Raw genomic sequence first — 144179 nt, 5'->3', positions numbered from 1 at the left:
CAGGGGGGTTGGAACTGTATGATCCTTGAGGTCCCTGTGATTCTGTGACCTGTTGAGAAGTGAGATCTCCTGAAGTCTAGCAGCTTCACTGAAGGTAAACTTGCCTGAGCAGTTGTCATCCAGTGATCCAGGAGCAGACATGATGCAACATGACACTTTAAATGTTTGCTTAAAGGAAATCCTAGTAAGAAATTTGTCACAATGAAATTAATGTGAAAAGACAGAAGTAAGCATGAAGCATTCACAGAAAAGTGTTGTCTGACTAAAGACTAGGATCTGTTGGAAACCAAACTGTGGAGGGCCATGCATTCAAAATGCAAAGATGCTGCTTGAGTAGGATGAAAAGATGTGGAATGACTGGAGAGGCAAAACAGCAGCATGGGGTTTACTACTGCAGCCATCAGAATCAATCAGAAGAAGGGCAAGGGAGAGAAAGGAGGTGATCCTGCATGACTGAGGAAACCCCCCCTCTCCCCGCCAGGAACAAGTAGGAGAAAGAATAAGATGTACAGCTTAAGAGAGTGGAAAACTGTGAGGATTGGGCATTTTATGAGAGTAATAGAGAGGACAAGGGTAAAACCCAAGATGCTTAGAGGTCTGAGTAGAGACAGGACACCCTGGGAAGGGAAAAGGACGAGTAGTGGGATATGAAGTTGGTGTTGGTGCATGAAAAAAATGAGAAAAGCCATGGAGGTCATGAAGGAGACAGAGATCTTCAGCTACAGTACTGCACACAGGCCATGATAAGCAGAGTGGAACAGGCACAGCAGCCCAGGTTAAAAGAACATGCAGAAACTGCAATAGGATTTGCCATCCCCAGTCAGAGGCCTGCAGTTTAAAGTCACTAATGTCTTTGTAAGGAGGATGCCATGGCATCTGCTTAGAGCAACTCAGGCAGAGTGCAGGAAGAGATGTCATCTGGTGAAGATCTACGGATTTTCAAGGAATATCTGTCCAAGGAGGGTATACAACAACAGGTAAAATATCACAGCGACCTCCCTGCATAAAGGAACATCTCCATGTCTCTTCTTCCTCCCCCTCTATTCAATTCCCATTCCCTTCCTGGAAGAAAGAGAGAAAACAGATATTCCCCTAAGGGCCAACCACAAAACATCCATTGAAGGGACAACTAAGCAAGAATAAATGAGAAAGCAGCAGGATTGGATGACTGGAGACGTGGTGGGAGAAGAGTTCAAGGTTGCCAGGAATGGTGCCTGAGAGATAGAAAATGCTATGAATTTGGCTGTGGAAATAAACAAAAATAATCAGGCAAAGCATGTTCTGCTGCACGCTGTAACGAATCTGCTCTTACAGCTTGCACTGATGGGGAAATTGAACATATGCCAAAACATTGCAGTCTTGAAGAACAAAAACCCTGAAGATTGTGTTTGAGAGTCTCCTGGAAGATCAGAGACCTGTAAGTTCACAATTAAAATGGCTGTTCGGGGATTACCACATGCAAATTGTCCTTTCCCCACTGAGAGGCAGGCAGCAGGCCTGTTTGACTGAAGGGGGTTGGCAGTGATCAGCTCTCCCTGCTGATGGAGCCCCATCTGCAGGAGCATGGAGCAGCTTTATTGTCACAGGGGCAGCCTGGCTGGTGGGGCTGGACCACAGCAGTAGGCTAATAAATCCTCCAGCACACTGAAATAGGTGTCTATGCATCATCCACTGGCTCAGCTCTGCCCAGAGGTAATGCTGACTTGGTGAGGTGTCTCACCATGCAGTTAGGTGATTCACTGGTGATTCTTTTTGTTTATTTCCACAGGCAAATGCCTAGCATTTTCTGTCTCTACAGACGTTGACACCTACTGAAACCTAGCAGAGATGCCATGCTTGAGGGATGGGACCACTGCTTGTGGTGCTGCGACCTCTTGGCAGTGAACCTGTGGCAGTTTTAGGCTGTGCCTAGAAAATTTTCCACAGCCCTTGAACAGGAAGTGATAGAATGTAAATAAATCACTATTAGATGTAAGAGGGAAAATAATGATAAGGTCCAAATAATCCCATTGGTCTGATTACCCACATAAAGCTAGATGTGTACAATAACTTTCTCTTTTTTTGGCTTCCTTTGTTCTAGCTACTGCTTCTGCTGGCTTTGCTGCCCTTGGCTGCTTTGCTTTGCTGTGGCCAAGTACTAACAAGCAACTCTTTGCTCCTCCCTCTCTTGCCCTGTGTACAGGGGGAGGGAAAGGAGCAGGGAGGGGGGGAAGCTGTTGGTAACCCCCTGGTTTTGTCTAAGGGGTTTCTTGTGTTGTGTATAAATTTTAAATGCATGTAAATATTGTATTTTGTACATATTCATTGCATTCCATATTTCTGGATTGTAGTTGTGCTTGTAAATGCAGCTTCATTTGCTTTCAACTGAGCTGGTCTGGCAATTTTATGTTGGAGGGGAATTTCAACCCACCACAGAAGCACAGAGCTGTCTGCAGGTCTTGAAGTAACAATATTTGTGGAAGTGAAGGCAAAGGGAGCTCAGATGTGTATTTAGCTACAGGGGAAAATCCCTTGGCTCTTTCTCTTTAAGACTAAAGCTTGATGATGCACTTCTGGAAGCATGGCCAGAGCTAGACACAGCATGACCAATTGGCATCATGGGCAGGCACAATGGAGCTGCATAAAGGCTTCCTACCCTGGTACAGTCCATAGATTATTGCCCATTATTAGCCTTCCAGATAGGTAATGACAACCTTGAAAAAAGGAAGCTGAGGGCTATCAAAAGAGACTTCTGGGCCTTGGGTCAGCTGCTCAAGGGAGTGGGAGCAGAGGCAGTGTTCTCTTCTATCCTCCCAGTTGCAGGGACCAACCCAGAAAGACTGAGGAGGATTCACCAGATCAATTCTTGGCTTCAAGCCTGATGCCTCCACCAGGACTTTGGGGTTTTTGACCACGGGTCACCTCACAGGATGCCAGGTCTGCTGGCAGCAGATGGGGTGCATCTCTCTCAAAGGGGGAGAAGGTTTATATTGCAGGGGTTGGCTGGGCTCATCAGTTGAGCTTTAAACTAGATTTGAAGGGGGAAGGGGAAAAACCAGGCTCACTGGGAACAAGCCTGAGATGCTTGAGGGGTGGTGTGCCAGCTCCACTGCTACATCAGGGGAGGCTGGGGAGAATGAGCCATGTGTTGGGGAAGATGCAAGAGCCAACAAGGAAACATCAGGGCTCACTGGTAAGTTGGTGGTCATGGAGGTAGCAGACAAGGGTAATGGATGTAAGCTAGAACACATCTTGACAGGAGGAGGACCTTCTTCCCTGTGAGGAGCACAGGACACTGGAACAGGCTGCCCAGAGAGGCTGTGGAGTCTCCTTCTCTGCAGGCTTTCAAGACCCATCTGGATGTGTTCCTGTGAGTCCTGTGCCAGATTCTATGGTCCTGCTCTGGCAGGGGGGTTGGACTCAATCTCTGGAGTTCCCTTCCAACCCCTAACATCCTGTGATCTTGTGAAAGTGAAGGGTTGCACTGAGGGACTGAGGCACCCTGTGTTGTGGATGTCTTTATGACTGAACATCCAGTTACTGACAGGTCACACAGTAGTAGAAGATTTTTGGTGCATCTCTCCAACCAACCCAAAGCAAACCACTTTATGTGGTGTGTCAGGATATGATGGAAGATTAATTCAGGATGTAGAGGAAGTGTAAATATCTTCTTAGCTCCATGAAGATTACAGGCTGCATACTTCTAGGCTTTTTTTTTCATCAAGATGCCTTTGGGTTACTGGCTGTGGCCAATATTAATTAAGGAAAGAGAGTGCTTGACCTATTGAACAGTGCTCTAAAGTTATATATAGGGCAATAAAACATAAATCAATAACATTGATCATTTAGTGCTTAATGCAAGATTTACTTAGGATTGGCTGAATAGTTTAAAGTGCATCTGAGTGCAAGGGGTAGAGTCAAATACCTTATGCAGCATAAAATTAACCTGCTATGACATGTTTACAGTCAGTGAACTTTCAAGAGCAGAGTGGATGATGACAATTACTTGATGCCAATTACTTGTATCCCTCAGTGCCTCATGATTAGTACATTTTCTATTCCTGTTTCTGGTCCCTAATCTGCCTGTTTAACACATAGTATATGAAATATGGGGCACCTCAGGGGAAACACAGCAAAGAGCATGAATGCTCTGTTAAAGAATAAAACCTGATCTGCCTCTCAGTCTTTACTGTTTGCTTTTTGACATCTGCTCAGCTGAGCAGGGTGCTTACATGATGGGTTTTTTGCAAAGCAGGGGCAGCATCCTGCAGTGTGGCTTCGGTCTGCAAAGATCTGAGATGCCAGGCCAGCTCTGGCGCTGTGCAGTTCTCAGAGCCACCCTCACTGCTCTGCCTGAGGAAACATCTGAGCAGAATCTTTCAGTCTGTGGCCCTTGTGCATCCTGCCTTTCCCCATGTTTTCCATGCTCATGCCTGTGTGGGCTTTCAGACTGTTCCTCAGGCCTGTGAAGTTCAAGGCAGACTGTTTCTGATTCAGATCCCACCCCCTGAAGAGCAGACATGTCTTGTGTATGTTGTAAGGACACATCCACCATATACAGGCTTGTATCAGTGTGAGCTGAAATCCCCCCACTGACAGTAACTAGGCTAGCTCAGACTGGAAGCAAATGCAAGCTGTATTTACAAGCAGATCTACAATCTATGATGAAACTCAATGACTATGTACAAATATACAAAATTCACAACATTTACAAATACATACAATCAACAGAAAAGCACAACCAAGCTCCCTTTGCTTCCCCCCAAAGTGGCCTTTCCCAAGGGGCCTCCCTCCCAGGGGCTTCCTCCCCCCAGACCTCCCTGGCAGAAAGCAGAGAGTTAAGAAGCAGAGAGGCTGTTAACTCAGCTCACCAAGGTCAGTGTGTTATCTCCAGCCAGAAGAGGAGAAAGCAGCAGCCAGACAGCCCAGCAAGGAAGCTGAGAGCTCAGACCCCGACTGCCCCTACTTTGGTTTGAGTAGTGGTTCCTAAACATTTCTCTCTCTCCAATGGAAGTGTTTTGAACAATCATTATTTTGCCTTCTTACACCCAGTAGTGACTTATTTACATTCTTTAGCTTTCTCTGCTTGAACTTTGTAAAGAAAAAATTGAAAAGACAGTTTCAAACTATCACAAACTGGCTGATACCAGGCAGACTTAGAATACACTTTCTCTGGGCATGTGTGGTAGGATACAAAGCCTGGAGGGATCACTGTGATCACTGTGCCTGTCATGCTGCTCAGCACAGTCTGGAGGACAACCCTGGATGAATCATGGTTTGAAATATTCGGCAGCACTGAGCAGTTCATTGCTTCTTGAAAAATTCCAGTCCAGGAGCAGCTGCCATTGCTACCAGGAATGTGTTACAGTGCTTAGCTCCTCTTAGCAGTAAATTTGGACATCTTTATTTTCTGTCTGGCTGTACTTTGGCTAAAAATATCAGTTTATTTTGAGTGTCCCTTCTCTGGGTAGGTAAGATAAGCCTGTGCTTAACCCCTGTTTAATAACCTGAGAACTCCCAGAGTGTCTTAACATTTTCCAAACTGCTAATGCTTCTGCGTGCCCACTTTTTCATCCTTCTCTTCCATTTCATAGAATCATAGGGTTGGAAGGGACCAAGGATCAACCAGTTCCAACCCCCATGCCATGGGCAGGGATACCTCACACTTAATCAGGTTGCTCAGAGCCACATCCAGCCTGGCCTTAAAAACCTCCAGGGATGAGGCTTCTACCACCTCCCTGGGCAACCTGTTCCAGTGCCTCAGCACCCTCATAGTGAAGAATTTCTTCCTAACATCCAATCTGAATCTACCCATTTCTATTTTTGTTCCATTCCCCCTAGTCCTATCACTACCTGGCATCCTAAATAGTCCCTCCCCAGCTTTCTTGTAGCCCCCTTCAGATACTGGAAGGCCACAAGAAGGTCACCTCAGAGCCTTCTCTTCTCCAGACTGAACAGCCCCAGGTCTCAGTCTGTCTCCATAGGAGAGGTGCTCCAGCCCTCTGATCATCTTTGTGGCCATTCTCTGGATGTTTGTAGATCTCAAGGTCACGCTTTTGGTTTTGCCTGGTCTTGAGAGCTCACGTGTAGCTGGTTAATCACCATCATGCACACATCTTTTGCAGTCATACTCACAGGAAGTTTTCTGCAGAGGTATACCTTCTGCTCTCCCCAACAGAGGTACCCCTGGAGGCTATGGGTTTGTTTGGAGAAGGAGCTGAAGCCCCACAAAAAGCCAGGTGTCTGCAGTGGACCCACCACTGTGTGCCCTTTTTCACTGAAAGACTATTACCAAAGCAGATTGATTTCCATCCTCACTCATTCTTCTTGTTTGCATGTCTTAATTTTGAGGGAGCTGTGAAAATGCCAATGTGGAAAGCTGACTGTGAGAATGCTTCTCATCCTAGCCTGAGAAGAATGAAGGTTTTGGGGGATTCTTGGGGTTATTACATCAGCTGGCTGCTGTCCAGTGCAATTTTCATCTACAACAGACATACAGTGGAAGAGCTTTTCTCTTTCTCTCTCTCCTTTTTTTTTCTCCTGGTGCAAATGCCAGAAGATCAGCTGTTCACACTCTATCCTTAATTATGTATTAAAGGAACATCCTGTTCCTACAATATTTTACATAATGGCCAGCCAACAGGATAAATTAATGCAGGAACAGATAGGGAACAAAGCTAGGGGGAGGGGGGAGAGGGAAATGAGAATTGCTGCTGAAACAAAGGGAAGTTGTGTCATGTAAGGCAGAGAAAATGGAAGATGAGAAAGGTGCCAGAAAAATAATAATACTGAGTAGAAACACATCAAACCACTGGGAGAAACAGAATGATGCAGTGGAAAGGACAAAGGACTCCAGCATATGCAGGGGAAAACACAGGGAAGCATCCAGCTGTCTCCATTATCACACCTGTTCCTGTATCCTCTCCCTACAGGGGTCAGTTCCTGATCTTCCCAATAGTTGCTCATTCTCTGTGTGTCCATGTCCTGCTGCACCCAGTGGTCCCATTGTCTCCCACCTTTTCAGCTAGCTTTTGGTCCTATCACCCTGGCCCATATGCCTGACATCCCATGTACAAATCTGTTTGAGTGCTGAGAAATGCAAAATGAAAGGCATGATTTTTTTGGTGAAGTCCTCATAGTAAATACATAGAGAAGCTGTGCTTAGACATGTGGTCACCAGCCCTTCAGCCTTTTTTATTTCATCTTTTAGATGATGGATTCCAAAGTCATGGTACACCAGTGAGGGCAAGCAATAATCCTCAGGACCATTTTTACTGTAATTTTCTCTTACATATTAGATGATAGGGCTGCAGAGAACTCTGTGGGAAACTGTCTAGCTTGGCAGCTGTGTGTGGGCCACAGTATCTGGAAACTGCTTCCACTGTCCTCTCCATCCCTCTATTTGGAGGGGTCCCATCCCATAGGAAATAAGGAAAGATTATTTATTATTATTAGATTATTATTATTATTTCCATAGGAAATAATATTTACCCTTGTCTTCCTTTTTCCTCTGGGAAACAAGTGAGCAGAGATGACAGAATAAAGGCCCAGCTCCAGCAACAAAACATGTTGAGAAAATTACAGAGATGCTTCTGAATTCTCATTGACAGGAGCCTTAATCTGAAAGCCTGGAAACAGACCAAACGGTTTATTTGCCTCTGCCAAGCTGATTGCTGCTGCACAAGAATGTTTGTCTCTGAAACTTCTCCACTCTGGATGATAAATGCAGCTTTCCAAGTAAGGTAACAGCTGTGATTGCTGCAGTCAGTTCAGCATGGTGTCAGCTTCGGGGCGATGATAGAGGGAAAGATGTGACAGCAGCAAAGGTAGGATGCAGTGAGGATGGAGATACTCTGTGCTCCTTACTGTGTCTATGCCTGTTAGACCCACAGAAGGAGCACATCCAAACCATTCCCCATGGGGGAGAGAAGGGGCAGGGCAGGACTGCATGTTCTGGATACACTTTGGCTCTCTGGGTTTTCATCTGCATATACCAGAGTCTTTCATAATCTCCCCTATGTTGTGCTATTTCTTCCCCTAGTTTGGATGATGAGTTTTTGTCCTGCTGTCTCTGAACCACATTTTAATGCATTTTCACAGTTACCTGGAGCAATGAGCTTCCAGTCACCACTGTGAATATTTTCAAGCCCCATTACCAGTGCTTCTTCACTCAAAGAATCTTTCAATAGTTGGAGAGGACTTGCATGTGTGCCCACACCTCAGCATAGGAAAGGAGCTGAGAGCACATTTGCTGGGCAAACGGTGCCTTTGGGTGCAGGGAAGGCAGGGAGGAGCAATGGCCAAAATGGTTTGCCATTTTGTGTTTAACAGAAACAGAGCTCCTGGGATAAGTGCTGGTTATTTGGCTAGGCTGCACTGCTTCATGGATGTGATGAAGGGAAGGCTGTGGATTTTGTTTACTTGGACTTGAGTAAAGTCTTTGACACTGTCAGCATCCTTCTGGAGAAACTGGCTGCTCATTGCTTGGACGGGTGCAGGCTTTCCTGGGTTTAAAACTGTCTGGCTGGGCTTGAGGGTAGGAAGGCTGTGCAAAGGGATCTGGACAGGCTGAATTGATGAGCCAAAGTCAACTGCATAAGGCCAAGTATCAGGTCCTGCACTTCAGTCAGAACAACCCCATGCAACGCTACAGACTTGGGGAAGAGTGGCTGGAAAGCTACCTGGTGGAAAAGGACCTGGGACTGCTGGTCAATAGCCATCTGAACATGAGGCAGCAGTGTGAACAGGTGGCCAAGATGGCCAATGGCATCCTGGCCTGTATCAGGAATGGTGTGACCAGCAAGAACAGGGAAGTCATTATCCTCCTGTACTCAGCACTGTTGAGGCCACACCTTCAGTACTGTGTTCACTTTGGGACTCCTCACTGCAAGACACTGAGGTGCTGAAGCATATCCAGATTGGAATGAGATTAGATAAAGCTTAATTGTTACTTTTTCTGGATTTGACTAATTCCTATTAAGAGGATAACCTGTCCCAGGCTCACCAGAGCAGAAACTGAGGGACAAGGTTTGAATGTTTTTTTTACTCACATGAAATAGGAACTCTTTTGAAGCAAAGCCTTTCAAATGGGTTTGTATCTGCTTTGTATTCATCACCTTTTTGGCTTGGGAGAACTAAATAACCAACTGACACAGAAGATGTTAAACTTGCACAAATCATTTAATCTCTAACTTTATTTGCCTGGCTTGCCCAGTGCATTCAATTATTCCATTGGCTAATTCTCCTATTTCACTGATCCAATTTCTGTTTTGGTAACAACATCTATGTCACAAATGCAGTAGCTGAAGAAAAAGAATTGCTCTGACTCTGGCTTATGCAATTCGTTAGGTCCTAATTGAATTGGTACAAGAAGAATGTATGACATTTGTTTTAATAGCAGATTTCCTGTCCTGCATGTCCCTGAGTGACCAGAGACAGCAGAAGAAAGTCCCAAATCCTTTAGCAACCACACAAGGCTAAGACACTTTATTGTGGCCTTTCAGTACTCAAAGGGGACCTGTAAGAAAGATGGAGACAGTCTTTTTAGCAGTCTCCCTTGCAACAGGTTAAAGAGTAATGGCTTTAAACTAAAAGAGGGTAGAGTTAGACTAGATATAAGGAAGACAATGTTTAGAATGAGGGTGGTGAAACACTGGTTGCTTGGAGAGCTGGTGGGTGCCCTGTCCCTGGAAACTTGATCTAGTTGAAGATGTCCCTGTGCACTGCAGAGGTATTGGACTAGATGACCTTTAAAGCTTCCTTCCAACTCAAAGCATTCTGTGGTTCTATAAAATGAGAACAATGCTTCTGCTTCCTTCCAAAAAGGTGCCTTTGCTTGCCTGTTCCAGCCTGATCATGCCTGCTTGGGAGTGTTTGTCTCTGAACTCTCTTGGCTCCTGATGACAAACACAATTTTCAGAATTAGGCAAAAATTCTGATGACTGTAGAGAATTTTAATAGCATGCTATTAAAAATGAGCTCTAATGATTTATGGTTCATATAGCTTGTTTCTTCTCAGAGAAAATCCAGCAAAATATGAGATTCTGCTTTTTTTTTTTTCCTGCTCTGTTTTACACTGATAAAATGACATTTCAGACAAAAAAAAAAAAAAAAAGGAAAAAACATGGAAATAGTTCAATACCTAGCTGGTTTTCTAACTACTTTGTATTCCTTTACAGTGCTTTTCTCGTTCAAAAATGAGAAAAGTGTTAATTAATTTATCTTGCTTCCACTATTACAGTGTTAATTAATCTACCCTACTTCCACTGTTGCATGCCAATGCTGTTGTAATACACACACAGTAAAAACAAGGGAGAGAAATGAAAAGAACTCAGATTAGAGCTTTCGTTAGTTTTCTGAATTTCCAGTTGCCAGTGTTTATGCTTGTTCTTTACACAAGGCTAAAAAGAGAAGAATAGAGGTAGCTGCCTGAAAAAAGCCAAGAGCCAGCTACCCAGTGTCATCAGGTGCTCTGTCTCACACAGCTGATTGCTACTGTGAGGTGAATCACCAAATCAGTCAGGGTTGGAAGGGACCACAAGGATCATCCAGTTCCAACCCCCCTGCCATGGGCAGGGACACCTCACACTAGATCAGGCTGGCCAGAGCCTCATCCAGTCTGGCCTGCAAACACCTCCAGGGATGGGGCCTCAACCACCTCCCTGCACAACCCATTCCAGGCTCTCACCACTCTCATGGGGAAGAACTTCTTCCTCACATCCAGCCTGAATCTCCCCACTTCCAGCTTTGTTCCATTCCCCCTAGTCCTATCACTACCTGAAATGGCTGAACTTGATGATCTCAGAGGTCCTTTCTGGCCTGGATGATCCTATGACTGGCCACTCCTAATTAGAAATAGCACAAGAATCAGGTGAAGATCTCAGGTTAAAAGAAACTACCTCAGTTCACCACTGTGCTTTATTTGATCCTGAAAAATTAAAATATTTCACTTGGTATCCTGGCTTGCCTCTGGTTTCTAATCCGTATCACTGCCCATAAAAGGCTGCAAATGAAGTTGTTGCCATGAATGACACAACATAGAGCTTATCTATTTAGAATAAGTACCCCTTGCCCAGTGAGAGTGTCTTGGAAGTTGTGGTGAGCTGTACAGCACGATCCCTGCGTGCAGAAGTCTTCATTCTGTTGTCAAGGAGACTAGCTTCTGCTTGTCAGATGCAACTTTGAAAGTGAAGAAATATATGAAGGCAAAGTGTGTCTTGGTGATACTTAAAAAGACCTATTTCTCATACTCTATGAAAATTTGCTTTCTCCTCCTCACTTTCACAGACACAGCAGTTATGGGGTTTTAGACATTTCTTAATACTCCTGTATTACACTCTCAGATTCAGGAAAATCAAGTTGCAAATGCTGCTTGTCAGCTCTCAGGTGGATGACAGACTTTTCTGCATCAGGACTGTGGATGGTACAGCCAGCTAGGATTCTGCTCTGGTCTTTGGAAAGTGCTGTTCTCCCATGTCCTTGTCCCTTGCATCACTTGGGGCAGTGTGGCTGGAAAGCTGTCTGGCAAAAAGGGACCTGGGTGTTCTAATGGACAAGCAACTGAATAGGAGCAAGCAGTGTGCACAGGTGGCCAAGAAAGCCAAAGGCATCCTGGCTGGGTTTAGAAATGCTGTGTCCAGCAGGAGCAGGGAGGGGATTGTCCCCTTGGACTCAGCTCTGGTGAGGCCACACCTCCAGTATTGTGTCCAGTTTTGAGCACCTCAATCCAAGAGAGATGTGGAGGTGCTGGAGACAGTGCAGAGGAGGGCAAGGAAGCTGTGAAGGGCCTGGAGAATAAATCTGATGAAGAATGACTGAAGGAGCTGGGGATGGTCAGTTTGGAAAAGAGGAGGCTGAGGGGAGACCTCATTGCTCTCTACAACTACCTGAAAGGACATTGTGGAGAGGCTGGTGGTGGTCTCTTCTCACAGGTCATTAGTGATAGAACAAGAGGGAATGGCCTCAAGCTGTGACTGGGTAGGTTTAGACTGGATATTAGGAAGCATTTTTTCCCAGCAAGAGTGGTCAGGCCTTGGAATGTGCTGCCCAGGGAGGTGGTTGAGTCCCCAAGCCTGGATGTGTTTAAAGGTGGTTTAGGTGTGATGCTTGGGGCTATGGTCTAGGGGTGACCCTTGCAGAGTAGGGTTATCAGCTGGACTTGGTAATCCTGAGGGTCTTTTCCAACCTGAATGTTTCTGTGATTCTGTGGGCAGGGACAGACAGATCAGAGGATTGGTCTTTCTAGGGTTTAGTCTGGCCACTTGGCCATCAGATTTGTGGACAAGCAGAAGCTTTGCCCTTTGTTGTGCTCTTCTTTTGTACTGTCTTAGAAGGAGAAGGTTGAGGGGGACCTTTAGGGCTTCTCAATCCCTTCTCTTGTCTTCATTCTGCTTCCCCTGCCCCTGTGCCAGACCCTGGAGATGCTTGTTTAGCCTCTTCTTAGGGATCTCTTTGGAATTTGAATGATGTTTGGTACCACATTTTCCCCTCTTTATTCAGTTCCATGTTCCAAATCTTTACAAGCATGGTTTCTAGCCCTCCTGCCATGTTCACTGTATCTTCTGGGCTTTTTCCAAGTGGCCCATGCCTTTCCTGAAGCACAGTGTCTCAGAAAAGGTCTGGTACTTCAGATGGGGCCTTAGCAGTGCCAAGCAGAGCTGAAGGAGTATCTCAGATGCTGAACTCTGGTCTGTGCCTTCAGTAACGTGGTTGCATTTTTGAAACAGCAAGTCACAGTGGGCTCATGACTGTCTGTATCTTGCACCCTGTCTGCATCTTGCACCCTGTCTGCATCTTGCACCCTGTCTGCATCTTGCACCCTGTCTGCATCTTGCATCCTGTCTGCCTTCCACCACCTCACTAGATTCACCACTGGTAGACCCAGAACAGTCAATTCCCACTCCTTCATTTAAATTTTGGATAGATTGCTCTCTGGCTCAGGACATGCACCAAGTGTTGCAGCCATTCCTTAAAAGTCTTCATATTTTTTTTTTCCTTAGCTTCTTTATGAGAAAGTAGTTGAAGTGGCACAAGAAACTTGAATAAACCCAAGTTGTGATACCTCCTTTTGCAGCTCTATTCAGAAGGACTGTTACTGAGTTGCAGAAGGTAATTCAATTGATTTGACACAGTTTGGTTTAACATATAAGGCTTGTCCAGGTGTCTTAAAAGCAGAGGAAGCTGTTTGATGTACTGAGGGTTTAGTTACTCCAAAGGTCCCCAAAATGCCTTCAAAAATACAAGTTTCAAAAGCGTGTTTCACTTTATGATGCTCTACATTCAGATTTTGTTTAGTAATGCTTTCCTTTCATCACATTCTGGATTCATAGCAATGAAAATATGCTTTATTAGAGTGCTGAATATATCTTTATCCTGCATGAATTTACAACCTGAGCTGCCACTGACAAATGTGCTGGGATTTCAGAAAGTATTTCCCTGCTGTGCTGAGGGTCAGAAATCTTAGATTTTATCTATTGACACTCTTCAGTCGTTTCAAGCTCATTAGGCTATCACAGCTATGACATCTCCTAGTGAGGCTGCAGCTTCAGAAGTACTCTGTGCTTTACTGTATCATTATTTCATTTTATGAGGCATGGAAAGGACAGGAACTGGAGTGACAATTCACCGAGCCCTGCACTGCTTTGTCCTTTTCCCTGTGCCTCTTTTACAGCTGGCTACAAAATCACAAAGCTGATCTACAGGAAAGCAGCACCAGTTTGCATGAGTGCACCTCCCTTTTATCTGTCCTGTGTTTTCAGCTTTGCCAAAGAAATGATAACCTACAGGCATCAAGCACAGGTACTTTTTTTTTCATGTCATTCAAAGACATCAGCTACAATGGAGAACATTTAACCTCCCACCTCACAAGTGCTGGGGGATGCAGTGGGGATACAGCTTGTGGAGCTGATGCTTCTCCAGCCACAAGGCAGGGACGACCCCTGGGGAAGGCAAGCTGCTGGCAGAGCAAGCAGCAGAAGTGTGGGAGGGAAAAGAAGGGTGGCATTGATGGGAAACCATGCCTGTGGAGTGCAGAGCATATGCAGTGCTCAGATTTTCCCTTTGAGGCCACCAGTCAGCAAGTGCAAGTTTAATGGTGTCTCTATTCCCAGCTGTCTTGCTGCCTCTATTAAAAACTGGCAGTTTCCTGGCAGCTTCAAAGGAGTGATGGGCTCTGGGAGAGGAACTGATTGGTTGCAGACCAGTCTGGAGAAGCACCCCTGTCCCTGTGAATATGTGAGACAAGGAGCCTTACAGCTTCTTGCACTGGTGACCAGACACAGGAGATCAAGGCTGGTAGCAGAGCAGGAACAGGGAAGGCAGGCCAGGAAGATGCAGGAGGAGGTCAGAAGTGAGATTGCACAACCAAGTCAGTGACAATAGATGCCCCTGGGGAGGAGGCAAGGAATCCTGTGCCATGCTGCTGGTCAGAAAGAGGAACATCCATGCTGTGTTGTCCTTAGGACATTTCAGTAGAGAACTCTTGAAACAGCCAAACACCTGCAGTCTTCTTAGCCTGTCCTACCACTCACCATCTCCTGTCTTCTTAACTGGTTCTATCTGTTGCCAGCTTGGGTGTGGCATGGGCAGGTACAAAACCATCCACATCTCTCCTGGCCAGGCCAGGGTGCTGGGTTGGAGCATCTCTTCTATGAGGAAAGACTGTGAGAGTTGGGGCTGTTCAGTCTGGAGAAGAGAAGGCTCTGAGGAGACCTTCTTGTGGCCTTCCAGTATCTGAAGGGAGCCTACAAGAAAGCTGGGGAGGGACTTTCGAGAGTGTCAAGTAGTGATAGGACTAGGGGGAATGGAACAAATCTGGAAGTGGGGAGATTCAGATTGGATGTTTGGAAGAAATTCTTGCCCATGAGGGTGGTGAGACACTGGAACAGGTTGCCCAGGGAGGTGGTTGAAGCCTCATCCCTGGAGATGTTTAAGGCCAGGCTGGATGTGGCTCTAAGCAACCTGATCTAGTGTGAGGTGTCCCTGCCCATGGCAGGAGGGTTGGAACTAGATGATCCTTGAGGTCCCTTCCAGCCCTAATGATTCTATGTGATGACCAGTCATACTATGTCCAGTCATGCTGCAGGAATCCACAAAGGGACCGAACTGTGTGAGCATTCCCTCCTTTCCTGGTATAGGAAGAGATATTTTTGATGGGCTTTAATGGATTTCAGGCATACATCATGTGGCTGTTCCTGCCACCTAATCACCAAGGAGTGTTGATCTACTTCTGTTTTGACAGTGGGGACAGACCCTACCTCCACATCACTGCTCGGTGCACTTCCAGGCAGAGCAGTGGGACTGGATGTCTGATAGCAAACCATGTCAGAGCTCCACACCTGACACCATGCTGTCTGCCCTGCTGGTGAGGCACCAACAGCCTCTACCCCCAGCCACAGCACTTGCAGCATAGAATCACAGAATCGAAGAATGTTAGACGTTGGAAGGGACCTCCAGAGATCATCAGGTCCAACCCCCCTGCCAGAGCAGCATCACTTAGGGGAGTCTGCACAGGAATGCATCCAGGTTGGTTTTGAATGTCTCCAGAGAAGGAGACTCCACAACCCCCCTGGGCAGCCTGTTCCAGTGCTCTGTCACCCTCACTTGAAAGAAGATTCTCCTCATGTTGAGCTGAAATCTTCTATGTTCTAGTTTGAACCCATTGTTCCTTGTCTTATCACTGTGTACCACCCAAAAGAGCCTGGCCCCCTCCTCCTGACACCCACCCCTCAGGTATTTATACATGTTTAGGAGATCCCCTCTCAGTCTTCTCTTCTCCAGCCTAAACAGCCCCAGGGCTCTCAATCTCTCTTCACAGGGGAGATGCTCAAGTCCCCTAAGCATCCTCCTGGCTCTCTGTTGGATGCTCTCCAGCAGGTCTCTGTCTCTCTTGAACTGGGGAGCCCAAAACTGGACACAGTATTCCAGGTGTGGTCTCAGCAGGGCAGAGTAGATGAGGAGAAGAACCTCCCTAGACCTGCTGGGCACATTTATCTTGATTCACCCCATCATGTGACCCTCCATGTCACAGCTGTGGTTTACAGAGACAGATTTGCAGCTCTGGGCTGGAGAGCAGCAAGTGCCATTGCCCTGACAGAAGTCTCTTGCTGTAGATTTGATGAAGATATTTTTGCCACAAGCTGAAAACTGATGTATCTTGTGGTTATATGAGAGAAATGCAAAGATAAAAAGGTGAAGGATGATCTTTGCTGACCTGCAAGATTAATATATAGACTTAGACCTCTGTGATACAGCTGTCTTCAAAGACAGGGCTGACTTCTTTTAGCAACACCATTCCCATACAGACTGCCATAGCTCAATGAGTTCTTCCTTATTTATGCAAGGAAAACTGAGTCTTTAATTATTGTACTTCTCTCAGAAGTAGGACATTGTTTCATACTCAAAAGGACTCTTTTTTTTTAAAGCATGGATCAGTAACATTTTAATTTTAAATTTCTATGAAACATTTCCTTTAAACACTTAGAACAGATCTTCCTTTACAGATAGAAGAATTCGTTCTTTATTTTCAAACATTTCCTGCTTTTTAGACTCAAAATCTTACAAGTTTCAACATTGTGCTTTGCATTTAAATCTATGACAGAGATGAACAGTGAGGGTACTTGTTGCTGGGCAGCTTCCTTGGGACAAGAGAACACTTGGTGAGCAGAAGTGACAGCTTTCTGCATCTGAAGGGATTTTGGAGCTGATGTTCTTCCTAAAGCTTTCAGGAATGTGTCACTTCAAATCTTGCTTTTTCTTCATTAATGTTGTGGCTCAGAGAAATACCTTACCTTCTTTGCACACAGGAGTAGGGAATCATAGAATCATAGAATTAGTCAGGGTTGGAAGGGACCACAAGGATCAGCCAGTTCCAACCCCCGTGCCATGGGCAGGGACACCTCACACTAGATCAGGCTGGCCAGAGCCTCATCCAGCCTGGCTGCAAACACCTCCAGGGATGGGGCCTCAACCACCTCCCTGGACAACCCATTCCAGGCTCTCACCACCCTCATGGGGAAGAACTTCTTCCTCACGTCCAGCCTGAACCTCCCCACTTCCAGCTTTATTCCATTCCCCCTAGTCCTGTCACTACCTGATAGCTTAAAAAGTCCCTCCCCAGCTTTCTTGTAGCCCCCTTCAGATACTGGAAGGCCACAATAAGGTCACCTCAGAGCCTTCTTTTCTCCAGACTGAACAGCCCCAACTCTTTCAGTCTGTCAAGACAAGGGAGGAAAGGTGCAATGGTGTCGTGTCTCAGCACCGTGGTGGTCACAGCACAGCCTGCAGCCTCATGCTGTACTGAGGCTTGCAGGAGTAAGTGAAGACCATGGCTCCACTCCTTCCAACCCAACAGGCTCTGGAGTGAGAGGGAGGAGGCACATCTCTGCAGCTCTCGGTGGGATGTTATTCTGCATTCACAACAGATTTGCCTCTCTAATGAAGTCTGGCAAGATAAATGGACTGAAGCAGGAGGCTCAGCGTCATTCATGGACCAACATCACTCACTGTTCAGGAGTCTTCAGGAAAGGAAGAAGCCAGTGGGGGTACAAAAACAAGTAAGTAGATTGGAGGTCCTGCTGTTAGATGGAGGGAAGCATCCTCCTTCAGCAGCTGCCTCTGACCCCAGGGGTATTTGAGTGAATTGAGATTTGAGAGACCTAGACTTAACCCACAAAACACTGTGGTGGAGAGAAGCACTCATACCTACTGATGCCTCACCAGGAAACTGGGAAAATGCCATAAAAACTACTCAAATGGGGAGAAAAGAAAGGGAAAAAAAAAGGTAGCCTTTGGAATTACTTTTCTTTTCTTTCTTTTTTTTTTTTTTTTTAAACCCAGGCCATTTGCACACTGCTTTCTGTGGGCTTTGCTGTCCAAGTCTCATTTCAACAAAGAGGAAGATACAGAATGTAAAAGAGCAAAGCTCCCACCTTGGGAAGTACCAGTGGCTATTGGCCAGCAGGGATTTCTGACTGACCCAACAGAACTCATCCTGCCTCTGTGGCCAGGTCCCCGCCTGACAGCTGAGTGGTGCTGGGGCAATAAATCCCTCCACTGCTGTTGGGATAATCATAAAGAGAAAAGGCTGGGCATGGCACGAGACTCAACATATCCAAGGGCTGGGTTCTTCGCGTTGGTCATTGCAACCCCAAGCAGTGCTACAGGCTGGGGACAGAGTGGCTGGAGAGCAGCCAGGCAGAAAGGGACCTGGGGGTACTGGGTGACAGCAGCTGAACACGAGCCAGCAGTGTGCCCAATGGCCAAGAAGGCTAATGGCATCCTGGCCTGCATCAGGAATAGTGTGGCCAGCAGGAGCAGGGAGGTCATTGTACCTCTGTACACAGCACTGGTTAGGCCACACCTTGAGTACTGTGTCCAGCTCTGGGCTCCTCAATTCAAGAAAGATGTTGAGATGCTGGAACGTGTCCAGAGAAGGGCAACAAAGCTGGGGAGGGGTCTGGAGCATAGCCCTGTGAGGAGAGGCTGAGGGAGCTGGGGGTGTTTAGCCTGGAGAAGAGAAGGCTCAGGGGAGACCTCATTGCTGTCTACAGCTATCTGAAGGGAGGTTGTAGCCAGGAGGGGGTTGGTCTCTTCTCCCAGGCAACCAGCAGCAGAACAAGAGGACACAGTCTCAAGCTGTGCCAGGGGAAGTTTAGGCTGGATGTTAGGAATAAATTTTTCACAGAAAGAGAGATTGGCCATTGGAATGGGCTGCCCATGGAGGTGGTGGAGTCACTGTCCCTGGAAGTGTTTAAAATAAGACTGGATGAGGCACTTAGTGCCATGGTTTAGTTGATTAGATGGTGTTGGGTGATTGGTTGAACTGGATGATTTTGAAGGTCTTTTCCAACCTGGTTAATTTTGGAATTCTGTGATTCTATGTCTGAACTGAACTTCAGATGGTTCACTGAGCACTTGCTTTCCTCTGACTCTCCATACTGTACTTTAGCAGCTGCACACACTAGGATTAGCAAAAAGTATATAACACTTCCAGCTGCGACATGGCCCTGATACTTCCAGCTATGTAAAATGCCTCCATCTTCTCAGATTTCTCTAATTTTTTTCTCCTGCACATCTTTCCAACCCTCAGCACAGGGGTTTACCCCTAGAGGGTAAATGGAAGATGCTTGTGACAAGGAGGGGACAGGAATTGCAGTCCTTTAAGGTGAGATAGTTTTTTGGGGAAACTGCAAAGAAAATGCCATGTAGAAAAAGTCATTTCACATTGGTTTTTCAGGAAAAGAAGAGAAAAAAAAAACACTACCAGATACAAGACAAAGCCATAAGGGAGGGGAGCAGGCTGTTTGGAGATGAGGCTCAGGGGAGACCTTATTGCTCACTGCAGCTACCTGAAGGCTGGTTGTGGCCAGGTGGGGGTTGGTCTCTTCTCCCAGGCAACCAGTGACTGAACAAGAGGACAGAGTCTCAAGCTGTGCCAGGGGAAGTTTAGGCTGGATGTGAGGAAGAAATTCTTCCCAGAAAGAGAGATTGGCCATTGGAATGGGCTGCCCAGGGAGGTGGTGGAGTCACTGTTCTTGGAAGTGTTTAAAAAAAAGACTGGATGAGGCACTTAGTGCCATGGTTTAGTTGATTAGATGGTGCTGGGTGATTGGTTGGACTTGATGATCTCAAAAGTCTTTTGCAACCTGGTTAATTCTGTGATTTTCCAAATACTGTCTCACTCATGTAATCATATCACATCATACCATATAATCAGCATCCTCCCTAGGCTGTACTGGCTATGGTGTTTCTCTGGATCACACGTGCCTGGAATTGTCCTCATTCAATGCCCCTCGTGTTGATGGGCACAAACTGATTAAAAGATGTTGATGTCTAAAGATATAAACAGACATATGGAAGGAATTTTTGCAGGCACCCAGTTTACAGAATAGCCCCCTTTGAAGGTGCTTAGCTGGGCAATTTTGAACCACCTGCAACACAGAGGTATGTTGTTACCTCCCTAACTACCTACCTACCTGCCTTTAAATGTCTTGCTCTACTCACATGGGCCAGTGCTTGAGAGATGTTATAGCTGATGAAGACATTTTGGCTGCTCCCATAAATAGTATGGATACAGCCTTCTGCTTCCAGCAGAGGAAGGGGAGATGGCTCTGTGTGTCTCAGTACAGCTGCCACCACTACCATTTCTCTCCATGTACCAGTGAGAAGACATATAGGACAATCTCCAAATGAGAAACCACAATTCAGGGGAAACCTTATTGCTGTCTACAGCTACCTGAAGGGAGGTTGCAGCCAGGTGGGGGTTGGTCTCTTCTCCCAGGCAACCAGCACCAGAACAAGAGGACACAGTCTCAAGCTGTGCAGGGGGAAGTTTAGGCTTGATCTTAGAAAGAAATTCTTCACAGAGAGAGAGATTGGCCATTGGAATGGGCTGCCCAGGGAGGTGGTGGAGTCAACATCCCTGGAGGTGTTTAAGAAAAGCCTGGATGAGGCACTTAGTGCCATGGTCTGGTTGATTAGATAGGGTTGGGTGATTGGTTGGACTTGATGATCTTGGAGGTCTCTTCCAACCTGGCTGATTCTGTGATTCTGTAATTCAATACATCAATGGGATCTGTCACAAGTGCACACTGAATTGCCCAATGTGCACTGCAAAGCCCAACCCTACCAGTGGCAGAAAGGTCAGATTTTTTTCATGAGCCATGACTGTGAAGCTACAGAGCTGATTCCCAACAGGAGGAAGAATTTCATGGCATTCATAGCAACTTCCACCCTGCTTTCTCCAGGGGTTTTAGAAGACCATGCACAGTGGGGTGTGAACATGATTTGGACTTCCCAAAATTTACAGGGGTACAAATGATTACTGTGTATAACAGAAGAGGAAAAAAATCCCTATGGTTAGAAGGTAAAATTGCCTGAGGAACAAAAACTGCTTAAATGTCATTGTTGGTGGAAGGAGGCTCCAGGTGCAACTCTTAACTGGGTGTTCCTACTGCTGCTTTCTAAATTGCAGCTGCCTGCCAGATGCACTCCTTGGAGAGGCCTGTTTGCCAGAGAGCAAATGTTTGACAAGATTAGACAGCTCTTATTGTGTGCAAAGCATTACTAAAACTCTGAATTTAAGTAAAGTTTTCTTCAAGGCAGGTGAAATGCAGACTGCTTTCAAGACATCAGTTTTACCTTTTGTACTAATACCTCTGAATTAGCTGCTGTTGTGATGGGCAGCCTGACCTGGATCCCTTTCTAAGTCTTCTGTGTTTGTCATCCATCTACTTGTCATTTCATCTTCCCTCTCTCCCCTCTCATTCCTTAATCTTCCAAAATGACTCACTGAAGCAAAGAGCATTAGGAAAGGAAAAATCAGGTCAAAGAGTTTAATGAGATGTAATTAGTGCTTCTCCAGCTGCCACTGGAGAAAGAAGAGGCTGTGGACGCTGCTTTCAGGCAAAATAGCCCTAATGCTGCTTGCTGAACAGTTGGCTGAAAACAGTCCTCTGGGAAGTTCACCTGTGATGAGGAGTATCTCTAACATGGAGTTTCGTAGAGCACAAGATCACAGGATGTTAGGGGTTGAAAGGGACCAACCCCCCTGCCAGAACAGGACCATAGAATCTAGAGCAGATCACACAGGAATGCATCCAGAGGGATCTTGAAAATCTCCAGAGAAGGAGACTCCACAACCCCTCTGGGGAGCCTGTTCCAGTGCTCTGTCACCCTCACAGTGAAGAAGTTCCTCCTGTGAAACCTCCTGTGCTGTAGTTTATATCCATTGCCCCTTGTCCTATCCCAGGGTGCAACTGAGCAGAGCCTGTCCCCTCCCTCTTGACACCCAGCCCTCAGATATTTATAGACATTTATTACTTCCCTTCTCAGTTTTCTCTTCTCCAGACTAACCACCCCCAGGGCTCTCAACCTCTCCTCATCAGGCAGTGCTCCAGTCCCTCCATCATCCTATTAGCTCTCCCTTGGACTCTCTCCAGCAGATCCCTGTCCCTCTTGAACTGGGGAGCCCAAAACTGGATGTGATATTCCAGGTGAGGTCTCACCAGGGCAGAGTAGAGGGGGAAGGAGAATCTCCCTTGATCTGCTGGACACACTCCTCTTAATGCACCCCAGGATCCCCTTGGCCTTCTTGGCCACAAGAGCACATTGCTGACCCATGGATGACTTGTTATCCACCAGGACTCCCAGGTCCTTCTCCACAGGGCTGCTCTCTAGCATATTGCCTCCTAACCTGTATTGGTGCAGATGGCTGATTTCTGGTAGGTGCTCCTCCCTCACAGAAAAAGCACAACCTGCCTCATCAGTCAAAGGAATAAATGCCATTAATAAAACCATGTTCTCAGGGAAGTATTGTGTTTCCTTGGAATCAAGGAGAAATGAGTGAGGAAAAAAACTTTGGTACTAGTACAGCTCTACTAACAAGTAGTGTAGAGTCTTTCTAGTAAAAATATCCAGTTTTGCATATCATTATAGTTAAAAATGAAGGCAATGCATATTTCAGACAGAAATGTATAATGCTAAGAGTACTCTAGAGTAATGAGTTGTAACTTGAGGTAATTTTCAGAGAACTTCAGCAGAAGTGGCATTTTTAATTTTCCCTTAAAATCTCTTGCCTTTTACAAATGACTCTGCAATTATTTAATAAAGCATAATTTTTAGAACCCAGAGCTGCCTTTTTACAAATGATGTTGTGAAGTTTATCCTGGAGGGACCCAGAAAGGACAGAGCCTACTTTTCTCATTGTTGTCAAATGTGAGTATCTTCTCTTTGCTCTGTTGCTGAAGGTATCTGCACCATGGGATGGTGGCTAGGCATCCAGTGACCATGGCAGCCCTCTTGCCCAAGCTGCCCTTTGTCTTTGCTTTCACCGCTCTGCTGTCTCCTGTTGTGGCAAAGAATCATGCAACAAAGCTGCAGTAATAATGAGGAAGGCTGGAGGTACTGTATGGAATGAACAGAGGAAGGTAATGATGGAAATTGATGGAGGCCTTGTTTCATTCTCAGCTCTTCTTTACAAGGAGAGACTGAGGGAGCTGGGGCACTTTAGCTTGGAGAGGAAGAGGCTGAGAGGTGACCTCGTTCATGTTTATAAAGATGTAAAGGGTGAGTGCCAAGAGGATGGAGCCAGGCTCTGCTGGGTGATGCCCAATGACAGGACAAGGGGCAAAGGGTGGAAGTTGAAGCATAGGAAGTTCCACGGAAACGTGAGGAAAAAATGTTTTTCCCTGTGAGGGTGACAGAACACTGCAAGAGGCTGCCCAGGGGAGTTGTGGAGTCTTCCTCTCTGGAGATATTCAAAATCCCCCTGGATGCATTCCTGTGTGATCTGGTCTAGATGATCCTGCTCTGGCAGGGGGGTTGGACTGGATGAGCTTTCAAGGTCCCTTCCAGCCCTTAACATTCTGTGATTCTGTGATTGTCATAGGTGATTTTTTCTTTTGCATGTGTGTGTTTGTCTCTTCTCAAACCTAGCAATATTATCAAGATATGACCACCATGATGAGCGTGCCCTCCTTTTGCCTACTGTCAGTGGTACCAAACAACATTTCTCATAAAAAACGATGGATCAATCCCTCTTTATTGACTGTCCTGGGGTGCATGAATCCCAGTATAGCTGACTGGTTGAAAGAGGTGATGTTCTACTATACTCTTCACTGGTGCAGCCTCACCTCAAGTATTGTGTGCAGTTTTTGAGCTCCGCAATGCCAGAAGGATATAAAATATTAGAATGTGCCCAAAAGCAGGTAAAAAAGGTGGTGAAAGGAGTAGAAGGCATAGCTTATGAGAGCTGACCTCACTGCTGTTTACAGCTTCCTCAAGAGAGGCATTGGTGAGTGAGGTGCTGCTCTCTTCTTTCTGGTGTCCAGTGACAGGACATAAGAGAATGGCTTAAAGCTGCAGCAGAGGAAGCTCACATTAGATATTAGGAACAAGTTCTTCACTGAGAGGGTGGTTGAGCACTAGAACAAGCTTCCCAGAGAAGAGGTCATGGCCCCAAGTTTGTTGTTTTTCAAAAAGGTGTTTGCACAATGCTCCTAAATATATGGTTAAACTTTAAGGTTGTGTTGTGGGAAGTTGGGAGTTGGACTTGATGATCCTTGTGGGTCCCTTCCAACTCAGAATATTCTGTGATTCTAGATCATCATATCAGGGGCAATACCTGTGAGATGGTTAGAAATTTATGCCCTGTCTTGTGCTCTGAATGAGCTATGGAAAGTAAACAACATATGCATTTTCTTATTTCCACAGGGGTGGTGCCCAGTCCTGCAAGATTCAATGGAGAAAAGAAACAGCTATGCAGGTCCCTCAACCCTTTCTTGGTCCATCCCTGCCTCATAGGTGGCACTTTGTCTGGGATTTAAAGAAGTGTGACCCTTGACTGCAAGAGCTGTGTTGGGGAAAGCTCATGCTGTACACAGACCTGCACTATGCACGAACTGATTTAACTGTTTTGCAGTGGTGACAGTACTAATGGGGATTTTTTTTATGTGGCATCCACATGAGGAGCTCTTGTCCTCTGCCATATGTTGATATTACTCTACCCGTGGAGAATGTTGAAGCCCTGGTGCTGCAGAGCTGAAACTCCATCTCCAGGCACCTGTGTCTGTTCTACCAGTCAAGGAAGCAGTGGGGTTATCTGAAGGATCCTCAGCTAGAAAGGGAAAACAATTCCCCATCAAGGTTTAAAACCTCTTTTTTCTAAAATTAGTTTAAAATCTATTGCAGTTGAAGTTACATCCTGAGAAGAAAGCTCCTGGCTTCTGGGCTTGAGGCACTGAAAACTTCAGAGGTAGCTGTGATTAATAATTGCATGTAATGACATCTTCATAAGTGAATCTAGATATCATCTGATGCTTTCTTGCTCTAATGCCAGCCTGCATTAGATTTTATGGGTTGATTGCTGCTCCTTGAGTTTATCTCGACCTACATTCCCCTCAATAAGACAGCAATCTGAACTTAAATGTGTTTGAGGAGAATTGTAATCAGCCACTGAATTATTTTACAGTACAGAATATTAACTCACTGCATAGAATGCCTGAGGTCTTGTTAATTTTTGTTTTTTTAATTGAGTTTTGAACAAGTGCTCAGCCATGCAAACTACCTAAGTAATTATGTTGTGGTACTGGGCATATAGGTCCCCAAAAGGGGGTTCAATTGAAGATTAATTTGCAAAGTCAAACGGGGTTCTCAACTAGGTAACTTCTAGCAAGCCTGCTTCATGAGACAGTGTTCAGTTCTGTTTGCCTTTGCACGCTGCCAGCACTCTTTGACTCTGCTTAGATAATGGACGTGATCTAGACAGGGCTATAAAGTTTAAACTAATTACTGGTAATGTGCTATTCAAAAAGGGATAATGGAGCTACATAACAGCAGTTAAATAAGCACTGATTGGGGAAAAAAAAATCTGTCATGATAACAGAAATCTCATTCTTTCCCTACATGTATTACTGTTTATAACAGAGGTTAAGAAATTGGCACTCAGTCTAGATAAAAAAAAACAACACGTGTGCTGGATACGTATACTGAAGGCAAAGATTTCAGTTCCTCTTGAAGCAATGCTGTAAAGGAATAACACTGAAAAAAAATCATGCTGGACATGTATATTGAAGGCAAAACCTTCAGTTCCTTTTGTGTTGCAGGTGAAGGGAAATCAAGAATTAATTAACTGGTGTAAACCACAAAGAAAAGTCCTCCAGAGGCTGCCCAGGGGAGTGGGCTGCTTGTCCCAGGATATTGTAATATGTTATTCTATTCAGTTTTCCTGTGTTTCTCTATTTCAGGGAGTGTACAGACAAATCTTTCTCTTCTATCTGTCTCAGGACGTGTGTGGCTGCTCTTGTGCCTGCTGAGGCTGAGTGGGGAGGAGGTTTCTGGAAGGCTCTGGAAGGTTCTGGCAGGCTGGTAGGCTCAGGTGTGTTCATTTTGCCAGAAAGCCTTTTGTATATATTTGTAAATAGAATTTCCATTTAAACTGCCAACCCAGTGTGGAGCATTTTTTAAATTTAGTCCTTGAGAAGGGATAAAGCTTTTCTGACCTTTTTGCCCTGGGCAGCTTGTTGGCTCAAAACTAGGACACTGTGAAACAATGCTATGAAGGAACAATACCTTGAAACACAGCAATGGCTCAAGACTATATTCACTCCCAAGTGTACAGAAGCTCTTGGTAGCCTAGTGTTCATTATTAATTACAGTATCACAGTATAGCAGAGGCTGGAAGGGACCTCCAGAGATCATCAAGTCCAACTCCCCTGCCAAAGCAGCATCACTTAGGGTAGTCTGCACAGGAATGCATCCAGGTGGGTTTGGAAAGTCTCCAGAGAAGGAGACTCCACACCCCCCCTGGGCAGCCTGTTCTACTGTTCTGTCATCCTCACTTTAAAGAAGTTTCTCCTCATGTTGAGCTGAAATCTTCTATGTTCTAGTTTGAACCCATTGTTCCTTGTCTTATCACTGTGAACCACCCAAAAGAGCCTGGCCCCCTCCACTTGACACCCACCCCTCAGATATTGATAGACATTGATCAGATCCCCTCTCAGCCTTCTCTGCTCCAGGCTGAACAGCCCCAGGGCTCTCAGTCTCTCTTCACTGGGGAGATGCTCAAGTCCCCTAAGCATCCTTGTGGCTCTCTGTTGGATTCTCTCCAGCAGGTCTCTGTCTTTCTTGAACTGGGGATAATTATTTGTATATTATTTGCAGTCTGCTCAGGACTTGCCAGGCACAGCCCAGACTGTTAAAAAGGGAGTTCTAGCTCTGAGATGGGCTACAGTAGAAAGACAGAGATTATGTTTTCTCTACACCATAGTTGATAGCCTTCAAAGAAAGACTCACAAAGTTATGTGATAACACAGTCTAAACTAAATGTTCCAAGCAACACATAAGCTTGGAACAATTTCTTGTTTTATCTTCTCTATAAAATCCTGGTGATGTTTGCTTATGCAGGGACTGTGTAAATATTGGCGCATACAAGAAAGAAAGTACACAGAGTTCAGAATTCATTTCAGCAATTCTTCATTAAAGCCCCAGAGGAAGGGTCATACAGAGGGGATTTAAGCTATTACAGCAAATCTAACCACTTGCAATCTGCTAAACCCAGTTGTTTTGCACCAAGGAAGAACTGGCACCTCCTCAGTGCAAATATTCATAGAATCAGAGAGTTGGTTTTGGTTGGAAAAGACCTCCAAGATCATCATTGACTGTTCACATGAAAATGCCTGGAGCAGGAAACTTAGCCCAAGGCATGTTGGGTTGAGGTCAGGTTCAGCTTAGAAACACTGAACACCCAAGGCTGTCAATATGCAAGAGAAAGCCTAGCATTTTGCACAGGATCCTGTGCTACATGTTGTTTTCATAACACTATGGAATATAATTTAAACTGATTTCCTGAAGAGAATATCAGAAGGTCATAATAACGGTAGAAAATGTCATATAATTTGCCTATTTTCTGGGTCAGTCTGGGTCATCCTGCTGAAGACTTGGTTTCACAGCATCCTGGGAAAGAGCTAAATTATCCAGGGTGACAGAGAGAAGAGAGCATGACCAAGAGTGAGAGACACCAGCTCTAGGAAAGTTTGAGCTGCCAAGGGAGATTGTGGCATGGAAGAGCCCAGCATCTGAGCTGAGGCTAAAACCTCCTTCTGTAAGCAGGTGGCTTGACCTCAAGGGATGCACTGCAGCTGCCTGGTTGCTGTGCTTGGTTGGGCCAGGGAGAATGTCCACAGGCACCTCTGGCTCATTGCAAATGCAAAGTGTTCCATTTGCCACAGGGAAGGAGCACAGGCATGGGCTGTCACCAGAGCTCAGGTGACATGCAATAACTCCTTATGCCATGGTAATTTGATTATATGTCTAGCCTGAAGATGTATCTGTTACCACTCAGTGCCTTGCATTTTTGATGAGCTGAATGGCCTGTCCCTGCCAGGCATACATTTGCCTGAATGAGTGATGAATAATCATCTGGAAGGCAGTTTTGTCCCCCTCTGGGTGTGAGCAGTCCTGTGGCTTCTTGTATTTGCAGAGGAAAAGAAGCTCTCAGCATGAACTTGGATGTCAGAAGCATCCTGTATGACCACTGGTTCTGACCATCCAAGCTCGTCTCTGATTGAGGACTGACATTTCATGCTTCTTCTGTGCTTCAATGCTGAGACTTTCCAATGAGCCAGGGTTTTCTACTTCAGCTGTTATTATTCTAGTGACAAAAGGCAGAGTGATCTCCAGTCCTTTCAGAGCCTTGTGCCATGCCATGAGGGCAATGGGATCAAAATTTAGAACACAATCCCTGCCTGCCTTACAGGGCTAAATCATCCCTGCTCAGGAAACAGGGCAAGTGAGTAGGAGCCATTAGAAAACCTCACACTCTCACTCTTCCAGCAATATATTTGCTTTGCTGTTGGTTTTTTGACCATTTGGTGAGCATCAAGATGTACAATGTAAAGAAAGGAGATAATACCCTACCCTCAGCAAGCAGGTGGAAATGAGGTGCCTTGAGGTGTCTGGCAGGTTTCAAACTAACACTGATGTCTTAATAATCTCTTTCAAGAGTACTGAAACAGAAACAAAGCTTCAAGAGACTGAAAGAGAAAGACTAAGCAAATGGAAACAGGAAAAAAGTCCCAGAGTGGCTAGAAGAGCAAAGTCTGGAGGGACAATGGTAGCAGAGCAGTGAGGCTCCAGCTGGAGCTACTCTTTCACCAACACTCTCTGCACAAAGTGTGATCAGCCCCAAAGCTTTATCCCCACAGGCTGACCCTAGCTGAGATTTCTGGGGGGGGACCCAGGCTAGGTGCACTCTATCAAGGCAGTGGATTCCTGTGCTGGTACCACCCATGGTAAGCACCATGACAAAATGGGATGCTGCCACATCTCTTCATCTGGGAAAAAGTGGTGCAAGCCCATGCACAGGGGCTGCCAGTGTGACCAAACGTCCTCTCTCCTACAAAAGTTCTTATTTTGTTTCGTTCATTTCACCTAGCAGAGACTGTTCAGATCAAAACAGTTTCTTTGGGTATGCAGGAAGAGCTATTGGCTCAGCAAACAATACACCAATAAAACTGAGATAATGAGCCATTATTTATGCAGTGGAGCCATTATGCTTTTATTTATTGCACTCACTGTAATTACAGTTTCACCAGACCTGACAGTAACTGATCCTTTAATGATGTACCCAAAGAAAGGATTTATTTGAAAAACAAACAAACAAAAAAAACAACCCACAAATGTTAGTCATAACTTAAGTTTCTACTTGAAGTTTTTGGCAAGGGAGAGAGAAAATATAAATAATGGATTTGGTAAGAAAATATTGTTTAACTCTTTGCCATGTTTCCAACCTCCTCATCACTCTGAAAGGTCACAGAGTGAAAGCTTCTGTTCTAGTGCTAAAACCTGACAACCATAGTGGCTGCTTTATATCATGGGATCTAATAAACTAGCACATGCAGAGATGCTTGCTTGTGGAAAAGTGGTTGATGGTAAACAGAGAACCCCTTTCAGACAATAAAACTTGCCCAACGGCAGCTTCACCAGGTCTCTCATGTTTCTGGCATCACCAGAGATCTGACATCTCCCAGGTTTTCAGATTAGTTGTTTTTCCTGACTTCTGCTCTGTCACCAAAATGTCAGTCTCCTATTCAGTTGTTGACTAACCCACTTGTCCTTCAAAAAAGAAGTGAGGCTTCACTTGTAAATTGGATGTAACCCTTTGTTTCTTTGGAATGTTTCACCTGGCAGATGTCTGTGTGCAGACTAGCCTCTTCATAAATATTAGCATAAAGATAATGCCTTACCTGGCAGAAAACTGTATAAATCATAGAATCATAGACTCATAGAATCAACCAGGTTGGAAGAGACCTCCAAGATCATCCAGTCCAACCTATCACCCAGCCCTATCCAATCAACTAGACCATGGCACTAAGTGCCTCATCCAGTCTTCTCCTGAACGTCTCCAGTGATGGCGACTCCACCACCTCCCTGGGCAGCACATCCCAATGGCTAATGATAAACTCTGTTTCCAGCTGACTTCCAGGCCCCCTCTCAACATCCTCTCTGAACCAAAGGCCACCCTCAGCTGGCACAAGAGCTAATGATCACTGAGAGCTCATCTTGCTCAGAGTGCTGAGAGCCTTCTGTACGTACTAACCATAAACAAACACAGGAGCCTCAGTCCCTCTCTGTAGAGACTTATGGCTTTGCAGCATTACCATCTGACTGTTTCTCTTGCTTACAATAACCTTCAGAGGTGCCATCCAAAACCAAGACCCTGCTGTGTCAGCCATGCAATGAACACACAGACAATGCACCCACCTGTGAGATCCACGACAGCCATACTTGACTTAAGCTCAATATTTTTTTTTCCAGTGTACAGATTCAAAACTAAACCACCACGGGCTGTGTAAATCATGATAGATTAATCCTGCCTTAGCAGGACCTTAGATCTGTGCTGAGCTCCTCCTGAGATCAGCATCCCAGGTAGGAGCATGTCTTAGGAGATGCCACTTCTAGGTCTGACTGTGTTTGCACTCAGGGGACATGCAGTAAATCCTGAACGTGGTGGAAGTGCAATCATTCGGATTGGGTTGAATTTTCTTCCAGCACTTTTTCTCTGACCTATCTGTTATTTGGTGAACTGCTGTTTGGATCAGGCACTGGAGACACCAATATTGTGTGGCTGTGGGTGAGGCTGTGACTGACACCAAGCTGGAGCAACTCCAGGAAGAACACCAAGGGCAAATTATGAGGGGGGGAGGGGGGTGGTGCTAAAAGCAAATCTTCAGTGTGATGAGAAGTGAAAAGCTCACCAAGAATGAGGAAAAATATGCAGAAGTTCCTGATGCTTTATTATTTCATTTATTTAAAAGTTTACTGCCTTTTTGTGCTTCTCCTGTCCCACGTGGAGCTGTGCTCATTCATAACTTATTTGCTGTTTGTTCTGCCAACAGAACAACAGTTTCTTCACATCTGTTTCTGCTTCTTTTAAATCAGAGTCTGTTCCCATGCTAATCTCTGAAGTCACCCCGTGTTTCTTCATGATTGTCTTCACAATTCGTATTGACTGGCTTGATGAAGAAAAGTACCAGTTGCTCATAGCCAGGGGAACAGGCCTGCATTTATTTACATCTGAAAGCAAGCAAGAAAAACATAGAACTATTTGCAGCTTTGCAAACTTTTTCTGAAGCCATACAGCATTTCTCACAGCCAGCCCTCACATCCTTCCTCCCATGTTTTTGCTGCAGTGACTTCTCAAGTCTTATCTTGAATTAGGTTGTTAGCTTTTCAGGACTGAGTTGCTAGCCTGTGGACATTCACTGGGCCACACAGACCAGAACTATTTATGAAAAACTGCAGGAGTCTCCTTGCTTGTGATGAAAGTAATTAGGGAATCAGAATTGCCTTTCTTTTCTCATTCCCAGCTGTGCTGAGCATTCGAGCCAGAAGGCATCAAGTACATTAGCCTACTTGTAGAAAAGGTTGGGAACAACAGGGAGGTAGGGAAAATCAAATAAGCAACCATGAAGAAGTTGCTTATAATATTCACCTAGGTCCATGAAGGCTTCATTGAAGAATTCTTTGGGCAGTGTCAAAAGAACAAAAGAAATATCTGGGCCTATCTTGCACAGAATTAGAATCACAGAATCAACCAGGTTGGAAGAGACCCTCAAGTCCAACCAGCCACCCAACACCATCAAATCAACTAGACCGTGGCACTAAGTGCCTCATCCAGGCTTTTATGAAACACCTCCAGGGATGTTGAATCCACCACCTCCCTGGACAGCCCATTCCAATGGGCAATCTCCCTTTCTGGGAAGAACTTCTTTCTAAGATCAAGACTAAACTTCCCCTTGCACAGCTTGAGACTGTGTCCTCTTGTTCTGTCACTGGCTGCCTGGGAGAAGAGATCAACCCCCACCTGGCTACAAACACCCTTCAGGTAGTTGCTCCATCTGCAAAGGCAGTGGACAGCAGATTGATCCAAAGTCCCAGCGTGAGAAAATTTCTCCTGGAAGAACACATCAGGATGACAGAGTCAACCCCTTGATGGTGTTGCCACATCTTTTTGAGTCTGTAGTCTTCACTGGGTTTGCAGGACAGGTTTTGTGGCTATCTTTGGCAGTACACCAAAGCCAAAGTTACTGTTGTGGTGTGGCTGACAGAGCAGACCTCAGCACCAATGAAACAGGAAGTACAAAGGTGTGTCCACCAGAGTTTATACAGAAAGGAAACACAATGTTAGTTGCTGGCAACAGAATCAGAACAGGTTGCATGCAAGCAGTGATGCTGTCCATCTATATTATATGGATGTCAGTACAGCATCTGTGGTGGGAGCCAGGAGTCTTATTTACACTGAAGGAATAAATGAGGGGCAGAGCTCCAAGTTTATTCCATAGCAAAAGCTGACACCTGTAAAAATGGTATGTTTTTCTGACCAGGACTAGGTTTGTGCTCCTGAATGGCTATGAAGCCATCCAATGAGACTTGGACAGACTGAGAGCTGGGCAAAGAGAACCTAATGAGGTTCAACAAGGATAAGTGCAGAGTCCTGCATCTGGGAAGGAAGAATAAACTGCACCAGTACAGGCTGGGAGGTGATCTGCTGGAGAGCAGCCCTGTGGAGAAGGACCTGGGAGTCCTGGTGGACAACAAGTTATCCATGGGTCAGCAATGTGCCCTTGTGGCCAAGAAGGCAAATGGGATCCTGGGGTGTATTAAGAGGAGTGTGTCCAGCAGATCAAGGGAGGTTCTCCTCCCTCTCTACTCTGCCCTGGTGAGACCTCACCTGGAATATTGCATCCAGTTCTGGGCTCCCCAGAAGAGGGACAGGGATCTACTTGATATTAATTGCATTTCATCATAGATTGTAGATTTGCCTGTAAATACAGCATTCATTTGCTTCCAGCCTGAGCTAGCCTGGTTATTGTGGGTGTGGGAGGGGGATCTCAGCTCTCACACTGTGACATAAGTGCAACAGGTCTTGTACTATTACCGAAGAAAATGACTGTGCCAAAATCAGTCATGCCATCAAAACTCTGTGAGTTCAATGAAATTTCACAACTGATTAATTTAATTTAGTCACCTGGGCAGACGTTTTGATGAGAATCATTTATTTTGAAACTCTATGTAAATGTGTTCCCTATCTTGGTAAGCATATTTGCTTTCGAATAAATTCATTGTAAAGTAAAATGAGAACAGAGAATTCTTCAAAGATGCTCTGAGAGTTATCTTCTCTGCCTGGTCAGTAGAACTTTAGGAAAATTCATAATAACAACAGAATTAGTTCACAATCACTCACAAAGCATGTACTGTATATTTCTGTTTGTTCTTTATCACAGAATCACAGAATGTTAGGGGTGGAAGGGACTTCAAGAGATCATCCAGTCCAACCCCCCTGTTAGAGCAGGATCACCTAGAGCAGATCACACAGGAACACATCCAGGTGGGTTTTGAATATCTCCAGAGAGGGAGACTCCACAACCCCCCTGGGCAGCTTCTTCCAGTGTTCTGTCACCCTCACAGTGAAAAATTTCTTCCTCATGTTTCCATGGAACTTCCTGCGCATCAACTCTCAACTTCCACCCATTGCCCCCTGTCCTTGGGCATCACTGAGAAAAGCATGACTCCATCCCCTTTACATATTTATAAACATGAATGAGGTCACCTCTCAGTCTCCTCTTCTCCAAGCTAAAGAGCCCCAGCTCCTTCAGTCTCTCCTCATAAGGAAGATGTTCCACTCCCTTAATCATCTTTATGTCTCTATGCTGGACTCTTTCAAGCAGTTCCCTGAGGTCCTTCTGGAACTGAGGTGTGCAGAACTGGACACAATATTCCAGATGCAGCCTCACCAGGGCAGAGTAGAGGGGGAGGAGAACCTTTCTCCATCTGCTAACCACAGCCTTTCTAATCCACTCCAGAACAGGCATTGGCCTTCTTGGCCACAAGAGCACATTGCTGGCTCATGGTCAACCTCCCATCCACTAGGACCCTCAGGTCCTTTTTCCCCTTGGACTGAATACAACACCAAGAAAAACAAATAAATCAGGGACTGGTTTATTTCCTAACTTCTGAAGTTTTATTGTGCAGTGAGACAAAATTTCAAAACCCCCAGTCATTCTCCCTTTGTCCTCAAGTATGATCCCCCAAGAGAAGCAAAACCAAACAGACCTAATACAAATATATTCCTCTTTCTTTTTCTTTATGTCAGGGCAGGTCAATGTGATTTGTTGGGCTTCCCACATAACTTTTTGATAACATAAATCTTTTCAAGAGGGAGTCACGAATGCAAATAAATCCTAGTCCTACAGGTCACTCTCTGACGTGAACCAATGCAAATTTTATGCAGTGTCAGGCTTGTGGACCAGAAGTTGAAATATCCTTGTTGACATAAACTCCTTTCATCTCCACAGATTCTCTAAGAAAAGTGAAATGAAGATGAAATAGCTTGCTGTGCCCAGAGAGTCATTCACCTTTAACATATACCCAGAGGTACTGAGAGAGCTGGTGAAGTACCCACAAAGACACTTTCCATCATAATTTAGCAGCAGTCTTGGCTAGGAAGGTCCTGGTAGACTGAAGATTGGCAACTGTGAAACCCATCTACAGGAAGGGCTGGAAGGACAGTCTGGGGAACAGCAAACCTGTCAGCTTGACCTCAGTACTGAGAAAGGGCATGGGACACATCATCTGGAGTGGCAGGACAACCAGGTGATCACACCCAGTGACCATGGATTCATGAATGGCAGGTCCTGCTTGACTAACCTGATGTCCTTCTATGCCAAGGTGATCCACTTGGTGGATAAGGAAAAGGTTTGTGGATGTTGTTTACTTGGACTTGAGTAAGGCATTTGACACTGTCCCACAGTATGCTTCCGGGGAAAGTGGCTCCCTGTGGCTTGGATGGATGGACACTTCACTGGGTACAAACCTGGCTGGATGGCTGGGCCCAGAGAGTGGTGGTGAATGGAGCTTTAACTCCATCCAGTTGGCAGGCAGCCACAAGTGATGTTCTGCAGGGCTCTGCCTTGGAGTCAGTTCTCTCTAATGTCCTTATCAATGATCTGGATGAGGGGATTGTGTGCATCCCCAGTAAGTTTGCAGATGACACTGTGGTGGGAGTGTTGATCTGCTTGAGGGTACTTACGAGATTCAACAAGCCCAAGTACTGGGTCCTGCAATTCAGTCATAACAAAACCAGTGTAGCACCACAGGCTTGGGAAAGAGTGGCTGGAAAGCTGCCCAGCAGACAAAGACCTGAAGGTGTCGATCAACAGCTGGCTGAACATGAGCCAGAATGTGCCCAGGTGGCCAAGGAAGCCAACAGCATCCTGACCTCTGTCAGGAATTGTGTGTTGAGTGGGGCCAGGGAAGGGATTGTCCCTCTCTACTCAGCACTGGTGAGACCATACCTGGAGTACTGTGTTCAGTTTAGGGCCTTCACTGTGAAAAACAGATTGAGGTGCTGGAGCAGGTCCAGAGAAGGACAATGAGACTAGTGAAGGGTCTGTGGAATACATCTTATGAGGAATGTATGAGGGAACTGGAATTGTTTAGCCTGGGGAAAAGGAGGCTGATTTTCTGCTGTTAGAGTGTCTCTCAAGCAGCCCCTCTTTGTCTCTTCCCTCACTTTGTTTCCTCCTCCTAAGCTTCCATTTATAGAATCATAGAATTGTCAGGGTTGGAAGGGACCTCAAGGATCATCTAGTTCCAACTCCCCTGCCACAAGCAGGGACACCTCACACTAGATCAGATTCTTTAAGTCTTGAAGGCATTTCTGAGTAGCCTCTCTACAGCTACCTGAAAGAAGGTCATAGTGAGATGGGTGTTCCCAGAATCACAGAATGTTAGAGCCTGGAAGGAACCTTGAAAGATCATCCAGTCCAACCCCCCTGCCAGAGCAGGATCACCTACACCAGATCACACAGGAACACATCCAGGCAGGTTTTGAATATCTCCAGAGAGGGAGACTCCACACCACACCTGGGTAGCCTGGGTGTAGGGTCTCTTCTCCCTAGTCTCAAATGATAGGATGAGAGAACATGGCTTCAAGTTGCACCAAGAGAGATTTAGTTTGTATCTTAGGCAAAATGTCTGTGATGAAAGGGCTGTCAAGACTGGAATAGGTTGCCCTGGAGGTGTTGAAAAGATGCAGAGAAGTGGTGCTGAGGGAGATTTAGTACCAGAGCTGATAGTGTTAGTTGATGGTTGGGCTTGATGATCTTAAAGGTCTTTTCTGATCAAAAGGATTTTATGATTCTATGATTTTCTGCCCCTTGTGTATAAAATGGTTGCCAGTTTTCACTGAAACACATAACTTTTGAAAATTGCATGAGGGTGAGTGAATTCCATTCTTTGACTGAAATCATGTCTAGGATGGCTACATACCTCTGAAGACATTTCAGATAAACTTTGTTCTCCCTTTCCTTTGGGGAGAAACATCCCCAAAAGCAGATTTTTCATAGCTCAAACCACCCAAAGCTAAATGGTAGGCAGGTTTGCCTATGTCCCTTGACTTTTGCAGGCTGAAATCATAAACTGACTTCTGCACAGACAAATGCTGTGGGATTCAGGTGGCAGAACGGAGTCCACAGCAGCGCTGAGCTGTTTTTGCACCCCCAAGGAAGGCAAACAGTGCAGCAGAACTGTGGCAGAGGTAGCCTCAGGCGGGCAACGTGATGCTGTCAGTGACACTCACTCCCCATCTGTCTGGAGAAAAAAAAGCTGTGCTGCTGAGTGAATGAAGAGTGAAGGGAAGTGCTGAATTTCTCAAAAGGAAGGCAGAAAACTGCGCTGATTTCCTGTTTTGGACAACGATGCCAGCGTTGGCACATTTGGGTTTTTTTTTTTTTTTTGTTTTGTTTTTTTGAGCTGGATAAAAATCTGAAAGATAATTTTGCCACTGTAAATGCCAGTGCTGAAGGCAGAGACTTTCTAGTGTTCATAGGCATTAAAACTGAGATGGAAATGGGAACAAAGGAACGTATCCAAAAACTAGTTGGATTCAAAATAGCTGATGAACCACCCCATAATACTTTTTACTACATGGTATGTGCTTTTCATACTGAAGGCATCTATTGTTCATGCAAAAGCTCTGCATAGCCCAAGAAACAGAAAGAAGAGAAATTGCAATTACATAACAGAAATGTATTTCAAAAGTTTCAGCTGGCCAGATTGGAGGAAATTTCCTTTCCCATCAGTGGATTGGTTTGGTCTGAAGTATCTAATCTGAAAAGCTGTTAAAGTAAAGATGGTTGTCTTGGCTGTCTTCCCACAAATTAAGAAGCTAATTGCAGAATCTGTGTTAACAATATCAGACATTTGCCTCTCATTCATGAATACCACTTAATCACTTTTCCCTAAAATGTAGATATGAATTGAAGATATGAATTGATGAACTTTCTCACTCAGTATTTACTTCTGGTGAAATCATCCAGGGTTTTCCCAGGAGATGTGGCTGGGAAGCTCTAGCCCTGCAATTAGGATGAGAATAATTAGGCAATAATTAGGCAACAGAAATCAGAGAGATACTTTGTTAGCAGAGGAACATATGAAAGTTGTTCATCTGTCTTTGCTGCCCTTGCTACTGCTGAGACATGGAAACAGCTACCTCAGAATCACAGAATCATAAAATCATTAGGGTTAGAAGAGACCTCAAGGATCATCCAGCTCCAAGCCCCCTGCCATGGGCAGGGACACCTCACACTACATCAGGTTACTCAGAGCCACATCCAGCCTGGCCTTAAAAACCTCCAGGGATGGGGCCTCAACCACCTCCCTGGGCAACCTGTTCCAGTGTCTCACCACCCTCATGGTGAAGAATTTCTTCCTAACATCCAATCTGCATCTACCCATTTCTAGTTTTGTTCCATTCCTCCTAGTCCTATCACTACCTGACACCCTCAAAAGTCCCTCCCCAGCTTTCTTGTAGGCTCCCTTCAGATACTGGAAGGCCACAAGAAGGTCTCCTTGGAGCCTACTCCTCTCCTGTCTCCATAGGAGAGGAGCTCACCAGGGAGACCACAAATTCTACTGCATTGTTGGAGTTGCCTGAGTAGCCTGACTGTTAGTGAGCAAATGTGGGGTGCTCTCGTTAAAGTTAACCAAGCACTGCTTGGGGGATTTGCCAGACACTTGCCCTGAGTAAGACTGAAGGCAGAAATAGCAGAATCTCATCTTTTGGTGTTTGGCTGGCATACAGGAGGAAGGGAAATGTAACTCCTATCTATTGCAAAGCTTTGGTATCCTCCTGTGAGGAGAGGCATGTGCATAGCTCCACTCATCTTTTTTGTATTGCATGATGATTTCATTTATTGCCTCTCTGTGTTTGCTTTTATTAAAGTAGTTCACAGAGGTGTTGTTCCTCAGTTTAGTTTGGTAGCAAAACTGAGCAACTCATCACTTACTGTGGAAGAGAAGAGCAAGTGCCTCAGGCTGCTTCCTTTTGCTGTTTGTATTTTCCTCATATGTCAGGACAAGAAGTACTCTTGAATTGCAAGCAAGGGAAGGCAGTCATTCCTTGGGCTCATTCAAAGCTCTTGAGGTGCTGGAAGAGTTTCACAAAGAATATACCTTGTGTAATGGCTTCATGAAACTGTGCTTCACTCCCATCCATCAGGATTAAAACAGATTTATGTTGAAACCAGCCTGCAGAACACATTTTGTGTCTGGAAAAGACACACACGTGCAGATTTAGAGCAGCCAGCACTGGGAACTGAGTAACAAAAAGTCACTCTCCTCTCTGTTTGGTTGGGATTTAATCATCAGAGAGCATAGATCCATAGATTAGATTCATAGATTCAGTCAGGGTTGGAAGGGACCACAAGGATCATTCAGGTCCAACCCCCCTGCCATAGGCAGGAATACCTCACACTACATCAGGCTGGCCAGAGCCTCATCCAGCCTGGCTGCATCCAGGGATGGAGCCTCAACCACCTCCCTGGACAACCCATTCCAGGCTCTCACCACTCTCATGGGGAAGAACTTCTTCCTAACATCCAATCTGAATCTACCCACTTCTAGTTTTGCTCCATTCCCCCTAGTCCTGTCACTACCTGATAGCCTAAAAAGTCCCTCCCCAGCTTTCTTGTAGCCCCCTTCAGATACTGGGAGGCAACAATAAGGTCACCTCGGAGCCTTCTCTTCTCCAGACTGAACAGCCCCAACTCTCTCAGTCTGTCCTCATAGGAGAGGAGCTCCAGCCCTCTGATCATCCTCATGGCCCTTCTCTGGACACCTTCCAGCATGTCCATATCCCTCTTGTAATAGGATCTCCAGAACTGGACACAGTACTCCAGGTGGGGTCTCACCAGAGCTGAGCAGAGGGGGAGAATCCCCTCCCTTGCCCTGCTGGCCACACTTCTCTTGATGCAGCCCAGGATCTGGTTGGCTTTCCTGCTCCCCCGGAGTTCAAAAGCAGGAGAGTATGCCTCAGGTTTTCAGAAATAGCCTGCCTTAAAAATAACATCAAAGTGTGGATGGTATGAGACACATGAGAAAGAGAAGCAGTATTGTGGGGTACTTGCTGCATGTTAGCTAGGGAATGTTATGCACTCTTGGAAAAGCAATCCTGCATAAAAGTCCTAAAAGTTTGAACTAAGTAGCATCTGCCTACCTTTCTTCTAGAGACTGATACTTCTGACAGGTTTCTTAAGATCCACCACCTGCAGAAAAAAAAGAAATGAATTGCTTTGAAGGGCTGATTTAAATGATGGAAATTGTTGTCTAGGGGCAGCCTTTACCAATGATTTGATAAAGCAGTTTGAATTTTAGTTCACCAAATTTGACCGAATTACGATTCTTTTTAGGTCATAATTTGAAGTGAAGGATGCCATTCTTGGATATTTTCACTAATTTGATCACTCTCATTTTAAAGGCAAGCTATGTAAGAGTAATTAGCCATTTAATATCCACTGGCATTTTCCTGTGGCTATAAACTACGAATCAAGCCTGTCTCTTCTTCACAACCTTCCCCTCTTCAAAACAGCAGCCCAATTTATCACCTCATTATACAAATTTAATGCTAGCCTATCTGTGGAGCTGCAGAACGAAAGCGAAGACATGCAAGAGCATATAAATGTCTCAAAGCCTTTGGAATTCACTGTTTTCCTAGCCTCTCACAGCACTGCGAGTCCCATTAATTCTGGGTGAATGGTGTTCTCTACTTTGGTCCCCATTTTCCTCCACTCATTAGTTCTTATAGCAGACATAAATCAGAATATTCTACCTCACCAGCTCAGAAATCTTCAGGCTTTTTGCTCCTCTGACTTCACACGTGCTGCATCTTTCCAAATACTTTTCTGTAACAACTAGAGAAGACCTATTCTGATTTTCTGCTGTTAGAGTGTCTCTCAAGCAGCCCCTCTTTGTCTCTTCCCTCACTTTGTTTCCTCCTCCTAAGCTTCCATTTATAGAATCATAGAATTGTCAGGGTTGGAAGGGACCTCAAGGATCATCTAGTTCCAACTCCCCTGCCACAAGCAGGGACACCTCACACTAGATCAGATTCTTTAAGTCTTGAAGGCATTTCTGAGTAGAAATGAAAACTTGGCTTTTTTTACATCTTACATAAAATGTTTACCTTGGGTTTTTTGCAAACTTTCACCTTTCCTATGTGGATTCTCACAACCCATTAGTAATAATGCATAAATTGCAGTATTAATCTGCATTCAAATTCTCATATTTGCCTGTCCTCCTTTGTCTCTGTGGTAGGTTGAAAATTCCTCCCCCCCCCAACATTAACTTTGCCAGACCAGCTCAGTTGGAAGCAAATGAAAGCTGTATTTACAAACAAAACTACAATCTACAATGAAATGCAATGAATATGTACAAATATACAATATTTACAGGTATTTACAATTAATAAATAGCACAAGAAACCCCCTGGCCAAAGACCAGGGGAAGCTAATAGCTTCTCCCTCCCTGTCTCCCTTACCTTCCTGTATGAAAAGGGAGATGCTCAAATCCTCATGGCTCTCTGTTGGACACCTCTAGTGTGAGGGACACCTCAGGTTGCTCACAGCCACTTCCAGCCTGGCCTTAAAAACCTCCAGGGATGAGGCTTCTACCACCTCCCTGGGCAACCTGTTCCAGTGTCTCACCACCCTCATGCTGAAGAAATTCTTCCTAATATCCAATCTGAATCTACCTACTTCTAGTTTTGCTCCATTCCCCCTAGTCCTGTCACTACCTGACATCCTAAAAAAGTCCCTCCCCAGCTTTCTTGCAGGCTCCCTTCAGACACTGGAAGGCCACAAGAAGGTCTCCTTGGAGCCTTCTCCTCTCCAGACTGAACAGCCCCAACTCTCTCAGTCTGTCTTCATAGGAGAGGAGCTCCAGCCTCTGATCATCCTGGTGGCCCTTCTCTGAGCACATTCCAGCATGTCCATATCCCTCTTGTAACAGGGGCTCCAGAACTGGACACAGAGCTCCAGAACTGGACACAGTACTCCAGGTGGAGTCTCACCAGAGTGACACAGAGGGGAAGAATCACTTCTCCCAACCTGCTGGCTACACTCCTCTTGATGCAGCCCAGGATAGTATTGGCTTTCTGGGCTGCAAGTGCACACTCTGTGCAATTAATCAATTCAAATTTCTTGCAAGGTATGTTTCTGTTGGAAGCAGTTGTTTGTTGAAATGAGTGGTTCTCCACAAGGACAAACCAATTTTATTGCACGTTTCAGAAAAGATGTATGAAATGCAAAACTTTTGGCGATGAGTTGAGTCTTGATTTTGCCTCACCTGACAATTTGGAGTTACATTTAAAAATCAGATTTGCTTTTCTATAAGATCTTAGCTGAAAAGTTTTAAAGTTGAAACAACCACTGAATATATTCTGTGTTTGGAGATTTATTATGGTAATTTTATGTCCTAAGACATTTAGAACATCCTTCTGTTTTATATTGTTCAGAATATCTTTCCCCCAAAACTGTGAATTGCTCATGAAGGAAACGTTCCAACTCCCCTCCAATTTTTGAGTAGATGCTGGCAGTTTTTGTAAATCATGAGGCAGGATGAAGAACAGAATGAAAGAGGAACATAACTTTCAACTAAAACATAGAAAAAGAAAAAAAAAAACCCAAGAAACTCCAACCCTCAAAATGCAAGGCTTTTTTTACCATTATACATCCGAAGACATATTTTCTTTTTAGGGTTTTTCTTTTTTAGGGGTAGGAAAAGAAAAAAAAAAAGGGCAAAAATTAAAATACAAAGTTTATGCAAGTACTAAAAATGGTTTAAAATAAATAGTTTTATACATTAGGCTAATATGAACTACAAACCAGGACTGCCACATCTCTCTGTCAAGACTCACTGACATGGTGTGAGAAACAATCTTCCTTTCTGTTGGTTGAAAAAAAAACAAAATCAGAAATCAAATAGAAAGAGATAGCAGGGCTGATGTATCATCAAGCTGTAGGTTCTACCTGGGCACCAAGGGTGTTAGTGCAAGTTACAGCCCAATCTTCTGGGCTCCTCATTTCAAGAAGGACCTCAGGGAATTGCTTGAAAGAGTCCAGAGCCACAGCAATGATGAAGGGAGTGAAACATCTTCCTTAAGAAGAGGGACTGAGGGAGCTGGGGCTCTTTAGCTTGGAGAAGGGGAGACTAAGGGGTGACCTCATTCATATTTATAAACATGTAAAGGATGAGAGCCAAGAGGATGGAGCTAGGCTCTGCTTGGTGATGCCCAATGACAGAACAAGGAGCAATGGGTAGAAATTGAGGTGTAGGAAGTTCCATCGAAATAGGAGGAAAAGTTGTTTCCCTGTGAGGGTGACAGAACACTGGAACAGGCTGCCCAGGGGGGTTGTGGAGTTTCCCTCTCTGGAGATATTCAAAACTCACCTGGATGCATTCCTGTGTCATCTGGTCCAGGTGATCCTGCTCTGGCAGGGGACTTGGACTGGATGAGCTTTCATGGTCCCGTCCAACCCCTCACATTCTGTAGTCCTGTGATTCTGATGGGTAGCCCTCACCCTGAGGGAAATTGTGAGAGATGTTTGTTCCTCCATTCTCACTGAGCTTCAGAATTCACCTCATACAAGGGTATATGCAAGCCTAAAGTAGGTATTACTACATCGTCTTATCCTCAGATTTGGAACAGTTTTAGCAGGGACAATTGTATATTTTATATCTGTCTATCTGTCTATCTATCTATCTATCCATCTATTTATGTATCTATCTCTAATCTCTATTTCTATATGTAAATCTAGCAATCTATGGATCTAGATCTGCATCTACATCTATCTGTATTGTACCTCTACCTCTATTTCAGAAGTCTATCTTTTAGACTGATCAGTTGGAGAGACCAAAAATAAAACATCATTATTTGTGCTATACTTAAACATCCCAGTCTCAGAAGAAATAAAATTACACGAGCTTTGGGGGTTTTGTTTGTTTCTTTTGTGTTGTGTTTTTGTTTGGTTGGTTTGGCTTTGGTTTCTTTGTATGTTTTGTAATACTTAAACTGACAGACAAAAACAAGGCTCCTATGTTTTTCTCTTTTTTTTCCCTTCATGTGAGAGAAAAATGTTTTGCATTGTGATTTTGTTACTTGAAAGCAAACTGTTCAGCTCACACGTGACAGAAATGCAGGATTCTTCTATTCAATATGCTTGTAGTATAAACTAGGCAAGTTACCTGGAAAAGGAGGAAAGGAGACTGCACAAAGGTCAGGGTGAAACCTTAATTTTCAATGCCTATGAATGTATTATCAACTGTGGAGCTGCCATTTTTACCTCTTCATAAGGGTGAAGCTGGACAGTTTCTCCACAGAGTTTCTCCTGGTAACCAAATTTTCAGGTTACGATGCACTCACAGGCAATTTCTCTTCTGATATACTCCAATGCAATAAGACCTTGGGTGAGGAACAGAACCTGGCTTGAGTATTGCAAACTGCCATATCACAGCATCACAGTGTATCAGAGGCTGGAAGGGACCTCAAGAGGTCATCAGGTCCAACCCCCCTGCCAAAGCAGGATCACTTAGGGTAGTCTGCACAGGAATGCATCCAGGTGGGTTTGGAAAGTCTCCAGAGAAGAAGACTCCCCAACCCCCCTGGGCAGCCTGTTCCAGTGTTCTGTCACCCTCACTGGAAAGAAGTTTCTCCTCATGTTGAGCTGAAATCTTCTATGTTCTAGTTTGAACCCATTGTTCCTTGTCTTATCACTGTGAACCATCCAAAAGAGCCTGGCCCTCTCCACTTGACACCCACCCCTCAGATATTGATAGACATTGATCAGATCCCCTCTCAGTCTTCTCTTCTCCAGACTAAACAGCCCCAGGGCTCTCAGTCTCTCTTCATAGGGGAGATGCTCAAGTCCGCTAAGCATCCTGGTGGCTCTCTGTTGGATTCTCTCCAGCAGTTCTGATTTGGCTTTTCATATCCTGCTTGCACTTAGAGCAGCTGAGGGTTCAGTGTCTGTTGTGCCAAGTTCTTTTTGCAGAAGTTCATGTTTTCTGTCTATCTGTCTAGCAAAGGTCAACTCGAATCCATTTAGCATCCCTCACATTGCTCACAAAGAGGTGAGGAAATAGTGGGAACTGTTTGGTGCTTAAAGGTGTGCCCAAGAAAGGACCAATGCATCATATTGGAAGATTAATTCCCCAAAGATGGGGGAAAATTATTTCATTTGTTTCAGTGACATGACTGATCTGCAGGTCTCAATGTCGAACTTGCTTCTGTAGTAGATTAACCTGTCACAGGAGCTTCTCAATCAGTTCATGTTTTGGCATGAGCATTGCTGCCAGGGTCATCCTGTCTGCTTTTGGGGTTAAATCTTAACAGTCTGCTTTAGAAGTCACAGAGTCACAGAATCAGCTGTGTTGGAAGAGACCCCCAAGATCATCAAGCCCAACCAATCACCCAACACCATCTAATCAACTAAACCATGGCACTAAGTGCCTCATCCTGTCTTATTCTTAAACACCTCCAGGGACGCTGACCCCACCACCTCCCTGGGCAGCACATTCCAATGGCCAATCTCTCTTTCTGGGAAGAACTTCTTTCTATGCTGAAGCCTAAACTTCCCCCTGCACAGCTTGAGACTGTGTCCTCTTGTTCTGGTGCTGGTTGCCTGGGAGAAGAGACCAACCCCCACCTGGCTACAACCTCCCTTCAGATAGTTGTAGACAGCAATGAGGTCTCCCCTGAGCCTCCTCTTCTCCAGGCTGAACATCCCCAGATCCCTCAGCCTCTCCTCATAGGGCTGTGCTCCAGACCCCTCACCAGCCTTGTTGCCCTTCCCTGGACACATTTGGGCATCTCAACATCTTTCTTGAATTGAGGAGCCCAGAACTGGACACAGTACTCAAGGTGTGACTTAACCAGTGCTGGGTACAGGGGAGTTTATGTTGCAGAGTGATGAAATATATTTTGAGGTCATTTCCCTGGGAGCACGTGGTGATCTGTTGTTGGATTTGATCTGTGGTGAGCTAATTAAAGTGAAGGTGTTAGTGTCTTACCCTGGTGTCTTCTTGCAGATTTGTAAATCAGCTTTAGAACTGTGTCTGGCAGCCACAGGGCTGCATGTGGTAACTCCTCCAGGGGTAATGTGTTTCTCACATAACCTTAGGCAGTTGGTGCTGCTGATGTTCTCTGTATTATATGCCTTGGCATCTCTCTGTCATAACTGTCACAGCTTCCCTGTTGAGGATTAGAAGCCCTAAATCTTCTAAAATCATTATTTATTTAAGTAACTCAGATGAAGCTTGAATCTAATGCTTCACAATACATGATATGGAAACTAAGGCTTCTTTATTCTTCAAATGAATAGTTCTGAAAGACAGAAATGGGAGATATCAACAAAATAGACATTTTCTCATTTTCCTTGTACATATAACTACCTGGTTCCCAGGTTTCTCAGAGAAGTTCAGATTTATTTTTCTTTTCCATAAACATAAACCCCAGAATTTTATGGGTTCAAATAACTAAGGTGCTTTTACCATCACGTGAAACTGGAATAGTAGTGAAAAATGAAGCAAAAAAAAAGGCAATAAGAAAGATAAGTAAGTTCTGCTACTCTAAATGCAGAGAGAGTACTTAAGCCAACAGCAAACAGATGGCTTTGTACTTCTGCTGAGCAACAGGTGTGCAGTTCTGGGGACCACAACTTAAGAAGGATGTGAAGAGCCCCCTGTCCAGAGGAGGGCAATACAACTGGTGAAAGGGCTGGAAGGAATGTCCTATGAGGAGTGGTTAAGGACTTTGGGTTTGTCTAGTTTGGAGAAAAGGTGTCTGAGGAGCAACCTCATTGCTCTCTACAGCTTCCTGAAAAGGGGATATGGAGAGGGAGGTGCTGACTCCATCTGAATCCTCCCTTCTATTCTAAAGATAAAATAGAACTAGCTAATACCATGGTGGTATTAAGACTGAATATGATGATAATTGGAATTTTTTTTTTTTATCAGCTGTGGTTGTGTGTGGTGTGGTTTTTGTCTTTTTTAAGCAGTTACACATTAGAATGGTTTATCGAAATCATGAGATTAAAGAGAAAACTCACTTCTAAAGGACATCATTGAATCTATCTACTGATGAAAGGTATGAGTACCACTTGAAGGGATCATGCTCTGGCCATATTGCTTTCAACAGAGACAGGTCAAGTGTATGCAACAGGTAGACAGGCAGGCAGTTACTATCTGGTTGACATAATTAATGTGTCTACCTTGTTGTGAACAGATCATGCTCAAACAAGCAAAACCCTCTTCAATTTTATTAATATTTTGCAATCTCCTCCTTTGGGAAAAAAAATGAATCTGTGATTCTACCAAAACTATCTGTATATTACCTATTTCTCACACTTATGGCAACTTTAAATGCATGTGGCATTCTACACAAAATAAATCTCAACTTTGAGCAAACCCAAAACAAACTCACACTCAGTTTGCAACTATTGCAGCATTTCAGCTTTTAATTGGGTTTAGCATCATAAATTTTGTGATATTTTATCTCCTACATCCTATATTTCCCAAAGTGGTATAACTGTGAAGAGAACTACCCTGGCAGACAACCTTTTCATGGGTTTGTGCTTCAGCTGAAGTGGAAACCACACAATGGAGTCAAAGGACCTTCTCATAAGCAAGTCCAGAAGAGCAGAGCTGCTGGAGCAAATCTGCAGTGACTTTGTCCCCAGTTGAAGCCCCAGGTAATGAACTCTGGTACCTGGAATGGGAGCACTGACCATCTCATTAGCATCAAGCACAGCTCTAAAGGGGAAGAACTTATTCTCTAGTCATTTTGGTTAGTGGAGTCACTTTATTCACTTTAAGTTCATCATTATTTTTTGTTTCAGTCCTGTGGTGGGTTGAAATTACCCCCCAAAATAAAATTGCCAGACTAGCTCAGTGGAAGCACATGAAGCTATACTTACAAGCAAAACTACAATCTAGAAGTATGGAATGCATTGAATATGGAGAAAATATACAATATTCACATGTGTTTACAATTTATAAACAACACAAGAAACCCTCTGGACAAAACCAAGGGGGTTAACAACAGCTTCCCTCTCTCCCCCTCCCAGACAAAGGAAAAAGAAAGAGGAGAAAAGCAGAGAGTAGCTGCTAGTACTTAGCCACAACAAGAATGCAGCCAAAGTCAGCAACACCCAAGCAAAAGCACCAACTAGTATTTGCTAGAGCAAGAGTTAGCTTATACAACTAACTTTATGTTAGTTATCAGGCCAAAGGGATTATTTAGACCTTATCATTATTTTTCTATTCCATCCAATGGTAATTTATTTACATTCTGCCACTTTTCTACTCAACCTGTGGAAGATTTTCCTAGGCATCAGCCTAAAACTACCCCAAGTCCTTAGTGCAGAAGTGCACCTGAAAGCCAAGAAGATCTGAGGGAAAAGGAAAAGTAATTATTCATGGCACTCCGTAATGTATTGCAAAAGTATAATATCCATAGAGACAGAAATCAAATTAATGAAAGATTAATGTTGTTACAGGCAGCTCTATTATGCAGTGTATCTGCTTGCTTTTACTAATGGGTTACAAATACCTGAAAGGAAAGGCTAATGAATCATTCATTAGTTCTGTAAAGTGAGGAGCCTGTGACCTACGTTGGTGAGTCTGCTTTTTTTTTTGTTTTCAGACACTGTTTTTTTACAGATTTCAATGGTCAATGTGACTTCGAAGCACAGGGAGTGTCACAACATTTTCCTCCTGCTTATTTTTGCCAGTGGGACATTGAGAAGCCCTAACAAACTTCTTGAAAGTGATGGTAAGTGCTTCTGCCTTTGAGTTCAGCACAACGTCTTGCTGCTAGGAGATCTTCACTGTCTGGCTTCTTCTCAGTTCATGTTTACAGCATCTCAGTGCAGGAGAACACATCCAAAGGTCAGCCAGTCCAGCTCCCCTGTAGTCAGCAGGGACATCCTCCACTAGATCAGGTTGCTCAGAGCCTTGTCAAGCCTAACCTTGAACAGCTCTAGGGACGGGGCCTCAACTATCTCCCTGGGCAACCTGTTCCAGTGTTCCTCCACCCTCATGGTCAAGAACTTGTTCCTACCATCCAATCTAAATCTGCTCCTCTCTCATTTCAAACTATTGCCTCTTGTCCTGTTGCTGCAAGCCTTTGGAAGCAGTCCCTCTGCAACCTTCTTGTAGCCCCCTTCAGGTACTGGAAGGCTGCTATTAGGTATCCCTGGAGCCCAACCCCAGCTCCCTCAGCCTGTCCTTGTAGCAGAGCTGCTCCAGCTCCCTGATCATTTCTGTGTTGGCAAATATCATGACAACTCTCTAGGAGGCCCTTCATGATCTGCATTTGAGCAAAAGTTCAGCCCTTGTTACCGGTGTTGCAGCAGCAACAGGGGCCCCCAGCCAAGGGACATTACCCTTACACCTTGCAAAATTCCAAAAAAACCCAAACCAAACCAAAACAAAAAACCACAACAGTTATAACTCAGTGTAAAGAACAGATGAGATGTCAGTGATGCAACCAGACTGAGAGGTCTGGAGAGGAGACATAAATGGACAGACATCAGGATGGGGATGATCTCAGCACAGTCACCACCACACCTAACCTCCCTCGCCTCCTGGTAGGTGCATGCTCTAGAACCATCCTTGCCATATAGCAAAGGAGAAATGCAAGATGGCAATTCCTCTCTTCCTGCACTAGATGACTATTTTAGACTGCAATAACCCTCTGGTCTTTTCATCTAACCGAGGTTTGCAGTTCTGGTGTTCTTAGGCTGCTTGATGTAGGACAGAGGTACAATGGAAAGCACTCAGCCTTGGGGCCAGATGGAGCTTGCAGGAGTGGGATATGGGAAAAGAGGAGGCAGGATGGACAAAGTGGAAATAGAGGGTAATCACGGTACATGTCCAAGAGTCATCTGAAGAATATCTTTCACCATAAAATACACGGTATTTCCATGTACTTTTATCCACATTCCAGTTGGCAGTTGTATTTCTCACTTCATTTACACAACAGGGAGCAAACCCCCACATTTTCTCATTGCCTGGAATGTGCCCACTAAAAAACTATGCTTTGTCTGTAGAAAAAGAAAGCAAGGCATAGCATTTATATTCAGATCCAGATTTCCTCTAAAGGCTTACAATGCCAGCTCCTCATGTGCTTCCCTGTCCACACCTGGCAATAAGCAGAGATCATTATCAATATGCAGAAAGCTCCAGGTATAAGGAATGGGATTCATAAAAAGTTCATGCAACACATCTTCTGAAACCTCCAAGCAAAACACTGTATAATGTAAACAGGCAAAGCTAGTGAAGTGCACCCCCTCCTGTGGCAGGGACCTTCATGTGGTCCTCAGAGCTAGCCCTGTACAGCCTCAGGGGATGTGCTTTGCTCCTCAGCCAAGGACACAGAAATAACCTCTGCTTTGCTAGAAACCACATTCTGTCTCCAACATCTTTGCAGGCTAGATTAAAAGATTCAGTTTACAAAGTCACAGTGCAGTAAACAGCCTGAGACACCTTTAATTTCAGAGAAGGAGTTCCTGAGTCATCATGCCTTGAACTGAACTGGTCATTTCCAGGAGGGCAGATCTTCCAGCAAGGCTGCAAGGAAGGAAGGGGCTGGAGAGCACATTGTCATCATTTGTTCCAGTCTTGCTGACTGAAGCTATAATCTAGCTCACTGAACTATAATCAATGTCATAGAACACCAGGTTGGAAAGGACCTCCAGGATCATCTAGTCCAACTTTTCAGAGTAAGAATGTTGTTTAAATGAGATGGCCCAGCACCCTTGTCAAGCTGGGCCTTGAAACTATCTCATGTAGGGGAATCCACCACCTCCCTTGGGTGCTGTTGAATCTCTTGTAGGTTTGGAAGTGGGATTTATTTGCTTTCTTGGCTGTTGTTCTGTTTTGTTTTGCTTTTCAAGCGCTTCCTGTCAAAATAAGGCATGTAGCAATAGTTCAAGGGGCAATGGTTTTAAGACAAGGGTAGGCTTAGATTAAACATTAGGAAAAAGTTCTTTAATATGGGGGGTGGTGGAACACTGAAACAGATGGCCCAGGGAGGTGGTTGAGGTGCCACCCTGGAGTCATTCAGGGCCAGGTTTGATGGAGCTCTGAGCAACCTGATCTAGTTGGGCATGTCCTCGCTCACTGCATGAGGGTTGGACTAGATGAACTTTAAGGGTGCTTTCCAACCCAGTACATTCTATGATTCTATAGTAAGAGAGTTCTGGAAAAACACTGTGTTTAAGAAAGCTAAATTTTGTCATTAAATTCCAAGATTTAGGATCTGTGACAGTGGGGAAGATCATAAGAATGGCATCCTCCAGCAGGTTGTTGCCTGAGCATATCAGAGGAGCAGTATTGCTTTATCTGGGCATGAGAAAAAAAGAAACAGTGCAAGAGGGAAGAAAAGCAAACCCAACAGAAGCTCTGCAGACCTATATTCTTAACCAAAGTAGGTCAAGTTTATCCCAACTTCACCTAGCTCTTAGTCCTGGGATTTCCTTAGTGGCATAGGTACTGGGTTTCTGTGTTATGCTTGTTACCTTGCTAAAGCAGCCCCTCAACAAGTGAGTGTTTGATCCTCACTCTTCCTCTTGTTTGCCCTGTGAGGATGAATAAGCAGAAGCTCAGCCTGAGGCTATCCCCCTTCTTTTGCAAATATTTGTATCAAACTCCTGCTCTTCTACTCTCACAAATCCATAGGAAGCTTGTCAAGAACCAGGTGGACCATAACATATTGGGAAAAGTTACAGGCAGCTCCTAGATTATGTATGAAAGGTCAGGCCCAGGCATCTTATTATTCTGTTATATCCTCCAAGATGTCATGTGAATTCATCAGTCTTTTTATTGAAATTCATTAATTCAATTGCAGAAAATGATGAACTGCATTTATTTAGAACACTTTGGGAATAGACAGAGATGTTTTTCACCTGCTCTATTAACTTCCTAATGTTTATTGAAATATGCCTGAACTCAGGTCAAGAATATAAGTGGAATTTTTTTTTTTTCAGAATAAAACTTTTTTTCCCTCCCTATAAACTGATAAAGTTATTCACTTAGGGTAAGGTTTGTCTTCTGTTACTATACAATGACAATATTTCTTTTCTCCTTCTACTTCTGTGAAAATGAAGGCATTAGCTAATTTATAGCTGCCTTAAATCAACTGGGAAAAAAAAATTGTATGGGATGCTCCAGAAGAGGTTAAGTTACAGAACAGTTCATGAATGTCTTGCAGTTTCATATGCAGAGAGAAATATAAACAGGGTGCTCTTTAATCAGGAAAGAAGAACTGGATTGTATCATAACTAACGTCTGCTTAATAGTCCTTTCACATCACTTGAGTGTGAAGTGGGATCTGCATGTATCTCTTTATCTGTCTGTCAACCTATCTTCAGATGGAAAAATCTACCAGAGGGCACCCATATGGACACTGCACACAAAGTGAAATTCTGTCTGGGATCCCACTGGAATGTAGAAAGACTTCAGCAGGATGGGTCATGTCATCTCTGCACAGTTAGAACCAGACAAGGGGCTGCTGTAGCCTCACCCCTTCCAGAGAGCAGGCAGTGCATTCAGCTGCACCTTCTTGAAGCTTTTGCTATTGGTCTTCCAGCAGAAAAGGCTGGAGGGAGCTGGGACAAGAGCTTGCAAACTATGGGTCAGGCAGGTTCTCTTTAAGGATCCCTGGAGATTTGCATCTTGCCTGAGGAGCAGAGGTGTTGAGATCTCATCTGCTGAGTAATGGTTTTCTCTAGGCTTCATAAAACTGAGGACCTCCAAGTGTCCTTCAGGTGACCAAAATCCATCTTTGCAGTTTTGGGGGAGCTGCAACAGCTGCTGAACCTGCATCCATGCCCCTTCTAATCCCCTGCCATAGGGGGCTCTAGTCTCTGGGTGTTGGCAGAGACCTCATGGAGAGGAAAACCCACTGTGATTTCAGGAGTGACACCTGAGTGGTAAACAACAACCAGGTGCCATGTTCTGGGCACAAGGTCTCATATCTCTCTTCTGTGAAACATACATTCTAGGAAGGGCACCCCCTGAAACTTCCTAGCACTTCAGCTGCAGTGAGACAAATCCAGCTTTGTTACCTGCTGTGGGCAATGTTAGAGAGGAAATTTGCCTTAGAGGAGTTTATCAGAATCATGAGGTAGAAAATTGTCATGCTTATTAATCATTTACAATTGTAAACATTTCCTTCCCCAGACAGAGTATTTTCCTGATCCATATAAAACTCCTCCCCGTCAGGCATAGTTACTCTGGATATATCTTTCCCTTACTGAAACCTGGATGAAAGAGAAGGCTCCAAGGAGACCTTATTGTGGCCTTCCAATATCTGAAGGGGGCTACAAGAAAGCTGGGGAAGGACTTTTTAGGGTGTCAGGTAGTGATAGGACTAGGGGGAATGGATCCAAGCTAGAGGAGGGGAAATTTAGATTAGACATCAGGAAGAAGTTCTTCACCATGAGGGTAGTGAGACACTGGAACAGGTTGCCCAGGGAGGTGGTAGAAGCTTCATCCCTGGAAGTTTTTAAGGCCATGCTGGATGTGGGTCTGAGCAACCTGATCTAGTGGGAGGTGTTCTATGATTCTATTTAGTGCCTAACTACTTTATAGTAGATAGTCTTCCAGCTGGTTTCTCAAGTGACCATGCCATGGCTTTCAGCCATGTGAAGCAGCTGGAATTGGCAGGCACCAGAGAAAAAAAGTATCCTATAAGCTAACCCAAGCAAAAAGAAGTGAGGATCTGTTCCAAACACCCCATGAAGAAATCAAGCAAGGGTTCTTCTTGTTTGAAGAAGGCAAAGCAAGCTAGATGTGAATATCTGTTCCCAATAGGCTGGCAGCTTTGACAACCTCTATAGCTTCAGAGATCCTGGGGGGGAAGCACCTTTTACTCACACAGCAGAAGCTGGTGAATATTAAGTCAATTTGAATTTGCTCCTGATTTAGCTGTTACTGGCCATGTCCTAGCTGCATGCAATACTGACACATTCTGCAACAGCTTTACTATCTCCTTCCTAGCAGCAGTGCAACATCAGGCAGCTGCAGCCCCAAAGTCCAAGCACCAACCCTCACCTCTGGTGAAAAGGAGGGAGGATAGCTCATGATTGGAGCAGCAAGCTCCCCTGTTACAGAAATTTCTCTATGACCTCTTGCAACCAGAAGAGCTCTGTGACCTGATCTAGCGAGCACAAAACACTAGCCCTAAAAATGGGCATTTCTATCCTCTCAGGTGACCCAAAGCTGGAAAAATTGAGCATTTCTGCTGCTTAAAGTTTGTAAAACTTTCTCTAGGCTTTTTCTAGCCAGCAAACATCAGTGTGGTGCAAGGTAGTGTTTTTCTCTCTATGGCTCTTTGTCAGACAGCATGTAACTGCCAAGGAGGAGCCCACACAGACTCATTAGCTTGTTGTTTCCTTTTTCATACTATTCTTGGCTCCCCTCTAACAAGACAGTCTTAACTTTACAATTCCCTAATAACCACTGTGTACACAAATCCAAGTAAATGTTCTTGCAGATCTTTAATCCTCCCTGGTTTTGATATGTTGCAGGAATGAGGTCCTGTCTGACAGCACATGAAAGGCCAAATTTATTACTGTCTCCTTATGAAACATGTTTACTGAAAACAAATATAGACATTTAATAATAATTTGATAAAATAAATACAGAAATTGGTTGAAGCAATATACTCAAGATTGTATTTTGTTATTCTCTAAAAAAGAAAGAAAGGAGCTGGATATCCCTGGAGCTTCAGCTGACAAAATAATTCCAATGGAAGGTGTTAAAGAGTGGCTCCACTTTTAACAGGAAGCTGGAGAAAAGATGACAACCTCTTTTTTGCAGCTTCATCTCTCCATTCTCTGTCCAAAGTGGGAATGAGCTCCACACCTTTGCCATTACCCAGTGGAAGGGGAGTAAAGGCACTTCACAGAGTTTAGAGGCTAAAAAGTGCAATGTCTTATGCAGACCAATTTGGAGCATAATCTGATATCAAACAATAACAGAGAAGGTATTACCTGGCAAGAAGAACTGGAAATGTAGATAAGAAAACATCCTTAGCTGAGACTTTCTTGAACTACCCTCAGAAAAGTAAAGTCACATCTAAAGAGCTAAAAGTTTTTCCTTCATCAAGGAAAACAATCCATGGGGTTTTTGATTCATCATAAGGGACAAAGACCATACCCTGACAATAGAACTGTATTTGGAATATTTGTATTTCCAAAATAATAGGATTCTCTTCTTTATTTCATAAAAATTACAATCTTCAGGTATATTTTCTTATTTCCTCCTCAGAAGTGTTAACATTTCTTCAGCTCAGTGATGCATGGGCCCCAAGGTACAGATAGTAACCTGGTAATAGCAAAATACTTCTCACACAGCTTCATAACCATCTGTATATTGGAAAAAAAAAAGCTCTGCTTCTACAAACAGTGGATGAAGGAATTATCTTAAAGTCAGTACTTAGCAGATAATCAGTCATAGTTCTAATGTAACTTACATTTTAGGTTCACTTTTTCTCTGTACCTCTAAACCACTGAGCAATGTCAGAATGTCACAAATTCCTACTTTCTATTAAAAAGAGGAGTCCTGCATGCACAAGGTGTTCTTGCCTCACAAGGTCACTCAAAGCAACTTTTGTGTCTGATTAAATGTATGATTCAAATTACCAAGTGTGAAGATTCTAAGTTTCCCACCTAGTCAGTAGAGAGAGGTAAATACTTCCAAAGAACAAATTACAGCAATTAAGTAAACAGTCTGAGTGGTTATCCAATGCCACTAGCTCAGTTAATGAAGAAAAATTGCTTTTGGAAAGTTCCTGGAGTGATTAATAAACTAAACAACAAATGCTGCCGCCTCCCAGTAGCGTGATGCTAAGTAGTTGCATCTTGGCATATGCTTTCCTCTGGACTCAAGCAGGTAAGAAAAAGAAAGCAAATTGATATTCAGAAAAACACACAGGGAAAAAAAAAAAAAAAGTCTTGGCTGACACTATTTCAAAGCACAGGATGGGCACTGTGACCTTATTCTGTTCCTGATGAGATCCAAGATTGCTTTATTGGTTAGAGCTGAAAATGAATCGCTATGAGTATTTCAGAGAGCAAAAATTTGCAGTACTGTCTTAATTGGATAGTGTTGAATAACTTCATTTGGGAATGCTTGGTAGTTTTCTCCTGGTTCATTAATTAGGGGAAAGAACCTCTTGCCAATTGGGTGCAATCAGAAATGAAATCTCCTACATTTAGGAGGTGCAGGGGTAAAAGCTCAGTGAAACAGAAGCAGAGTGTCTCAAGTGCTAAGGACAGAGGGAGCACAGCTTGGTTAAAAACATCTGGGCAGACTGCAGCCTTTTGGATAAAAGTCTGAACAGTTTGAATTTCTGGGTTCCTGTCAAAGTTTGAAAGCAGTCGGGAATGAAAGCTTGCAAAGAGAGACAGAGGTCATACAGGGATAGCAGAGGAAGGAAAAAACCTGGAATGAGCTTCTGATACACCAGAGTGACCTCAACAGATTGGAGAAATGGGCTGGCAGGAATTTCATAAATCTCAACAAAGGGAAAGGCAAAAAGTCCTGTGCCAGGTGGGGAATAATCCCATGAACCAGAACAGGCTGAGGAATATCTGACCAGAAACCAGACCTACAGAAAGGGACCTGGGGGTCCTATGGGCAAGTTGACATGGGCCTGCGATGCACCTTTGTGGCAAAAATGGCCAAGCATCTGAGGTGGAGCGTTACCAGCTGACTGAGCAAGGTGATCCTTCCTCTCTGCTCAGCACTGGTGACATGCCTGAAATGCTGGCTCCAGGTTAGGGCTCCCCAGCACAGAGGAAATAAGAACATACCAGCAATCCCAGCAAAAAGTCAACAATGGGATGAAGAGACTGAAGGATCTTTCACGATCGAGAGATGCAACCATTCAGCCTGGAGAAAAGAAGGCATGAAAAAGGAGCCAGGCTCTTCTTGGTGGTGTCCACTGACAGGAAAAGAGACAGTAGGCATAAATTAAAACCCATGAGATTTCATCTTAAGAAATAAATGTGTTACTGTGAGAGTGGCCAAAGACTGACACAGGCTGCCCAGGAAATTTGAGTCTCCATCTCTGGAGATATTCAGACCATGACTGGACACAGCCCTCTAACTGACCCTGCTTTAGCAGTGGGTTTGGATAATATGATATCCAGAGAGGCCCCCTTCAACCTCAGCAGTTCTGTGGACCTTTTTGTCCCACTATATGATAAGGTAAGCTTAGGAAAAATGACAGGAACTCATCTGAATGCAAAGCAATTTGTCTTGTTTAAAGTGACATCCGTTCTCGGACACTGTGTGCCAATCTGTGTGAGATGCCAACTTCCATGAACTAGGCTTGAAAACAGCACTGCAGACTGTGAATGATGATCTAATAAAATACATTAATGCTACCCACAGACGTGATCTAACTCATCTCTGCATGATCACTATTCAAAATTAAACAAGAGTTCTGCAGCAGGAGTTTGGCTGGTTGGTCAGTTTTGGTGGTTTTGTTGTTGTTTTGTTTTGTTTTGGGTTCTTTTGTTTTGGTTTTTTTTGGGGAGGAAGGGGAAATGAAGCTTTTTAATTGCTCCCTACCTATTCTTGTTTGTGTATGGCTGCTAATGTCTTTATGTGATGGTAAGCAGATAAGACATATTGTTCTTCATTAGTTACACAACATATTACAGGGGAGGCACATTGGCAAAGATCTGTGCTGGGAACTGGGTGTCTCTCTTCAACTGGAAAAAGAGAATTCCTCAAACTACAGCCATTGGGGAATTACAGAAATTGCATCCATTATTATCTACATGAATTATAAAATAAATCAGGAAAACTGAAATAAAAAGAGTAACTCATATGAAGTAGAGAGGCTGCCAAGTTCTGGTTATGATAGTGACTTTTTGGTTCTCAAATCAGTGTGGTATCTGGGCTAGGATTTTCTGAAACTATTTGCAAATCATTAGGAAGCTCTATCTAGCCAAGGAAGCAAACCATTACATTTAACATTGTAAGATAAGCAGCACTACTACAGCAGATATGCTTTGTACTTCCAACCTCGTGCACCACTCCTATGAGGTACAGAGCTTGAGCAAGTTCATCAGTGGAGGGAGCTGGGTGTGTTGAAAAAAAGAGAAGGCTTAGGAAACATCTGACTGCTTGTCATTTGCCAGCAACACTGAGGTTTTGAAGACAACAGGGCCAGGCTTTTCTCAGGATGCACTGCAAAAAGGCAAGAGGTGAGGATGTCAGGTTTTGGCCATGGAAATTACAACCAGACACAAGAAAAAGTATGTTCCCTGTGAGGGCGGTGAAGCACAAGTCTGGGATGCCCAGAGGGCTGGGGGATCTCCATCCTTGGAAACTGAAAACTCAGGCAGACAAGGAACTGAGCAGCCTGGTCTAACTTTCAAGAGAGTTCTGCTTTGAGCAGGTGATGCCAAAATATTTGAGTATTTCTTATAGAATCACAGAATGTATCTGGTTGGAAGAGCCCTCAAAGATCATCCAGGCTAACCTCTCTGCCAGAGCAGAATCACCTAGACCAGATTACACAGGAATGCATCCAGGCAGGTTTTGAATAACTCCAGAGAGGGAGACTCCACAACCCCCCTGGACAGCCTGTTCCAGTGTTCCATCACCCTCACAAGAAAAAAAATTTTCCTCCTGTGTCCATGGAACTTCCTATGCCTCAGCTTCCACCTATTGTCCCTTGTCCTGTCGTTGGGCATCACGGAGAGGAGCCTGACTCCATCCTCTTCTCCTTAATCTCCAGGTCCACAGACTTCTTGAATGATGGTGACTCCACCACTGCCCTGAGCAGACAATTCCAGTGTTTGATTTCCAGTGTTTGTTTCCAGTGAAGAAATATTTCCTAACATCCAATAACTCTCTTAAAATAAATCTGCAAGAGACATTAGAGGAATATAATTTATTTCCTTGCTCAATCCAGTCATGCAAGACACTGCTAATATGAAATTATTGACAAGTGAGGGGAAAAAAAAAGAGATGATAGCTGTAGTTGCAATTCTGTTCTTTGGGAGATATGTTTTAGTGTTCTTCCTTTGTCCTTTCTCCAAATGCAAGCTCCTGGAATTTACATAGTGCAATTTAGAATGACACTTTAGTGTTTGTTTTTATTATTATTATTAAGTTGCCTATTATCACAATGAGACTTATCAAGTCAAGAACTATTATTTACACAAAACACATGACATGAGAAAGTGGTGAACTCTGTGTTCCTCACTTGGGTATTTTTATCCCAAATACCTCTTTCTGCAAGATGCTATTGAAGGAAGAACATGTTGGATAATAATAAAAGACGTTAATGGTAACAAGTCATTGGATATGAAATTTTAGGGAGGGGGGGAAAGATCCTTTATGACAGAGAAGCTCCTGGATGGACTAAGACTTGAGAAATCACCTCAGAAGTAATGTTTTAAAAAGCTGCTCCAAGTTACTCACCCTCTAGCTTGAAGGCAGTATGAAAAAAAAGGCTTTTACAGGCAAAAAATGGTCTGTAAAAATGCCCTTTTTTCTGAGAAGATGGAAGATTGAAAGCACTTCTCTTATGGCTGAGGAACAAAGGAATTGAAAAAAAATTATATAGAAGATACAGAATTCACTAGAAGATCAAATCAATAATACTAACAGTAGTCCAGAATCAGACTGGTAAATGGAATACATTGAGAGGAAAAACAAACTCCCCAAAGTGATGAATCAAGTGAAGTCTTTGGTAAATATTTCTATCAATCCTTTAAGGTTTGTGGTAACTCTTGCAGAACCAAAGGGAAAATTAAGTAGTGACTATTTGTTCCTTGCATAATTCAAAAACTAATAGCAATCTCTTCTGGTCTTTTATTATTGCACAGGAATGCATCCAGGTGGGTTTGGAAAGTCTCCAGAGAAGGAGACTCCACAACCTCTCTGGGGAGCCTGTTCCAGGGCTCTGTCACCCTCACTGGAAAGAAGTTTCTCTTCATGTTGAGCTGAAATCTTCTATGTTCAAGTTTGAACCCATTATTTCTTGTCTTATTAGTGCACAGCACTGAAAAGAGCCTGGCCTCCTCCTCCTGACACCCACCCCTCAGATATTGATAGACATTGATCAGATCCCCTCTCAGTCTTCTCTTCTCCAGACTAAACAGCCCCAGGGCTCTCAGTCTCTCTTCACAGGGGAGATGCTCAAGTCCGCTAAGCATCCTCATGGCTCTCTGTTGGATTCTCTCCAGCAGGTCTCTGTCTCTCTTGAACTGGGGAGTCCAAAACTAGATAGTATTCCAGGTGTGGTCTCAGCAGGACAGAGTAGAGGGGGAGAAGAACCTCCCTAGATGTGTTGGACACACCTTTCTTGATGCACACCAGGGTACCATTGGCTCTCTTGACCACAAGAGCACATTGGTGTTCCATGGAGAACTTGCTGTCCACTAGGACTCCAAGGTCTTTCTCCATGGAGCTGCTTTCCAGCAGGGCAGCCCCTAACCTGTACTGGTGCCTGTCTAGCTTGTATTGGTGCCTGTACCTGTCCTGGTGCCTGTTCCCGTCCTGGTGCCTGTACATCTACTGTTGCCCAGCTTTTAAAATGGGAATTCAAACCCTGGATTTCACACCTTGAAGTCTTCCATACAAATGGTTGTTACTGCCTACAAGTCCACCATGGGCAAACTGGAACAGCATGAAGGAGGACTCATCTGGGGCAACTAATTTCTCTGGCAGTGATTTAAGACCTATGTGCAATAGGTGTCATTCTTTCCAGTTGTCCAAGGTATCCTGGTTTTCAAGGAAGTGTGTGTCCAACATTTTCCTTAAAAGATGCACAAAGTTGTCCCAGCACAGCAATGCACTGAAATGCCAGTGGAGGAAGAGGATCAAACTCTCCTGGACACATTCCTATGCAGCCTGCTCTAGATGAACCTTCTCTCTCTTGGGGATTGGAGTAAATGATCTCCAGAGATCCCTGCCAACCCTTATCATTCTGTGATTCTGTGGATGACTGGGAGAAAAGGAGGCTGAACCTAGTCCCATCCTCCAAAACTGTGGTGTCCTCATGACAGCCACAGACCAGTTAGTCTTTTTTCCTCAAAATGGGGAACACTGGGGATGGGAGGAATGTACAAGGTGACACCAACAGTAAAGAGAGACTGACTGACTACTGCTACACAGGGAGAGCTAGGACCTTCCACCTTCAGCTGCTGCAGGTGAAATCCAAGGGCTGCACTCCAAAACTCTGTGAGCACAACTCCTCCAGTAATGACCCTGTTTGCCACAGTCACTTTGAGTGTGACTCATCTCATGTAATTCACAAGGCTGGACAACTTTTGTGAACTACTCACTGGGCTCCCTCCATTGTAAATAAAGACAGAGAGACAAATCCACATGAGTCATCCCATGTTTCTTACTCAACATCCACTTCAGGATGGAACAAAACCTCTTCTGAAGAGTTCTTTCTCTCTGTTGACTACAGAGGAGTTATAGCAATTAACCTTGTCTGAACATCTCACTTTTCAGTAGCATGGTTGGGTGTGGTAAGTGGAGAGGTGGAACTTACCTACATGATGCAGGGCTTCTTGGGAGGCTAATCAAAATCCCCATCTCTCTGTGCCTAATGGCCTCTCTGGAGCTCATTTTCTCTCAGGGGTCTGTGTGTTACTCACTTCATGCACAGTAATAGCATGGTCAGCAAGGGATCTCAGCAAGGAAACTTGAGTGCTTTCTCCTCCTTTCAAGATGTCACACAGGCGGCCAGCAGCAGGCAAAACTGTTCAGTGGGCTCAAAACCATGAGGATGTGCTGAATTCTACACAAGTACCACTATTATTGTTGGCATTATTATTCAAATAATTAATCTACTAGTAATGGTTTTTCATGCTAGAAAATGCACACATTTAAGAGTCTTTAAAGGCTCCTGGTGGAAGAGTAAGACAAATGAAACTGGGAGAAGAATATTCTGTAACGTGGTGGACTTGAATCCCAGCAAACAGCACATTACTCCTGGAAGCCTCTCACGCTGTGGTGTGTCAGGTCTGAAATGCCAGCTCCAAGGCTGCTCTTCAGCAGGTGGAACACCACTAAGCTCTTCCATAGGTTGAGCACAAGACAAAGTACCCTGAACGGTGTTCTGTTTAGGAAGCTGCTCCCCACACACATGTCCATAAAGTGGAATATAGTTCATCATTCTTGGAGAAAGCTCCTCAAGTGATTGGTTCTGTCCTGTGTTGGGTGGATGCTGGATGGGTACCAGGTGCCCACCAAAGTGACTCTATCACTCTGTTCCTCAGCTGGACAGAGGAGAGAAAACATACAGAGAGGGTTATGGGTTTAGTTAAGGACATGGAGAAATCACTCATCTGTTACTGTCACAGACTCACCTTGGGAAAATGAGTATAACTTATTAGCAATCAAATCAGAGTAGGGTGATAACAAATAAACCCAAATCTAACATCATCTTCTCTCCACCCCTCCCTTCTTCCTTGGTTTAATATTTTTCTCTAACTCTTGTCCTCCAGAGACACAGAGGGATGGGGAATGGGGCTGTGGTCAGTTCATTACGTGTTGTTTCTGCTGCTCCTTCCTCCTCAAAGGGAGGACATCTCACACTCTTCCCCAGCTGCAGCATGGGGGCTCTCCCATGGGAGTGTGATGAGTTTAAAAACTATCTTTTTGATTTTTCTTTACAAAGTTCAAGCAGAGAAGGTGAAGGAATGTAAACAAGTCACTATTGGGTGTAAGAAAGCAAAATAATGATTATTCTAAACACTTCCATTGAAGAGAGAGAAATGTTTAAGAACCACTACTCGAAACAAGGTTGGGGAGTTGAGCAGTCTCAGCTTGCTGGGCTTCTGTCTGCCTGCTGCTTCTTTTCTGGCTGAAGATAACACACTGACCTTGACAAGCTAAGTCTAACAGCCTCTCTGCTTCTTAACTCTCTGCCTTCTGCCAGGGGGGTCTGGGGAGATTCCTTCTGGCTGGGGGGAAGGGAGAGGCCCCTTGGGATGGCTCTTTGGAGGAAGCAAAGGGAGCTTGGTTGTGCTTTTCTGTTGATTGTACATATTTGTAAATGTTGTGAATTGTGTCTATTTGTACATATTCATTGCCTTTCATCATAGATTGTAGATTCTGCTTGTAAATACAGCTTGCATTTGCTTCCAGACTGAGCTAGCCTGGTTACTGTTGGGGGTGGGGGGGAATTTCAGCTCTCACACTGTGACAGAGAGATAGCCTTTCATGAACTTCTGTGACACAAATCCTTCCTACAGGCTACAGTTCTTCATTAACTGCTCAAGAGTGTGTCCCTTTCATGGGGTGCAGTCCTTCATGATCAGACTGTGGGTGCACCCCAGGCTCACAAGTTCTGTCAGCAAACCAGCCTGGGCTCCTCTCTCCACATGGCCACGTCCTGCCAGAATTCTGCTCCTAGAAAGCTCACAGTTCTCATCAGAGAACATGTTCCTTTCCCACAGATCATATGAACATGATCTTCTCTGAACTCTAAGCCATCAGAGGAAAAATATTGGCTTCTCTGGCAACTGTGGTTTCCAGCTGGCCAGGGGAGGGCAGAAACTCTTGTATGCTCTGTGCAGCTCCCTTGGAGATGTCCAGGCTGGAATGAAGAAAAGGGTGACTGATTTCTGTATGGAAGGAACAAAAAATAGACTAGGAAGAAAGAAATACACCTTAAAAAGGAGTCACACTAAATTAGCGCTGGTGAAAAGAAAAGAAAAAAGAAAAGAAAAGAAAAGAAAAGAAAAGAAAAGAAAAGAAAAGAAAAGAAAAGAAAAGAAAAGGAAAGGAAAGGAAAGGAAAGGAAAGGAAAGGAAAGGAAAGGAAAGGAAAGGAAAGGAAAGGAAAGGAAAGGAAAGGAAAGGAAAGGAAAGGAAAGGAAAGGAAAGGAAAGGAAAGGAAAGGAAAGGAAAGGAAAGGAAAGGAAAGGAAAGGAAAGGAAAAAGGAAAAGAAAAGAAAAGGAAAAGAAAAGAAAGAAAAGAAAAGAAAAGAAAAGAAAAGAAAAGAAAAGAAAAGAAAAGAAAAGAAAAGAAAAGAAAAGAAAAGAAAAGAAAAGAAAAAAAGAGAAAAGAAAGGAAAAGAGAAGAAAAGAAAAGGAAGAAAAGAAAAGAGAAGAAAAGAAAAGAAAAGATAAAAGAAAGGACAAGAGAAGAAAAGAAAAAAAAGAAAAGGAAAAGAAAAGAAAAGGAAAAAGAAAAGAAAAGAAAAGAAAAGAAAAGAAAAGAAAAGAAAAGAAAAGAAAAGAAAAGAAAAGAAAAGAAAAGAAAAGAAAAGAAAAGAAAAGAAAAGAAAAGAAAAGAAAAGAAAAGAAAAGAAAAGAAAAGACCACACACAAGACCAAACCAAACCAACCAAACAAAAAAACCCAAACCAAACCAAACCAAAACCAAAAAACCGAAATCAGTAAAAGGTTACCAAATTTGAAGGATTTATACCAAAATGTGACAGGTCAGTTCTATACCACTTGCCATTCATAGAGGTGAGTTAAAGAGAAATCTGTGCCAGACAGAGCTCAAAAAAAAAAGTTGGATTAGTGATGCAGAAGTCATGAGAGACAGAACCCAGTGACTTTCAGGAAACATCATCACTAAGATCAGAAGACCAATGGAGAAACTTCAATATGAGATGTACAAAGATGTACAAAATGAAGAGGATCAAGTCAGAAACTGATAAAAAAGTCCATTTCTATTATAAGTCTAAAAAGTTTTCTGACCAGGTTGCATGAATTCGGTGTAAACTTTTTTCTTGCTTGAGCAAAGAACATTTTTTTCCTTTCTTTTGAGATGTAATGGTTTATTTGTTTAATTATTTATTGTTTGCTTGTTTGCTCTTGTGCTGTAGGCATCCAGTACTTGAAACACAAACAGATTCCCCTGTTTGTAATTCACAGTTTCCTTCTGCTAAACTGGTGTGGAAAAATTAAAGGCATAGCCTTAAAACCACCACAACTGGATAAAACCTAAATTTTGTGGGTTTAGAAGGAAGGTTTTGAGCAGATCCTGTAAAGCTTTAAGAGCTTTGTTGTTTTCTCACTGCTTAAACTTTCCCTTTTGTGGATGTTATTTTTTAGAATCACACTCCTACTTTTAGGTATTGTTCCAAGGGAAATAGAGCTTCATTTACAGAAGTGGAAGCAAGTGGGGGTTTTGGAGATCACTGTCACGTCAGTTTTTGCATGTGCACTTCCCATGGCTAAAGCTGCTTGTTAACACCCTTGCTGGGGCTCTCAGAGACCTGTTGGCATCTGCTTTCAAAAGCCACTAATTCTCTATTCACTGTGCTGAGCATTGTCCTATACTGTTCAAAATCCACCAGGGAAAACTGGGGATATTCAGCTCCAACTTCCATCAGTGCTGTAGACACCAACACAATGCATTTATGCTTGCAGACACCCTCCTTGCAGAAGGTGCACACAGCTTGTCTCAGCTCATTCCCATTCTACAGGAGCCTTGGATAAGGACTTGGGGAATTCATACCTTCTGCTGTCAAGAACTATTCCATCTCACATCCCTGGGGCTGTTTAGTCTTGAGAAGAGAAGACTGAGAGGGGATCTGATCAATGTCTATCAATAGCTGAGGGGTGGGTTTCAGGAGGAGGGGGCCAGGCTCTTGTTGGTGGTTCACAGTGATAAGACAAGGAACAATGGGTTCAAACTAGAACATAGAAGATTTCACCACACCATGAGGAGAAACTTCTTTCCAGTGAGGGTGACAGAGCAGTAGAACAGGCTGCCCAGGGAGGTTGTGGAGTCTCCTTCTCTGGAGACTTTCCAAACCCACCTGGATGCATTCCTGTGCAGCTACCCTAAGTGATGCTGCTCTGGCAGGGGGGTTGGACCTGATGATCTCTTGAGGTCCCTTCCAGCCTCTGATATACTGTGAGACTGTGATACATCAAACACACCATTCTGAAAGGGACAGCTCATGTGTCTGAGCTTAAAACTAACTTTACAAACGTTTCAGCAAGTAAAATTTGACAGCACAATTGTCCATGTACAATGAGCAGAAGTTCAGAGAAAGGGAATTCATCACATTCAGGACTCCTTTTCCTTTGAAGAAAGTACCTGTGTTTCTTATGTATTCTGCCAAAAACTAGGGTTTTGTGTCACAGATTTCATGGGGGCAGGACTTTATCTTTCTTCATCAAACAGCAGAAAGTCACAAGAGTGCTCTGAGTTCTGCTTCCCAAATGAATGCCTAAGCAACCTCTGCTTCCTCTAGGAGCTAACTCTGGCACATATCATTTAAGAAGAGTCTTAGGGAGCTGTCATGACAGAGTCTCCAATGCACCAGTCCTTTTGTTACAGCAAATTCAGGCACAATATACAGCTGAAGAGAATCACAGAACCATAGAATCACAGAAACATTCAGGTTGGAAAAGACCTTCAGGATCACCAAGTCCAATCTCTACTACTCTAGAAGGGCCACCCCTGAACCATATCCCCAAGCACCACATCCAAACCACCTTTAAACACATCCAGGCTTGGGGACTCAACCACCTCCCTGGGCAGCACATTCCAATGCCTGACCACTCTTGCTGGGAAAAATGTTTCCTAATGTCCAGTCTAAACCAGTGGCAGCTTGAGGCCATTCCCTCTTGTTCTATCACTAATGACCTGTGAGAAGAGACCAGCCCCAGCCTCTCCACAAGGTCCTGTCAGGTAGTTGTAGAGAGCAATGAGGTCTCCTCTCAGCCTCCTCTTTTCCAAACTGACCATCCCCAGCTCCTTCAGTCGCTCTTCATCAGATTTATTCTCCAGGCCCTTCACAGCTTCCTTGCCCTCCTCTGCCCTGGCTCCAGCACCTCCACATCTCTCTTGTATTGAGGTGCCCAAAACTGGACACAATACTGGAGGTGTGTCCTCACCAGAGCTGAGTCCAAGGGGACAATCCCCACCCTACTCCTGCTAGACACAGCATTTCTAATCCCAGCCAGGATGCCATTGGCTTTCTTGGCCACCTGCTCCTATTCAGCTGCTTGTCCATTAGAACCCTCAGGTCCCTTTCTGCCAGACAGCTTTCCAGCCACACTTTCCCAAGCCTGTAGCACTGCTTGGGGTTGTTGAGTCCCAATTGCAGGACCTGGCATTTGGCCTTGTTGAAGCTCATCCTGTTAACATTGTGTCATTGATCCAATCTATCCAAGTCCCTCTGGAGAGCCTCCCCACCCTCATGGAGGTCAACACTCCCACCTAACAATACATTACTGATGTATTGTTCTAAGAGGTGGCAGAAGGCTTTTGGTACATGGCAAGCATGCTAAAGCCTGATTCGTTGCTTGAGATGACATCAACACACCTGTCTGCAGGTAATACCAATAGTGCAAAGCCAATATGAGATGAGCTTCTCATATCACTGAAAAATAAAGCACGCTGGCTTAGCCATAGCACTGAAATCCTGCAGTGCCTCATAGAGTATGCAGGTCCTGCAAACGTTTATTTTGGGTCTATGCTACTTAATCTCCATCATTTCAGAAGCAATTATTTTTTTCCATAAATCCTTTCTGAGCTAGTCAGTGCCCAGTGGTGAGCCTTGTCCTTTCAGAATACTGAGCTCAGCAGCACTCAAAATACTGGAAAATCAAGAAATATAGCACTGCAATGTACTGTCACACTGCCTTTGCTCTCCTTCCTTCCTACCCCTTTCAGGCAGGATATAACCAGTCAGAATGATTTGAAAGCATCTGTGGGTTTGCTGATGGGAAATAGTGTAGTGTAATACCTATAAGATAGATTTGGGTCAAGAGTTCATGAGCACAGGTGGACTTTTTTGAAAGGCTAAATGTTAAACATAAGGCAAACAGAGGTAGATCCTATTCTGTCCTGTGCAATCACAGCCTGGGCTGTGTCAAAAGAAGCATGACCAGCAAATCCAGAGAGGTGATTCTGCCCTCAGCTCTGCTCTGGTGAGACCTCGCCTGGAGTACTGCATCCAGCTCTGGAGCCCTCAATATAGGAAGGACATGGACCTGATGGAGAGGGTCCAGAGGAGAGCTAAGAAAAGGATCAGGGGGTTGGAGCACCTCTGCTACGAGGGCAGGCTGAGGGAGCTGGGGGTGTTCAGACTGGAGAAGAGGGGAGACCTAATAGCAGCCTTCCAGTACCTGAAAGTGGCCAACAAGAAGGCTGGTGAGAGACTATTTACAAAGGGCTGTAGTGATAGAATGAGGGGCAATGATTTGAAATTAGAGAAGAGTAGTTAGGAAGTTAGGAAAGAGTTCTTTACAATAAGGGTGGTTGAGCACTGGAACAGGTTGCCCAGGGAAGTGGTTGAGGCCCCATCCATGGAGATATTTAAGGCTTGATGGGGCTCTGGGTAACCTGATCTAGTTGAGGATGTCCCTGCTGACTGCAGGGGGGTTGGACTAGAAGACCTTTAGATGTCCTTTGTAACGTGGGTGATTGTATGATTCCATGAGTGTAAAGCACAGATGTCTTTTCTATGGGTATGCTGGGCCAGTGTACTGTCTGAGCTGGGGTGGTAAAAATACACCCTCTAAATTTGTGTTTCTGGTCCTCAGACTCCAAACATTTGAGTTATTCTTCAAAAACCCCACTGTAAAAGGGCGTATGCTATCACAGCATGCCCTTATCACTGCATGAAAGCTTTTCGTTGTGGAATTTCTTAGAACCATATTTAAACACCAGAGAAGTGTTTTCCTGCAGGGATGAATGTGCACAGACATGGCTATTCTAGTCCACAGGTCTGAGCTTCTACTGCAGCAAGGTAAATGTGAAAGATACCTATGAGCTCTCTCTTCCCCTCTATGTTTTGTGAGATGAATAGCAGAAGGAAATAGGGAAATGATACTACTCAACACAGGAGTCCAGGGAAGGGCAACCAAGCTGGGGAGGGGTCTGGGGCACAAGTCCTATGAGGAGAGGCTGAGGGAGCTGGGGGTGTTTAGCCTGGAGAAGAGGAGGCTCAGGGGAGACCTTATTGCTGTCTACAACTACCTGAAGGGAGGTTGTGACCAGGTGGGTGTTGGACTCTTCTCCCCAACAACCAGTGACAGAACAAGAGGACACAGTCTCAAGCTGTGCCAGGGGAGATTTAGGCTGGATGTTAGGAAGAAATTCTTCCCAGAAAGAGAGATTGGCCATTGGAATGTGCTGCCCAGGGAGGTGGTGGAGTCACTGTCCCTGGACGTGTTTAAAATAAGACTGGATGAGGCACTTGGTGCCATGGTTTAGTTGATTAGATGGTGTTGGGTGATAGGGTGGACTGGATGATCTCTCAGGTCTTTTCCAAACTGGTTAATTCTGCGACTCTGTGATTCTGTGATTAAACTGTGTTGTCAGCCAGTCTTTAGAGCATCCAAAGATGTGCCTTTTTTTGCAGTTATTTATATAATTCAAAAGAAGAAAACCACTGACTGCAGAAAAGATGACTTCAAATTACCTTGTATTTCAAACTCTTGTAGTGAGGCCATAATTTCAGCCCTGACAGGTAAGTTTCAGGTTTCTCCACCATTTTGAACACCAGTCCTTTTGACTCTGCCAGAGAGCATCCTGCCTGCAGGTGCTGGAGGCTCTGAGTTCCTGCAGCTCCCAAGACTGGTGAGTGGCAGGGGCAGGCACCCCTGCTCTCCATTGGTGCCTGTTGCTCCCAGTTTCCTCTGCCACCTGGGACGCTAATATCTTTCCAACATCCTTGAAGAAACAAAGGTGGTGGAGATATTGAATGTGCATAAATATTCATGCCTTTGCATCAGATCTACTCAGCTCTGGTGAAACTCCACCTGGAGTACTGTGTCCAGTTCTGGAGCCCCTATTACAAGAGGGATATGGATATGCTGGAAGGTGTCCAGAGAAGGGCCACCAGGATGATCAGAGGGCTGGAGCACCTCTGCTATGAGGAGAGACTGAGAGAGTTGGGGCTGTTCAGTCTGGAGAAGAGAAGGCTTCGAGGTGACCTTCTTGTGGCCTTCCAGTATCTGAAGGGGACTACAAGAAAGCTGGGGAGGGACTTTTTAGGCTATCAGGTAGTGAGAGGACTAGGGGGAATGGAATAAAGCTGGAAGTGGGGAGATTCAGGCTGGAGGTGAGGAAGAAGTTCTTCCCCATGAGGGTGGTGAGAGCCTGGAATGGGTTGTCCAGGGAGGTGGTTGGGGCCCCATCCCTGGAGGTGTTTGCAGCCAGGCTGGATGAGGCTCTGGGCAGCCTGATGTAGTGTGAGGTGTCCCTGCCCATGGCAGGGGGGTTGGAACTAGATGATCCTTGTGGTCCCTTCCAACTCTGACTGATTCTATGATTGTATGATTCTAATTCAGATGCTGTGCTGGATCTCTTGCAGGCCTGTGCTGTAGAGGGCAGAACTGGACACTTTTGAAGATGTTCCAGACCCAGGACGCTAGTGTGGACCTCCTCCCATAGCCTTGCTCATCAACAGGCACCATTTTTTTGCACGGTTTCCTGGAGCAATAGGTTGTAGTGAAGCTGGGAAGCCTGATGAATACACTAGGCTCAGAGACACATTGCAGATAGCCTGGGTGAAGCACTAGAAAAGGAGGGTAGTTGTAGAAAAGTCAGTCAGCAGAAGATTCCTACACCTACTGCAGTCTGCTTAGAGTTGGGATTGACTTTAGCTTTGCTAAGCATGTTTTAGCTAACATGTTCTTAAAACCTGCAGAGCAGGACTTTCTGTAACTTCTCTAGTTAGCATGTGCTCAGTGCCTCACCATCCTGCTAGAAGGTTTTTTCTGATGTCCATCCCAAACTTTCTTCCAGAACGATGGAGAGATTTCTGTTTTGCTGTGGAGGAGAACACCTGAGCAGGTTGTAAAATCTCTGGATACTGTTTTCTCATTTATCTGCCTGCTCAGATTTCTATTTTCCAGCCAAAATATTCTAATTTCATCCTTCTTCCCCACATAAGCTGCTTCTGTAAGCCTCTTCACATTCTTGGAGATAATTTCTACATTCTTTCTCCTTTCCTTATCCTTCTACTAGGTCCTTGAAGGATGTATATAACATCCTTCAGATATTATATACTAGGCAGCACTCCAAGAAAACAGTGACCTACACTTTAGTCTTCTACAGCAGTAAGTATGATCCAATCTTAATAATAATGTCTATAACATATATGATATTTATATTTCATGTATTTTTTCCTATCACTGGATCCTATAGCTATGTGTGGTTCCTGCCTGCAGTACTGACATTCAGTTAGATATATCCCATAATAAAAAAAAGCCTTCTACCTAAATTTAGCACATTGTACTTGACTTTAGAGGGTTTCACCTCACTGAAAGAGAGTTTGCATTCCTGTCCTTCCATGCTCTTTCCTCAGGTTGGTGTCACTCTCACATCTGATGATCACACACTATTTTCCATCATCTCAGCTATTAAGCACAATCCTGAAGCTGCTAACAACTCTGACCCCTGGATGACCACATCTCAATGCTTTTTGGAGAGTGACAGTGAATCCTTGATTAACCTTCATGAAGAGGGCTTCACCAGCCAGGCACCCACTTTTAGTGATTGCATCTGCAGGATATTTGTCTACTGTAGTTATAAGAACCTCAAATGAAATATTGTCAAGAGGCTCACTAAAATCAGAATGAATCACACCAAGGCCCTTCAGCCACAAGGCTGGCTAACCTGCCAAGGAAAAGAAGTAGGCTGGTTTGATGGGGTTCATTGTTCTTTGCTGGCTGGTTTTATTCCTTATTGTACTCTTGGAACCCTTTTTTCAGAAGTTGTGTTGATGGGTTTATGATTTCCTGGCTTCATCCTTTTTTCCCCTGCTTTTTAAAGGTAAATCTGTTGCTTTCACTCTTGCACTCCACTTCATCAGACAGCTTGAATATATAGCTTGTCAAAACTTGTTCTCTCTTTTCTTTCCTGTTCCTGTATTGGCTTTTTAGATGGAAGACAGTAATTCAATTATTGGAGTTAATTCTTTCACAAAGCTGAGGCCAAGAAAGTGTGCAATATTTCTGCATATTTTTGCATTAATTAGTTTTCTTTTTTTCCTTTTTTTTTTTTTTTGGTTGTAGATCCAGACTTCCTTTTATTCCAGTTAGCACACATCCTTCTTGGTTCCCTGTTCATCCCTGCAGTCTGCACATCACTTTCAACCTTATGCTTTTTGATTTTGACTCTATGTCTTTTTCCCACACCCTTTATTATCCTTCTGCTCTTTTACCCCCCCATATTTCTCAGGATATCTGTTTGATTTTTCAGTCCTTAAAGAAATCCTGAGACAACTGTATTGGTCTTTTTTGCCTAGTTCTATTTTTCCCTTTGCAATGGCACAGCTTGGCACTTTGCTTTTTACATCATCTCTTTTAATAGCTGTCAGTCTTCAGCACTTCTTTGTACTTCAAGCTGTTGGCTTTGTTTAGAAGTTCTTCTTACCAATTTCCTAGTTTTTTAGTCTGCAGTAATTTTTTTCCATTCTACAACTTGTTCTGCTGCTATTTCTCAGCCAATTCCTTGGACTAATGAAGTTTATCACGTGCAATCACTTTCACAGAAATTATTGCAGGTTGGTAGAGCCTGCATCCTGTTAGCATCATTTTCTGTATGTGACAACCAGTCCAGCTGGAACAGTTGCCTCCAATTAAAGTGAGATAGGAAAGTATCATCCCACAATTGGCAAATGGTTTGTGTAAACCAGTCTCAGACAGGAGGTTATTACCATGATGAAAATAGATGTGTTTATGTTTAGTCATTTGAAAACTGTCCTGCACCTTCTCAATCTACAATAGGCAAATCAGTACAGCTTTTATGTGGAATGAATAAATAAATCTGGGGGCTTACTGCATATAACACAACACAGCACTGATGTAGGTACCCATTTTGGTTTTAAGTGTGTGCAACCTGATTTGTCACAGTAAATCTGTGGGCTTGATTGGAAAAGACAATAGATACTTGTGATAAGGTGGTAAAAAATGGACCAAAGTTACCTTAGCAAATAATTAACCACAGATTCTGTTAGGAAAACATTTAGGTGGATAACTGGATTACAAAGCCTCAGCAATAAAAGTTAAAGCACGTATGCTGGAGTGTAATTGAGACCCCTGCATGTTGCATTAATGGAGGTTTGGTTTTATTTTGCTTCCAGAGAAGTGATTTGTAGTAACCATTGTATTATCGTGCTGTGAGATCACAAAATCACACTCTAAGCTTAATTAGACCTAGTGCAGAATGTCAGCAGAAGTGACATGATGATAACATGATTCTTGTCCTTAGAATGCAACACTCTGTGACTCTGACAAACAAGCTGCCAAACAAAGCCAAGAGTTACACTGACTTAGTATTTTTATTTTGCTCTGTTGGGAGAAGCTTGTATTTCCATAAGCATTAAAGAAGGAAGAGATGTTGGATGTATTTGAATCTCTCAAGACTGTTAAATGCAAATGCAGCTTCCATCCACGAAATGTACATGCATTGGGTTTGGCTGAGCTGGAGTTAATTCTCCTCAGAGCATCCTTCTAGTGCTGAGTTTTGCAGTACTGTCACTTTATCAGTGTTCCAGCTGCTGCTGAACAAGCATCCAGGCTGTGCTTTTCCAACATTTCCCTGCCTCGAGAGTACGCCGAAGGGTGGGCAAGATCTTGGGAGGGGACACAGCTGGGCCAGCTGAGCCAAACTGACCAAAGGGGTATCCCATGCCATGTGACATCAGCTCAGATAGAAGAACTAAGTGAAAGAAGGAAGTGGGGTGGAGATTTGTCCATGGTGTCTGTCCTCCAGAGGAACCACTATGCCTAGAGCCCTGCTTCCCAAGACTGCACCACCGTGTGCTGATGGGAAGCAGAGAATACCATCTCTTTGCTTTTGCTTTCATGTCAGGTCTATTGCTTGTGCCTATCATTATTATTAAATTGCTTCTATTTTATAACTGGCTTTTGTTATATTTTCCCCTCTCTCCTGTCCACCTAAGAAGGGGAATGATAGAGTGGCTCTGGTGGGCACTTGGCCCCCAGCCAGGGCCAAACCACCACAATATGCCAGTGGAATGGGCTGTCCAGGGAGGTGTTGGAGTCACCATCCCTGGAAGTGTTTAAAATAAGACTGAGTGAGGAACTTTGTGCCATGGTTTAGTTGATTAGATGGTGTTGGGTGACAGGTTGGGCTTGGTGATCTCAAAGGTCTTTTCTAACCTGGTTAATTCTGTGGTTCTGTAATACATTACAAAATTGTCAGGGTAGTTCTTGGACATGCAGCTAGGGAGAAAGGAGGCAGAGCCATTGCATACATTCCTCTAAGAAGAAATTGTGTCAAAAGCCCTTTGCAAAAGCCTTGAGTTTTCTTTCAATAAATATGGTTTTTCAGCACCAGCTGTGATCTTGTGCACAAGTTTTAGCTAGTTGGTTTACATGAATCCTAATAGTAATGGCTAGGGACAACTAGATCTTCTTAAAAACTGCTTGTCTTCTCCCTCCTCTGCCTTCAGAGTGACACACTGGGGAGGGGGTGAAATACTGATGACTTGATACATTCCATTTCCTCATTCTTGAACAGTCAGAGAGAGGGAATATATTCTGAACTACTTAAAAGTGTCCCATGGGCTAGGGCTCTAGAGAGTAAGGGGGTCCAAGAGAGCTGGTTAATATTCAAACACCACCTCCTCCAAGCTCAAGTAAAATGTATATTCTTGATATAAATAATATAGTAGAGGAGGCAGGAGACCTGCATGGATAAGTAAGGAGCTGCTAGAAATTTCAGGTGGAAGAGGAAAGTCCACAATGACTGGAAAAAGTGTCAGAGCCATTGGGAGGGTTATAGAAACACTATCAAAGCATGTCAAGATGCAGCAAGGAAGGCTAAAGCTCTCTTGGAATTAACCCTGGCTAGGTAAGTGAAAAATAACCAGAAGGGCTTCCTTAAATACATCAATAGTAAAAGGAAGAATAGGGCAAAAGTGGGCCCATGGTTAAATAATGTGGGAGACATGGTGAGAGACAATGCAGGGAAGGTTATAATCTCTTTTTGGTGGTGCTCAGTGATAGGACAAGGAACAAAGGGTACAAGCTGGAATACAGGAAGCTCCACCTCAGTGTGAAGAGACACTTCAGTACTGTAAGGGTCATGGAGCACTGGAATAGGCTCCTCAGAAAGGTTGTGGAGTCACCTTCTCTGGATACTTTCAAAAGCCACTTGGATATATTCCTGTGCAGACCAACCTAGGTGATTCTGCCTTGGCAGGGGAGTTGGACCCAATGGTCTGTTCCAGTCTCTGATATACTGTGATTTTGTGATCACAAGGTTCTGCACCTCCTGTCCCTCTGGAGCATGCCTGTGTGGCCTGCCCTAGGTGACCCTGCTCTGGCAGGGGGCTTGGACTAGGTAATATCTGGTGGTCCCTTCCAACCCCTAACATTCTCTGATTCTGTGAAACTTTTCTTAATACCTGTTGCATACAAAGAAGGAGATAGTGGGTGTTGAGGAAAAGTGAGGAGAATACAAGGAGTTACATAAAACCTAAAATAAGGATAGTCTGTCTTGTCCTTTCAGGTTTTGCCTCTAGCATTATCAACCTGCTCTCTATGCTAACATTAATCTCATCTTTTACATGCACTGGAACAAATTCTTCTCCTATTCTCATGTAAGACTCTGCTAAGCATAATGAACAGGAGTTGCATTAAAGCATTATAATCTGAGAAGGGTGATTAAAAATCCTCACTGGACCTCAGAGGGTGTTGTATATAATATGAAACAGTTGAATATAGGCTGAGTGTCTTATTGCTGAGTAACTGCCCAAAACTCAGCAGCAGCACTCATCAGAAGGCAAAGCACTGAAGGAAGGTTTACCAGAGCCTGTAGAGCTTGGGGCAGAGATCTGCCTGGCCTGACTCAGGGGTATCTTACCAATGTGTACAGATGCTTGATGGGAGGGAAGGAGAAGAGGGAGCCAGTCTCTTTGCAGTGGTGCCCAGTGGCAGGACAGGAGGCAATGGGCACAAACCGAAACATGAAATTTCATCTGAGCATTAAAAAAAACATGTTATTGTGAAGCTGACTGAGCATCAGCACAAGCTGTCTTGGAAAGGCTGTGGAATTTCACCCTTGGAGACAGGCAGGGGGGTTGGAACTAGATGATCCTTGTGGTCCCTTCCAACCCTGACTGATTCTACGATTCTATGAAAATCCACTTGGACACAGTTCTGGACAGATGGCTCTAGCTGATCCTGCTTGAGCAGAGGGATGGACCAGAGGTGCCTGCCAGCTTCATTTGCTCTGTGGCTGAATGACTGTCAGTCACACTCACAGAGATAGGCTGCATCCACACCTCCAGCATCTGCCTGTGGCTCTTCTGGGCTGTGTGCCACCCCTGTGGCCCCAAGACATGGTTTTCATGTGGGACTGAGGAAAGATTTATAGGAGAATATAAATCCCACAACATGATGAGGGCTGCCTTGCAGCCCCACAGAGAGAAATGTCAAAAGCAAGAAGCCAAGGTATGTGCTATATACATGCCTCAAAGCAGGAGTGCTTGAGGGGGAAAATCCTGCTGGCATAGTGCTGGAGGAAGCACAAGGGAGGAGTCAAACCTGGTACTGTGCTGCCTTCAGAGGCTGCTCTCTGTACTGAACTCTCCCAGGGCCATGTCTGAGCTTCTTCCAACTCAAATCACTGCATGGTCCAAGTCAAAGCAAGGGAGCAAGCTAATGAGGATGTGGCTTGTCAAGGGTTTAGTCCTTGAGTTCAGATCCTGGCATAGGTATACAAAGTGTCTTTCCTCAAGGCTGAATGGGAATTTCAAGCTTCCAAGGACCAGTCTCCAGGGAGAGCTTTTATTCCTTACATATTCCACATAGATTAGATAGTTTGGGTTGCAAGTGACCTTGAAGATCATCTAGTTCCAACCCCCTGCCATGGTCAGGGACACAGAATCATAGAATCACAAAAACATTCAGGTTGGAAAAAACCCTCAGGATCACCAAGTCCAACTGAGAACCCTACTCTATAAGGTTCATTCCTAAACCATAGTCCCAAGTACCACATCCAAACCACCTTTAAACCCATCCAGGGTTGGTGACTCAACCACCTCCCTGGGCAGCACATTCCAATGCCTGACCACTCTTGCTGGGAAAAAAAATTTCTACTGCCCAGCCTTAAACTACCCAGTCTCAGTTTGAGGCCTTTCCCTCTTGTTCTGTTGCTAATTACCTGTGAGAAGAGAACAGATGTCCTTTGAGGTAGTTGTAGAGAGCAATGAGGTCCCACTAGACCAGGTTGCTCAAGGCCTCCTCTTTGCCTTTCCCAGAGAATGTATGAGACATGCATTTGTTCAATTCCCATTTCTTGTCAGCACACAGCTAGCAGTAAAGATTGCTTTGGGGTCTTCTATTCTCCATTGGGAGCTCTGCTCCTCCTTTCCCCTCCCTACATCTCTCACTAGAAACGAATTGTGGGGTCTATCACCTGTTGTGAATAGAAAGATTACTGCTTAAGCCATGCAGTACTACTGATTGCAACACTCAGGCAACTGGGACATAGAAACTCCATTACTGCTCAGCTCACATACAGAAACCACTGTTTAGATCTGAAGAGTAATCACTCATTTGGCCTCTAGAAGACTCTGCCTCCAAACTCTTTCAGTTATACCATACAAGTTCATTGCAAAAGCAGCTGTGATGTGCTCTAGCTGGGCAAGAGTAGCCTGTTCCAGCAGGCAGGCAAGTCCCTTGTATTTTCATCCCTGCTGCTGGATTAGACTGTGATTTACAATGGCTGATCAGAGCTCCACACACTGCAAGGCTTCATCACTTTTGACCCCACAGCAAGTTCTAGGCAAGCATTTCAAAGAGGGGTGGTGTCATTTTCTGTGCTCTCCAAGGGAAAGTGATCCCAGATATGCTGACAGGGCTAGCCAAAGGGGAAGGCTGTACACATCATCAAGCACTTTCCCACAGAGTACTTCAACAAAAGCCTCCCAGGAAACAGCACCAAGGCAAGGACATATGACTTCAGAAGCTCATTGTAGATTTGCTTAATAGAAGTTGCTCAGGTCTTATGTAAGACAGCTGTCTTACAGCACTGCTATGGGATGAAATTGTTATCCAAAATTGGCTTCAGATCAGTTCATTCCAGCATTTCAGGTTTTAATTTCTACCTCTGATCATCTTTTTCATATACACTACTGGCATTTTAAAAGCTGATTTGGACTAGAAGAATTAGAAACTATTAAAGCAAAGCATGTGGAAATTTCTCTTCCAAAAGGTTCTAACATGGCTTTACTTATGAAAGACCTTTTCCTGTTTCCACTTGCACACTCAGTAACCTGGCATTTTCAGTGGAGAGCATTTAATCACAAAACTCTTGACAGAGAAAGAGCCTTTTCAAATGGAGTGAACACCTGACAGTGACAGGAGCTGGTGAGTTAACAGGAGACCATATGGGGGTCACTACTGCAACTCAGCAATTGATGTGTGTTTGATTCTGTTAGCTTAGAAAACCCAAGCAGATGCTGATGTTTGCAGATGCACAAAGTTTTGCCAGCTTCCTTTGGAAAAAAAAAAATCCTTGTGGGCTTTTGGAGAGGCACTGACAGTGCTGCAGAAACTAGGATGGAGATGTGATATTCCTTTTAACATCCTCACTGTATGCTTTCAAGGTCATAGGTGAGAAACTCTCTCAACAAGCTGAACTGCTAGCAAGCAGATTTGGTCTCTTGGCTACCATTTAGCAGCATTAGAATTCCAATGCTTTGGGTGATTCCCTGAGGAGACCCTGCAGAACCCCAGAATGCTGCTGCAGCCTCAGGTAGTTGTGTCCACTAGAAAGTGGCTTAAGATCAGCAATTAAAATACTGCCATATAGTGCATGTCACTGAACAGATGTCAGAAGATAATTATGCACCTGAACCAGATGGCCACCTAGAAGAGAGGCTCCTATTTATTATTTTCCTGATTTTTTCTTTTCTTTAATGTTTAATGAACACAGTAGAAGAAGAAATGGTAAAATGAAAAGCCCTGGGAGAATCAAGGCTTTCTGGAGATGGGAAGCTTTCTGGCTTGATTCCATAACGAGGCTGTTCTCTCCCAGAGGTACACATTAGGATCACTTCTGTAGACTAGGCTGATGAATAAGCAGATGTTTTTGTTTTGCACTTGGCTTTGAATGAATCCTTTGTATAGCGCAGAGGACATTCAGAGTTTCCACAGTTAAAAGTTACCTGCAGCATGCTTCAGGCAAAATAATTCTTACTTTGCTGGAGCAAAAGCAATGCTCAGTGCTCAATGCTCACACCCTGCAATGTCAATAGCCACTTTGCCTTGCACAATGCAAATCCCAGATGCCTCAGGGTGTCCACACTTGTGACCAGCAACATCCTTAACTGGCTGGACAGGGCTCTGGGCAATCTGATCTAGCAGAGTATGCCACTGCTTACTGCAGAGGGAGGTGGATTAGAAGACCTTTAGATGTCCCTTCCAAGCAAGACCATTCTATGATTCTCTGATAAGCCCCTGAAAAAGGGAACCTAAAATCAAGGTGTACTTCATCTACTCACTTCCACTTGTAGTGCTGCTTTCTCCTACCTTGTGACCACTGGCAGTGATGGCAGTGGTAATGAAATGCAGACAATCAAGGTATCTCTTTAACTTTCCTTTCCCTAGAAATGAGGGGGGGCTTACACCCTGCTACATGGCATGGCCTGAAAGACATGGGATAGATAATCAAACATGAGTGCTTGACCGGTCAGGGGCTCAAGGCTGTTGTGAATCCTGCTGCCTCCTACACCTCCTGGTCTTCTGACAGCTCTGCACATGCACCTGTTTTGCACTCTTACCCTGCTAAGCACTCCTGGATTTTTATCAAAGCAAAATCCTTTCCCTGCATGCACTCCCATATGTGGATATTGTCTACATTCTTGTCACAATGAACCCAAAGCATGGCACTGTTCTAGCTAATAAGAAGGGAAATCAGCTCTGTCCCAGCCAAAACCAGGACAATATGCCAAGCAGTTTGGACTGATCCAGCACCTCCTGAGCACCTGCAGCTCGCTCTGATGATGGGAGGGTGAATGTTAGGGCCGAATTCTGTCAAGCCTCTCAAACCACAGCAGGTTTCAGCAAGGACTACTCTTTCAGGAGAGATTAGTGGGCTCAAGTGATGAAAAGATAAGTGTATACTTTCCTCAGATGGAATTAAATCTGGAGGAAATAAGGTTCTACAAAGAGTGGAGAAATCACAGGTGGTGTTGATGGTAGGAACAAAAGAAGAAGAAAACATAATAAAATCTGAGATCATTTATCAGTTGACACTGAAGGGATTGCAACCTGCAGCAGAGACAAATTCTTTTTCTCCTCTATGAAGAAAGAGATAAGCAGAGAAAAACCCTCCAGTAAGGGGTTCCTTGGAGACAGTCAGCCCAGTCTGAAAAATTTGTTCCTGAAGTGCTCAGTTCCCACCACTGCAATGCCTAATGACAGGGACATTTGACAACACAGTCTTTTCTGATATTGAGCCTGTGTGAAAAAGGAAACTCTCTGTTCCTCTGTCTTCACTGCTGGAGTTTATGACAGAATAAAATGTATGTGCTTGCTGAATACTTTTTGCTCCCCATGCTTAAAACTTTATGCCCCAGCATCATTTATGACCCAGCATCATTTATGACCCAATATCATTATTATCATAAACTATTTATGCAATCTGCTGAGTAGGAAAAGTGTGAGAAATGCCTAGCTGGGCTCCCAGTGCATACCTAGACATTATGTGAATGCAGTGTTTAAATGAATTAACATGTCAGACTGGGCTCCTTGTCTGTGGCATCCCAGGAGCTTATTCCCAGCCATGCCTACATCAACTGCTGATGTCAGTCTGGCCCTGGCCTTCCAATTTATTTACTTCATTTAGCTAATTTAATCTATCTGAATATAGAGGGGGAGTTGGGATAGTTACCAACCCAGCAGCCTTACACCAGTTGCCAATGGACAGAGGGACAGAACTTTTCAACATCTTGACAATTTCTAGACAAGCAGTTGAAATTCACCCAATTATTGTAGATGTGTTGTTGTATCTCACAACCAAAGATAGATTCACCCAATTCTTGTAGATGTGTTGCTGTATCACACAACCAAAGACAGATTCACCCAATTCTTGTAGATGTGTTGTTGTATCTCACAACCAAAGATAGATTCACCCAATTATTGTAGATGTGTTGTATTTCACAACCAAAGACAGATTCACCCAATTATTGTAGATGTGTTGTTGTATCACACAACCAAAGATAGATTCACCCAATTATTGTAGATGTGTTGTTGTATCACACAACCAAAGATAGATTCACCCAATTATTGTAGATGTGTTGTTGTATCACACAACCAAAGATAGATTCACCCAATTATTGTAGATGTGTTGTTGTATCACACAACCAAAGATAGATTCACCCAATTATTGTAGATGTGTTGCTGTATCACACAACCAAAGATAGATTCACCCAATTATTGTAGATGTGTTGTTGTATCACACAACCAAAGATAGATTCACCCAATTATTGTAGATGTGTTGTTATATCACACAACTAAAGATAGATTCACCCAATTATTGTAGATGTGTTGTTGTATCTCACAACCAAAGACAGATTCACCTGTCCTGGTGCCTGTTGTTATTCATCCCCAGATGCAGGACCCTGCACTTGTCCTTATTGAACTCCATGAGGTTTGCCTGCACCCAGCTCTCAGCCTGTCTGGGTCACTGCAGGATGCCAGCACAGCCTGACAGGGGTCAGCCACCCCCCCCCCCCCACCCCCAGTTTTGTATCATCAGGACTTGCTGAGGGCACTTTCAATCCCCTCAGTCAGGCTGTTGATAAAGATATTGAACAAAACTGGACCCAGTACTGATCCCTGGGGGTCACCACTTGCCACAGGCCTCCAAGTTGACTCTGTGCCACTGATGACAACCCTCTGAACTCTGTTGTGTTGTGTTTCTGTTCTCTGGTAAGAAAAGTTACTCACCCACAGCTGTGCCAGCTCTTGGGGATGAAATACTAAAATCACAAGGCATTCAGTACAGGCTTTGCAACAACAACAAAATGGCAAGCATTCCATGGATGTAAATTACATTGCTCGGATTTGCACAACAGCACTTTAGTCATTAGAGGGAGAAATAGACTTGCAATGTGTTTTTGAGAAGAAACATGCAACAATAACTTTATTTACCTTACACTTTAATCTCCTAATGTGCACATGTGCATGGAGGACTTGTTTCTGCAAACTTCAGTTATCAAAGAAGTGCCAGACTGCAGTTAATTGAATATTGCTGCCCCTTGAGCTTGAGCAGAAAGTCAGGAATGAGCAGTGCTGCCTGCATTCAGGAAAGAAATCCATGATGTGCACAAGGTAGATTCTTGCCACAATGCTGCCTGCCCCAGGGAGCCTTGGCTGATTAGCCTGAAAGATGTTCAGCCATTCAGTGAGACCTGGACAGACTGAGATCTGGGCACAGAGAACCTAATGAGGTTCAACAAGGATAAGAGCAGAGACTTGCACCTGGGAAGGAATAACTGCCAGTACAGGTTAGAAGATGATCTGCTGGAGAGCAGCCCTGTGGAGAAGGAGCTGGGAGTCCTGGTGGACAAGAAGTTATCCATGGATCAGCAATGTGCCCTTGTGGCCAAGAAGGCCAAGGGGATCCTGGGATGCATTAACAGGAGGATGTCCAGCAGATCAAGGGAGGTTCTCCTCCCCCTCTATTCTGCCCTGCTGAGGCCTCACCTGAAATATTGCATCCAGTTCTGGGCTCTCCAGTTCAAGAGGGACAGAGATCTACTTGAGAGAGTCCAACGGAGGGCTGCAACGATGATTAAGGCACTGCCGTATGAGAATAGGCTGAGAGCCTTGGGGCTGCTTACTCTAGAGAAGAGAAGACTGAAAGGGGATTTAATTAGTGTTTATAAATATCTGAGGTCTGGGTGTCAAGAGGAAGAGGACAGGCTCTTCTCAGTTACACCCTGTGATAGGACAAGGGGGTAATGGAGATAAACTACAGCACAGGAGGTTCCACCTCAACATGAGGAGGAACTTCTTCACTGTTAGGGTCAAGGAGTACTGGAACACTCCAGTTGTGTGGAGTGTTGTGGAGTCTCCTTCTCTGCAGACTTCCAAGACCCATCTGGATGTGTTCTTGTGTGACCTGCACTAGATTCTATGGTCCTGCTCTAGCAGGGGGGTTGGACTCCATGTTCTTCAGAGGTCCCTTCCAACCCTAACATCCTGTAATCCTCTGATCCTAGGTGATCCTGCTTTGGAAGGGGTGTTGGACTCAATGACCTCCAGAGTTCCCTTCCTACCCCTAATATCTATGATTCTGCTTTGATCACATACACACAGACAAGCAGACACACAGACACACATATGTAAGGAAATCAGAGAACACATGAAAAGTAGGTTGTTCAAGAACATTTTTTTTATTTACAAAGTTCTTTTCTTTCTAGAAGAAAACATTGTTTGATGAAGAAATTATGCCATTTGCCATCACTTTGAGCTAGCATTTTATTTTTAGGGATGAAACACTGCTGTTTAAATTGAGGACCATGCAGAAATTCCTCCAGACTGGATGGTCTCCAGGGGGTGGACACAGGAAATTGTAGTCTTTGTTCACAGAATCATAGAATGACAGAAACACTCAGGTTGGAAAAGACTCTCAGGGTCACCAAGTCCATAACCCTGCTCCACAGGGGTCACCCCTAAACCATAGCCCTAAGCACCACACCCAAACCACCTTTAAACACATCCAGGCTTGGGGACTCAACCACCTCCCTGGGCAGCACATTCCAATGCCTGACCACTCTCACTGTAAATTTTTTTTCCTAATGTCCAGTCTAAACCTACCCAGTCACAGCTTGAAGCCATTCCCTCTTGTTCTATCACTAATGACCTGTGAGAAGAGACCAGCAGCAGCCTCTCCACAAGGTCCTTTCAGGTAGTTGTAGACAGCAATGAGGTCTCCTCTCAGCCTCCTCTTTTCCAAACTAACCATCCCCAGCTCCTTCAGTCACTCTTCACCAGATTTATTCTCCAGACCCTTCCCCAGCTTCCTTGCCCTCCTCTGCATTGGCTCCAACACCTCCACATCTCTCTTGTATTGAGGTGCCCAAAACTGGACATCCCATCCTGCATCTCCCTATATAAGTGGAGTTTACAGCCCATTTTCCCTGTTTCTCTCTTCTCTCTGCCCCCAGCACGGCAGCTGTTATCTCTTTTCGTTTGTGGGGGAGTTTGTGTCCTTCTGCAGCCTTCTGTGGCCCAGGGGGGTTGTGGAATCTCTCTCTCTGGCGATATTCAAGACCTGCCTGGATGTGTTCCTGTGTCATCTGGTGTAGGTGATCCTGCTCTGGCAGGGGGGTTGGACTGTATGATTTTTTGAGGTCCCTTCCAGCCCCTAACATTCTGTGATTCTGTGATATATTCCCTTTGTGCCTTTATATCTTTTCTATTTTTGTTTTTTTGTGTGTTTGGTTGGTTGGTTTTTGTAAATAGTATTTTTCATTTAACCTCCAGTTCTGTGTGTGTTTTAATTTACTCCTTTAGGGTAAAACACTTTCTGTCCTTTTACCCTTTGTGGCAGTTTAGGCTGGGTGCCCCCTGCCACTGCTGCATGAGATACACCTCTGGTGTCCTGGGTGCCCACCCACAGGGGTGGACACAGGAAACGGTGTATTGCTACCCATAAATCCTGCACCCTATAAGGCCATCTGCAGAGTCATTCTCTTCCTCTTTCTTCCCTCTCTGCTCCCATGGGAGATGTCCTCTCTTATCGGGTAATGCCGGGGGAGTATCCTCAAGGCCTCTTAGGCCTGTCTAGGCCTAATGCCAGGAGGAGAATGGAGGGTGGGGGCAATCTCAGACCTGGCCAGCCTGAGACTTGCCTAGCAGTGGGAGGGGGAAGAAAGAGCCCTGGGGGGTTTGGGTTTACCCTCAGGTGGGAAGAAGGGAAGGATTGGGAAGCTTTGGGAATTATGTGAGGGGTTCTGTACGCTATGGGATACTCTTTGTCACTATGCTTTGTAGTTTGTAGTTCTCTGTAGCTTCACCAATTGCTTTTCCATTTAAACTTTCCATCACTCTCCAATCCGTTTGTGTGAGTCTCATTCTTTTGTCCCTTTCGGGGCAAGAGACGATCTGTCTGGCCCCAAACCAGCACACCCTTTTAGCTTGTGGCTCAAAAAAGGGACAACTACACATTGCATTTTCCATTGTGGTGCACTGTCTCAGGGAGCTGCACTTTCAGAGCTCTGCTCAAAACAGCTGCAAGTCCCATGACACATGCAGCTGTTCCCTGATGGAGCAGCTTGGTACCTCCAGAAGACTTTTAGGCTTGACCTTAGAAAGAAGTTCTTCCCAGAAAAAGATATTGCTCATTGGAATGGGCTGCCCAGGGAGGTGGTGGGGTCGATGTCCCCACCAGGGGAGGTGTTTAAGAAAAGCCTGGATGAGGCACTCAGTGCCATGGTCTAGTTGATTAGATAGGGTCGGGTCATTGGTTGGACATGATGATCTTGAAGGTCTTTCCCAACCTGGTTGACTCTGTGACATTCACTGGAGCTGCAAAGTGGTTATCTCACCAGCACCCTGGAGAGGACCATTTCCCACACACTACTCTTGAAGGCAAACACAGTCTGTAGTGGGATGACCTGAAGCACTGTTTCCAGTCAGGACAGCATCAGACACTTCAGCGTGGTAATATCGAGTCTTAATCAAAAAGCCCAAAATGAAATGGTTTCACCATGGCTCTTTAAAATATCTTTCAGGTAAGAGTTTCTCCTGAAATATATCAGTGTACAGTACTTTTGCCCCAGTGGCTGATTCAAGTAAATAAATGTAGAAATAAATAAAGTAAATAAACCCAAATCATAGAATCATAGAATTATAGAATCATAGAATTATAGAATCATAGAATCATAGAATCATGGAATCATAGAATCATGGAATCATGGAATCATAGAATCATAGAATCATGGAATCATAGAATCATGGAATCATAGAATCATAGGTTGGAAGGGGCCTCTGAAGGTCATCTAGTCCAAGCCCCTTCTGCAGTCAACAGGGACATCCTCAACAAGATCAGGTTGCCCAGAACCCTGTTGAGCCTGACTTCGAATATCTCCAGGGATGGGGCCCCAACCACCTCCTTGGGCAAATAGAGGAATTCCCCTGGGAAAATATACCTAGAAGGAAAAGTGTACACAATTTTTTTTGTTATCCCTGCACCCTAAACGGCAACTTCTTTTTTCTGTTGTTACAAAAGGGACTGCTCTAGGGAGTGCTGCACCTAGGAGGCACTGCAGAAAGTGATGAGACTGCTCAAACTTGATGGGGTCCTGAGAAACTTGATCTAGTTGGAGATGTCTCTGCTCACTTCAGGGAGGTTGGATGAGATGACCTTGGAGGGACCCTTCCAACCCAATGCATTCTATGACTCTATTCTACGCTCCCTTGCGTAATCCTGGGGCCAAGTCCTTGAGACTGGGTTGCCTTTGTTAAAGGCAATAGCTGTCGTTTCCTTTTAAGTCCTGGCCGGGTTAGGAGCCCTCCTTCCTGTCTCAGACACTGCCAGAGGTTAGAGCTGTCACTCAGCAAGCCCAGGGTCAGCTTATCCCTCTGCTCCCAGGCACTGTGAAAGGATCAGCTGCTGCAGTTTTGAAGGCAGGAGATGTTTGGAAGCTGGGCGGCGTTTGGATCCTTTTGTAGGCACACATCAGAGTTTCCTCTCACGTACAGAAGCTGCAAATCACCCTGTCCTCCCTGAAATCACCCTGTCCTCCCTGCAATTTGTTCTCCTGATGGCTGCACTGTCATTTAGGATGAAGCAAGAATGTATCAGGTTTTTTTCCATCTCGTGAAGGCCAGTCACAACATTGTGCTGAGAGCAGCAGAAAATGCCCTTCAGAATAACAACATAAAGTCTTATTAACAGCTTCTAAAATGTCCTGGTACAGAACATTTCCCTTTTTTTTCTTTTTTCTATTTTTTTTCCCTGTGTGTGACTGCCATAAACACCTGTCCAGGTCTGTAACACAGCAATGACAGAAAACAAACCACTGCCTCAAAGAGTTCTAGAATCTCAGTCTTGCTTGGATTCAGAATTAAGCTTTAAAATGTCTTTTAATGATACAGTCTGTGGCTTTTCCTTACAACTTGTGGGTCACGTGCAAGCACCATGTGTACTCCCTATCAGTGAGGTGTCCAACAACTGCAGACAGAATGGAGGTGCAGGGGATGGGTTGACACACGAGGGCCACAAGGATGGCTGGAGCACCTCTCCTATGAGGATAGAATGAAAGAGTTGGGGCTATTCAGTCTGAAGAAGAGAAGGGGCTCTGAGGGGACCTTATTGTGGCCTTCCACAAAAAAGCTGGGGATGGACTTTTTAGGGTGTCAGGCAATGATAGGAATAGGGGAAATGGAATAAAACTAGAAATGGGTAGATTCAGATTGGATGTTAGGAAGAAATTCTTCACTATGAAGCTGGTGAGACACTGGAACAGGCTGCCCAAGGAAGTGGTAGAAGCCTCATCCCTGGAGGCTTTTAAGGCCAGGCTGGATGTGGCTCTGAGCAACCTGATCTAGTGTGAGGTGTCCCTGCCCATGGCAAGGGGGTTGGAACTAGAAGATCCTTGAGGTCCTTTCCAACACTAACAATTCTGTGATTCTATGATTCTAAATGTGTTCCAGTCAGCTCTTCTGACCCAGTAGTCTGCCCCTGCCAGCAGAAGGTGGCAAAGAACAGTGGAGCAGAAATTACAGTGCTAGGAGCCCACAGCTTTGTCAGCAGCTGCCATCAAGTACTGCAGTTAGACAAATGTCCTTAGCAGAAATGTGTTGTCTTGGTTTGAGCAGACAGGAAGATATTTTAGCCCCCTCAAAAGAGTAAAATAAAAACACTCACAAAGAATGGGAAATTTAACTGGAAATGTTATTCACAAATGTGTGTGAAAATGCAAAAGACACAAATTCACGTTCAGCCTTAGCCCAGTTCTCCACCTGGGCTTTCCCAAAACCTCACTGGGACAAAACCTTCCAAAATCTTCCCCTCAACCAGGCCAAAACCCAGGCTTCAATGCCCACCCTCCCAACCCCCTCCACCCCCCCATGAATGACTCTCTGCCTCCCCAACCTGGGTGAGGATTGCACAGCAAAAATTATCTGAAGGCCAAAAACCTCCCCCAGAATACCACAGAGCTAACAGCTGATGAGTGCTGGGAGCAGAGAGAGAGAAAAGGGGAAGGACAGATTGCAATGTCTGTTCACATAGGGGGGTGCAGGATGATGTGAAGGAAATCCCAAAGATTACAATTCCCTGTGTCCACCTCCTTGTACTTCTCCTTGTGCTTCCAGAGGACCTTTTCCAGAGGATGGTTAAGTCATCCACTCTTAAACCACAACATGTGTTCTTACTCAGTTGTGCTGGGTTTGGCTGGGATAGTGTTTTCTACCTACTAGCTAGAACGGGGCTGTGTTTTGAATTCGAATTGAAACAATGTTGATAATTTCAGGACGGTTTTGTTACTGATGATCAGCACCTACAGAATTACAGAATCATGGAACTAACCAGGTTGGAAAAGGCCTTTGAGATCATCCAGTCCAACCAATCACCCAACACCATCTAATCAACTAAACCATGGCACTAATTGTCTCATGCAGGCTTTTTTAAAACACTTCCAGGGATGGTGACTCCACCTCCACCTCCCTGGGCAGCCCATTCCAATGGCCAATCTCTCTGTGAAGAATTTCTTCCTAACATCCAGCCTAAACCTTCCCTGGTGCAGCTTGAGACTGTGTCCTCCTGTCACTGATTGCCTGGCAGAAGACAATCCCCAACTGGCTACAACCTCCCTTCAGGCAGTTGTAGAGAGCAAAAGGTCTCCCCTGAGCCTCCTCTTCTCCAGGCTAAACACCCCCAGCTCCAGCTCCCTCAGCCTCTCCTCACAGGGCTGTGCTCCAGATCCCTCCCCAGCCTCATTGCCCTTCTCTGGACACGTTCCAGCATCTCAACATCTTTCTTGAACTGAGGAGCCCAGAACTGGACACAGTACTCAAGGTGTGGTCTAACCAGTGCTAAGCACAGGGGCAGGATGACTGACTTACCACACAGTCAGGGCCTTTTCTGCTTCTCACACCATCACATCAGTGAGTAGGCTGGGGGTGCACAAAAAGTTATGAGGGGACACAGATGGGACAGATGACCACAAATGACCATGGGATATTCTATGTCATATGACATCATGTTCAGAGTATGAACTAGGGGGAAAGTTGACTGGGAAAGCACTGCTTGAGGACCACCTGGACAGCAGTTTGTTGGTGGTGTTTGCAACTGCACCACTGTTTTTTTTTTTTGGTTTATGTTATTTTCTTTTTAATTATCATCTGTTATTTTCCTTTAAATTATCATCATCATCATTATATTTCATATAAATTAATTTATTATGATGAATTATTATTCCTGTAAATTAATATAAGGTAATAGAAATTAATATACTAGTATATAAATTATTAACCTGTTCCTATCTCAACTCTTGGGTCTTCTCACTTTTTTACCCTTCCAATTCTCTCCCAAGTCTTGTGGGAGTGGAGAGCAAGCAAGAAGCTGTGTGGTATCTAATTGCCAGCTGGGTTTAAGCCCCAACACTCAGTGCATGTGACATATGTACAGGTCATTTATCTCATTGCAAATCTCATTAATTACTTTGCTGGAACACCTCCAGAGCTACACCATGAATGCAGGTGCTGGCCTGTTGCTGTGTGTTTGTGCAATTCCCACCGCCAGGGTGATCCCAGTGGTGATCTGGTAATCTCCAGCCAACTGGTCTGAAAGGACAAGACTAGCCCAAATCTGTAGGTTAAGAAACTCATGTCTTCCAGGAAACACATGAGAAGAACAGAATGTTCGTTTCAGTCTCTTCCTTAAAGCTGTGCTCCAGAATGTGGAGGCTGGAAAATTGCTTACAGCGAAAGAAATCTGCGTCATCTAACAGCTGATGAACTCCTTGTTTGGGGACACAGGGCCAAAATCTGCAGGGACATAATGTTGTGGAGCAAGCCATATGGAGCCAAATCCATAGATGGCAGAGTGAAGTTGGGTGTCTGGGCGGAGATCAGCTGGAGAGAGTGGCAGAGGCTGTTTCTCTTCACTTTTGTCTATAAGTGCCATGTTAGGGAAGATAGCATTAGCAAGTGGCCACATGTGCTTCCTCCAGGCTCCTCAGTACTGAAGTCCTGCATGGGATGCTAATGATGCTAATGGCTCATGGCCAATTCCCTCTGCCCACCTTTCATGAGCAGGTTCCAAGACAGTCCCGCAGCTCTGCACTGCAGCTGCATTCTGGCAGAGGCAAAAACTCACCTTGAGATCTGCTTAGGGCCAGCTTGGGTGCTACAGGGTGAGGTCCCAAAATCCTCCCAGCTAGATCTGCTAATTTCTCTGCAGTTCCTTCAGCTGCTGTTGTTGCTGTTGTGTTTTGCACAGGCTCTACCTGGGCATCGGTACGGAACAGGGTCCTCAGCCCCTGGTTATAGACAAAGGGCCACAATCTCAGCTGACACTCACCACTGATGGTTTGAAAACTGTGTTCCATGCTATGAAGACTTAATGGACTATGGTGTGGTTCACTTTAAGTATACTGCTCTGGGGGGGTCACTTCATACATCCCTATGTATCACCTATAGCAACATAATCAAACTTCTGGCCTCATGTCTTCCTTCCTCCATTTCAGTTTCAGTCACTTCTTATTCTACCATTCAGAACTAAGTTCCAAATAATAATATTTAAGCATAATTTTGTCTCCTTCTCACAGTGTTGTGCAAGCACATGACATAGTTGGTGCAGCATGAAGTCAGTGAAATACCAATTTAGCAAACCACTGGAAGGCAATTCTTCCTATATATTAACTATATGGAGATAATAATGGAGATTAATGGAAGAATTGACAGCATAACTCCCAAAAATTGTAGGAACTGAGCTTTGTCTCACTTCTCCTATAATTCAAAGCACTTGCTCAGCTTTCTGCAGAAGTATGAAACTACGCTTGTGATTTGGAGTAAAATCATGCTGCACATTAAAACTAGAAACTGAATCTCTGGCATCAAAAATAGCTATTTATGTCACACTATCAATAAAGACAGGCTGGATTTGAAGGTTCTTGGGGATTTTTTTGTATGTTTGACAGAATCACAGAATTAACCAGGTTGGAAAAGACCTTTGAGATCATCCAGTCCAACCTATCACCCAACACCTTCTAATCAACTAAACCATGGCACTAAGTGCCTTATCCAATCTTATTTTAAACACTTCCAGGGACAGTGACTCCACCACCTCCCTGGGCAGCACATTCCAATGGCCAAGCTCTCTTTCTGGGAAGAATTTCTTCCTAACATCCAGCCTAAACCTCTCCTGATGCAGCTTGAGACTGTGTCCTCTCGTTCTGCTGCTGGTTGCCTGGGAGAAGAGACCAACCCCCACCTGGCTACAACCTCCCTTCAGGCAGCTTGTAGATAGCAATAAGGTCTCCCCTGAGGCTCCTCTTCTCCAGGAGAAGGAGTTTGTTTGTTTTGTCTGACCTTAAAACTAAATTATTCACAATTCTTTAGGAAGAATTAAAAAAAAAAAAAATCAGAACCAGTTGAATACATTTAGCCCTACATCAGATTGGAGAACTGCTTCCTTTAGCTGCTGTAGGAGGAAGAAACAGGCTTCTGCCCACACCTCTCACACAGCTAATAACTTGGGCTTTTTGCATAGGCAAAGGGATCTGAAGTCAATGGAAAAACAATGTTATGTGGTTAATATAGTTAATGAAGTAGAGATCTGCCTCCTCCACGGACCACTGAACACCATGAGCCAATCACTCCTTGTGACAGGTAACCACTGAGCTCTCTGACAGAAGCAGAAGAAAGAAGGATGAAGAAATGTCCCATTTTCCTCCAGACACATCCACAACTGGACTGCTGGTGTCTGAGAGAACAATGCTTTCCTGGCTCTGCCTACCCTGCCTAAAGAGGAGCCTCCTACCTCTCTTTCAGCAGCTGGAAACCTAGAGCCTCATGGACAGAAAGCAGTTTATAACCTTTCCTCTGAGTGGATGTAGATCCACTGCCTTTCGAGAGGAATCAAAAGTTTCATGGTCTCAGATTTAAATCCTTGGCCAGGAGTGGAAGAAAATAGGTTTTCATTGCCTGGGGCAGGACAACAGAGAAAGTCAAGATCCTTTATAAAAGAATTTTTTCTGTTCATTTTTTTCAAGAATTGGTTTAAGTAAAGATTTCTGTTAAAAACCTCCCCGTGCTTAATAAAAACTTAACTAAACAACAGATTACTGGAAGTAAACAACTGCTGAAAATAAAATATTTTATTAAATGCTCTAAATGCTTCCACTTTGTGAGATTTAAAAATGGACCATTCAGTTTTGCATTTTCTTAAAATTCATAATGCTTTCTAGCTTGTTGCCAACACTTTTCTTTCTTTCTTTTTTTTTTCCCTATAATCTTCTGTTTATAGAAATATCTCTTCTCTGGGAAATGCAGGTCAATGCTAGGATTTCATTAATTTTTTTTTGGTTAAAATATTGTCAAGGACAAAGACAGGAAAAAATGAAATAGGGGGGAAAAAAAGGTTGCAAAGTAATTCTGTGAATAAAACACCAAAATGACTGCTTTTAGACCTTGTCTAATTAGAAGCAAATTTAAAAAGCATCTGAAAACAGAGTTAACCAAACTGCATTAGGTTGAAAATCAGCAATGAGGGCTACGTAAAATTAACTAAAATTAATTTTCCCTATAAGATTCAATTGGAATAATTGTATTATTTACTGTTTAAACAGTCCAAGAGGTCAGGAAAGATTTTCACAGTATTTTCTCTATTTTTTTTCTCTTTTGCACAAAGAAACACAAGAAATAGCAGGGCTGTCACAAAATTAGTCAAGATGAGGAGAGATCCTGTTCTGTTTTGCAAATGCAGTGTGCCTCTCTTAAATTCCCCACCCTGCAGACCTAGTGTGAAGGCTGTGCCAAGGATATTTAAGCAGAAGGGTGCTGAGCATCCTTGTGTCTATGCACACAACCTTACCACAAAATTGAACTGTTTTGGGAAGGAGGAGCAAAGCTTCTAATATTATCTGATGGTCCCCATGCTGGCATTTCTGCATTGATAAATGGTTGCCTATATGACCACACCAGTCATGTAGTAGGAGACCACAAAAATCTTTATCACCTGGCTTTATTAAATTTCTGTCTCAGAATGAATAAACTCCTCAGCATCACAATCTGCAGCTACAGCACCTCTCCCCTGAGGCTTTGGCATAGTAAGAGTGGGGAGGGATGTTGCTTACTCCATGAATCACAAAATCGCAGAATCAACCAGGTTGGAAAAGACCTCAGAGATCATCAAGTCCAACCTATTACCTAATACCTAACACCTCCTGACAACTAAACCATGGCTCCAAGTGCCACGTCCAAGCTTTGTTTGAACACCTCCAGGGATGGTGACTCCACCATCTCCCTGGGCAGCACAATCCAATGGGCAATTGCTCTTTCTGTGAAGAACTTTCTCCTCACCTTGAGCCTAAACTTCCCCTGGTGCAGCTTGAGGCTGTGTCCTCTTGTTCTGCCACTGGTTGCCTGGGTGAAGAGTCCAACCCCCACCTGGCTACAATCTCCTTTCAGGTAGTTGTAGAGTGCAATAAGGTCTCCCCTGAGCCTCCTCTTCTCCAGGCTAAACACCCCCAGCTCCTTCAGCCTCTCCTCACAGGGCTGTGCTTCATACTTCTCCCCAGCCTTGTTGCCCTTCTCTGGACATGTTCAAGTATCTCATCGTCCTTCTTAAATTGAGAAGCCCAGAAAGCACAAGCCACCTGAGCTAAAGCCTTATGCTCTCTGGCATGCTGCTGTCAGCAGAGCAATGGGTGTTCTCACAGCATCCAGCAGCAGTGCTACCTGTCTGAAATCTGCTGCTGGAACTGATCCTATAAGCAAAGCAGAGCTATTTCCTGGGAACATGGCAGTGCTTTCTGGACTGAGAGCAGAAAAAAAATGTGTGTCTTTTGCACAGAAATGCAGACCCACTGTCACTACCTCCTGCATTTAATTTGGGGCTGGGCTGGGCTGGGCAGATTGCCAGCCTGCACACCTGGAGTGGTGGATGGGGTGCATCATGCAACCCTGCCCAACCTGTACCTGCTTCACATCAGAGTTTGTTCTGCTTCATGGTAACTGAAGTCATGTCCCAGTTACCCTTCACAAGCAGTTTTAGCTCTGTATGTACTTGTCTTTTAAAGACAGCTGATATTCTTTTATGAATATTTATTTACTCATTTGAAAGATTTCTTTTGAAATTACCCAAAGTGGAGACATGTTTGTGAATATGACCCTTAGATTACATTGCTTGACATGACTGCATTTCATTGGTTGGTATAATTGCAAATCAACTTCTTTTTTCCTGAGTAATGAGGCTAATGTCCTGATTTTGATCCAGTAAAGGCTTTGCTGTTGATTTTACCAGGCACAGTATCAAGGAGCAGGTATGCTGTTATGTTTCAATCATTCACTGAATGGAAAGTCAAAGTCTTGTAAGTTTGGGTTTGCATTTTCTAGGTAAAAGGAAAAAAAAACAAACAAACAAACAAAAAAAAACAAAACAACCCAGACATGCTCATGGAACTTCTTGTAGCCTGAAGGACATCTGGGTTAAAGCCTGTGACAGGTGAACCAGGAGCATGACTAAGTAGCTGCAGACAGAGAAATTAAGGCTTTGAATAACAATTTGAAAACTCACCCAGAGCTTGGAAGAAATTGCAAGCCATGGCATTTGTTTTGATTTAAAGCTATCTGCAGTGCATTTTAGATCATATGGTGAAGGGTCTTGTATCCTAAATGGCAACTCCACCTCTACGTTCCCATACAAAGAGTAATGTGAGTATTGGTCCATAATGCCAGCATGTCAGTCATGGTAACATTGAGGCAGGTGAGCACTCAGCAGGAGGAGAAGGAGCTGGATAAGGTCATTCAAAACCCTGCTCCCTTTTGCTGTTAATAGGAGGGGCTGGTTGCTACATAGCCTGAAAAAGACTGGGACATCCGTATGCTGTGCTGGCCCCATCACCCTGAACATAGCTGGGGGATTTCACATTTGACACCCAGCAGGGCTCTGTTCCAGTCTGTACACATCCCTGCTGCTCATTGTGCTGCTTTAAGATGCAAGAGAACAGAAGTTAAAACCTGACCTTAAAGTGAAACAAGTGGAGCCTGTCAGTGAAAGACAGAGTCATAGAACCATAGAATTGTTTTGTTTTGAAAAGACTTCTAAGATCAGTGAGTCTAATCACTGACCTAACACCACTGTGGCTGTTGAACCATCTCCTGAAGTGCAGTATAATATCCACAAGAAAGAGCCTATGGTCTCTAGGTAAAAGGGTGACTGTTTTTGTGAGCAGTTACATTTATTCCCTGAAGCATTCTGTGTTTCACTTGAGCTCACTTGGGAGTGAGTGTCTTGAGGCTGAGTGAGTGTCTTGAGGCTGTATTTAGTTTAAAAGATTTATCTCATGGTTAAATAAATCTCACGTGCTGTCGCCCCTGATACAAACGACTTTATTTTTCCTGATACAGGCAAATTATAAGTCAGGCAGAATGTCCTTTCCATTCATCTTATGACCTATGGTAACCAAAGATTACTTTCTGGGAGCCTTTTTTGATTAAAGCCCTGTTCTGTTTCTCCTCCCTCTCTATTCTGCCCTGGAGAGGTGGCATCTGGAGCACTGTGTCCAGTTCTGGGCCACGTAGTTTAAGAGGGACCTCAGGGAACTGCTTGAAAGAGTCCACTGCAGAGCCACACAAGTAATTAAGGGAGTGGAACATCTTCCTTATGAGGAGAGACTGAGGGAGCTGGGGCTCTGCAGCTTGGAGAAGAGGAGACTGAGAGGTAACCTCATTCCTGTTTATGTAAAGGCTGAGTGCCAAGAGGATGGAGCCAGGCTCTTCTCAGTGATGCCCAGTGACAGCACAAGGAGCAATGGGTGGAAGTTGAGGCATAGGAATTTCCATGTGAACATGAGGAAAAAGTTTTTTACCGTGAAGGTGGAGGAACACTGGAGCAGGCTGCCCAGGGGGGCTGTGGAGTCTCCTTCTCTGGAGGTATTCAAAACCCACTTGGATGCTTTCCTGCATGATCTGATCTAGATGATCCTGCTCTGGCAGGGGGTTAGACTAGATGATCTTTCAAGGTCCCTTCCAACCCCCGTGGGTCTCTGTGAATCTGTGAGCCCCAGCCAGCAACTAAGCACCACGCAGCTGCTCACTCACCTCCCCCTGCAGAGAGGTGCAGGAGACAATGGGGAAAAAGTAAAACTCATGGGTTGAGAAAAGGACAGTTTGCTAGGACAGAAAAGGAAGAAAATAATAATAATAATGGTAAAAAAAAAAAATCAAACCAATACATATACAAAACAAGTGATGCACAGAGTAATTGCTCACCATTTGCTGACTGATGCCCAGCCAGTTCTCAGACAGCTTTACACTGGACATGGCATCATATGGTATGGAATAGCCCTTTGGTCAGTTTGGGTCAGCTGTGTCCTCTCCAACATCTTGTGCCCCACCAGTCTTCTCACTACAGCATGAGGGCCTGAAAAGTGTCTGATTAGTATAAACCTTAGTTAGCAACTGCTAAACCATCAGTGTGCTATCCACATTGTTCTCAGCCTAAACCCAAAGCATAGCACTGTACTGCCTCCCAGGAAAAAAATGAACCCTGTCTCAGCTGAAACCAGGACGACTCATGGAAAGCAAATCAAAGTATCTCTTTATGGTCATTCAGGCCTTACGTTACAAAAGTTATTGCTAATTTTTATTGAACTTGCATGCACGACAGCAGCTGTGGCTGGGTTATAATTGTAAAACCGTAAAGAGGAAAGTGGATCTTGGATATACAGCAGCACAGGGCTCGTGCCCCACCTGTGCCTTCCTGCTCAAGAAATGTTTCATGTGTTTGCCAATAAAGGCACTCAGCTCCCGGGAAGGATTATTTCTTCTTTGTAACTATCAACAAAATTTAATGCAATGTTGATGCCTCTTTATGTCTTTAGGGTCATAGGAAAAGAGAAATCGCAAGCACTAAATCAGTGCCGTTAAAACGCGACTGATTCTGAAAATTGTTTCCCTTTTTTTCTGCTGACTTCTTCCTCTCTTCACGCTTTACCATCTCTCTGTTGTAGTACCACAGATTCACAGATCATCCATGGATCTGCCACTGAGATGTTTGTAATCCAAGACACAGAGCCTGTTGTCTAATTCTCTCTGCCATGCCTCACCAGATGATGCCCAGACTGTGCTCTTTAACTGCAAATAGGTTGAAGAGAAATATTGACCAGTGGAAATACATCAGAAGGAAATGCTGACAATAGTAGTAAAAACACAGGGGGAAAAAAAGTCACAGGCATCAAACACTTTGCCTATAAATGCTCATTTTTAGTAAATAGTCTTTCAGTTCAACTCATTTAAGAGATCCCAGCTGAGCCACAGATTGCAGCAGGAGCTTTAACTGGCAGCAAGCCTCTGGATACCAATGTAGACAAAGGTGAGATGGATCCAGCCCTTGCAAATTAATTTTCTTTTCCTTTTGTGACCTCATTTAGTAGTAATATCAAGTTCATTGGCTTTTGTTACATCTTCTGTCTTAACGGTATTTCTTAAAACATACAAAGTGGGTTTGTTCATGTTTCTCTGTATCCAGGGTACTATGGAAAGTGAGATTATGTCTTAAATCTCAGAAGAAGGAAGTGGTTTCCTTATATGTTTGAAACAAGTGGATTGTGCATTTATTCCAAGTCCTTATTCTGACTCTAACTCCAAAAAAAAAAGTAGGAGTTGTACCTCAGACTCCAACCTATATATTGCTGTATATGCATACATGGACATTATACCAATGAAGTTTGTAGGAGATTATTAAGTATCAGGTCAGAGCTGTGTCTTCAACCTTCTGCCTTTAAAGGTTAAGTATATTGTTTGCATCACTCCTGAAATTTATCTCTGTTGAAAACTGCTGTCTAAGACAAATAGACAGATTCTTGCCACCAGAAACCTCCTCTCTCATCTTTGACTGTAGTGGAGTCTAGATACTAGACTGGAATAGATATCTCACTTCTAGGTAAGTGAGGTGAACCTCGCAGTAGGTATCTTCAGTTGTGACCACTAAGAAGAGCCAGCATGGGACTCAAGCTGTGCAGAAGTCAGGCTGTCACAGAATCACAGAATCAACCAGGTTGGAGGAGACCTCCAAGATCATCAAAACCAACCGATCACCTAACCCTAACTAACCAACTAGACCATGGCACTAAATGCCTCATCCTGTCCTGTCATTGCAAGCCATTATCCTTAGAACACATTTGACTTGAGAGGGACAGTAATTTCACAGGGTGTTAGGGGTTGGAAGCGACCTCAGAGATCTTCCAGTCCAACTCCCCTGCAGGACCATGGAATCCAGTACAGGTCACACAGGAACACATCCAGACAGGGCTAGAAAGGCTTCAGAGAAGGAGAATCCACAAACTCCACAACCTCTCTGGGCAGCCTTTTCCAGTGCTCTGTGACCCTCACAGTGAAGAAGTTCTTCCTCGTGCTGACTTGGAACCTCCTGTGCTGTAGTTCATATCCACTACCCCTTGTCCTATCACAAGGTGCAACTGAGCAGAGCCTGTCCCCTCCCTCCTGACCCCTAGCCCTCAGATATTTATAGTCATTTATTAAAAACAATTTATCATTTTTTTTAGCTCAATAGACATCATAGTCATTAGAATTAAATTCTACCCAGTTCTGCTATCAATAGTAGATGGCAAAGCAAAGTGAAACCCTTAGCATCCATTTGAATGTCTTGAAGATTCTTCACACTCAATATGTCAGCAAGAATTTGTTGCAACAGCACTTTAACATTTCTCTCATTTCAGGGCAGCTGAAGTGAACAGGTTGGATTTTATTGTAAATATATAAGCTAAAGTCTTCTAGAGAAATCCTGAACTTTGCACTTGAGAATAACTATGTTTTGAGCATTGAGGTTCTACATTTGAGGTTGCCTGCAAGACAAATTTTCAGTTCTAATTAAGGCTGATGAAAATGAGAGTAATGCTAAATAGCACAAAGAAAGTTAGCTCCAGATGGTTTTAAAAAGAAATTAGGCAATTAGAAGAGAAGACAGAGATTGCTCCTGATGCAGAGAAACAAATCATGCAATACATCTGTAACTTTAAATCAGCTAAAAATTAGAGTCAAGGGAAGACATATCAAGAGATAAAAACAATTGTTTGGAAAAAAAGCAAGACCCATTACTGGGCCAAAGCCTACCACTGTCTGATAGTCTAATTAAAAAACATTCCTTAACTTGCACACTTTCTTAAATGGACAACTGTGGGCTTTTACTTTTTCTTTCAGTAGAATGCAGTTAGGAAAAGGGGATTAGAATGTTTTAATCAATGCTTGAGTGAGTTCAGCAGAGGGCTATGAGGGTGATGAAGGGACTGGAGCACTGCCCTATGAGGAGAGGCTGAGAGCCCTGGGGCTTTTTAGTGTGGAGAAAAGAGGGAATCTAATAAATGTTTCTAAATATCTGAGGGCTGAGTATCAAGAGGGAGGGGACAGGCTCTGCTCAGTTGCACCCTGGGATAGGACAAGGGGTAATGGATATAAACTACAGCACAGGAGGTTCCACCTCAACATGAGGAGGAACTTCTTCACTGTGAGGGTCATGGAGTGTTGGAACAGGCTGCCCAGAGAGATTGTGGATTCTCCTTCTGTGGAGACTTTCAAGACCCATCTGGATGCATTCATGTGAGACCTGCACTAGGTTCAATGCTCCTGCTCTGACAGGGGGGTTGGACTCGATGATCTTCGGAGGTCCCTTCCAACCCCTAACATCCTGTGATCCTGTGAATGCTGTGCAATAAGTGTCCTTAACATTTCTGTCCATCATTAGGTTGTAAATATAAACTGTGATGTCTTTCAAATCACACCATGCTTCACCAATACCACAATTCTGCATCACTATGTGTCAAAGGATAACAACAAAATAGGAGAAACCTGTAAAACTTTAAATGACATTTTGAAAGTCTGAAATTAAAATGTCCTAAGAAATTGTCCAGAAATTCATCTTGAAAATTTCAAAACATCATTTGAAAATAGCATTTGAAAATGTCAGGCTTCCTTGTGAGAAGGGAATGGCTCTGACCAACCTGAGATGACCAATGACCACTTGGAAGTTTCTATTTCTTTTTGTTTGTTTGTTTTGTTTTGTTTACCAAGCCACAATTTGTAACTATTCAAATATATTATAGAAACTTTTTTTTTTTTTTTACCTGTAGTGAGGGTTTTTTCTTTTGACTTTTTGGAATTCATTATAAGCAAGAGTAAAAGTTGCTTCAATTGCATAGTCCTGTTTCTGGGCAATAGCAGTCAGGCTTGGTAGAGGAGGACTCATTTTGAGAGGAAGAGAGCTGATGTGGAATAAAAGAGACAAGTACAGCTCTCCAGGGCTGTTTGCCCTTGGTTTTATCCTTTCCTCCTTCTTATGGTCAATGTGACTCATCCCAGAAGTTTCCCAGCCTTAGTGGGAACGTGAGGGGTCTGGAGCACAAGCCCTATGAGGAGAGTCTGAGGGAGCTGGGGATGTTTAGCCTAGAGATGGGGAGACTCAGGGCAGATCTTATTGCTGTCTGCAACTACCTGAAGGGAGGTTGTAGCCAGGGTGGGGTTGGTCTCTTCTCCCAGGGAACCAGTGGCAGAACAAGAGGACACAGTCTCACAGCCAGGGGAAGCTTAGGCTGGGTGTTAGGAAGAAATTCTTCACAGAAAGAGAGGTTGTCCGTTAGAATGTACTGCTCAGGGAGGTGGTGAAGTCACCATCCCTGGAGGTGTTTAAAAAAAGACTGGATGGGGTGCTTAGTGCCAGGGTTTAGTTGCTTGGATGGTAATGTTTGGTAATAGGTTGGACTTGATGGTCTCGGAGGTCTTTTCCAACCTGGTTAATTCTGTGGTTCTGTGTGATTCTGTGAAGTAGCCACCACAGCTTCAGGTAGGTCAGTTGGGGCTTTCAATTAACATAAATGTCAACCAGAGAGAGGCAGAGCTGCCAGCTCTGACCCTGCATTCCCAGTGTAACTCATGATGAGTCTGTCCTGGAAAATGTTTGGCTAGTCCATTGCTGACGGGGAAGAGTTAAAAAGTCCTTATTTTGCATCAAGTCAGTCTGGTAGGCCAGAAGTCTTCCCTTCTACCCTGTATGTCCCAAATCATCCAGGTGAAGGGGTCCCTCACCTGAACAGATGCAATGAGCTTCTGCCTCAGATAAAAGCAAGCAGCATCCTATCTGTGATGCAAGACTGAGTCATTACCCAGCTTTAGATCCTAGTTAAAAACTGGGGCTTTTGAAGTCAGATCACAGCAAGATCCTGTAGCACTGAAGCTTTCCTTATAATAGCTGGATATGATTACCTGCAGTTTCCCTTTTTTCCCCCAAAGCCTTTCAGATATACAGCTGTATTTTAGATCAGTCAGTGGTTTGCTCCTTTAGCCTGTAGGATTTATATAAAGCCAAATTCGTCTTTCATTATAAATGCCAAACTACAGTTTTTTAGGAAGCTTGGTTCAAAGCTGGTTTTCTTGATGAAATTATAAGATAAAAAACCCCTAAGCCTCAGCTAGGAAATGTTGGAACAACTTTTAACTGCAAATGGGGGACCTGCATTCTTCCCCACTCAGCATTTTTGCACACAAGCATGCTGTAAAATTGTTTTTGAATGTTCTTGTTCAAAACATCATGTTTTTTGGTGGTCAGGAGCACTATGAGATAGCTTGGCCACCACAAACTTTGAACAGATGTGTAAGAATTGGTAATAAACAGAATCAGAGGAAAAAAAGAAAGAGTCTGGAAGGGACCTCTGAAGCTTGTTCAGTCCAAAATCCCTGCTCATGCAGGTTTGACTATCACAGTTGTCCAGGACTGTTTCAAGTCAGGTTTGAAACATCTCTAAGGATGAACACTTCACAGGCTCTCTGAAGCAATCACCAGGATGTCCCTCCTTGGTTATCAAACCCCACAGACATCACAAATAAAGCTGAAATTCAAATGCTCCAACAACTCATGCAAACAGGTAACAGGAAAAGAGTCCTAAATGTCTGGAAGCGTTTAATCACTCACTCTTAAGATTATTTATTTGGATTTTGGCAGATGCAGACTACCTATTTTTAGCTTGTTGCAAAAAAAATATTTCAGAGTGCTTGCATTCTTTACTGTGCTATTCTGTCCAACATTCCAGGGCTATGTCTGGGTTGAAAAAAAGAAACAACAGGAAGAAGCAGCAGCATCATTGTTATTATTTTTGGAACCAAGCAGAAATCAGAAAGTAGGATCAGTGAGTGGTACCAAACCTCAGAAATACACCTTCAATCCCTTTTCCATCTGACAATTACAAACTTATTAGTCAACAACATGTTGGATTTGACTGTATACCATATGAAACCTACAGAACTCAGTAAATTTAAGCTTATAAATACGTGCACAATCTTATGAGAACATGCAAACTTGCCATGAGTTTAGGTTAGCCTCCTTTGTTTGACTTGTTAGAAACAAGCCTCAGCATTAGAATCATAGAATCATAGAATCAACAAGGTTGGAAAAGACCTCAGAGATCATCAAGTCCAACCTGTCACCCAGCACCTCATGACAAATAAACCATGGCTTCAAGTGCCATGTCCAATCCTCCAGGGACGCTGAATCCACCATCTCCCTGGGCAGCACATTCCAATGGCCAATTACGCTTTCTGGGAAGAACTTTCTCCTCACTTCAAGCCTAAACCTCCCCCTGCACAGCTTGAGACTGTGTCCTCTTGTTCTGCCACTGGTTGCCTGGCAGAAGAGACCAACCCCTACCTGGCTACAGCCTCCTTTCAGGTAGTTGTAGAGTGCAATAAGGTCTCCCCTGAATCTCCTCTTCTCCAGGCTAAATAATCCCAGCTCCCTCCTGTGACAGGGGCGTCAGAACTGGACACAGTACTCCAGGTGGGGTCTCACCAGAGCTGAGCAGAGGGGGAGAATCACCTCCCTTGACCTGCTGGCCACACTTCTCTTGATGCAGCCCAGGCTCTGGTTGGCTTTCTGGGCTGCAAGTGCACACTGACTGCTCCTGTTGAGCTTCTTGTCCACCAGCACCCCCAAGTCCCTCTCCTCAGGGCTGCTCTCCAGCCAGTCCCTGCCCAGCCTGGATTTGCGCTTGGGATTGCCTCAACGCAGATGCAGGACCTTGCACTTGGTCTTGTTGAACCTCATGATGTTGGCTTGTGCTCACCTCTCCAGCCTGTCACGGTCCCTCTGGATGGATCCCTTCCCTCCAGCATGTCTGCTGCACCACACAGCTTGGTGTCATCAGCAAACCTGCTGAGGGTGCACTCAATGCCAAGGGCTTTAGCACAAGGGCCAAAATTAATGAAGCAGTACCTGGCTGATCTAAGGAAAAATTTGCTCACCATGAGGTCACATAACATTTCTTGTTTAGTCTGAAAAACCTCAAACTTTCTTTTTGATGTACCTGGTGACTGGCAGCCTTTCACTTCAGATGCCATATATTTCAGTGTTGTGCTTGAATGCAGGGGAGCCCTTGAAGACAGGGAATAAAATGTTCAAACCCCATCAGTATTTTTTAGTGCTTGAGTGTTCAAAATTGCAAAACATTTCAGTATTCTTTCATATATCTTCACCAGTTATTAAAGGTTAGAACTATATTTCAGTGGTCTGCATTAACATTTTTATATGGGCTGGTAAATATAAGTGAAAAAGTCACCTTTTATTTTGCTTTAGTAGAAGGTCTATTTTTATATCATTGAGGGATTTTTTTTAAGGCAAAATGTGTCTTCAAAGAGTTTGTTTTCATGATAGTTTCATGACAAAAATTAATGTGATGATAATATTTTAAGAGACTTAATAAACACCTTAGATTCCTAAGGAATCTCTAATGCTCTCATTAACAAGTCATAGAATGACAGAATTGTTAGGGTTGGAAGGGACCACAAGGATCATTCAGTTCTAACCCCCCCTGCCATGGGCAGGGACACCTCACACTACATCAGGTGGCCAGAGCCACATCCAGACACCTTAAACACCTCCAGCGATGAGGCTTCCACCACCTCCCTAGGCAACCCATTCCAGGATCTCACCACTCTCATGGTGAAGAACTTCTTCCTCACATCCAGCCTGAATGTACCCATTTCCAGCCTGGCCTTAAAAAACCTCCAGGACTGGGACTTACACCACCTCCCTGGGCAACCTGTTCCAGTGTCTCACCACCCTCACGGTGAAGAACTTCTTCCTGATCATAGAATCATAGAATCATAGAATCAAGAAGGCTGGAAGAGACCTCAAAGATCATCGAGTCCACCTAAACCTCATGACTATCTAAACCATGGCACCAAGTGCCACGTCCAATCCCCTCTTGAACACCTCCAGGGATGGTGACTCCACCACCTCCCTGGGCAGCACATTCCAATGGCCAACCACTCTCTCCATGAAGAACTTTCTCCTCACCTCCAGCCTAAACCTCCCCTGGCTCAGCTTGAGACTGTGTCCTCTTGTTCTGGTGCTGGTTGCCTGGGAGAAGAGACCAACCCCCTCCTGGCTACAACCTCCCTTCAGGTAGTTGTAGACAGCAATGAGGTCTCCCCTGAGCCTCCTCTTCTCCAGGCTATACAGTCCCAGCTCCCTCAGCCTCTCCTCATAGGGCTTGTGCTCAAGGCCTCTCCCCAGCCTCGTTGCCCTTCTCTGGACATGCTCCAGCAATTCAACATCTTTCCTAAACTGAGGGGCCCAGAACTGGACACAGGACTCAAGGTGTGGCCTAACCAGTGCTGTGTACAGGGGTACAATGACCTCCCTGCTCCTGCTGGCCACACTATGCCTGATGCAGGCCAGGATGCCATTGGCTCTCTTGGCCACCTGGGCACACTGCTGGCTCATGTTCAGCCTACTGTCAACCAGTACCCCCAGGTCCCTTTCTGCCTGGCTGCTCTCCAGCCACTCTGTCCCCAGCCTGTAGCTCTGCATGGGGTTGTTGTGGCCGAAGTGCAGCACCCGGCACTTGGATTTGTTGAATGCCATCATGTTGGACTCTGCCCATCTGTCCAGCCTGTCAAGGTCCCTCTGCAGAGCCCTTCTACCTTCTAACTGATCAACACCTGCTCCCAACTTGGTGTCATCTGCAAATTTACTGATGATGGACTCAATCCCCTCATCCAGATCATCAATAAAGATATTGAACAGTTTGGGGCCCAGCACTGATCCCTGGGGGACACCACTAGTGACAGGCTGCCAGCTGGATGTGGCACCATTCACCTAATCTAAATCTCCTCTCCTCTAGTTTTGCTTCATTCCCCCTAGTCCTATCACTACCTGACACCCTAAAAAGTCCTTCAACAGCTTTTTGTAGGCCCCCTTCAGATATTGGAAGGCCACAATAAGGTCTCCTCAGAGTCTTCTCTTCTCTAAACTGAACCCCAGCTCTCTCAGCCTGTCCTTATAGGAGAGGAGCTCCAGCCTTCTGATATTCCTCATGGCCCTTCTCTGGACACATTCCAGCGCATCCATAGGTTCCAGAACTGGACGCAGTACTCCAGGTGGGGTCACACAAGAGTGGTGTAGAGGTGGAGAACCACCCCTCCAGACCTGCTGGCCACACTTCTCCTAACGCAGTCCAGGATCTGGTTGGCTTTCTGGGCTGCAAGTGCACACTGCTGGCTCATATTGAACTTCTCCTCCACCAGCACCCCCAAATCCTTTTCTTCAGGGCTGCTCTCCAGCCACTCACAGCTCAGCCTATATTGTTGCTTGGGATTGCCTCGACCCAGATGCAGGACCCTGCACTTGGTTTTATCTTTTTGTTTCTCTAGTAAAAAACATTAACTGGTATCTTATAATAAGAACTGGTGGTATTAAGCCAAATACCACCTTGACAAGGACACAATTGTTGTTTTAAAGAGGTCATGGTGACAGCTTTCACTTTTATGGCATTCATTTCTTTTTTAAATGACTACTGCCAAGCTTGGTGTCTGCAGAATACTCCTCCTGAGATCTGATGTTGGCTCCCAGTGAGCAGGAGATTGCTATTTTCATTCCTGAACAGAAATGTAATCACATTATCATGAAAGCTCACTGCTGTTGGCTGTATTGCAAAGGCCCCATGGATGTTCTCTTGACCCCAAAGGCAGCCTCTAACGTAAAAGATTTCCAGATAGCTGAAGTCAGCTCCCTCTGCTCAGCTCTGCAGGATGAAAGCAGCAAAAATCCCACCATAATTATACTTCAGCATCAGCAAAACCCTGATTTGAAGTATGCTTCAAATGCTCATTTTGTTTTAAGGCCACAGTAAAACAGGGCAAATAATTGCCAACAAACAGAAAGGAAAAGTTCGTCAACTTGGTGACTGGTGTGAAAATCTCACCAGACTCACTCCAATAAAACCAGTGGAAATATTTCACTGCCCAGCACTGCAGCTGGAATTAGAATTGGGATCAAATATTGAAAAGCAGCAGTAAAACCAGCAATTATAACTTTTAGCCTGCTTTCCTAAGGAGAAGAACTCGCACAAGCATGCTGTATCTGCCTCCCTGTCTGTCCCATCCTCAGTACCCTGCAGGCCACTGGTCCATTTTAAGGAGATGGAACAAATCAATTGGGAGACCTTGAACAAATCAAAGGGGAGACCTTATTGCTGTCTACAGCTACCTGAAGGGAGGTTGCAGACAGGTGGGGGTTGGTCTCTTCTCCCAGGCAACCAGCAACAAACCAAGAGGACACAGTCCCAAGCTGTGCAGGAGGAAGTTTAGGCTTGATCTTAGAAAGAAGTTCTTCACAGAAAGAGAGATTACCCATTGGAATGGGCTGCCCAGGGAGGTGGTGGGGTTGACATCCCTGGAGGTGTTTAAGAAAAGCCTGAATGAGGCACTTAATGCCATGGTCTAGTTGGTTAGATAGAGTTGGGTGATAGGTTGGGCTTGATGATCTTGGAGGTCTCTTCCAACCTGGTTGATTCTGTAATCTTCTTTTCAAAGATGCTGTGTCCCTCTGTGTTTTCCTGAAATCAGATGAAAGAGAGAGAGACTACCACTGCCTGTGTGGACTGAAGCCTGGGACTGGTGTCTCTTTGGGGTGCCACATCCACCCAAGAGCTTGGGTGTGAGCTGCAGCAGCCTGTGAGCAAGCACAGCTTGGCCAGCTCTGCCCCTTAACTTGCCCAGACCTTCCCTGAAAGCTCTGCACTACATGAGGGGTTTGGAAGAGGGAGGCCCTGCCTCAGGTGTATGTGTCACAGTGTAGAGAGGTGGTCATGCATCTGAGCAGATTGTCTCCTCTGAGCTGTGCAGAGGTGTTGCATAAGGCAGTACTGTGCCAGCAGGCTCCCTCCCTCCCTCCACTAGCTGCCTGGCCTGCCACAAGAATCTTGCTGTATAAATAATGATCATTTAAAAGAGGGGCAGGAAAAGGATATTGTTGTAATTCCTATTTTACATCAAGACTCAGAGTTCCTGAGTTAGTCTTCAAGGGAGAGGCAGCAGCAGAGCTGCCTTCACAGAAAGAGTAATTGGCCAGTGGAATGTGCTGCCCAGGGAAGTGGTGGAGTCACCATCCCTGGAGGTGTTCAAAAAAAGCTTGGATGTGGCACTTGGAGCCATGGTTTAGTTGTCAGGAGGTGTTAGGTATTAAGTAATAGGTTGGACTTGATGATCTCTGAGGTCTTTTCCAATCTGTGTGATTTTGTGATTCTGTAAAAGCAGAACCCCACATCACAGCTTGTAACTACAGGCAAAATCCTCCATAATGTAATTCAGAAGCCATGTAGATGTGATGCTTGGGGATTTGGCTTAGTGGTGGCCTTGGTATATAGAGCAGGGTTGGCAGCTGGACTCAATGATATTAAATCATCTATCCTAAATGATTCTCTGATGCTATGAAATTCCTCACTAGCTGCTGTGGGGAAAAGAATAGATTTCTGAGAAAGTGTGTAAGTGCACAGAAGATTTCAGCAGCACTGGCTACAGGTCAGTCTATAAAAACCAAGTATAGCCAGCATTCCTATATTTCTGGCAGCACTTGCTGGTATTCCTTAGCCAGGGTTCAACCACACAGAGCCCAGGGTTTTTTTGGGGGGTTTGTTTTATTTTTTGGGGGGAGGGCTTTTTCTTTTTATCAAGGAGCTTGGGGTTTGCAGCAGCAGCAAATGAACTGCAATGCACCTCATGTCCCAGCAAAAAACAAAGGACCCAATAATCTCTGGGATTTCATCTTCTTTACTAACACTTCCCTTTCCAAATACCTCCCTGGTTTTGTTGCAGTTGGGTGAATTCCAGAGGTTTGGAAACTCCTGTCCTCAGAGATGAAGTCCCTAGTTCCGCATCATCCTCCAGGAGCTGGTTTCAGTTAATTCATGGAAGAGCCCTGAAGCAGACCTAAAGCACAATGTTTTCCCACCAGGAGGCAAACACCTGTATGGCAGCCTCCTATGTGCAGCCCAGGTGGCTCTCATGGGCTCTTATCCCCTGCAGCTGAGGCTCAGAAATTATCCCTGCCAGGGCATTTTACTGCTGCTGATTAGAGATTCAAATCAGGAAGGCAATGTCACCTCTGCCATGGTGACAGAGATGCACCCATGGGTCCAGAGAAGGGTGAGAGGTCTGGAGAATGTGTCTCATGAGGAGAGGCTGAGGGAGCTGGGATTGTTTAGTCTGGAGAAGAGGAGGCTGAAGGGGAGACTTCATTGCTGTCTACAACTACCTGAAAGGAGACTTCAGTGAGGTGGGCGTTGGTCTTCTCTTAAGTAACCCGTGCTAAGACAAGAGGAAATGGCCTCAAGTTGTGCCAGGGAAGGTTTAAATTGGATATTAGGAAAAATTTCTTTACTGGAAGAGTGGTCAGACGTTGGAACAGGCTGCCCAGGGAGGTGGTGAAGTCCCCATCCCTGGAAATGTTTAAAAACCATGTAGACATGGCACTTCAGGACATGATTTGGTGGGCATGGTAATATTGGGTTGGCAATGGGACTTGATGATCTTAGAGGTCATTTCCCAACCTTAATGATGCTATGAGATGTTCTTGTTGCACTGAGCAGGTCTCATTCCTGCTGCTCTGCTCAGACAGCTCATGCCACTTCAGGCAATGTGCAGACAGTTCTGCCAACAGATACATAGCTTCCTCTGGTGCTGCTAATAGCGATGTTTCTGCAATACATACACCTGTTTCTGACTCCTCTAAGAGTGGAAATTAGCTTATTTCCCAGGCCAGACACCAGAGGATTATTATTTATCAGCAAACTACAGGGTCATCCACTCCATATGATTTCATTTAGGTGATTTTCTGCTACAAGGTAGTCAACAATTGCTTTAAGCAAAATACTTTTTGTATTGAACAGGCTTTGTTCTGTGATTTCTTTTCAGTCCAAAGAAGCAATGTCCTTTTTCTGTTTGGTTTCAGACATGTCCTTATGTCACTGCTCACTGCCCTGCCTGGCCTCTTCTCTCCCCACCTGACGAGGGACAAAGCATTGCACTTTTTTGCTTGCTTCTCCTCCTAGAGGCTGCTGCCCTGGCCCTGCTGGCTGGGTGCTTGGGGCAGCTAGAAGTGATGGACAGAAGCACAGTATCACAGCATCACAGTACATTAGAGGTTGGAAGGGACCTCAAGAGATCATCAGGTCCAACCCCCCTGCCAAAGCAGGATCACTTAGGGTAGTCTGCACAGGAATGCATCCAGGTGGGTTTGGAAAGTCTCCAGAGAAGGAGACTCCACAACCTCTCTGGGCAGCCTGTTCCAGTGCTCTGTCACCCTCACTGGAAAGAAGTTTCTCCTCATGTTGAGCTGAAATCTTCTATGTTCAAGTTTGAACCATTGTTCCTTGTCTTATCACTGTGAACCACCCAAAAGAGCCTGGCCCCCTCCACTTGACACCCACACCTCAGCTATTGATAGACATTGATCAGATCCCCTCTCAGTCTTCTCTTCTCCAGACTAAATAGCCCCAGGGCTCTCAGTCTCTCTTCACAGGGGAGATGCTCAAGTCCCCTAAGCATCCTGGTGGCTCTCTTGAATCAAGATACACTGCCTGAGGAAACTAGCTCCTCATCCCATGTGAGGGATAAAACCAAGCTTCTGCAGCTTGGGACCAGTTTTAGTGTGGCAGGCTTTTGAAGCAGTGCTCCCTTCAGTTTCCAACAGATAAAGCTAATTTGAGTATGCTCCTATGCACTCATACACCATTATTATTATTATTACTACTACTACTATTATTATTATTGTTACTACTATTATTATTATTATTATTATTATTATTATTATTATTATTGTTTCTCTGAGGTGCTTGCAAGGGCTTGCTTTGTGTTGCAGTTGGGCTAATGAGTAGCTCTGCTATATTGCAGAAGCACAGGTGACACAACCTGTAGCCAGCATGGCACGAGGCAATACTGCTGCTAGCAGCCTCTCCTTGTTTCCACAACCACAGGAGCAGGTTTCCCCCCAAAGGCTACATGTCTCAGGTGGATGCCTCCAGCAATTCTGCTCCTGTCAGAAATGACCAGCACTTTCCACTTGCAATACTGAAATCTCATCACAACCAAAATTTCCCAGAGCTCAGCAGGTGCCATAAATCCCTGCCTGCTTTACTCAAGGGGGTGCTAACATTGTTTTTAACACCTCTAGCACTGTGAGGAATGCAAGCAGGCAGCTCTGTAGCAACATGGTCTGGTTAAAAGATGTTCCTACGCATTGTGGGGAGGTTGGAATAGATGACCTTGGAAAGTTCCTTTCAACCTAAAGCATTCTATGATTCAACTTCATACCAGCAAAAAATATGAGTGATTTCAAAACTTACCCTCAGATTAGATGGGGATTTGTGCCCTCTATTTAAGATGTAGTTTTAAATTCTTGCCTCTGCTATCACAGTATTCCTGTCAGCTAAACCACTTTATTATTTATTTAAAATTATACATTTATCAGCCAAATCTGTTTTCATTTGAGAGAAAAAAAACCAAACAGATTTTGCTTGGGATCTTCAGAGTATTTTAAATACCAGGGTGATTCCCTGAAATATATTGATGACCAATTGCCACCTTTAAATCATGCACTGTGTGTTACTGCTCCCACGAATAATGTCAAAGCCAGACAGCACCATACAACAAATCAGTGCTACATCACCATCTGACCCAAGTGACCTGGAGATACTGAGATCACTGGGAGAAGGAAAAAAAATGCAGTAAAAATCCTCACCCAGGTGCCCATCACAGGGCAGTGTGTCAATAGCAAGGGGGAATTCTCACCACTGAACATGAGACGTTGACAGTGGAGATGTCTGTGTTAGTGCTAGTAAGTGGATGCTGCCTTTTATAATTACTGAAAAGAAATAAGCAGTTTCAGGGTGCAGATTGTACAGTTTAATGTTTACTTTATGATGAGATGGAGCAGTGAATCCTGTGTGCTCACTCTGAAAATGTGCTTCTGTCACCCACAGTGGAGTGGGCTCTGAGGAAAGGGCTTGCACTGCTTTTCTAGACTGCTTTCACAGAATCACAGAACACTCGAGGTTGGAAGGGACCTCCAGAGATCATCAGGTCCAACCTCCCTGCCAGAGCAGGATCACCTAGGGCAGTCCTCACAGGAATGCATCCAGGTGGGATTTAAATGCATCCAGGTGAGTTTCTCCCCTAAACTGCTCACTGTCCTTTCCTTTCTTGCAGACTTAAGGGAAATATCAAAATATCACAGTATATCAGAGGTTGGAAGGGACCTCAAGAGATCATCAGGTCCAACCCCCCTGCCAGAACAGCATCACCTAGGATAGTCCACATGGGAATGCATCCAGGTGGGTTTGGAAAGTCTCCAGAGAAGGAGACTCCACAACCTCTCTGGGCAGCCTGTTCCACTGCTCTGTCACCCTCACTGGAAAGAAGTTTCTCCTCATGTTGAGCTGAAATCTTCTATGTTCAAGTTTGAACCCATTGTTCCTTGTCTTATCACTGTGAACCACCCAAAAGAGCCTGGCCCCCTCCACTTGACACCCACCCCTCAGATATTTATAGATATTGATCAGATCCCCTCTCAGTCTTCTCTTCTCCAGACTAAACAGCCCCAGGGCTCTCAGTCTCTCTTCCCAGGGGAGATGCTCAAGTCCCCTAAGCATCCTCGTGGCTCTCTGTTGGATTCTCTCCAGCAGGTCTCTGTCTCTCTTGAACTGGGGAGCCCAAAACTGGACACAGTATTCCAGGTGTGAATATCCTAGGTCCAGTGGGTGAGGATTTGATCCTTTTCAATGAAGAACAAGAGGGTGAAGAAAATCTTAGATCCTGAGCAGGTAGAGCTGTCCCTGTATCATCATCTGACCAACAGTTTGGTCTTCCAGTGAGAGTGGGTTAGCAAGTTGTGTACATCAGAACACTTTGGCACAGAGGCTTTTCACACATGCAAAATTCACAGAATCATAGAATTCCATGGGCTGGAAGGGACCTCAAAAAATCATCCAGTCCAACACCCCCCTGCCAGAGCAGGATCACCTAGACCAGATCACACAGGAACGCATCCAGGTGGGTGCTAAATCCCGTTTTTTGTCCTTTCCATCCCACTTTTGTCGGTGGATGGAAGAGGGGCAAGTGGTTTTCTAGAGAGTAATAGGTGTTGACATATCATTCAGCAAGCTATTGTTTCCTGATGCAACTGCAGTAATGAGAAAGGGAAAAACATCAGAAGATCAGATGATCCTATCAAGGAAAACATTGTCAAAAACAAAATATTTTGCAATCAAGTAGCCAACTATGCCAAAATGAAAATAAAAGTGTTTAAATGACAGAATGATGAGAGCTGCAATAATTATAGGCTGCAATAGGAATTCTGAAATGTGAAAATGTACAAAAATCTCAGTCTGCAACAGGTTAGCATAGTGCTATAGATCAGATCAGATTGAAAGATCATAGAATCATAGAATCAGTCAGGGTTGGAAGGGACCACAAGGATCAGCCAGTTCCAACCCTCCTGCCATGGGCAGGGACACCTCACACTACATCAGGCTGGCCAGAGCCTCATCCAGCCTGGCTGCAAACACCTCCAGGGATGGAGCCTCAACCACCTCCCTGGACAACCCATTCCAGGTTCTCACCACTCTCATGGGGAAGAACTTCCTCCTCACCTCCAGCCTGAATCTCCCCACTTCCAGCTTTATTCAATTTCCCCTAGTCCTCTCACTACCTGATAGCCTAAAAAGTCCCTCCCCAGCTTTCTTGTAGCCCCCTTCAGATACTGGAAGGCCACAAGAAGGTCACCTCGAAGCCTTCTCTTCTCCAGACTGAACAGCCCCAACTCTTTCAGTCTGTCCTCATAGGAGAGGTGCTCCAGCCCTCTGATCATCCTCATGACCCTTCTCTGGACACCTTCCAGCATGTCCATATCCCTCTTGTAATAGGGGCTCCAGAACTGGATGCAGTACTCCAGGTGGGGTCTCACCAGAGCTGAGCAGAGGGGGAGAATCACCTCCCTTGACCTGCTGGCCACACTTCTCTTGATGCAGCCCAGGCTCTGGTTGGCTTTCTGGGCTGCAAGTGCTCACTGCTGGCTCATATTGAACTTCTCATCCACCAGCACCCCCAAGTCCCTCTCCTCAGGGCTGCTCTCCAGCCACTCACTGCCCAGCCTGGATTTGTGCTTGGGATTGCCTCGACCCAGATGCAGGACCCTGCACTTGGTCTTGTTGAACCTCATGAGGTTGGCTTGTGCTCACCTCTCCAGCCTGTCAAGGTCCCTCTGGATGGATCCCTTCCCTCCAGCCTGTCTGCTGCACCACACAGCTTGGTGTCATCAGCAAACCTGCTGAGGGTGCACTCAATGCCTCTGTCCATGTCACAGAGATGTTAAACAAGACTGGTCCCAGGACTGATCCCTGAGGGACTCTGCTTGTCACTGGCCTCCACTGGGACATGGAGCCATTGACAGCCACCCTTAATAACCTTTCTCATTCAAAACAGAGGTCATTTTTAAATAGAAGTGTAACTGTTGGACTTGATGATCTTGGAGGTCTCTTCTAACTGGAGGTCTTTTCCAACCTGGCTGATTCTGTGATTCTGTGTAGGCAACAAGAAAGGCCAGGATTTTTGTTCTGCCTTAAAGAAGCTCTGGTTCAAGTCCATAAGTACAAATACTGTCCTTCTGAGAACAGAGAAAGGGACATCAAAAAGGAGAACCAGGGCCTGGACACAAAAATCCTACAGAAACTTCATAGCACTGAGTGCCAAAGATGGGACTGAGAAGGGGAATTGACTGCATTTTTCAACCTTACCTCTTGACTCTCTCTGGAAACTGCAGGCTGCTTGATTTTCCAATAAAGCATACAACAGAGTACACAGGAGCCCTCTGCAAACTGAAGATCCTATCACAACTTCCATTTTCTTCTGTCTTCTTTTCTTTCTTTCATGCACTTGTATTTCCACATCACTCTCTCCAGCCAGCCTCTGTGGAGAGTGTGAACACACTGGGTGCTCCAGCCACACCAGTACAGTGTGAGAGACATCAATAAATTCAATCTGCAGAAGCCACTTGAGGCACCCTGGTGTTCTGCAAAACTGATGTAAGCATATCAGAAATCCCTTCAGAAAAAAAAAAAAACCAAGATGCAACACAGACACACACTCATACAGCCCAGGGTGTATGTTGAAGGAATGACACAACCACCCAGGAGAAAATGTCAACATCAGTCAATCTCAGCCAAAAACACAGTCAAAAATCAATCTCAGGCAGAAGCTGAGACTTTCAGTTGATTAAGGTTCTGTTTGTTTGTTTGTTTAGGATGAGGTGTGGTGGTTTTAAGGCTATGCCTTTAATTTTTCTCCTCAAAGTTTGAGCAGAAAGGTGAAAGAATGTAAATAAATCACTACTGGGTGTAAGAAAGAGGGAATGGTCTCTGAAGAGTCAGTTCCCAAAACAAAGACTGGGGAGTTCTCTCTGGCTTCTGCTTCAACATTTGACCTTGGCTACGTTTTCTAACGTAATTCTTTTTGCTCCTTGGGTTTTTTTTTCCTTCCCCTGTGCCTGCTAGCTCTGGGAATGGGGGGAGGGGGTCCAGGGGGCTTTGTTGTGTTTTTCTGTTAATTGTACATATTTGTAAATGTTGTGAATAGTGTCTATTTGTACATATTCGTTGCATTTCATCATAGATTGTAGGTTTTGCTTTGTAAATACAGCCTCATTTGCTTCCAAGCTGAGTTAGCCTGGTTATTGTCGGTGTGGGAGGGATTTTTCTTACCCCACCACAGCGAGGTTTCTGCCTTTGCATAGTTTACCTAGTTAAAGCAACTCTATCTATCTCCTGCATCTCCCTTTTCTGAACACAGTGCCCATGCTGCTGACAGGAGTGTTACCTCCTCAAGGTTTAACCAGTTGATACTATTGTAAGGAAAAATTCACCCCATCTGAAAGTTCCTGTTCACAAAGGAGACAGAAGAGTCTTGTAAAACTTTATTCAAATAAAAGGAGAGTCCACAGGACAATCCCCTGTGAGGTCTCTCAAATTGCTGGAGGGCACAGCTTCCCTTTTATCCTAAATTCTTGGATGCAGATTTCCCTTTCCCATCAGCTAAGGTGCTCAGGATTTACAGTCTTTCCCAAAATGCCCACTACATGTCCCCCTTCACATGTAACCCCCCTGCATCATACATTGCATGCTCATTATGGCCTCAAACTACAACTGGGTAGATTTAGACTGACCATTAGGAAAATTTTTTTCCTGGCAAGAGTGGTCAGGCATTGGAATGTGCTGCTGAGGGAGGTGGTTGAGTCACCAACCCTGGATGTGTTTAAAAGTGGTTTGGATGTGGTGCTTGTGGATATGGTTTAGTGGTGACCCTTGTAGAGTAGGGTTCTCAGTTGGACTTGGTGATCCTGAGGGTCTTTTCCAACCTGAATGTTTCTGTGATTCTGTTTTAAATTAGGTTCTTCACTTCTCTGGGTGGAGAAGTTAATATTCAACAGTCTGTTAAGCCTGCCCTGTGTCCTAAAAGTTCAGAAGTTCAGGCCATGTTCAGTGTCTGCTATCTTCAGACAGCCCCCTACTGATTTTATAGCAAGATCCCAGGTGAGGCACTTAGCAGAAGCCCTCTGTGATTTACATACACATAGATAAGGTGAACAGTCTGGTTCTTTGCTATTTCAACTCCCTCTTGGCCAATGCTTCCTTTGTAAAGGCACTAGCTCCTTTCAATCCCATCTCTATTGACATAGAACAAGGCTGCTGCCATTAGCAGGGCAGTCCCACATCATTTATTCAGCTCACTAACCATGGACTGACACTGTTTTGAGAGTGCCACAGGACCCATCAGTGCACCACCATCCCTGTTCCTCTCCTCAAACAGCTCCCAACAAGTCTAAATTTAGAGTACTGCCAGCCTGCCTTATCAGCTCGAGACATAAAGCTGGTATCAGTTTAATTAACATTTGCTCAGCACTGCTGCAGCAGGTCCCTGAACACAGCAGTGGAGGGACTCACATGCAGGCAGCAAACACCCAGATGCCACAGGGAGCCCATGCTTACCTTTCCCTGATATTTGCAGAGGGACACTTGCAGCCCCTGCGGCTTGTGCATCCCTATCCCCATCCCCACACCTGCTGCTGCTCTTGAGGCTGGCAGAAATGGCATGGGGGTGATGATCTCACCAGCCTCCTCTCTGGTCACTACAGGGGTGTATGGAGTACAGCCACAACCAGTGGGGACTCCGTGGCCACTGCACTGTGGGAGCACAGGAGAGAAGTGATAGTGGCACCAAAGTGAATTCCAGAGAGAAGTGATAATGGCACCAAGCCAGTTCCAGAGAGAAGAGGTAGTGGCACCAAAGTCAGTTCCAGAGAGAAGTGATAGTGGCACCAAAGTGAATTCCAGAGAGAAGTGATAATGGCACCAAGCCAGTTCCAGAGAGAAGAGGTAGTGGCACCAAAGTCAGTTCCAGAGAGAAGTGATAGTGGCACCAAAGTGAATTCCAGAGAGAAGTGATAGTGGCACCAAGCCAGTTCCAGAGAGAAGAGGTAGTGGCACCAAAGTCAGTTCCAGAGAGAAGTGATAGTGGCACCAAAGTCAGTTCCAGAAAGAAGAGATAGTGGCACCAAAGCCAGTTCCAGAGAGAAGTGATGATGGCACCAAAGTCAGTTCCAGAGAGAAGTATTAGTGGCACCAAAGTCACTTCCAGACCAGAAAGCCACATCCTGCGGGAGGAATGGGGAAGATGGTCTTAGCATTGAGGAAGATTCCAAACTGGAAAGAAATATTGTATGTCTCCATGAGGACACATTTGCCCTGCAGAGCCAGCATGTTGTGCTACAGGCATGCTCATCCTCCTGCCCCAGCAGGAGGCTGGTTGGTGATCTGTGGAAATGAACCCCACAGCTCCAGGGAGTTATGTTTTAACACAGCGCCGGGTACCAGGGGGATCTTTCCACCAAACCTGTACACCCTCTAGCAGTACAGGCAGGTATTTATGTGGTAAAAGCATACATATTCATTAGTTTTCTGAGAACAGGCATAGTTAAAGTAAATTCTTTCCAGGAACTCATTAACATAGGTGTCCTCCCATTCTCCACCCAGGTTCCACCCTCCGGTGGTCGTTGGGGTGGTCGTTGGGGATGAAGTAAGAGTCTTCCTCGCAGGGTCTTTTCCACCTTTGCTCCAATTACATGTTTTTCACCACTTTGTAGTTACCCCTTATCTCTGGTTTTCGTTTTTGTCAAAAGAAAGATGCAAACCTTGACCCTTATGGTTAAATGTTCAACTGTTTCCTATAGGCACCCCCTTTGATGAAGGACCTCTGTCTGTTCCTGTGCAGCCCAGTGTTTGTAACATATGGTTGCACATCACCTCCTTTGATCAGTAATGGGTCTCTGGTATAGGGTTAGAAAATCAACAATGGGTCTCTTCTCAAATATAGAGTTAGAAAATTATTAAAGTCCCCTCCACCAATGTTCTTTGATTTTGTATTTTTCCTTCATCAGTGGTATCCAGGCTGGCCTCATCCTGGTGCTGCAGCATCACATGGGGGCAATAAAATGTGCTGGGGATGGATGCAGGCAGGGCAAGGACAAGACTTTAGCAGTGCCATGTCATGAATTAACATTTGCTGTACTTCTGCTCAGGTTTTGGCCTATCACATAGCTCATCCCAAAGCATGATGTGTGCTCAGAGTGGTGCCATCAAAGTGACAGCATCAGGCCAAGCAGACACAGAGAGATAAAAGGGAAGGTTCACTTTGCAGCCATTGCCCACTGTGGATGATGTCTCCTCGCAGGATCACACGGTGTTAGGGGTTGGAAGGGACCTCCAGAGATGGTTGAGTCCAACCCCTGTGCCAGAGCAGGACCATAGAATCTAACACAGGTCACACAGGAATGCATCCAGATGGGTCTTGAAAGTCTCCAGAGAAGGAGACTCCACAACCTCTCTGGGCAGCCTGTTCCAGTGCTCTGTGACCCTCACAGGGAAGAATTTCCTCATGTTGAGGTGGAACCTCCTGTGCTGTAGTTTATCCCCATTACCCCTTGTCCTATCACAGGGTGCAAATGAGCAGAGCCTGTTCCCTCCCTCTTGAACTCACCACTCAGATATTCATAAACATTCAATAAATCCCCTCTCAGTCTTCTCCAGACTAAACAGCTCCAGGTCTCTCAGCCTCTCCTCACAGGGCAGTGCTTCAGTCTCTTAATCATCCTGGTAGTTCTTCATTGGACTTTCTCTAGCAGATCCCTGTCCCTCTTGAACTGGGGAGCCCAGAACTGGATGCAATATTCCAGGTGAGGTCTCACCGGGGCAGAGCAGAGGAGAAGAACCTCCCTGGATCTGCTGGACACACTCCTGTTAATGCACCTCAGGATCCCCTTGGCCTTCTTGGCCACAAGGGCGCATTGCTGTCCCATGGATACCTTCTTATCCACCAGGACTCCCAGCTCCTTCTCCACAGGGCTGCTCTCCAGCAGATCACCTCCTTATCTGGACTGGTGCAGTTTATTATTCCTTCCTGGAGCGTTATCTCCTGCAGTTTTGCCACAGGGACTGTTTTTGCTTGTTTGCTGCTGGGACTTGTGACAGCTGAAGTAACCTGGAAATTCTGAATTGCTGAGGAGCAAGTGTTCAGCTATTTCCATGTAGGCAGGGTTTTAAGCTAATAGCATGTTATTATGCATATAGTGCAGGAGCAAAATAATTTTCCTCGTTTCATGTGTTTGGTCCAGTTTTAAACCACAGTCAACCAAACAGAAAGACAAGTGGGGAAAAAAGTCTGAATTTTTAACAATTAGCTCAGGTGGAGTGCTTGCCCCAGGCCTGGTGATTCAATTCAATGGGAATGTTGGTGTAGACACACAAAATTTAGAGTCTGCTCTGTCTTTCTCCAACTCAGAAAGGAAAAAAAATCTTAGCTGGTGCTCTAACCAACTGTGATGGCATGTTCTTGGCTTTCTCTGCTGTAAGCTTCCTTGCCACAGGGACTGTGCTAAGGAGAGAGGCTGTTTACAAAAGACTGCAGTGACAGGATGAGGAAAAATGGCTTCAAACTAGAGAAGAGCAGATTTAGATTGGATGATAGGAGCAGGTTCTTTACAATGAGGGTGGTGGAACACTGGAACAGGTTGCCCAGGGAGGTGATTTGAATACCTCCATCCCTGGAGGTGTTCAAAGCAGGGCTTGAGAGGGCTTTGGACAGCCTGATCTAGTTGAGGATGTCCCTGCTTACTGCAGAGGGGGTTGGACCAGATGACCTTCAGAGGTCCCTACCAACCCAGACCATTTTATGATTCTATTCTAAGACTGCTTACGGCAGAGACCTTTAGGAGGTTGGGGGCCAAACAAAGGACAGGGACTGGAATTTTCAAGATTTCAGAATAACATAATAGGCACTGGTGGTGTTGCTGTGGTTTTCAGCAGCAACCCTCCAAGGTGCAGTAAGAAGCACATAGAGAAAGCTGGAAACCACATCAGTGGTGCTTTCAATTATGTAGCACAGTGAGGACTGTGTCTGGACCTGTGGGAGAGAGATTAAAGGGCAGCAGCAGACCACAGGCCCAACTAGTTTAGAAAACATTGATGTGATTTGTGGCATTGATAGTGGTTTTTCTGCAGCCTTGAAACCTTTCAGAAAACAAATAACATTTTCTTTTATGGATAGACCTCATAAATCTTGCCATGAAGATGTTATTCAAGACACAGAGCAATAGCCCTTAAGGGAGTCATCACTCAAGCATCAAGCAACTTTTGATATAGCAAACAAAGTTTTTATGCCAAAAAAACATATAGATTGGAAGTCTAAGCATATATTTCTCATAATGAACATCCATTGGTGTTTTACTTGTGATATTTGGTGGTAGCTGCTAAGAGAGTACCAGCATAGGTGTTATGTACCATAGAGTATAGTTATGAGGAGAGACTGAGGGAGCTGGGGCTCTTTAGCTTGGAGAGAAGACTAAGGTCACCTCATTCATGTTTATCAATATGTGAAGGGTGAGTGCCAAGAGGATGGAGCCAGGCTCTGCTTGGTGATGCCCAATGACAGGACAAGAGGCAATGGGTGGGAGTTGAGGCATAGGAAGTTCCACGGAAACAGGAGGACACATTTTTCCCTCTGAGTGTGATGGAACACTGGAACAGGCTGCCCAGGGGAGTTCTGGAGTCTGCCTCTCTGGAGATATTCAAAACCTGCCTGGATGTGTTCCTGTGTGATCTGGTGTTGGTGATCCTGATCTGGCAGGGGGGCTGGACTGGTGAGACCCCACCTGGAGTACTGTGTCCAGTTCTGGAGCCCCTATTACAGGAGAGATATGGACATGCTGGAAGGTGTCCAGAGAAGCGCCACCAGGATGATCAGAGGGCTGGAGCACCTCTCCTATGAGGACAGACTGAGAGAGTTGGGGCTGTTCAGTCTGGAGAAGAGAAGGCTCTGAGGTGACCTTCTTGTGGCCTTCCAGTATCTGAAGGGAGGCTACAAGAAAGCTGGGGAGGGACTTTTTAGGCTATCAGGTAGTGAGAGGACTAGGGGAAATGGAATAAAGCTGGAAGTGGGGAGATTCAGACTGGATGTCAGGAAGAAGTTCTTCCCCATGAGAGGGGTGAGAGCCTGGAATGGGTTGTGCAGGGAGGTGGTTGAGGCCCCATCCCTGGAGGTGTTTGCAGCCAGGCTGGATGAGGCTCTGGCCAGCCTGATGTAGTGTGAGGTGTCCCTGCCCATGGCAGGGGGTTGGAACTGGCTGATCCTTGTGGTCCCTTCCAACCCTGACTGATTCTAAGATTCTATGGTCTTACAAGGTCCCTTCCTGCCCTTAGCATTCTGTGATTCTGTGATAGTAAGTGCACACCTAGGAAGGATGGAAAGTTTTACTCTCCAATTTTAGTAATCCCTTTCCCCTACACCTCAAAAATTAATCGGCTTTGGAGAGGTGTTTTAATGAAGTCCACCTTTAGTCCCAAATATGACAATGTTGAGGTTTTAATCCATATTGCCAGGCTCCTTGCAATGTTGGATTTAGAAGATTTCTTTCCCATCTAAACCCTGATAAAAAATTGAGGCAAAGGTTTTTTTAGTACCAATTACAAAGGAAAATGTCATTGTTTAACAGCTTGCCTGAAAATCCTTTGCAAATGCCGAAAGATTTCATAATATTAGGGGAATTTTTATGTTGCTCAGGATTTTATAGAGAATAAAGTAAAAAGAAGCTCTGCAGGGAAATACTGTTGATTTACTTGAAACTGGTACAGTTTTACCAAATGTGGGACAGTTGATATTTTCTGCTTCTCCTTCATTTTAGTTATTGATTTAATTTTTAAAAAGCTGTGGAAGGGGAAGCTATAGGAAATTTGAAAGCATTTGCCTATTAAAATTATAACATTAGCTGCTAGTGCCTGGCTCTAGTGAAGAAATTCAGAGACATAGGTTTAAGTTTAATTGCCTGGTTCACAGAGGAGATTTAAATCCTTTTGTTTTGTTCTTCATCTCTCAGGCTAGGGTAAGTGCAAGGCTGCTCAGTCTTGTTATGAAAAATGATTAAAGGAGCATAACTAATGCCCTAGTGCCCTTACCTGGGAATGAAATGGGCTTTAGACAGAGGTGGTTTGCACACCCATTTCTACCTGCCAAAAAAATGCCCTAAATACAAGGGGCTGGATGACACTAGGAGCTGCTGGGCAAGGGGAGTTGTAGATACTTAGGCAAGGGTGCTTGATGCAGAACCTGGGGCTTTTAATCCACTTCATTTTATCCTGGCCTTGAATACAAAAATAGAAGAATTCGAGGATGCTGACCTCTGTTCTTGGGTGCCCTCCAAAACCAAATACAACTTGTTGGTAGTTTATTTCTTACTGACCTTTCTCGTGGTTTGTGAATTACATTTTCATTCCATTCAGTGGCATACTTTAAAATAGAGCAGTGACTTTATACCTAAAAAATACAGGTATGAACCTGTTGAAACATCCCAATGTTTATGCAATGCAGGATTTTGCACATACAAGCTACATGTTCACAGTATCTCAGTATCACAGTACATTACAGGTTGGAAGGGCCCTCAAGAGATCATCAGGTCCAACTCCCCTGCCAGAGCAGCATCACTTAGGGTAGTCTGCACAGGAATGTATAGGTTTTGAAAGTCTCCAGAGAAGGAGACTCCACAACTCCCCTGGGCAGCCTGTTCCAGTGCTCTGTCACCCTCACTGGAAAGAAGTTGCTCCTCCAGGGTGCCAGGGTGAACCTCCTATATTCAAGTTTGTAGCCATTGTTCCTTGTCTTACTACAGCAGACCACCAAAAAGAATTTGGCCCCCTCCACTTGACACCCACCCCTCAGATATTCATACACATTGATGAGATCCCTTCTCGGTCTTCTCCAGACTAAACAGCCCCAGGGCTCTCAGTCTCTCTTCATAGGGGAGATGCTCAAGTCCCCTAACCATCTTCGTGGCTCTTCATTGGATTCTTTCCAGCAGGTCTCTGTCTCTCTTGAACTGAGGAGCCCAAAACTGGACACAGTATTCCAGGTGTGGTCTCAGCAGGGCAGAGTAGAGGGGGAGAAGAACCTCCCTCAATCAGCTGGACACACTCCTCTTAATGCACCTCAGGATCCCATTTGCCTTCTTGGCCACAAAGGTACATTACTGTCCCCTGCAGAACTTGCTGTCCACCAGCACTCCAAGGTCTTTCTCTGTGGAGCTGCTTTCCAGCAGGGCAGCCCCTAACCTGTCCTGGTGCCTGTTGTTATTCCTCCCCACATGCAGGACCCTGCACTTGTCCTTGTTGAACTCCATGAGGTTTGCCTGCACCCAGCTCTCAGCCTGTCCAGGTCACATTGGATGGCTGCACAGCCTGACAGGGGTCAGCCACCCCCCTGCAGTTGTGCATCACCAGTGCTTTATCATCCAGGTTGTTGATAAAGATACTGAACAAACCTGGACCCAGTACTGATCCCTGGGGAACTCCACTTGCCACAGGCCTCCAAGTTGACTCTGTGCCACTGATGACAACCCTCTGAGCTCTGTTGTCAAGCCAGTTTGCAATCCACCTCATGGCCATCTATGCCACATTTCCTGAGCTTTTCTGTCAGTTGTGCATGCTAAAAGAATTAGCAGGCCCTTGTTGTGTAGGACATTCATTTTGTGTTCAAGAAAAGGCCCACAAAGTGGGAAAGAATCAGCAGCTGTTTCCTTGTTAAAATCTCTGTTCCTTCTATTTTCCACTGCTGCTTCACCTCGCCTCCAGTAGCACACTCTACAGCCAGGCCATCTCCATTAACAAACCCAGCATCAGTGCTCTGATGAGACATGATTGCATCCCTTGAAATCCAAAATACTCCTTAAAGGCTGTGGAGCAAGCAGCCTCCATGGAGTTAAAGTTGCTCTGTTAGTCCTTGGGCCTGATGGGGAAGCTGACTTCAAGAGCAGCCTCTGCGCACCAACAAGATGTTTGCAGAGCAAAAATAATGGCACTCACCTCCAGAAGTATAAAGCCATCAAAAAGTAGATTGCAAGCTGTTGCCTTAATGTGTATAGACATTTTTTATGACTTGAAAGTGCAAATTCATGAAAGGCCTGCTCTTCTCATCTGTGTTCAACTCTGGGGGAAGTTATCCATGGGTGAGCAATGTGCCCTTGGGGCCAAGAAGGCCAAGGGGATCCTGAGGTGCATTAAGAGGAGTGTGTCCAGCAGACCAAGGGAGGTTTTCCTCCCCTCTACTCTGTCCTGGTGAGACCTCACCTGGAATATTGCATCCAGTTCTGGGCTCCGCAGTTCAAGAGGGACAGGGATCTGCTGGAGAGACTCCAGTGGAGGGATACAATGATGATTGAGGGACCAGAGCACTGCCTTATGGGGAGAGACTGAGAGACCTGGGGCTATTTATTCTGGAGAAGAGAAGATTGAGAGGGGATTTAATAAATGTTTATAAATATCTGAGGGCTGGGTGTCAAGAGGGAGGGGACAGGCTCTGCTCAGTTGCACCCTGGGATAGGACAAGGGGCAATGGATATAAACTACAGCACAGGAGGTTCCACCTCAACATGAGGAGGAACTTCTTCCCTGTGAGGGTGATAGAGCTTCTCAGAGAGGTTGTGGCACAGGCTCATCAAAGAGGTTGTGGAGTCTCCTTCTCTGGACACTTTCAGGACCCAGCTGGATGCATTCCTGTGCGATCTGCTCTAGATTCTATGGTCCTGCTCTGGCAGGGGGGTTGGACTTGATGATCTTCAGAGGTCCCTTCCAACCCCTAACATCCTGTGAAAAAGAGTCAGGCTGAGAATGAGGTTTCCTGGCCAGGTGCAGAAAAGGAATCACCAATGCCCAGCACAGTCATGTGGCTGATTGAAAGGTATATCCCTACCTGTTCATGTCCTGCTGTTGTCTGACTCCTCACAAGAAAAACATCTATAAAATGTTATTCTAGTAATTTCAATAGGAAAATCACAGAAAGGGATATGTAAACCTCAGCTTATTTTTAATGCCTTCTTTAATACGTACTGCATGTCCTCAGCACTCCAGGGGAAGCAGAAGGAGTGGTATATGCAGACTATTTTTGGACTCTGAAACGTTGCTTCCAGAGCATCCAGTAACATGTTACAGCTTTCCAAACGGTGGAACAACCATTTGAACACATTCAATTTCTCAAAGCCTATCTAAAAATGTCAGAAGTGAATTCAGCTGTCTGAATTTTTACTGCCTATCATTAGTCAGGCTGCGTGGAGACTTCCCAGCACATTGGCCAACCTGCCACTGCGCACCGCACAAGTGCCTCCCAACCAGTGGCACACAAGGCTTTGATGTTCTGGCAGCTGCATCAATCTGCCTCATTTCCCCAGATCCAGTATGGGAGGGGAAACTGTTCCTCTGGCTAGAAAGGCAGCCACTCTCTCTCAACCTTCCCTCTTCACAAGAAGAGATCATAGGATCACAGGATGTTAGGGGTTGGAAGGGACCTCCGGAGATCATCAAATCCAAGCTCCCCCTGCCAGAGCAGGACCACTGAGTCTAGTGCAGGTCACACAGGAATGCATCCAGATGGGTTGTGAAAGTCCCATTGTGCATGGTGGCAAGTACATGCCTCCTCAGGTCTTCCTTCCAAGGAAGACACCCCCAGAGTCCAAAATGCTGACTGACTCCTCAAACTGACTTACAGGATGTTAGGGGTTGGAAGGGACCTCTGAAGATCATGGAGTCCAACCCCTGTGCCAGAGCAGGACCACAGAATCTAGCACAGGTCACACAGGAACACATCCAGATGGGTCTTGAAACTCTCCAGAGAAGGAGACTCCACAACCCCTCTGGGGAGCCTGTTCCAGTGCTCTGTCACCCTCACAGTGAAGAAGTTCCTCCTCATGTTGAGGTGCAACCTCCTGTGTTGTAGTTTATATCCATTGCCCCTTGTCCTATCACAGGGTGCAAATGAGAAGAGTCTGTCCCCTCCCTCTTGATGCCCACCCCTCAGATATTTATATACATTGATGAGATCCCTTCCCAGTCTTCTCCAGACTAAACTGCCCCAGGGCTCTCAGCCTCTCCTCATAGGGCAGTGCTCCAGTCCCTCAATCATCCTTGCAGCCTTCTGTTGGACTCTCTCAAGTAGATCCCTGTCCCTCTTGAACTGGAGAGCCCAAAACTGGATGTGATATTCCAGGTGAGGTCTCACCAGGGCAGAGTAGAGGGGGAGGAGAACCTCCTTCAATCTGCTGGACACACTCCTCTTAACACCCCCAGGATCCCCTTGGCCTTCTTGGGCACATTGCTGTCCCATGGATAACTTCTTATTCACCAGGACTCCCAGGTCCTTCTCCACAGGGCTGCTCTCCAGCAGATCACCTCCTAACCTGTACTGGTGCAGTTTATTGTTCCTTCCAAGATGAAGGACTCTGCACTTATCATTGTTGAACATCATTAGGTTCCTCTCTGCCCAGCTCTCAGTCTGTCCAGGTCTCACTGAATGGCCACACAGCCTTCAGGTGTCTCAGCCAAGCCTTCCAGCTTGGTATCATCAGCAAACTTGCTGAGCAGACTCTCTGTTCCCTCAGTTGGCCAAGACCAGCCCCAGTGATTACAGGGTATGTTTTCAGAGCCCAGATTTCAATTGCTTAGGTACTAGTAACATGTCTGGGTATACACAAAATTTTCACCTCCAGACAGCTGCACACATGCTGGAAGGAGTGCAGCCTCTGAGGGTACTTCTGCAAGAAGATATCCTTACACAACCTTGGGTTTTGCAGGTCATCAGCTCTTGCCCATTCAAGCTGAGTTGTCCAACTGGACTGCACAGTGAGAGGAAGTGATTTTGCATGAGTCCCTGTGAGAACAGCAGAACTTTGCACTCAGAGATTGATCTCCAAATATTTATGCATCCTTCAAACAACTTAGTTTTCTTGTTAATTCTTTAGGACTCTGTTTTCTCGCTAATCCTTTTAGTCTCTGTTCTCTTCCTCATGAATCATAGAGTCTGCAGAAACTGAAGATGGCAATTTCAGTGTTTTCTCTAATAATATATATGTAATACATTCTTGCATTATTTCAGTGGTCTTCTGTGATTAGAATAATTGTAGTATTTTTGCCATTTTATCAACCACCATTTCTCAGTTTTCCTAGCAGTCACATTGAGCATACACCCTCCTCTTTCCTCTCTCAGATACATCCAGTTCAACACTGCTCCCTTTGGCTGCCATTCTGCAGGAGTGAAAAAGCACTTTGTGAAAGAATGTTCCAGCTGATATTTAGCACAGAATTTCCCACTAAGAGCTCTTAAGGAAATTGGTCTGTCATGAATAAAAGGGAAGTTCATGAATAAAAGGGAAGTTCTTTCTCAGGTTAATATGTGATTAATAGCAAGAAGCCCAAGACTGGGCTTTAATGATCAGGTTGCTGGCAGGGTGCATAAGATTCCAAACTGGAACCATTCAATACATCCTCTATGTACATACACATACAGGCCATTTTCCATGGGTTTGACATATTGGTTCAGTGTCCTGATGGAAGAGAGGTAAGTAGCAACCCATGCTGCACAGCCTTAAGATACTACAGAATGAATCAGGATAGTCACATCTAAAACTGGCTGCAGAAACTGTCACCAGAACACTAAATAAGTGGGCAATAGGCTTGCAGGTGAAATTGAATGCAAATAAAAGCAAAGTCAAGCACAAGGAGAAAATTAGCTTGTCCACATATACCCATCCACAGCCTCTGATTTATCTCTTATGAGCCAGGGATCTCCATTTGTATGTGGCTAACTGCCTGAAAATACCAACCAGTACTTGGAGACACTTAGAAAAGCAAGGGACTATTAGGCATGTGGTCAGGAGCATGACTGCTGCAGTAGAGTAAAAAGTGCTTGTGTGTTTGGATTTTATACCTTTTATTAGCCTAGGTAGTGTAGCTAGAAAGAGTAAACAAATGTTCAGGCATGCAAAACCTTATTCTGCATCTCAGGTAGAGAGAGCAAAATGAGAAACATTATGCTGCCATACAGAAGCATATAAATGCATCTTCAATATTTTTTGTAGTGACAATCACCCCAGCTTATAAATACAATAAATTCCAAAACTGCAGAGATGAGAGATATGGAATAGCTTCTTTTGAGAGCAGAAAAATGTGCCTTTAGATTCTTCAGCATGAAAACAAGAAAAAAGATAAGACATGGGACTCAGCTAGAAGAATGCATGGGAACTGGTGTTTCAGTGAAAATCATTAGGGGAAAAAAATTTATTTTTGTGATCATGGCTCTCTATTGGCTCCTGATCAGTCTTTATATCACAGAATCACAGAATCACAGAATCACAGAAACAAAAGGTTGGAAAAGACCTCAAGGATCATCAAGTCCAACCTGTCACCCAAGACCTCATGACCACTAAACCATGGCACCAAGTGCCACGTCCAATCCCCTCTTGAACACCTCCAGGGATGGTGACTCCACCACCTCCCTGGGCAGCACATTCCAATGGCCAACCACTCTCTGTGAAGAACTTTCTCCTCACCTCGAGCCTAAACTTCCCCTGGCGCAGCTTGAGACTGTGTCCTCTTGTTCTGCTGCTGGTTGCCTGGGAGAAGAGACCAACCCCCTCCTGGCTACAACCTCCCTTCCAGAGGTTGTAGACAGCAATGAGGTCTCCCCTGAGCCTCCTCTTCTCCAGGCTAAACACCCCCAGCTCCCTCAGCCTCTCCTCACAGGGCTGTGTTCCAGACCTCTCCCCAGCCTCATTGCCCTTCTCTGGACACATTCAAGTATCTCAATATCCTTCTTAATTTGAGGGCCCCAAAACTGGCCACAATATGCAGTTATTTCCTGCACAGATTTGGCTTTTCCAACTCTTTTGCCAAATGACCAAAGGTGAGAGTTTGTCAGTCGCTTACCTCTCTGACAGACACCAACCAAGCCAGTTGGCACAAGGACATTTCAAATATCCCCTGCCTTAGTTCATGGTTAAGGAGTTTTGCCCACAGAATTATGTCAGTCTGAGGGTAAAAGAAGCTGCATGTTAAGCTGACAGCCATGCCAGGAGATGGCTTTGGGGAGATCATGTTGCTTGAACATATCCAGAGAAGGGCAACAACTTGGTTGGTGAGGGGTCTGGAGCACAGCCCTGTGAAGGGAGGTTGAGGGAGCTGGGGGTGTTTAGCCTGGAGAAGAGGAGGCTCAGGGGAGACCTTATTGCTGTCTACAACTACCTGAAGGGAGGTTGTAGCCAGGTGGGGATTGGTCTCTTCTCCCAGGCAACCAGCAACAAACCAGCCTCAAGCTGTGCAGGGGAAGTTTAGGCTTGATCTTAGAAAGAAGTTCTTCACAGAAAGAGAGATTACCCATTGGAATGGGCTGCCCAGGGAGGTGGTGGGGTTGACATACCCGGAGGTGTTTAAGAAAAGCCTGAATGAGGCACTTAATGCCATGGTCTAGTTGGTTAGATGGTGTTGGATGATAGGTTGGACTTGATCTTGGAGGTCTCTTCCAACCTGCTTGATTCTGTAATCTTCTTTTCAAAGATGCTGTGTCCCTCTGTGTTTTCCTGAAATCATATGGGAGAGACTACCACTGCCTGTGTGGACTGAAGCCTGGGACTGGTGTCTCTTTGGGGTGCCACATCCACCCAAGAGCTTGGGTGTGAGCTGCAGCAGCCTGTGAGCAAGCACAGCTTGGCCAGCTCTGCCCCTTAACTTGCCCAGACCTTCCCTGAAAGCTCTGCACTACATGAGGGGTTTGGAAGAGGGAGGCCCTGCCTCAGGTGTATGTGTCACAGTGTAGAGAGGTGGTCATGCATCTGAGCAGATTGTCTCCTCTGAGCTGTGCAGAAGTGTTGCATAAGGCAGTACTGTGCCAGCAGGCTCCCTACCCAGGGAGGTGGAGGGGTCAACATCCCTGGAGGTGTTTAAGAAAAGCCTGGATGAGGCACTTAGTGCCATGGTCTAGTTGATTAGTTAGGGTTGGGTGATCGGTTGGACTTGATGATCTTGGAGGTCTCTTCCAACCTGGTTGATTCTGTGATTCTAAGCTGCAGCAATCTTCTTTATGGCCATTTGCCAGAAGAGCTTATGTCTTTCCTCTAAGCACTGCTAACTCCACTGGAAAAACAACTCCCTCACCAGTATAAGCTGTGCAAGAGACCTGGCTTGTGTGTGTGCACCGAAGCTGATGCAGGCAGCTGTTATAAAATCACCACATATAAGCATATCCTAAGCATGCAAAGGAGAAAACTTTAATTTCCCCACTCTTTTTCCTTTTTTTTTTTTTTTTTTTTTTTATTACAGGCAAGTGTTGGTCAGCTGGCATAGTTTCCTATTCATTATGAACAGAGGAGCCTCCTGGAAATGTTGAGTTGCTGGTGGACACAACATGAGTTATAATACTTTGAATTACACACTCTGGGGAAGAGGCATTGGCAGGAGGTTTGTTTGCCTGCTGTGGTAATTTTAGGCTGTGCCTAGAAAATTTTCCACAGACCCTGGAACAGAAAGGCACAGCCTAAAACTACTACACCTGCACTGGATAGTAAAGTGAGGTCATCCTAGATCTGTTGGACAGTTTCAAATTCCCATTTCTTGAAGTGTTGGGTTGTGGGTTTTGGTTGGGTTTTTTTTGCTTTTTACAGCTTCACACTGGCAGATTTTTTACAAAGATATTGTAAAACAGAGAGAGTTTATGAATGGATGATGAAGAAGCACAGCCAAAGCATGCATTTTATGTGGGTAGATAAGATTATCTTCCCTAACAAGTTCAAATGATAGACATTGCTGAAGACTATTTAAAACCAGTGTCAAAGAGTCATAACATCATTAATAATACTGCAAATATCAGGTTAGGCTTCAAACATGGAACAGTAATGATAACTCTGAAGCTCAACATCTCTCATTTACCTCTTCCAAAGCTAACTGGAGGAGTCTGAAATACAGAACATCTGGTGAACACAAAGACTCCACAAACAGAGGCAATTTTTCCACTAACCCATCATTACAGAAGCCAGTAAAACAATCTTTTCCTTTTAAATACAGCCTGACTCAGGTTCTCACCTTTCATACCATCATTGGCTTGACAAACTGACAAAGATTTATTACTAATTATGTCCACAACTGACAAACCACCAGAAAGTGGCCAAACACTGCTTATGTGACTCCAGTGCTACTGCTGAGGCCACGAAAGCATGACTCTGGGTGTAAATCAGCACAGCACTTCACCTCTCCCCTGCAAGTGGCAAAGGATGTTGCTTTTTTCAGTATAACCTTGGCTTTTCTCATGGTCATGTGAGAAAAAAGTCATGAATTTTATTTAGCACTCTCTTCTCCTGCAGCTTTGCCTTGTGAGGGGAGTGCAGGAGCATTTTCAAAGGAATGTTTGTGTTGGGAACAATAAAATGCATCCATTTGCTCTGTGTGCTTTGCAGTGTTCCTGCTACCTTCTTGCTGAAGAGTGATCAGTCCTTATTTGTCCACTCCAGCAAGGTGAGTCATGGACAGTATTTTTCTTTCCATTAACTTCAGGGTGAGAGAGAGATTAGCCATGAGGGAATCACAGGGACTTCCCTGCAGACACCCAGGGAGCTGAAGTGAAGCATCCCACACTCTTTCAAGTCTCATTAAAGACAAGAGAGTTATCTGTGGATTCAGCTACTATAGCAATAAAACATGATGCCCAGATAGTTGAAGCTGACTGTGCTCTGGAAGATGAAGTCAGGGGTTCAGACCAAGAATGAGCTGGTGAAAGAGGCCAGGAGGAGCTTCCATTTGTCTGTGTGATAAGTAATTAAGTATGAAGACTGAACTTGGTTTTTCACATTTGTTAAATGTTCACAGAATCAATAAGGTTGGAAAAGACCTCAAGGATCATCAAGTCCAACCTGTCACCCAAGACCTCATGACCACTAAACCATGGCACCAAGTGCCATGTCCAATCCCCTCTTGAACACCTAATGTTGTCTTTTTCAAAATGTTTTTATCAAATTCTCAAATTCCTCACCAAATTCAATGTGATCAAAGAGTTACTGACACAGCAGGGCCGGGGTATTGTAAAGCTCAAGCCCAAAGACTGCAAGACCCAGCTTCCCTCACATTTGTACTGTAATATATGTCACCCACTTTCTCATTGGTTATGGACTTGCATCACATATTCCTCATCCATGCTGTAATTCTTGTTGTTATCTCCATGGCAAGAGTACATCTGCAGTCCAGCCATTAATTGCATCCCATGTTCAATGCAGGTAGATCTTTCCATGGACACTTGCACAGAGGAGGCTCACCCCAGCACAGAAAGATATCTGATCTGTGTTTCCTCAGATGGTATGGGAGATATGCCTCCTCAGAACTGTCACTGTAAGCTGGGCTCCCTGTTATCTGGAGCAGAAAGAGGCTTGAGTCTAAGGAATTAGCTCTCACACACCCGGAGGGGACTGATGACCCTGCACTTGGATGAGACTTATTTTCCCCAGCTGCCTGTCTGTCAAATGCAGCAAGCAGCAAGCAGGAGATATGCTGCTTGCTGGGAGGTACAGCCCAGCAGCTACAGTGAGTGCATGTCTCTAGAGTAGCTCCTGTCGAGTTTAACATTGTGCAGACATTTTCTTTGTGAGGTCCCTGCATTACCATCCACAGTTTAATTCTAATTTGTTAGGACTCATCTGTCTTGCTTGATCAGGCACTTTAGAAAATCCTACCTGACATAAGCTTTCCCTAAAAACACTGACACTGGCACCAATCTCCCTTGAGATTGGTGCAAAGCCACTGAGGGGTTTGGATGCCTAGCAATGCAGCCTTGGTCTGTGGAACCCTGCATATGCTACTAAAGTCTCCCACCTCCTTTAACTTGGGTGCCCAGTTGTGGTAGGTTGAAATGACCTCCCAAAATTAAATTTGCCAGACTAGCTCAGTTGGAAAGCAAATGAAGCTATATTTACAAGCAAAACTACAATCTAGAAATATGGAGTGCAAGGAATATGTACAAAACCACACAATATTTACAAACATTTACAATTTATAAACAACACAAGAATCCCCCTGGACAAAACTAGGGGGTTACCAAGAGCTGCTCCCTTGTCCCACCCTATACAAAGTAAAAGACAGAGAGAGAAGAGCAGAGAGTAGCTTGTTGGTACTTAGCCACAGCAAGAACACAGCCAAGGTCAGCAACAGCCAAGCAAAAGCTACCAGCTAGTATCTGCTAGAGCCAGGAAGCTGAAAAGAGAGCAAGAGTTAGTTTACACAACTAACTTTATATTAGATATCAGAGCAATGGGATTATTTAGACCTTATCATTCTTTTCCTTTTACATCCACAGGTGATTTATTTACATTTTACCACTTTTCTACTCAATCTGTGGAAAATTTTCCTAGGCATCTGCCTAAAACTGCCACACCAAGGCACCTCTCACTGAACAAAAGTCACACACTTAGGAGATATTCAAGCACTGACATAGATTTTTTAGCCTCCAAAGGAAATCCTTCCCCCATTTCTAGCCCAATAAGGCTGCTGGGACCCACAGTAAAGGGAATACAAATGAAGACATCATTTAACTCACAGCAATTTGTGTCTTGACAGGCTGGGAGCAAACACAGTGCATACATTGCCACAAATAGTTCCCAGTCTACACAAGCAAACAAACAAAAGCAGCCAGAGAGGGATGGTGAAATGGAATGAACCTTTTCCCATGCACTTTAAAAAAGGTCAAGACTGGTTAAATTGCCTGCCTGTCACCTCAAACCAAGTTCTTCAGTAATGAAAAATGGAATTCCTGCTCTTGTTCAGTCTTATGTTCCCAAACATGGCAGCTAAGAGGAATTTCAGGGAATTCCCAAATGGAAATGCAAGGCAGCACTCTCTGAAGACCATTCATGGTGAGCATAAAAGACAGTTAGTTTACTGCACCTGCCAAGTAGATCCATCTCCTTCTGCATCTGTCCACAGGCAGCAGTGGCTTGGTCCAGGACCACAGGGTTTCTAGATGTCCCAGCACATCAGTAGAAAGAGCAATAGTTGTCTGAGGACAACTGGTCTGGTCTTCCTTCCATCCAAAGCTTCCAAAGCTGCTGAAAACTAATAGCCAGAAAAGGTTTCCCCAAATAAAGATAATTTTAAATTTAGGCTCCATGTGTAAACGAAACAGAGCTGTTGGCTGAAACTGCTATTTCATGAGAAAAAATATCATGCTCCAATGAAGACCTCTGAAGTATATCACTGAATTTATCACAAAGACGTTGTGCATAGATTTGTTCAGGTAAAATGTTGTTTTAGAAGGCACGTTGAAGCCAGACTAAGCAGAAGAAAATAAATGTAAACACATAAGATATAAGCAGGTATGTATGTAAATGTGAGATAAAGAGGGATGTCACCCTTGAAATCATCACTCATAAGCAGATGGTGCTCTAAGAGAGCTCTAGAGAGCAGCCCTGTGGAGAAGGACCTGGGAGTCCTGGTGGATAACAAGTCATCCATGGGTCAGCAATGTGCCCATGGGGCCAAGAAGGCCAAGGGGATCCTGGGGTGCATTAAGAGGAATGTGTCCAGAAGATCCAGGGAGGTTCTCCTCCCCCTCTACTCAGCCCCAGTGAGACCTCACTTGGAATATTGCATCCAGTTTTGGGCTCCCCAGTTCAAGAGGGACAGGGATCTGCTGGAGAGAGTCCGATGGAGAGCTACCAGGATGCTGGAGGGATTGGAGCACTGCCCTGTGAGGAGAGGCTGAGAGCTCTGGGGCTGCTTACTCTGGAGTAGAGAAGACTGAGAGGGGATTTAATAAATGTTTATAAATATCTGAGGGCTGGATGTCAAGAGGGAGGGGATAGACTCTGCTCAGTTGCACCCTGGGATAGAACAAGGGGCAATGGATATAAACTACAGCACAGGAGGTTCCACCTCAACATGAGGAGGAACTTCTTCACTGTGAGGGTGACAGAGCACTGGAACAGGCTCCCCAGAGAGGTTGTGGAGTCTCCTTCTGTGGAGACTTTCAAGACCCATCTGGATGAGTTCCTCTGTGACCTGATCTAGGTTGTATGGTCCTGCTGTGGCAGGAGGCTTGGACTCGATGATCTTTGGGTGCCTTACAGCCCCTACCATCCTGTGATCCTGTAATCTGTGATCCCTGCTTTGTGCTGCTACCACACCTACTCCTGAAACAGATCCACACCCCCTTCTTTGTCTTTCCAAACGATCCTTATGTGGGGCAGAGGCTACCCTGGTGTATTGGGTTTGGCTGAGCTGGAGTTAATTCTCCTCAAAGCATCCTTCTAGTGCTGTGTTGTGCAGCAGTAGTTGGTACCACAGCAGTGTTTTGGCTACTGTATCCAGGCTGTGTCTTTTCAACATTTCCCTGCCCCAAGAGGACCCTGAGGGGTGGGCAAGATCTTGGGAGGGAGGTCAGCTGAGCCAGCAGAGCCAGGCTGGCCAAAGAGGTATTCCATGCCATATGACGTCAGCTCAGATGTAAGAATGAAGTGAAAGAAGGAAGTGGGGGGGCTTCATCCATGGCATCTATCCTCATAAAGAAGCACCAAGCTTAGAGTCTGCTTCCCCAGACCAACCATCCTTCTGCTGATGGGAAGTAGAGGCTAACATCTCTCTTTGCTTTCCCTTCCATCCAAGTCTATTGCCTTTGCTTATCATTGTTATTAAATTGCTTCTATCTTATTACTGGCTTTTATTACATTTTTGCCCTCTCCCCTGTCCATTTAAGAAGGGGAGTGATAGAGCAGCTTGGGTGGGTATCTGGCCCCTAGACCAGGACCAAACCACCACATTTGGCTTTGGCTGGCTGTGGCTTTCCAGATTTCTGAATGGTGAAGGGCAGCTGGTATGCAGGGCACCAGCTTCAGGCAGGATCTACCTGCCCCACAGATACAGCAGCTATATGCACCTCTCTTGACAATGATGTTCTTTAAAGGCAAAATAAAAAAAAAAAAAAAAAAACAAGAATGATGCTCAGGTAGAACAACCTGACAAAAAAAATCAAACTTCAAAACCAGGAAAATAACACAAAACCTAGGGAGTATATTAGGGAGCAAAATGCCCAGGGCAAAAAAATTAGGCAATCAAAGTGTCAGAGCAATCAGCTGAGGCCATGGGCATGATTGCCAGAAGGCATCACAAAATAAGCCTGAAGCACCCAAGACCCTAAGTGGATAGGAACTGCCCTGGCTCCACTCAGGCCAAACTAGGGCCATGCCTCTTTATTTGTAAATCCTACACACTGCACACTGATGTTCATCTGACAGCATTTTAAAAGCCAAAATCCCAGTTTTCTCCATGTCTTTTAGAGACAAAGTGTCAGACCTTATGCCAATTTGTTTAAAAAGACAAAGCTTAAAAGTTTAAACATTGGTACAGGAAGGAAACTTGCCCTGCTCAAAGGATGTTTGTTTAGAAATCAAGGGGGAAATTCCATTGTTTTAGTCCCTGCTTTTGAAATATATTGCTTTTTTTTTTTTTCCCCCTCTTATAGCTTTCTAGAAAAGAAGAGAAAAAAATTTAGTTAGTTTCTGCAGTTCTCATTCTCATGCAAGTGCTTCCTAGGTTTATTTTCCATTTACTGAAGCAGGATGTAGTTGCACTTTGTTTAAATCAGGTGAATATATACTGTACCATGTCATATTATGTACACTATAAATACTCTGCTATAAATAACACATTCTTTATTTCCCTAGAACACATAGGTGTTGTACATTAACTTCAGCCTCAGGAGATAGTTTCCAGCAGCTTGCTATAATTGTGTAGGGTGAGTGTTCAACAGGGAAAAGGCCCCTGCAGGGGTGGGATGAGCCCACTGGTAATCAAAGCTCTTATGAGCTGACAGAGGTTTGATTGATTGAAGTAACTGTGAGGAGCTTTAGCAGTTATAGGAGCACTGAAGAGGCAGTGCCTTTTCCCAAGCTCCAGCTTTTATTATGTGTTTGCATTTATTATGCATTATATGTCACCATCAGTGCCAACAAATCTGCAGTGCTCACTCCTTCAACCATTTCAGAAAGGAGCTCACCTGCAGTTTACTCCTAGAGTCCCAATGTTGTATAAAGGTGTAGTGGGTTGAAATTACCCCTAACATAAAATTGCCAGACCAGCTCAGGTGAAAGCAAATGAAGCTGTATTTGCAAGCACAACTACAATCTAGAAATAGGAAATACAATGAATATTGTACAAACTGTACAATATTTACATATATTTACAATTTATAATCAACACAAGGACCCCCCTGGACAAAACCAGGGGGCAGCCAACAGCTTCCCCTGCTTCTCCCCTGTACACAGGACAAGAGAAAAAAAGGAGAAAAGCAGAGAGTAGCTTATTAGTACTTAGCCACAACAAAGAAATGCAGCCAAGGTCAGCAAACCAGCTAGTATCTGCTAGAGCAAAGCAATCAAAAATAGAATTAGTTTACACCACTAACTTTATGTTAGCTATCAGACCAATGGGATTAGTTAGACCTTATCATTATTTCCCCTTTTACATCCAATGGTAATTTACTTACATTCCACCACTTTCCTACTCACCCTGTGGAAAATTTCCCTAGGCACAGCTTAAAACTACCCCAAAGGGAGAAGTAGTTTGGGAGGGAGCCATAAAAAAGGCAGCAAAGCAAGACCTCCAGCAGCTCTGTGGACCAATTCTTATGAAGTCATGCAGGTCTAACCATCATTTATCTTTTTACCTTGGTCAAATTCTCTTTGGAAAAGTGAATCCTATGCAAGAAGAAATATTGCTGTTCTAGTTACCTTGTTGTAGATGTCAAGAGAGAGATCCCATTTATTATTGTTTAGGTTTATATACTGCTTACTCTGTTTCATCAATAGGTGTTCCAGCACACACAAGAGCAAAAATAAATCCTAATGAAGACTGCAATGACAGAAAGCAGTTGTGCTGAAGTGTAGGACATGCTCCAGACAATGAAGAATGAGTGAGGGAAATCAAGCAAAACTGGCAAATGCCTACTAGCTGACCCAAAAGTACTCCGTGAGGGTATGGAAGAATTCAGCTCCACTAGAAATGCACTGAAGGAAGGAATCTCAGGGCTCCTTTGTGCTCCAGACAGACCACACAGGTACTTTGGGCTTAGGATGTGACAATCTTGTAATGATTTGCAGGATCTTGCAGTGAGTCAGAAATGGTTCACTAAAGAGCAGTACATAGCAAGGTACAACTCCCCTATCCCCTGAAATATTCAGCATTTCACCATGGGCTCCCCAGAGGTAGGATATTTCTTTACACTTAAAAACCCAGTTCAGTAAAGCATTTAAGTGGATACTCAATAGTAAACAGACAAATCAAGCACACATTGCTGCTCTGGAAGGCAAAATCTGCCTTGAACCATGATGCAAGGCACTCCCTTCCCAGCAGCACCACTAAGTCAACTGTTGTGGCTCCAGCTGCCAGCTCTTTCTCCTCCATCCCCAGGATTCACAAAACTTCCCGTAAAGTTCAATGCTAAAGCACGAGAATGAAAGGAATCCCTCTGCAGAAGGTCAAAACTCACTCCTGGCTTGCCTCACTTTATTGCCTGCTGTAATTCCTATGATTTCTCCTTCTGGCAAAACTCCATTGTCTTAAAATAGACCATCTCTGAAAGGGCAGTCATTAGAGTCAGCAGTTTATTTTGAACAGAGAGAAGTACCAGGCATTTCAGGAGCCTGACAGCTGCTTCTTTTCAACCCTGCAATCAAGACAAATCTTTTGAGCACATTTCTCTGCTGAACATCTTTCTGGCTGAAGCTGATGCTCCTGTCATTTTCCTTTCATGTGTCCAATTAGATGAAAGAATTTTGCACGGAGTTTCCTGTAATGGCATTTATTGTCACATCTTCTTTTTTCATGTGGGCACTTACATAGCTGTTTGGCAATGACATGCAAGTAGAACTGAGCTCAGATAATTGATGTAGTATGACAGAGGCTGTCTTTAGGAGTCTTTCCATTTCTTACACTCTGTTCCAGGGAGTTTTCACCACTGTGTTGTACTCTTGCTTGCCATGGTACTTCCTACAGTAGGAAATACATTGGAATAAACTTCCAAGGGAGGTGGTGGATTTTCCTACATTAGACAGTTTCAAGGCCCAGCTTGAAAGGGTTCTGGGTTGTCTCATTTAAACTATATTCTTACCCTGAAAGGTTGGACTAGATGATCCTTGAAATCCCTTCCAAACTGGTATTCTATGAATGTCTATCAATATCTGAGGGGTGGGTGTCAGGAGGAGGGGGCCAGGCTCTTTTCGGTGGTTCACAGTGATAAGACAAGGAACAATGGGTTCAAACTAGAACATAGAAGATTTCAGCTCAGCATGAGGAGAAACTTCTTTCCAGTGAGGATAACAGAGCACTGGAACAGGCTGCCCAGGGGGGTTGTGGAGTCTTCTTCTCTGGAGACTTTCCAAACCCACCTGGATGCATTCCTGTGCAGACTACCCTAAGTGATGCTGCTCTGGCAGGGGGCTTGGACTTGATGATCTCTTGAGGTCCCTTCCACCTCTAATATACTGTGAGACTGTGAATCTATCAAAAATTGTCCTAAGAATTAATGGAAGTTTGTGCCAGGCTACATCCAGCCCAGGAGGGGGTGGGCTGAAAAGAGCCTAGCCCCCAGGGTGGACAAAGAAACCTGACCCAGGTGGGCAGAGAGATTTGGTCCCCTCTTCCCAGGGGCAGGGGTCTCTGGGTCAAAGTCTATTCCACTCCCTTCCTTTTACTCAAATGTCTTTTATATTTTGTTAAACTTACCTTTTTACTTCCAAATTGACTCAAGACTGTTTCTTTCATAATTTGCTGTGTCCAGTTCTGGAGCCCCTATGACAAGAGGGATATGGACATGCTGGAAGGTGTCCAGAGAAGGGCCACCAGGATGAGCAGAGGGCTGGAGCACCTCTCCTATGAGGACAGACTGAGAGAGTTGGGGCTGTTCAGTCTGGAGAAGAGAAGGCTCCGAGGTGACCTTCTTGTGGCCTTCCAGTATCTGAAGGGGGCTACAAGAAAGCTGGGGAGGACCTTTTTAGGATATCAGGTAGTGACAGGACTAGGGGGAATGGAATAAAGCTGGAAGTGGGGAGATTCAGGCTGGAGGTGAGGAAGAAGTTCTTCACCATGAGAGTGGTGAGAGCCTGGAATGGGTTGTCCAGGGAGGTGGTTGGGGCCCCATCCCTGGAGGTGTTTGCAGCCAGGCTGGATGAGGCTCTGGCCAGCCTGATGTAGTGTGAGGTGTCCCTGCCCATGGCAGGGGGGTTGGAACTGGATGATCCTTGTGGTCTCTTCCAACCCTGACTGATTCTATGATTCTATAATTTTACCTCTCTTTAATCCTGCCTAATTTGTTTTCCCCTGCTGGGAAAAAGAGAGAGGGGAGGCAATCTGAATCTGTTCCATTTGGGCTTTTGGACTCTGAGAAAGCTTAAACCACAACAGAGGCTTAAGGAGATTAAGTCATTAGGGCTTTTGCTAGGGGAGCACAGCATTACCCACATCTTTACAGCTTAGCACGTGCCTAAATGCTTTAAACAAGTGTGGCTGAAGGAAGGAGAGAGATTACCCCTCCCAAAATGCTGCATAATTAAAGCTGAAACAACCATATGCCCCTTCCAGGGCATGGAGAAAAACAGGACCTGCTGTCTCACCCTAGCTTTCTATGCGTGTACATGATTTCAATCCCTGCCTCCCATATGTCCTTTTGCAATCCTCCATCTCACTCTCAGATGCTTTTACAGTCACTGCTGATGTATTCTGTGAAAAACAAAGGCACTATTAAGGAGACACAGCATCTTCCCTGGGCTGACTTCATCTCTTCATCTCAAACTCACCCCACTTTACCTCATTTCCAACCAGCACTTTAAAGGGAACTCAACTTGGAAAGCTGTTTTTCAAGTGCTTTTTAAGGGTGTTGCTGCTCAGGAAATTTTCCTTATCGTGATGGTGTTGACTCAGAGCAGTGCAGGGCAGATGGAGGGAAGGAAGCAAGGCCACCAGCTTAGCACCAGGACTTCTCTGCACCACAAGGACAAGCCAGTTTGTGATGGTTTGAAACTGTCTTTTTAATTTTTGTTTGCAAAGTTCAAGCAGAGAAAGTGAAAGAGTGTAAATAAGTCACTATTGGGTGTAAGAAAGCAAAATACTGATTGTTCTAAACACTTCCATTGGATAGATAGAAATGTTTAAGAATTATTACTCAAAACAAAGTTGGGGCACTCTGCAGTCTGCAGTCGGGGCAGCTTGCTGGGGTGTCTGGTTGCTGTTTCTTCTTCTCTTCTGGCTGAAGACAACACACTGACCTTGGTGAGCTAAGTTAACAACTTTCTGCTCTAACTAACTCTGCTTTCTGCCAGAGGGGGCCTGGGGGGGAGGCCCCTGGGAGAGAGCCCTTGGGAAAGGTCCCCTTTGGGGGGAAGCAAAGGGAGCTTGGTTGTGCTTTTCTGTTGATTGTATATATTTGTACATGTTGTGAATGTTGTATATTTGTACATATTCATTGCATTTCATCATAGATTGTAGATTCTGCTTGTAAATACAGCTTGCATTTGCTTCCAGACTGAGCTAGCCTGGTTATTGTTGGTGTGGGGGGATTTCAGCTCACACTGACACACCAGTTGTAGTGTTCACAGCCATGCCCTAGGGAAAGTCAGTGAAAGATGTAATAGTGGAGTGTTTCCTTTTAGTTGTAAAGATGCAAACATCTTCAGCCAAGCAGGAGATTTTAAGTGTCTATGTCACAGCAGAGGTGTAAATACAAGCAGAAATGCCGCCACACCTCCAGATTACTTTGCCTACAGTTCAGCTCCTGTAAGTGGCACAAGAACATAGAGCACTGACAGTCTGCTTGCTGTCACTCTTTCTGCATGGTTGCAGATGAAGATACAAGGCAAAAGGTGGAGTCTCCTGAACCTTAGAAGCCATTAAAGAAAAAAAAAAAAGACTTCTTGGGGACTTTTGTATCTGTTTCCATTACAATAACTTCTGAGCCTGAACACACACTTGTGGTTTTTGCTAGTCTACTAACTCTCCTGTTTTTCCTTAGCTACTGTCAGAAGTTTGTGCCAGTGTCATTTGGCAGGCCTGGCCCTTGGAGGAAGCTGTTCCTTCTCCTGCTGACAGCTGCATTGGCCTTTTCCACTGCCAAGGCTTTTGAAGAGGTGAAGACAAGGAAACTGGCAGCTGTGTTGAAAAAGATTTATTCAGCAGTTTGTTACCTCAGAATCACAGACCCACGTAGGCTGAAAGGAGCCTCCTGAGGCTGCCTGCTGAGACCCCTGCTTAAAGCTGGGCCAGTGAGAGCAGATTGCTCAGCCAAGCTTCAAAATCTCTGAGGATGAAGACTCAACAACCTACATCATCCTGTACTGCTATTTCACCCCTTTCATAACAAAATATCTTTCCTTATTTTGATGGCAGTTTGTTCAGTTCCAGTTTGTGCCCACTGCACCTTATTGTAGTCCTGTCCACTGCACTGCTAAGCAGTCAGCATCATCTTCTCTATACCACTTCATCTGCTGGCCCTCTGCAGGGTTTATTCCAGCATTTCTGTGTCTTTATCTTCACCATGAGGGTGGTGAGACACTGGAACAGGTTGCCCACAGAGGCCAACTACAAGCTGCAAACTTGTTCTCATATGTGAGCCAAGAAAAACAGCCTGCATGAGACAGGTCATTCAGACATGCTGGCACCTATTATAAGAATGATTTTAGCTTATATATGGGGCTGGGTTCTATTGGTTGAATGAAAGACAAGAAAGGGTATTTAAACAGCTACTTAAGGCAACAGAGCAAGATTGAAAGATTAGGGGGGTAGGGATTCTGTTAGGGACTACAATTTCTTCTGTTAAAGGCTTCTGGGACTTTTTCTGTAAAGGACTCTCTAAGACTCTGTCATGCTGGGGATTCTGCAATGCTGTAATAAAGGACTTCTGGGATTCTCTACTCCCTGCATACCTGGAATTTTGTTATGGAGTAGTAATGGGGTTCATGCCTTATCATTCATAGTATCACAGTATCAAGGCACCTCAAGAGATCATCAGGTCCAACCCCCCTGCCAGAGCAGGATCACTTAGGGTAGTCTGCACTGGAATGTATCCAGGTGGGTTTGGAAAGTCTCCAGAGAAGGAGACTCCACAACCCCCCTGGGCAGCCTGTTCCAGTGCTCTGTCACCCTCACTGTGAAGAAGTTTCTCCTCACATTGAGGTGAAACCTTCTATGCTCTAGTTTGAACTCACTGTTCCTTGTCTAATTACTGTGCACCACTGAAAAGAGCCTGGCCCCCACTCCTCAGATACTTGCACACATTCATCACCCAATGGCCTCCTCTTAACAGAGGCTGCTATAGTGGTGGTGTAAGCAGTGCTGCACTGAAGAGTCTGCTCTGGAAGTTACACTTCCAGTCACGAGAGGTCAGCCAGCACTGTCGCTGCAGTCCTACCTGCATCCACCCCCACACCACTGTAACCCCTGACAGTGAGGTCTCAGTCAGATCAGCAGCACCGAGTAGCCCATGCTTAATCAAAACCCCATCTACTTTTAATGCTCAAATGCTAATTTACAATTGCTAGTGTCATAGGAGGCATCTAGCTGAAATTTAGAGTGTTCAGGGTGGGTGGTGAATCACTGAACTGCCTTCAGAAGCTTCCTTGAGGCAGCTGTTCCTCTGCCTGCAGTGTTTCCTTCCAAGGATATTCCATTTCCTTCCAAGGATACCCTATTGAATTTCCTTTCTTTTTTTTTTTTTTTTAATTTTTCTTTTTGACTGGAAGGACAGTGAGTACTTACAATCTGTTGCTGCTCATTGTGCCTCTGGTAGCCAAAAAAAACCCCAAAAAACCACACCAAAAATACCCTTCATCTGTGCAGAAAGATCACTAGCTGTATTGCATTGCCTGTAATATTTTATCAGAATGAATTTTAAGTAAGTCAAGAAGCTCATGCAAATAAAGATGCCCTAAAAGTTTACTCTTTTTGGAAATAGCTACTTTTTGCTAAGAGTTACCTGCTTCCTAGTTCTTCACTTATGAGACCAAACAATGCAATGGCAAAGGGCCATGAGGTGAACAGTTCAGTACAAGCAGCAATGAGGAGTAAAACCATGCCCTGTGGGTCTAGGCAGTGACTGACATTTTGGTTACAAATAATAGAATCATAGAATCACCTGGGTTGGAAGGGATCTCTAAAGGTCATCTAGTCCAACCCCCCTACAGTCAGCAAGGACATCCTCAACTAGAGCAGGTTGCTCAGAGCTCTATGTCAAGCTTCACCTTGAATATCTCCAGGGATGGGACCCCAACTACCTGTCTGGGCAGACTGTTCTAGTGCTCAACCACCCTCATTGTTAAGAACTCAGTCCCACGTCCAATCTAAATCTACTCTTCTCTAATTTAAAACCACTGCCCCTTTTCCTATCACTGCAGGCCTCCATAACCAGCCCCCCTCCAGCCTTCATTGCAAATCCCCTTCAGGTATTGTAAGGCCATTATTAGGTCTGGAGAGAAACTCTTATTTTCCCTTGTATATGATATACTGCTGGTTTAAGCACAAATGTTGTTGAATCTCCTGGATTAAAGAAGAATTTTTAAAGATGTTTGCTGGAGGAACAGATTCAATGGGTGGCATTTTCATCCTCACTTGTTATTAAGGGCAGAGGATGGCAGGATGGTTTTCTTAGCCCTGGATTCCCAAAGAGCATGGCCATATTCCAAGCCCTGTGTGTGTAGCTCTGCTGTGTGTTCCTCTTCAGCCTGGATCTTCTTTCCAGCAACCTTGAGTAAAAAAGTGACACATTACAGTTTAAAACACTTGCAGCAGCACTTAGGAGAAATCAAGCCCTTCAGAGCAGCATGCATCCATGCACCTCACTGGCATTCATTTTGGAAACTGGTCATTTTTATGAATGAAGAGTGGCTCATACAGTCTG

The sequence above is a fragment of the Indicator indicator genome, chromosome 2, assembly GCF_027791375.1.
Source record: "Indicator indicator isolate 239-I01 chromosome 2, UM_Iind_1.1, whole genome shotgun sequence".
Lineage (NCBI taxonomy): Eukaryota > Metazoa > Chordata > Aves > Piciformes > Indicatoridae > Indicator > Indicator indicator.
This window is presented reverse-complemented; position numbering follows the sequence as displayed.